We start from the raw sequence: 144,179 nt of genomic DNA on the forward strand, positions 1-144,179 counted from the left end.
GTATGAGAGGAGAATTAGAGAACTAAGTGATGCAATCAAATGGAACAATATCCATATTATAGGCATTCCAGAAGAGGAAGAGAGAGAGAAAGGGGCTGAAGGTGTACTTGAATAAATCATAGCTGAAAACTTCCCTGATCTGGGGAAGGAAAAAGGCATTGAAATCCAAGAGGCACAGAGAACTCCCTTCAGACGTAACTTGAATCAATCTTCTGCACGACATATCATAGTGAAACTGGCAAAATACAAGGATAAAGAGAAAATTCTGAAAGCAGCTAGGGATAAACATGCTTTAACATATAAAGGGAGACTGATAAGACTAGTGACGGATCTATCTACTGAAACTTGGCAGGCCAGAAAGGAATGGCAGAAAATCTTCAATGTGATGAACAGAAAAAATATGCAGCTGAGAATCCTTTATCCAGCAAGTCTGTCATTTAGAATAGAAGGAGATATAAAGGTTTTCCCAAACAAAAACTGAAGGAATTCATCACCACTAAACCATCCCTACAAAGAGATCCTAAAGGGGATCCTGTGAGAAAAAGCACCAGAGATATCACTACAAGCATGAAACCTACAAACATCACGATGACTCTGAACCCATATCTTTCTATAATAACACTGAATGTAAACGGACTAAATGCTCCAACCAAAAGACATAGGGTATCAGAATGGATAAAAAAACAAGACCCGTCTATTTGCTGTCTCTTATAAGAGACTCATTTTAGACCTGAGGACACCTTCAGATTGAGAGTGAGGGGATGGAGAACTATCTATCACTCTACTGGAACTCAAAAGAAAGCTGGAGTAGCCATACTTATATCAGACAAACTGTACTTTAAATTAAAGGCTGTAACAAGAGATGAAGATGGGCATTATATAATCATTACAGGGTCTATACATCAGGAAGAGCTAACAATTATAAATGTCTATGCGCCGAATATGGGAGCCCCCAAACATATAAAGGAATTAATCACAAACATAAGCAACCTTATTGATAAGACTGTGGTAATTGCAGGGGACTTTAACACTCCACTTACAACAATGGATAGACCATCTAGACACAGGATCAATAGAGAAACAAGGGTTCTGAATGATACATTGGATCAGATGGACTTGACAGATATAATTAGGACTCTGCATCCCAAAGTAACAGAATATACTTTATTCTTGAGTGCACATGGAACATTCTCCAAGATAGATCACATGCTGGGTCACAAAACAGCCCTTAAGAACTACAAAAGAATTGAGATAATACCATGCATACTTTCAGACCACAATGTGATGAAGCTTGAAATCAACCACAGGAAAAAGTCTGGAAAACCTCCAAAAGCGTGGAGGTTAAAGAACACCCTACTAAAGAATGAATGGGTCAACCAGGCAATTAGAGAAGAAATTTAAAAATACATGGAAACAAACAAAAATGAAAATACAACAATCCAAATACTTTGGGATGCAGCGAAGGCAGTCCTGAGAGGAAAATACATTGCAATTCAGGCCTATCTCAAGAAACAAGAAAAATCCCAAATACAAAATGTAACACCACACCTAAAGGAAATAGAAGCAGAACAGGAAAGATATCCCAAACCCAGCAAAAGAAGAGAAATAATAAATATCAGAGCAGAAATAAACAAATATAGAATCTGAAAAAACTGTAGAGCAGATCAATGAAACCAAGAGTTGGTGTTTTGAAACAATAAACAAAATTGAAAAACCTCTAGCCAGACTTCTCAAAAAGAAAAGGGAGATGACACAGATAGATAAAATCATGAATTAAAATGGAATTATTACAAACAATCCCTCAGAAATACAAACAATTATCAGGGAATAATATGAAAAATTATATGCCAACAAACTGGACAACCTGGAAGAAACGAACAAATTCCTAAACACCCACACACTTCCAAAACCCAAACAGGAAAAAAATACAAAGCTTGAACAGCCCCATAACCAGCGAACAAATTGAATTGGTTATCAAAAATCTCCCAACAAATAAGAGTCCAGGACCAGATGGCTTCCCTGGGGAGTTCTACCAGACATTTAAAGCAGAGATAATACCTATCCTTCTCAAGCTCTTCCAAGAAATAGAAAGGGAAGGAAAACTTCCAGACTCATTCTATGAAGCCAGTATTACTTTGATTCCTAAACCAGACAGAGACCCAGTAAAAAAAGAGAACTACAGGCCAATATCCCTGATGAATATGGATGCAAAAATTCTCAATAAGATACTAGCAAATCGAATTCAACGGCATATAAAAAGAATTATTCACCATGATCAAGTGGGATTCATTCCTGGGATGCAGGGCTGGTTCAACATTCGTAACTCAATCAACGTGATACATCACATTAATAAAAGAAAAAATAAGAACCATATGATCCTGTCAATCAATGCAGAAAAAGCATTTGACAAAATTCAGCATCCTTTCTTAATAAAAACCCTCGAGAAAGTCAGGATCGAAGGAACATACTTCAACATCATAAAAGCCATTTATGAAAAGCACACAGCTAATATCATCCTCCATGGGGAAAAACTGAGAGCTTTTTCCCTGAGATCAGGAACACGACAGGAGTGTCCACTCTCACAGCTGTTTTTTTTAAAATTTTTTTTAACGTTTATTTACTTTTGAGACAGAGAGAGACAGAGCATGAACAGGGGAGGGGCAGAGAGAGAGGAAGACACAGAATCTGAAACAGGCTCCAGGCTCTGAGCTGTCAGCACAGAGCCCGACACGGGGCTCGAACCCACGGACCGTGAGATCATGGCCTGAGCCGAAGTCGGATGCTTAACCGACCAAGCCACCCAGGCGCCCCTCACCGCTGTTGTTTAACATAGTGTTGGAAGTGCTAGCATCAGCAATCAGACAACAAAAGAAAATCAAAGGCATCAAAAATGGCAAAGATGAAGTTAAGCTTTCACTTTTTGCAGATGACATGATATTATACATAGAAAACCCTATAGACTCCACCAAAAGTCTGCTAGAACTGATACATGAATTCAGCAAAGTCGCAGGATACAAAATCAATGTACAGAAATCAGTTGCATTCTTATACACTAATAATGAAGCAACAGAAAGACAAATAAAGAAACTGATCCCATTCACAATTGCACCAAGAAGCATAAAATACCTAGGAATAAACCTAACCACAGATATAAAAGGTCTGTATGCTGAAAACTATAGAAAGCTTATGAAGGAAATTGAAGAAGATGTAAAGAAATGGAAAAACATTCTGTGCTCATGGATTGGAAGAATATTGTTAAAATGTCAATACTACCCAAAGCTATATACACATTCAATGCGATCCCAATGAAAATTGCACCAGCATTCTTCTCGAAGCTAGAACAAGCAATCCTAAAATCTGTATGGAACCACAAAAGGCCCCACATAGCCAAAGTAATTTTGAAGAAGACCAAAGCAGGAGGCATCACAATCCCAGACTTTAGCCTCTACTACAAAGCTGTATTCATCAAGACAGCATGGTATTGGCACAAAAACAGACACATAGACCAATGGAATAAAATAGAAACCCCAGAACTAGACCCACAAAAGTATGGCCAAGTAATCTTTGACAAAGCAGGAAAGAATATCCAATGGAAAAAAGACCTTCTCTTTAACAAATGGTGCTGGGAGAACTGGACAGCAACATGCAGAAGGATGAAACTAGACCACTTTCTTACACCATTCAGAAAAACAAACTCAAAATGGATAAAGGACCTAAATGTGAGACAGAAAACCATCAAAACTGCAGGAGACCGCAGGAAAAAAACCTCTCTGACCTTAGCTGCAGCAATTTCTTACTTGACACATCCCCAAAGGCAAGGGAATTAAAAGCGAAAATGAACTATTGAGACCTCATGAAGATAAAAACCTTCTGTACAGCAAAGAAAACAATCCACTAAAACTAAAAGGAAACCAATGGAATGGGAAAAGATATTTGCTAATGACATATCAGATGAAGGGCTAGTCTCCAAATCTATAAAGAGCTCACCAAATCCACACCCAAAAAACAAACAATCCATTGAAGAAATGGTAGAAAACATGAATAGACACTTCTCTGAAGAAAACATCCAGATGGCCAACAGGCACATGAAAAGATGCTCAATGTTACTCCTCATCAGGGAAATACAAATCAAAACCACTTTGAGATACCACCTCATGCCAGTCAGAGTGGCTAAAATGAACAAATCAGGAGACTATAGGTGCTGGTGAGGATGTGGAGAAATAGGAACCCTCTTGCACTGTTGGTGGGAATGCAAACTGATGCATCCACTCTGGAAAACAGTGTGGAGGTTCCTCAAAATATTAAAAATAGACCTACCCTATGACCCAGCAGTAGCACTACTAGGAATTTACCCAAGGGATACAGGAGTGCTGATGCATAGGGGCACTTGCACCTCAATGTTTAAATCAGCACTCTCAACAATAGCCAAATTATGGAAAGAGGGATTTTTTGTAGACATAAAATAGATGGATCTTGTTTTTTTTTTTTTTTTTTTTTTATCCATTCTAATACTCTATGTCCTTTGAATAGAGCATTTAGTCCATTTACACTCAGTGTCATTATTGAAAAATGTGGGTTTAGAGTCATTGTGTTATCTGTAGGTTTCATGCTTGTAATGAGGTCTCTGGTACTTTGTGGTCCTTTCAACATTTCTCTCACAGAATCCCCCTTAGGATCTCTTGTAGGGCTGGTTTAGTGGTGATGAACTCCTTCAGTTTTTGTTTGTTTGGGGAAACCTGTATCTCTCCTTCTATTCTGAAAGACAGGCTTGGTGGATAAAGTATTCATGGGTGTATATTTTTCCTGTTCATCACACTGAAGATTGCCTGCCATTCCTTTCTGGCCTACCAAGTAGCAGATAGATCTGCTACTACCCTTGTGTGTCTACCTTAGTATGTTAAGACCCATTTATCCCTAACCACTTTCAAAATTCTCTCTTTATCCTTGTATTTTGCCAGTTTCACTATGGTATATCATGCAGAAGATCGATTCAAGTTAAATCTCAAGGGAGTTCTCTGTGCCTCTTGGATTTCAATGTCTGTGTACTTCCCCAGATTGGGGAATTTCTCAGCTATAATTTGTTCAAGTACACCTTCAGCTCCTTTTTCTCTATTCTTATTCTTCTGAGATTCCTATGATATGGATATTATTCTGTTTGATTGAATCACTTAGTTCTCTAATTTTTTCCTCGTGATCCTGGATTTTTTTATCTCTCTTTTTCTCAGCTTCTTCTTTTTCCATAATTTTATCTTCTAATTCACCCATTCTCCCCTTGCCTCCTCAATCCATGCTGTGGCTGCCTCCATTTTATTTTGCATCTCATTTGTAGCATTTTTTAATTCAACATGACTATTTTTTAGTTCCTTGATCTCTGCCACAAAAGATTCTCTGTTGTCTTCTAAGCTTTTTTCAAGCCCAGGGATTAATCTTATTACGATTATTCAAAATTCCTGTTCACTTATATTGCTTATATCTGTGTTGATCAATTCTTTAGCTGTCACTTCTTCCTGGAATTTCTTTTGAGAATTCTTCCATTTCATAATTTTGGCTAGTTTTCTGTCCTTTATCAGTTTTAAAAGCTTGTTTTGTGCTCTGCACCTGTGAGCACTTCTATACTAAAAAGGGGTCATACACTGTCCAGGGCCTGGCCCTTCAGGAGGTGTTTTTTGCAGAGTGTTACTTGCTCTCTGTTGTTGTGACTTTAGTTATTTTATTTCCCTACTCATAGTGATTTTTGGACCTTCCACCAAGTGTGCTTTGATTTGTTTCTTGAAGTCGCCCTGGAAAAGAAGACAAACAAACAGGAATCAAAAACACGCAAACACAGAAACAAATAAAACAACCAACCAAACAAACAAACAAAAACAAAAAGAATCCAAATGCAAAAAACCAGAAACACTAGCTATAAGTAAAGAACAGGGTGGAGGCGTTGTTGATGGAAGAGCACATACAAAGAGAAATCACAGGGGAGGGGAAAAAGAAAAAATAAATATTGACCAGGAAGAGAGACTAAACAGCTTAATCCAGAGAGAGAAAAAGGAAAATAAAGAAGGAGGTGGGGAAAAAGAAACGAAGATAAAGTTATATGGCTTTATTTCAGAGAGAGAGAAAGTAAAGAAGGAGGTGTAGAAAATGTATCAAGAGAATGGATTAAATATGTCTGCTTATACAAATAGACAACCAGAGTAACCAGCCTAGAGGAGGGAAGATATAGGAAGGAAAAAAGGAAGGAAGAATATATGTAAATAATAAGAATTGTCTTAGAAATAATCCAGGCAATGCAACAGCACTGGTCTGGAGGAGGGGACTGTCTGCTTCCTCAAAGGCTATCCCACTCCAGTAGATAAGCAGTTACCTGGTGCAGAGGTGCGTGGTTTGGTGTAGGCAGGTCCCGCCTCCACTGCAGGTCCGAGGACTGATCCCTGAGACCCCACCTTGGTGGTGGTGGGGAGAAAAATATGACCCCCCCCAGTCTCTTCTCCAGGGACCTAGTGTCCCAAATCACTCCATTCGAGCCATCCTCACTGTGCCACAGGTGCAGATGAGTCAGTGTGTCTCATTCTGCCAACCCCCTTGCCCTGGCTCTTGGCTAGGATTTAAACTCCTGCTACATGTGCCCCCGGAACTGGGGAAGTGCCTTTTTATGTCGCCTGATTGTGGTCCTGGCTGGTTTGGTCCTGTCCGGCAGTATTTTAGGTTACCGCTTTCTCCTACTGCAGATGTGCCCCTGAAATACCACCGAACCCAGGGTTTGCTCCCCTCCTCCCTGGGTGTGTGAATAGGGCAGCCAGCCCCTGTCTGGAGAAAGTCCTGCAGTTAGAGATGGGATCCCTCTCCATCCCAGTCCGGTTTTTCTGTTGTTCATATACAGTCCTTTGCTTCCCCAGCCATTCTTTCTTTTCCCTTTGTCTCTCCTCAGAAGGGGATCCCTCCTTTCTGTGCCTACTCGCCCGTTTTATCTCCCCCAGTTTGCGATCACCTACCTATGGCCGATCAGGTTGTCCCAGTGTCTCCCTGGTAGGCTCATTCTCTTTTCCTCCCGGACTCTTAGGGTTCAAAGTCCTTTGGCTTCAGCCTTTCTTTGTTTGGGAGATGTGGGAAATACGGATCTCCCTACTTCTCTGCCATGTTGGCCCCTCCCTCCTTATCACACATTTTCTATATGACCATCCCTATATCTGAACCTTAGAAGCAGAAAATATGCTACTTGACTGGAATTAATAGAATTACTCAGAAAATAGAACAAAGAAAAACCATGCTCGTTTACCATAGTTCTTTAAAAAGATCCAGAAGATCATTTCATAAAAATATAGTGATAAAATCTGATTTTGTGAACTTCTTATGAAATTTGTACACTCATTCCTTTCTAATGCTTTTGTAATGGCCCCAAGTCTTCAGGAAAATAATTACATGAACTGTAAAAATGTTTCCATTTGGCACAATACCATTAATGAAAATGTGGTTTAATAAAATAATTTTTTTAAATAAGATAAAACATTGCACTGACCTTTTTCCCCAAAAATTATCCACAATGGTAGAAAATTATAAAATTATACATAATTATACTTATTAATGGGCATATTTAGTAACTATGGCAAACCAGTTTTATGGAATGTTATGAACATTAAAACTGTACTTAGGAACACTATATAGCAATGGGGCAAAGTTTATGAAAAAATGCTATTGAAGAGAACCAGATTGAATTGGAATACACACTATAATTATAAGTATTTAAAATATGTAGGCATATGGATTAAAATGAATATTAGAAGTCTTTGATATCTCATCATCCTAATTTTAATACTTTTTGATATGTCTGAGATGGGACTGAAAAAGACAAAACTAACCTATTACAGCAAAGAGACAACACTCTCATGCCAGCAATCCTCCATAATCATGTTTAGTCTTTCATTGCCAAAAATTCTCTAAAGTGTGATTGCAAATCTGTGTCTAATATACAAAAATATCTTTGCTTTTTATAATCAAAAGCTTAGTTCAGAGTATTGAGCAATTGAAGTATATATTTTCAAAGACTGAGAACCAAACTGGAAAATATGATAGATTAGATCCAATTAAAACAATTAAGAATATTTAGCCTGGAGAAGAGGAGATTTAAGGAGGTGGAAGATTTTTCTACCAGTGCATAAAGACTTTAATTATTCTTTGTAGAAGAAATGGCAAAAATGTAATAGGTAAAAATCAGAAAAAAACTACAAACTCATAAAATTGAAAGGCTAAGAAATTGATCCAAATTTAAATAAAATGAATGGAAATGCAATATTTTATCATGAAATGGATCCTAAGGCAGAAAGAACAATAACTGTTGATATAGGTAGCAAAATTTCAGTGAGGTATGTGCAATACATGGTATTGTTACATCAATGGTTATTTCATTTTCAGACAATGTATGATGGTTATGTTGAAGAGGTTCCTTGTTCTTGAGAAATATACACTGGAGAATTTGTGGGTGATGATACAACATGCCTGAAGCTTGTTCCAAGTAGTTCTGAAAAGAATTAAAAAGATGATAGATAGATGATAGATAGATAGATAGAAAGATGGTAGAGAAAAAATGTGGTAAAATGTTAAAAATTCAGGAAATCTTAGGGAAAGACATACAGATGTTGCAAATTTTATATAATCTTGAGACTATTTTGACAAAAATTATGTAAAAAATTAAACTGTGGAAAGAATCAGAAAAATATTAATAGCAGAAATTAAAGTTAAATTGTTCCAATGTGAGAATTCTCCTTACCTCTGGGAGAAATAAATCAAACATTCTTTGGATAAAAGAATCTCCTCCATCCAGGCTCCTCAAGATTCCCAAAGATCAAGTTCATCTAATTATGAGAGCACAATAAGAATATTTACCAATCCATGAGTAAATAATTTACCAAGAAACAGTCAGCAAAAATGACAATAACAACAATAAAAAATTAGAACTCTCAAGATTTTAGATAAGTATATTCAATACATTTAAGGAGATAAAAGCTAAAATCAAAAAAAAAAAAAAAGACCAAGAAATAACATGTTATCAAAAATAAGGGGAAGTGGGTATGAGGTGGGTAAGATAGATAATGAATATACCTATCTTGATGAGCACTGAGAAATATATAGGATTGTTGAATCATTATATTGTACACCTAAAACTAATGTAACATATAGCTAATATAATTAACATAACATCTTAATTGAATAAAATAGATATAAATAAAACATTACAAAATAAATGATAAAAATAACTAGGCATATTTCACAATGTACCAAGAAATCTTTTAGAAATAAAAAATACAATTCTTGGGATTTAAAATCTGTAGAATAATTAAGGGAAAAACTACTTAAATGGACAATAGATCTAAAAATCTGTCACTCAGAATGTAGCCACTAGACATGAAAACATAAAAGAATATAAAAGAGTAGTAAACAAAGTAGAAGATAAAGTCTAGTACATAACCACTTTGCAATTTCAGAAGAGACAAAAACAAAGAACAAAGAATAGGAAAAAGCAATGTTGGAAGAGAAATGGCAATAAAGACAAAGAGAAGACTATAAAAGCATACAAAGAGAAAATTACAAATCCTCTAAAAGAAAAAAAAAAAATAGGCGGCTTTTCTCAGTAGCAATGATAGTACCCAAAATAGAATATCTTTAAAGTGCTAAGAGATAGTAAATATTAACCTAGAAGTGTGTAATTTACTGGACTACACAATTTATGCTTTACAATACCTTAATGAAGAGTATATCAACCATTACCTTAATTTGACCCTTACTGAAAGGCCACATTTTAATCAGATGCTAGCTTTTCCCAATTTTGTCTTTTAATAGTCAAGATTGAGCAGTACTTGCTTCTAATTACTTGAAACCAAGAATTAAGAGCTCATTCTATTCCTCTTCATTCCTGCTTGTAAACTGGCCAATTTCTTTCTGAGTATATGTCTTTATTTTAAGAATTTACTAAAGACAGACATAGTAACCAATACATATGACAAAAAAATTCTGATCCTTTCTTCCACAGCAAAAAGTTTATTAAATAAAAGATCTTCAGTCCCAAAAACGAACAGTGCTAATTTCACTTAATGTTTTGCCACTGCACAAGGATTGTCACCCTTCCAGCCTCTAATAATCAATTTTCTTGCTATTCACACCCTGATTTTATCTATCTATCATCTATCATCTATCTATATCTATATATCTATATTTATATCTATCTATATCTATATCTATCTTGAGTAATATCTATATATCTATATCTGTATATATATATAGATATATATCTACATATATATTTACATATATATCTATATATATATATCTACATTAAGCCAATTTTTAAAATATATTTTAGGTTGCTGTTAGGCATCCTACTTTGGGTACCAATTTCTTTACAGGTCAAGATGGCCTAAGTAATTAACAACTGCCCAAATGTCAGCGTCTCTAAATAATAAAGATATATTTCTCACTGCGCTGTTTGGATAGAGGCTCTATTCCACATCATACTCATTTGTGACACAGGCTAAGAAAGAATCCATCATTGGGAATGTCACTTTTTGTGGTAGAAACCAAGGTATATTCCCCAGAACGCTCTTGGAACAAGTACTTTCTGCTCAGCTGCAAGGAACAGAGTCATCAGACAGCTTCCTGCCTGTCAGGGCCAGGATTAGACTCAGGTATATCAGGCAAATTAAGTACTTGCCTCACATGAAAAATTTAAAGGAGTGCCAAAAAAAAAAACCTCAGTGATTAATATAAATCATATTTTAATGAAATATTTTAAAAATCAAAATTAATTAAAATTTCCATGATAAAAAAAATCAAATTTTAAATAAATACTGGCTGTCAGCTCCTTCAGGGTCAGCCTCAACTACAGAAAACCCTTTTCCCCCAAGGTCACAATTTCTCATGCAGCCAGCATCTTTCTGATGAGTGAAGGAGATTGTGGTATAAAGTCTCACTAACCATTAAATCCCAAATCATAATGTTGAGTGAAAAAAGCAAGTTGATGACAAACACGACTGTATGATACTTATTATTTAAAATTTTATAAATAAAAACAGGCATATGTACTAAAGTTATAACAAATATATATATATAGTACAAAATTCAAAATAATGATTAGCCTTCACCATTAGAAAAAAGACATAACTTAAAATGGTAGACTCATAGGAGGCTTAAAAGATATTGATTATGTACATATATAATATATATATTACATATGAATATAGATAGATAAACATTATGAATGATTTCATAATTAAACATCTAGAACAATATACATGATATAATCCCATTTAGACATATATATAAACACTAGAAAAATGCATGCATACACAAATATACACAAAATATTATCATTGTTCTTTGAGCATTTTAAGTCATCTGGCTCCCCAATTTTTAAGTCAATATTATAAAAAGGAAAAAAAATAATTATTGTTTTAAATAATTGTGAATATAATAGTATATCTCTGTAATTTTATAACTTAAGGGTATACTTCTATTGGTTAGACATAAGAAATATTTATCCAAAATCCTGAGTCCATACAGAAACTGCAGAACAACACAATGCCTTTGTTTACCCAAGCCTCAAGTTAAATGTCAAAAATTTAGCATTGTCAGTTTATGTGCTTGAATTTGATGAGCAAAAAAACCTAAAATATCACTCTTTTCTTTCCAACTAGTAAATGTACTCTTGGCATAATAAGCTTTTGATCTCTATAGTGTACAAGGAAATTGATTAGATACTTCTCAGGTCATATTGGCTTTTTGACTCACTCCCATTTATACATCTTGACCTGATGTGTGGTAGCAAAAGTGGGTCTTGACAGCCTATTGAGCCTTAAATCAAACATGAGAGAGTGAATTTAAGTAGAAAATTTTTCTTAGGGGTTTCTGTTACATCAGATTGTAATGCTGCTTTTATTGTACTTAAACTGTGTTCAGGGTTATGCAGGCAAGACAACTTCTCAGATCTACTTGATGCACAGAATTTTATAAAAACTCATCAAAAAATTTCTGGTAAAGAGAAGTGGGTTGGAGTGGGCTGTCATTTTTATAGCCAAAGTAGTATTATGGGAGCCGCATGACTTTGAAACAAAAGGTCAGGCTACTCAACTCGAAAAAAGTCTCAAGGTAGTGTCATTATGATCCAGTCAGCACCTGCAGCAGGTAAATGCAACAATATTGTAGAAAAGACCAACACAGCAGAAATTGCAACAACCAAACTTATTTAACCTTTACTTAAGGATCTTCTAATTTCTTTTTCTGGCATCTGTTTTCTACTTTGTTTCACTCCAGTAAAGTGTAAACATCATGAAAACAGAGACCTTGCTTATCTAATTCATTGCTGAATCTCCAACATGCTTAAAATTTAAGACTATGTAACTGACTCATCAAAGTTACTCAACCATCACTCCTGATTCTGATGGAGACAACACATAGAAAATCCAGCCTAAAGAGGTAGCTGTCATCCAGGGAAATGAACTCACCCATCCTTGTCTGCATATCCAACATCCTATGAGTTCTTCTCTCCTACCTGGTCATATTTCTTCTCTTCAGGTTTTCATCAGCTGAAGAGCATCATCTCTTCTTGTCTGAACCAATAAAATAGAGTAAAATTCTTTTCAGCTTGTGATCTCACTTATTTCCCTATATTTGTAACTCTGATTTGATTAAATTCATCTGTGTGTGGACAGAGTTTCTTTACTTAATGAAAAATAACAGTATAGTACATTAGGACATTCTGAGATTTAAAAATTTCCAAGGCAGAGTAGAGTTAGAAGATATATATGGGAATCTGCTGACAAGTGCTGGTAGTTTTCATTATTTTTTCAATAATTTAACACTCTTGTCAAAAGTTAGAACGTGTGGATCACTGGATCTACAATTTAACATTAAGGAATTTGTATGATCTCTTGACAAAATGTTGAAATGTTAGCTTAATTGAGATCCTAAGCCTTATTTTGAGAACAGGTACCAACTTTTTTAGAACAAAATTAGTTTTTGTTTTTTTTTTTTTTTTTACTTTTGAAAAGAAGAGAGAGAGAGACAGAGGTGTCAGCGGGAGAGGGGCAGAGAGAGGGAGATACAGAATCTGAAGCAGGCTCCAGGCTCTGAGCTTTCAGCACAGAGTTCAATGCAGGGTTCAAAATCACAGACCACGAGGTCATGACCTGAACTGAAGTTGGACACCTAACTGACTGAGCCACCCAGTGCCCCAGAACATGTCCCTACTGATTTAAAAAATTTATAGTTTCTCATTTTCCTTTCATTTTCTATTTAAATTTATGTACTTATTTTGAGAGAGAGAGAGAGGAAGAGGCAGAGAGAGAGAGGAAGAGAGAGTGAGTCTCAAGCTCCACACTGCCAGCATGGAGCCCCATGCAATGTTCAAATTCATCAACCATGAGATCATGATCTGAACCGAAATCAAGAGTTAGAGGCTTAACTGACTGAGCCACCCAGGCACCCCCAACCTGTTTTCTAAACACATTTCAAAGACATTTCATCAACTGTATATCTTATAGCATTACTACTGAATTCAACTTTCTGCTTTCAGTCAATTTTTAAACTTTAAGGAAAGACAGTTAAATCATTCTCCTTATTTTCTTCCTTTTGGGATTTGCTAATCCTCTCTAATACTTCAGTTTGAAGTTTCAATTGCTATATTCACGTTCATATTTACAAAAACATATCCCCTCTCTTATTTATCAGTTGCATCCTCAATGAAACCTTTTTAAATGAATCCTTTGATTTGTTTTCTCTTCAGTAACTCCTGTTACACTTCATTGCCTATAGGTATTATCCTCTAATTTTATTGTTGGTTGTATACCTGTAATTGTTTTTGTTGTTCACAAAGCAGAGGACCAGGGACTGTGGAATCAGACAAGTGGGTTTGAATCTCTACTCCTACTCTTTTTTTTAAGTTTATTTATTTGGAGAGAGAGTGTGTGCAAGTGGAGAGAGGGGCAGAGAAAGAGAGGAGGATGAGAATCCCAAGCAGGCTCCACAATGTCAGCACAGAGCCCAATGAGGGGCTTGATCTCACAAACTGTGAGATCATGACCTGAGCCAAAGTCAAGAGCCAGACCCTCAACCAACTGAAACACCCAGGTGCCCCATACCTGCTCCTACTCTTAAACAAGACTTTAAGTTTGCTATTTCAGCTCTTTAAGCTTTTATAATGCCTTTATAAGGTAATGTCTATTTCATATAGTTGTTACGAATATCTGTATTACATATGCAAAATACCTAATACAGGACAGTTAAAAACTATATGCTTCCTCCTATTTGAAGTAGAAGATAAATGAGCTCTGCTTTGGATTGTTGAATTTGTGGTGAAGTATTGTGGTCCAGACAGAAGTCTGGGCTGAAGCTAGATTGCAAAAACTTCCAAATCTATAAATAGTAATTAAATTCATAGGAACAAATGAGACCACCAAGAAAGAAAATGTAGAGAAAATAGAGAAGAGAGACTAAGAAAGAACCGTAAGGAGCAATAATACTTAACAATACTTAATGTCCATTTCTCTTCTTGTTCCCTTCCATTGGCATCTCCCAAGGCCCAACACTGGGCAGGTTGTTTGCTTTTCTCTTCATCGGTCATTCATTTATTCATTCATTCAGGTGACTTACCCAGGATCTGTAAATATGCACAGCCTTGTTGCATTCTCTAGAAGTACAGTAATGAACCAGACAGAAAAAAATTCCCTACTTACACAGAGCTTACAATCTTGTGCATCAGTCAAGCAATTAATCAACCAATAAATGAAATATCAAAATAACAAAGAAAACGTCAGATAGCAATAACTGCTTTGATGACAATAAAAAACAGATGAAAAGATAGCAACCAGGTCTGGGAGTACTTAGGTTGTTTATTCAAGAAAGCCCTCTTTTTGTTGGGGAATTTAAATTATATCTGAATGACAAGAGGGCAACAGCACATAAAAGAACTCAGGGAAGAGAGTTAGAGGAATGGAGGAAAATGAGTGCATAGGATTTAAGTGAGGAATCAGTTTGGCCTGTTTAAGGCTTAGAAAGGCCACCATACTTAATGTATACAACTTGACAAGTTTGGAGATAAGTATACATTCATGAAACAATCTCCACAGTTTATGCCATAAACAGAGACATAATCCAAAAGTTTTCTCCTGTCCTATTGTTATTATTATTGTTGTTGTTGTTATTTGCATTTTATAAGAACACTTTACATAATACCTCAATAAAGTGGTTTAAACATGAACAACAACAAAAAGGCTAGCTTTGCTAGAGGTAGTAAGTAAGGAAGAAGCTAATAAAAGAAGAGACCAGAAATCCATTCAGGAGCCAGAACACATAGTACCATGTAGACTGTGTATTTTATTCTAATTAAATGGAAAATCCATTAAAGTGTTTTAAGTTGACTAATATGATTTGCATTTTTTAAAAAGATCCTTTCCCTTTAAAAGCAAAAATGAACTACTGCGACCTTATGAAGATAAAAAGCTTCTGCACAGCAAAGGAAACAACCAACAAAACTAAAAGGCAACCAACGGAATGGGAAAAGATATTTGCAAATGACATATAGGACAAAGGGCTAGTATCTAAAATCTATAAAGAGCTCACCAAACTCCACACCCGAAAAACAAGTAATCCAGTGAAGAAATGGGCAGAAAACATGAATAGACACTTCTCTAAAGAAGACATCCAGATGGCCAACAGGCACATGAAAAGATGCTCAACGTCGCTCCTCATCAGGGAAATACAAATCAAAACCACACTCAGATATCACCTCACTCCAGTCAGCGTGGCCAAAATGAACAAATCAGGAGACTATAGATGCTGGAGAGGACGTGGAGAAACAGGAACCCTCTTGCATCGTTGGTGGGAATGCAAATTGATGCAGCCACTCTGGAAAACAGTGTGGAGGTTCCTCAAATAATTAAAAATAGACCTACCCTATGACCCAGCAGTAGCACTGCTAGGAATTTACCCAAGGGATACAGGAGTGCTGATGCATAGGGGCCCTTGTACCCCAATGTTTATAGCAGCACTCTCAACAATAGCCAAATTATGGAAAGAGCCTAAATGTCTATCAACTGATGAATGGATAAAGAAATTGTGGTTTATATACACAATGGAATACTACGTGGCAATGAGAAAGAATGAAATATGGCCCTTTGTAGCAACGTGGATGGAACTGGAGAGTGTGATGCTAAGTGAAATAAGCCATACAGAGAAAGACGGATACCATATGTTTTCACTCTTATGTGGATCCTGAGAAACTTAACAGAAACCCATGGGGGATGGGAAGGAAAAAAAAAAGAGGTTAGAGTGGGAGAGAGCCACAGCATAAGAGAGTCTTAAAAACTGAGAACAAACTGAGGGTTTATGGGGGGTGGGAGGGAGGGGAGGTTGGGTGATGGGTATTGAGGAGGGCACCTTTTGGGATGAGCACTGGGTGTTGTATGGAAACCAATTTGATAATAAATTTCATATATTGAAAAAAAAGATCCTTTCCTTACAATCATAAAAGAATATTATGAAAATTATATGTGAACAAATTGGGCAATCTGGAAAAAAATGGATAAATTCCTAGAAACATACAAACTACCAAAATTGAAAGAGAATAGAAAATTTGAACAGGCCCATAACCAGAAAGAGACTGAATCAATAATCAAAAGTATCCAAAGCCAGGTGGCTTCCCAGAGGAATTCTACCAAATATTTAGAGAAGAGTGAATACCTATTCTCAATTTTTTCCAAAAAATAGAAATGGAAGGAAAACTTCCAAACTCATTCTACAAGGCCAAAATTACCCTGATTCTAAAACCAGACAAAGACCCCACTAAAAAAGGAAAATTAAAGGCCAATATTCTTCATGAACATGGATGAACAAATTCTCAGCAAGATAGTAGCAAACCAAATCTAATAGTACATTAAAAGAATTATTCACCATGATTGAGTGGGATTTATTCCTGGATTGCAGATGTGGTTAAATATTTGCAAATCAATCAACATGATGCACCACATTAATAAAAGAAAGGATAAGAACTATGGATGGTGTCAATAGATGGAGAAAAATCATTTGACAAAATACAGCACCCATTCTTGATAAAAACCTTCAATGAAGTAGGGATAGATGGAACATACCTCAACATCATAAAGGCCATATAAAAAAGACCTACAGCTAATATCATCCTCAATGTGGAAAAACTGAGAGCTTTTCCTCTACAGTCAGGAGCAAGACAAGGATATCCACTCTCATTATTGCTATTTAACATAGTACTGGAAGTCCTGGCTGCAACAATCAGACAACACAAAGAAATAAAAGGCATCTAAATCGGCAAGGAAGAAGTCAAACTTTCATTATTTGCAGATGACATAGTTTCTGTAGAAAACCCAAAAGACTCCACCAAAAAAATTGCTAGAACTAATACATGAATTCAGCAAAGTCACAGGATATAAAATCAATGTACAGAAATTTGCTTGGTGTCTATACACCAATGAAGCAGCAGGAAAAAAAAATCAAGGAATTAATTCCATTTTCACCTGTACCCAAAATCATAAGAAATAAACCTAACCAAAGAGATAAAAGATCTATACTCTGAAAACTATTGAACACTCATGAAAGAAATTGAAGAGGATACAAAGAAATGGAAAAATGATCTATCCTCATGGACTGGAAGAACAAATGTTGTTGAAATATCTGTATTACCCAAAGTATCCTACACATTTAATGCAATCCAAATCATCAGCATTTTTCACAGAGCTATGACAGACAATCCTAAAATTTGTATGAAACTACAAAAGACCCTGAATAGCCAAAGCAATCCTGAGAAAGAAAAGCAAAACTGGAGGCATCATGATTCTGGACTTCAAGCTATAGTACAAAGCTGTAGTCATCAAAACAGCATGTTACTGGCATGAAAACAGATACAGAGATCAATGGAACAGAATAGAGAACCCAGAAATGGACCCACAACTATATGGTCAACTCATCTTTGATAAAGTAGGAAAGAATATCCAAGGGAAAAAAGACAGTCCCTTCAACAAATGGTGTTGGGAAAACTGGATAGTGATGTGTAGAAGAATGGAACTGGATCCTAAATGTGAAACAGGAAACCATTGAACTCCTGGAAGAGAACACAAGCAGTAACCTCTTTGATCTCAGCTGTTGGAACTTTTTACTAGTCACATCTCTGGAGGCAAAGGAAACACAAACATAAATGAACTATTGGGACTTCATCAAGACAAAAACTTCTGCTCAGTGAAACAAACAATAAACAAAGTTAAAATATAGCCTACGGAATGGGAGAAGATATTTGCAAATGACATATCTAATAAAGGGTTAGTATCCAAAATCTATAAATAACTTATCAAATTCAACACCCAAAAAACAAACAACCCAGTTAAGAAATGGGCAGAAGGCAAGAATAAACATTTTTTCCAAAGAAGGTATCCAGATGGCTAATAGACAGATGGAAATATGCTCAACATTACTCATTATCAGGGAAATACAAATCAAAACTTCAATGAGATACCACCTCACAACAGTCAGAATGCCAAAAGTAACAACACATGAAACAACTACTGTTGGAGAGGATGTGGAGAAAGTGGAAATTTCTTGCACATTGGTGGGAATGTAAACTGGTGCAGCACTGTGGAAAACAGTATGGAACTTTATCAGGAAGTTAAAATAGAACTATCTTAGGACCCAGAAATTGCTATAGTAGTTATTACTCAAAGGATACAAAAGTACAGATTCAAAGGGATACATGCACCCTGATGTTTATAGCAGCATTATCAACAATAGCCAAATTATGGAGAGAGCCCAAATGTCCACCAGCTGATGAATGGATAAAGAGATGTGATAGATGATAGATAGATAGATGATAGATAGATAGATAGATAGATAATAGATAGATAGATTAGACAGATATAATGCAATATTACTCCACCATCAAAAAGAATGAAATCTTGCCATTTGCAATGTGGATGGAACTAGAGTGTATTATCCTAAGTGATATAAGTCAATCAGAAAAAGATAAATACCATATGATTTCACTCTAATGTGGAATTTAAGAAAAAAACACATGAACACATGGGAAGGAAAAAAAGAGAGAGAGGGAAGTAGCCAATGAGAGTCTTGATGATAAAGAACTAACTGAAGGTTAATAGAGAGAGGCACGAGGTGGGCTAAATGAGTGATGGGTATTAAAGAGGGCACTTATTATGATGAGCACTGGGTGTTATATGTAAGTGCTGAATCTACTCCTGAAGTCAGTATTCCACTATGTATTAAACAACTGGAATTTAAGTAAAAATTTAAAAAAATAAAATAAAAGATCCTTTCTTGCCCTTTGTAAGTTGAATGTATTAGGAAGATCTGTTATGATACTGATAAAGTAGACCAAGCAGGAGATGGTGGTGTTTTGAAACAGGATATAGTAGAAAAAGAGAGATATTGATGGGTTCAAGATACATTCTGGAGAATGTATAATAATGATTGATGACAGGTTGGATATTGTGGAGTGAGACTAAGACTTGAATTGATGATAAAGAGATGACAAGTGGAACATAGATTTTGGGCTTGAACAGTTAGATAGATAGCAGCACTGTTTACTCAAATGATAAGGACTTCAACAACAATAGGTTTGGGGACCCTGGGTGGCTCAGTCAGTTAAGCGTTTGACTCTTGATTTCGGCTCAGGTCATGGTTCATGAGATTGAGCTCCGCATAGGCTCTTCTCTGACAGTGTGAAGCCTGCTTGCGATTCTCATTCTCTCTCTCTCTCTCTCTCTTTCTCTCTCTCTCTCCCTCTCTTCCTCCCCTGCTTATACTCTCTCTCTTTCTCTCTCTCAAAATAAATAAATAAACATAAAAAACAATAGGTTTGAAGTGTGATGGCAATCAAGCATTTTATGTTAGCTGTGATAAGTTGGAAACACCTACTAGCATTGGATCTCATCAAATAGTGAGCTGGACATACAAGGCTGGAATTCAGGGGGGACATCTGGGCGAGAAGAAAAATATAAGGGTGTAAACATAAATGTCAATAAAAGCCACAAGAGATAACCTAAGTAGAAGATGGATAATGAAAGGACAACATAACCAAGACATAGAGTAACATCTGCAACTCAAGCGAAGTAGAATTTAGAACAATCAGTAAGGTAAAGAAAAAAAAAATGATAAAACACATTAGTGCTGCAGCCTGCAAAGGAGGCCAAAGAGAAAATTTTGAAGGAAGTATTACAGTTGCTGAGATTAAAATAGATGGGGATGGGGAAGTAATAATTTTGCCAAACATTGAAATTTCTAATTCCTTCAAATACTAATCCATGACTTTGACAAGAGTAGATTAAGTGGGTTAGAGAGGATGAAATCCTAATCAGAATAGATTTTGGAGGGAACATGGAAAAAGTAAAGCAATGACTACAGACATCCTTTCTAAGAGTCTGCTAAAAAAAAAAAAGAAGAAAGGGAAATAAAGACAAAAGGCTGTTATCTGGAGATATATGTAAGATCAAAGGAGGAAATACCAGCTCTTCTATGTATCCTTATGGGATTCAGTAGAGACAGAAATAAGGGAGGATAGTGGAAGGAATAAAGTTCTTAAAAAGCCTAGAGAAGATAGAATCCACAGTAAAAATGAAAACCTTATCTTTGATAGGAGCATTGAAACTCCATATGCTGTAAGGAAAGGGATGATAAACAGTACAGGTAGAGATTCAGGGAGATTGGTAATGGAAAGATGGAGTTCAGTTGGGTTTGCTTCAATTTTTCAGTGAAATATAATGGAAGATCATCAGCTGAGAGTAATGGGGAAAAAGTGGTGTGGGAAGCCTAAAGTGAGAAAAGAAATTGAAATAGTCATTTTAGAAACATGGAAAACAAACACATTACAAAGTTTGGTAAAATTATGGGACAGCATTAAGTACCTGTTTGAGACATGAACTTAAAGGATGCCAATCAGCATGGCTATGTTTTCTTCAGCATATATTCAATTACATTTAAGCAGGAATTAGGTATTGCCTTTTCTGTTAGTAACCATCCCAACGGTGGGGATCAGTTTCCATTAGTTACATTCCAGTTTATTTCCTTGGGAGACTAGGTGGGACAGAATAATTGATATACCAGGTGATCTATTTTCTGAACCACAGTATCCTCAGCCTATAATACTAATTCCCAAAAACTCACATATTTATCTGTCCTAGAGTTAGTAGCACTATAGTCTCTAATTTAGTTATAATGTCTCTTTCTAGCAGGGGAGTAAGGCTCTCTGGCATTATGAGGAATGAATGAGAAAAAAATAAATTTCTCTATATACATCCCAGGGTCTGAGAGAAAAAAATTAGAAGTTTTCCGGAGATGCCTCTAATCGTCATGCTGGCATTTGGATAGTTGGCCTGAAGTGAAAAGGAGGATAGAAAAAGTGGCTCCGGTATCAAGAAAGGATTGAACTGGCTTCCTGGTTACCTGAATTTTCCAGAGGTACCCAAGGCTCCAGGCTTCCAATAGAAAGTTCTTTCCGAGAGCCACCCTGAAGAGCCCCAGGCCCCATCAATCCCCTCCAGGGATGCTGGTTATCTAAGCCCTCACAGATAGATGTCCCCACGGGCATTCAGGCTTCCAGTGATTGTCTCCAAACAAGGGGCATGGCTTGTGGGGCTTTGACCTCTGTTGTCCTGAGGGCAGTCTCAGTTCTAGTCCCCTAATTGGCCACAGAAGTGGCATTTGGTGCCAGGATCTTGGGAAGTCTAGTCTGACATAGTAGGTAGGTCACGACTAAGGCCTCAGATTTTTTAAGCCTCCTTCCTGTTTATTTTATTTTATATTATTTTATTTTATTTATGTATATATTTTTTAAATCTCAGTTGTAATATACTCGATTGGCAGCTCCTAAGAGCTCCTCCAGGGTTCCTTCCAGGCCAACAGCCAATTTTTGCATTTCCTCTGAATATGTAGGGCTGATTGAGTGACAAATTTGTCCTTTAAAATCATCTTAGCCTTACGGTGTCATGGGAGATAGCCCTATATTTAATGAGAGCCTCCTTCAACTTCTCCAGGAAGGCCATCAGACTGTCATTTTGTGTTTGTAAAATAATGGCTAATTTACCATAATTTAAGGGCTTAGTCTTATATTTCCTTAATTTTTTCAACACACAAGCTTGGAAGTGTCAGCGATACCATTCCCCGATGGGATGGTCATAGTCCCAATTAGGATCTCGGGGTGGAACTGTCTGGGCTCTAGTAGGGAGTTGGAAATTCCCTATAGGACCTCCAGTACCCATGGTAATTAATGAGTTTCTCATCCCCATATCCCTTAGCTGCTGCCTGAACCCTACATTCTTCTTTCTCATTAACAGTCTGATTCAACAAAAGCATTATACCTTTTCGGGTCAACTCAAAAATATACATAATATTCTAAAAGCCTTCTATATACTTATCCAATCAGAAAATTTACCTATATCTCCTTTTATTTGTCTTAAACCTTGTAATGTAAAGGTTTCTCCTCCTGACATTCTAGCTTCTTGTAAGGGAAACATGCCTATTACATTATAGGGAGGGCCTGGATAAGGTGGGCAGCAGGGAACAGAATTGCATTTTTTTAATATAGATTGAGGACATGAAGAAGAGGAGGTTGAGGTGGAAGACTTCTTTCCTCCTTCTCTAGATCTGCTTTGGATACAGGTAAGGAGCACTTAACTGTTTCCCCTCCTGATTGCTGGTCTTCAGAAAGGGTTGCCATTAAATCAGGATCCACCTTACATTGCTTACATGTATCTCAATTTTTTCTTAAGGCCCCAAAACACTGAACATAGGGGATTTCTCTCCATTTCCCCTCACATTTACACAACAAGTCCAATTGCAGGATAGTATTATAATTGATATTTCCTTCTGGTAGCCAGATTTCCTCCTCTTTCGTTTTGGGGCCAAGCCTTTGTGCAAAAGAAAATGAGTCATAATGCATTCCAAAGGAGTAATGGCCTTGGTTGGGGAATTACCCATCTATAGGAAAAAGGGAGAAAGGTGTCCCTTATCTCAATTTCCTATGGCTGGCCAGGAGAAACCTCATCTCCTGGTCCCATGTTTTGGCTGGTTATGTGACTGGCAGCCAAAAACCTTGTCAGTCCCATGAGGTGCTAGGAGCAGTCACTCTTACCCAGGCTTACCCTAACTCTGAGAGCTGATGTGGCCTTCCCTGATTTCTCCTACCATTCCATTTCCTGCCTTCAGGACCTTGGGGGTATGGACTGTGACCAAACTAGACTTCCCTGGTTGTTGTAGGATGCACTAATTTTATTTTGGCCCAACAGTAACTTATGGTCATCAACCTTTAAGTAGGAAAAAGGGGATTAAAGGACCAAAGCCAAGGTCTATTCCCCTGTCTTTTTCAACAACGCCCACATAAATATGTTCCAGCCATGTGGATATCCATTTTTGGCACACAATGGGGTAAGTTTATAAAACAGCTCCCATGTATCTCAGTAAAAGCCCTTCATATATCATCCATCCCTCATAATGGCATAGGATAAATAGGAAAAACACAAATGTGGAGGACTTGGAGGCTGGCACAAAGGGTATTGCCATCATTTTCCCAGCCTTTGAATCAAAGCAGGAGGAATTTTAATCTTAAACCAGTGTACGTTTAAAATCCATTCATTTGAACCTTAGTCCATCCTGAGTACATATAAAATTTCTTTCTAAAGATTTCCCTTCATTAACCTTCTATAACTTTCCTTTGCATTTAGATTTTGTCCCAACCTATTTGTCTCCAAATAAACAGTATCATTTAGGACAAAATTACTTTCTTTAACCTTCAACAAAAATGTATTTCCATTTTTTATATCTTTTTTACATATCTACTTTTTTACATACAGAGTTGCTTTCTTTATTTCCATCAGTTTTAACTACACTTAATAGAATTTTAACTCTTAGAAACCTTAGTCTCCAGTGAAAACTAAGTAGTAACCAACTGTTAACTCTATGTTACATCAGAAATTTTTTTAGATGGCAAACTTATGAATCCATTAAGCATAAAGCATGGTTCCCACAGATCCAAATATCCGTAGTTCTCTGCAACAAGTCAGAAGCACAAACCTACATCTAGTTATTAGTGCTTTAGCCTCTTATCTCATTAGATATCCAATGAATTCAATCTCAATTTCTCCTGCAAGCAAAAATTTAATGTTTTAGGTAACTCAAGACTTTGAAAGCAATATTAACAATTACCCATGAAAACTATGAGACAGACAAAATTAGCCATTACTTTAAGATCATCCTTTTGCTAACAAATTGGAACAGAGATAACATGAGCTTATTTGACCTTCAGCAAATCTAGGTAGAATAAGTTTCATATTTAATGTTGATAGAGAGGTCTACCTTAGACCAACAAACTTAAATTAGCTTAAACATCAAATATGTCCCACCTGCATCTGCTTAAAAGACAATCTGTTCCCCTTAGTCAATTTTTACCTGGGATCCTGATGGGGAAATATGAAGTGGGCAGTCTAAGTGGTGCTTTTGGCTCCTTGACCTTAAGTGTGGGAGGAGCTGATGGTACCTGAGGCATTGAGGCCAGTTATTCAGGCTGCACCCCAGGTGGTGCAGAAACACAAACAGAAGGTGGGAGAAGGGGAGGCAGAAGAGAGAGATGCCTCCAGGAGGTAGAGAAAGAGAGTTCCTGGTTTTAAATCTTCTCAGCTCAGACAGAGGAGCAGACGCCATGGTTTTTTTTCCCCCTTCCATCAACAAGTGGAAATATGCAGTCCATGTGAGACCAGAGAAGACAGAGAATTTTCCTGAAACAAAGGGAGTTTTGGCAGCTGCTCTGCTTGGGAATATTCCTTAAAGTCCCTGTTCTGGGGTAGACTGACCAGAGATAGCTCTAACAGTTGGTTTTTGAGGAATTACCCCCATCCTGGTATCCTAGATGTGGTCCCTCCAAGTGTATGGTGTTACAGGAAAAACATGAGGGAAGAGGTTGTTTTGTCCTCCTGGCCACTGCCCTCAGGTCAGGATAACCCTCTGACTCAGATCAGGTCTCTGTAGACCTGATTCTGCCTTAAGTTATATGGGCTCATCACAGAATCACAGGCTAGGACCCACTCAGGCTCCTTAGCCAAAACAGTGGAGCAGAGGCACTCGCACACACATTCAGACAGATTTCAGACTTCCACCCAAGATTTCCCTGTCCTATGTGGTGATGTCACCTGGGAGGTGATCAAGATCCCCTTCTGCCTCTAGGGTGGGCCTGAATTTGGTCCTGGGCCCCTGGGGACACTTACCTGATCTCATGTTCTGTCCTGGCAGAATTTTTTGATTCCCCCTGGAGTCTGTTCCAGTGCAGTGGTAGCCAACTATTGTCAGGCCCGGCCAGGGTCAGGGTTCAGTTAAATAACTGGCCACATGCCTTCATTTCCATTGCAGGGGTCTATGGTAAGTGGCCTCTCTGCTGGCCTCCAACAATGGTGGCTCAAGGGACCAGCATGGCTGTTGGCTTCCTAGCCAATGCACCAAAAATGTTACAGCAGATACTTGGCACCCAGGAAAGACAAGCGACATGCTCTCAGGCAACCAGAAAATACTGTTTATTTTGTACCAGTGCTGGCCCAGAGGAGTCACCTCCAAAGGCTGAGCATCTGGCTTGGATTTTACTGATCTTTTATACATATGTGCTTCTGGGTTGGGCAGGATCAGTATAGTCAAGCTTCTGGCTGATGCAAGAGGCAAGCAAGATTGCAGAAGTCAAAACCACACAAGGGGAGTATCCCATCTTGGACATCTGGCTGGCCCTTTTTATCTGTGTTTACCAGCTTTCCTTCTCAAGAGAATCTGGGAAATACATTTTGCAACTTCCAGCCCCAGAAGCATAGAAATGTGTAGGAATAGGAGAGCAGATGTACAAATTAGTACAAATAAATGATATATATATAATTTAATATTAATATGTTTAACATTAGGAAATATAGATTTAAAAAATACTTGTTCTTGCTTTAGCCAGTTTCCTTAGAAGCAAATTCTGATATAACGATTGTATGCAAGTGACTTATTAAGAAAGTACTTTCAGAAGAAACTAGTGAGGGAGTGGGTGAAAACAACAGGGAAGGAAAAAGAAGTCAAGCAAAGATGTATTGCAGGCAAAGTCTCCCAGAGGTGAATTAGCCTGGGCCTTAAGGCTGAAGGTTAATCTAAGCACCAACTTTTATCCTGAGAATTATTTAATCTCTCTTTTTTTTTTGAAGCTTGAGGCACATACATCAGTGCAAACACTTTCCCAAAATGGCATTAGTAACTTTCTTACTGGCAGGTAAGCCAGCAGACCAAAAGAGTTTTAAGTTTTTAAACCCCTCAAATTCTTCCACTGAAGGTGCCCTGCACCTCTAATTAGAGGCCCATATTAGAGGCAATTAATACCAATAAAATATCTTATCCATAAGAGGAAGGTGAGTATGAACAGGAACCTCTTGCTGTTTTCCCAACTCTCTGGGGCAACCTCTGCCAATCCGATGGCAAGGAGTAAAGATGGTCTATTTATTTTATTGGACAGGTGATTCCTCAAGCTTCTCCTGTGCATAGACCAGCCAGCTTCTGGGGTGTGGCTGGAGCGGGGGCTGAAGATCTCAGGAGCCAGCATCTTTTTGAGGATCAGTTTAAGCAGTTGACCGGGTCTGAGTTACTTCACCAGTTAAGGGCTCTTCAGAGTTGGCCTTCTTAACTCTGCAGTGGGCCTATGGGGTGATTCCTGAAACTTTGAGGGCTGTAGGAGTTGTTAGAATAATGATATGAGGCCCTGTCCACTGTGGTTTAAGAGGTTCCTTTTTCCAGTCTTTGACCCATATGGAGTCTCCTAGCAAAAAAGGGGTGGACAGGGTTCCCTAAGGAAATTGGGGCCCTCCCTATGGTGTATCTTTGTAATCTATTTAGGACTGTTCCCAAGGTCTGAAGCTGTTCTCTTATTTCCTTATCTCCAATTTGGTGTAGGTCTCCTGGGAGTTTTCCTATGCATGGGGGAGGCTGTCCATATACTAACTTGATGGAAGAGAATCCCAGTGCCCCAGTGTGCAACAGGCACGCAAGAGGGCCAATGGCAGTAAATATGGCCATGGGAGATTAGTTTCTTGGTGGAACTTAGCCAGGTCCTTTGAGGGTGCGATTCATCTGTTCTACCTTTCCTGAACTCTGGGGCTGGTAAGCAGTATGCAGTTTCCCGGTAATGTTGAGGGACCTGGTCAGGGTTTGTATGATGTCTGCCACAAATGCAGGTCCATTGTCACTGTGTATGGTTAAGGGCAGACCAAACCAAGGCACAATGTCCCATAGAAGAGCTTTGGCCACCTCACGACTTTGTTCCATCCTGTTCAGGAAGGCTGCAACCCATCCTTAATATTACAAGGAGGTATCTGACTCCTTTGCTTGGTAGTATATCTGTGAAGTCCACCTCCAAGTCTTCAAAAGGGGTGGCCCCCATCCTTTGTATGCAGGTGGGGCCATGGGGCAGACTGGGCATTGTTCTTGGCACATATTACACATTGTTCGCTGACGGTCTGGCATAATGCCTGAAGCTGGCTGGTATAGTAATTCTTTTTGAGGATGGCCTCTAGTGCAGTTTTCCCATGGAAAACACCTTTGACCAGGTGACACCACCACACCAAAGGTGTTGTGACACCACAACACCAAAGGTGTTTTCCCATAGATGATGGGACAAATATGTGTCCGTTTGGCATGACCCACCATCCTTTTTTTTTTTTTTAGTGTGCCCCCTTCTGTTGAGACCCAATTTCTTTCCTCTTTTGTGTAAAGGGGCAGAAGGGCCTCCATTGGGGGTGCAAGGGTCATGATATAGGTGAGAGTTTTGCCTGGGTCATCACAGGCAGCAGCTCTGACTGTTTTGTTGGCCAGGCTATTTCCTTGAGTTACGGGGTCATTTCTGATGTCCCTTACAGTGTAGGATAGCTACCTTGTCTGGAAGCCATATGGCTTCAAGGAGTTCTAGTATTTCTTCCTTGTTTTTGATAGTCTTTCCTGCAGCAGTAAGGAGGCCTCTTTCTTTATAGATGGCATTGTGTACATGCACAGTAGTAAAGGCATACCGAGAGTTAGTGTAGATGTTGATTCGTTTGCCCTTGCTGTGGATAAGGGATTGGGTTAGGGTGTATAGTTCAGCTCGTTGTGCTGACCATCCTTCTGGTAATGCCTTGGCTTCTAAAACTTCGGTAGTTGTGGTTACCGTGTATTCTGCTTTTTGAGTGCCCTCTTGTAAATAGCTGTTCCTGTGGCTGAACAGGGTGATCTCTGGGTTTTTTGTAGCCTGGTCTCAGAGGTCTGGGCAACTGACATAGATTTCATCCATTACTTCGAAACAGTCATGGTCAGGTTCCCCTTCTTCCATGGGGAGGAAAGTGGCTGAACTTAATGTCCTTACTGTTTCAAGAGTGACCCTTGGGTTTTCACAGAGAAGCCCTCGATATTGTGTCAGCCGAGAGCTGGAGAGGAAACGATATCCCTGTGTGTTCATGAGGGACATGACCACATGTGGGACTTGACATTAAGTTTTTGTCCTAGGGTAAGTTTGTCTGCCTCCTTGAAGGGCAGGACGGTGACTGCTAGTGCCCTAAAACATGGTGGCCATCCTGCAGCCACAGAATCAAGCTTTTTTGACAAGTAGGCTATTGGCTGTTGCCAGGGCCCTATTGTCTGAGTGAGGACTCTGAGGGCTATTTTATCTTTTTCATGTACAAAGAGGTTAAAGGGTTTTTCTATGTCAGGTAAGCCCAGAGCTGGGACTCGCCCCAGAGCCAACTTTATTTCTGTGAAAGTGGCCCTTGCTTCTTCAGTCCAGGTGATCATTCTGCAGTCCAATAGATTGCAAAAGGTTCTTGCTATGGCTGAGAATCCGGGAACCCAAATGTGACAGAACCCTGCAGCCCTTGGGAGCTCTCGTAGTCCCTCTTAGTTTGGGATTGGGCTAGGGAGGCGATGACCTTTTTTCTCTCCAGCCCTAGTGTTCTTTATCCTTGGGTGAGGAGGAAGCCTAAGTATTGGACTTGCTGTTGGCAGATCTGTGCCTTTTTCCATGAGACCCAATACCCTGAGTCTGACAGGAGTTAAAGGAGGGCCCTTGTGCCCTCTGTACAATTTTCTCAGGTATAGCTAGCAAAGAGGAGGTCATCTACATACTGGAGAATGTGGCCTCCCTTAGAAGCTGGTGAGGTCTCCAACCAATGTCTCTCCAAAGAGGGTAGGTGAGTTTTTAAACCCCTGTGGGAAGCATGTCCAAGTCAGTTGCATCTGACGCCCTGTGTCTGATTCCATCCATTTGAAGTCAAACAAGGGTTGGCTCTGGGGGGCCAAGTGGAGGAAACCAGCTGGCAGAGCTTGGGATCTGGCTGAGGAGTGTGTATGGGTTCAGGAACACCAGGTACAAGGCTCGAACTGGTCAATACCTTGCTCCCATTTTCTTGACTGGAAAGAGTGAGGTGTTCTAGGGTGATTGGCATTCAACCAGAATGCCTGCTTTCTTGGATGCCTGCCCTTGCCTCTTGTGGGGACGGGGTATTGCCACTGTGTCTGCGGTTGAGCCCCTGGGATTAACTCTACAATGACGGGGGGCTGGTTGTGGGCAAGTCTGGGGGAGGGGGGTTGTCCTCAGCCCGTATAGTGGGGACGGCAGTCCTGAATTTGGGCAGGCTGCTCAGTTGGGCAAAGGCACAGAATAGCCTCCATTTTTTATTTAATTGGAGGCTGGTGCATCCTGTTATCTCAAAGTTTATTTGGGCCCCAAGCTTTGAGAGTATATCCTGGCCAAGGAGAGGGATAGGACACTCAGGTAGGTAGAGGAACTTATGACCTACCATATGGCTCCTGAGTTCACATAAAAGTCATAGTTTGGCCCCCTACTTTTATTTTGACCATGGGCTCATGGGGGCCAAGAAGAAGTGAGCCTTGTCCCCCTCAATCTGAATCAATTCCTGTTAGGCCTATGAGGTCTTTTATTTTTATTTTTTTAAGTGTTTATTTTTGACAGAGAGACAGAGCATGGCAGGGGAGGGGCAGAAAGAGAGGGAGACAGAATCTGAAGCAGGCTCCAGGCTCTGAGCTGTCAGCACAGAACCTGACGTAGGGCTCGAACTCACAGACCATGAGATCATGACCTGAGCCAAAGTCCAATGCTCAACCGACTGAGCCACCCAGGCACCCCCTTATGAGGTTTTTTTTTTATAAGGTTCTTGTGCATATAGGTTGGGTTTCTGGGACTTTCCCTGGTTGGGACGTTTATTTTTTTATTGTCCTTTCTCCTTGCAGTAGGCACAATGACACCTTGCTAAAGAGGTTCTGGGCCTCCCCCCTTTTGATGGCTCTCTTATGCCTCAGGATCAAACAGGGTGTAATGCAGTAAACCTCACATAGCTTCTCATAATAATTCCTAAGGGATTTCCCTTGCTGTTGGACATATTCATGAGCTTCTTAGTCCCTGCTTGAATCCCCTGGAGGAGAGCCTCTTGGTACCAACAGATGTGGACCGGCATCTGGAGAGCACCTGCACCTGACCAAGGGTGCAAACTGGCCACTGGTCTGGGGGACAGAGGATCTGCCAAGTCCGGAAGTGGTGGGGAGACTGAAGGTGGTGGAGTATCAGGAACCTGGGGGTTCATTTGGCAGGGGCAAGATCAGTTCTTCCTCTGGATCACCGGTGAGAATTTGTGGAGGTCAGGACTTCTGTTGACCTTCCTTGGGCCACTTTGTGGAGGCGACTAAGACCCTAGCTTGTCCCTGTTTGTTGCAGGTAAATCGTGCTCAAGGGGGAAGAGTTTGGGCAATCTCTAACCAGGAGCCAATATACAGGAACTGATCAGGGTAACCTGGGTCTCTGGCGACAAGATGCCAGTGGAGGTGGACCGGTGGGACATCTAAGGTCCCTCTGAGGGCCATCCTACACCAAAAATGGTCCATTCTAACTCACGTAGGGTTCTTAACTTGCTGGGGGTTATCTTAATTTTTAGTCTCTCCAAAACCCCTTCTTTGCTCTCTCCCGACCCCATAATATTCCCAAGAGACAGAGTCACAAAGACATACAGAGGGGTAGGAGTGCCCCCTCTAATGAAGAGACCAGTCAGATGCCATCTGGCCATGTCCCAAAGGAACTTAGGTGATACTTAGCCATAGTGGTCTCAGCCTTGTGACTTACAATCAGAAACTATTCTGATGCCACCATAGACTGTATGCTGTTCACCACGGAATCACAGATGGACCCACTCAGACTTCGTGGGCTTTTGGGGACATGCCCATGGTGCCTGCCCATGGTGCCACAGAATCAAACTCAGCAAGCAAGCCAGACTGAGTTGCACATTCACACTCACATATAAACCAGAGGTTTTACATTCCCTCTCACAATGTGCAATGTCTGAGGTCTCTAGGGAAGAGGAGGCTCCCCCTTCCACCCCTATGGGCTGGCCAGACTGAATTGGGGCTCCAGGCCTTACCAGTATCTAATGTCGGGTCAAGGTCCTCACCTGCCAAGTCTCCTTGAGTCTAGTGGGAATGGCGGAGTGGGGCCAGCCTGAGGAGACCGAGCATGATTCCTCATTCCATCACTGCCTCATCGTTTTCCCGGCGGGATTAAGTTTCCTGGTCAGGGAACCAAATGTTATGGAAACTGGTCTGGATCACCCAGAGGAAGAACCAGGCAGCACTCAGAGATCTTGGTGGATTGGAGTTTTATTTTACACCAGTGGGCTCAGAGGAGACAATCTTTCCAAATGTCTGAGCCCTGAGCACAAGCATGGGGGACAATTTTGTCTGTTACTTCTGCATTCCTCATTAGTAGTAATTTGGTGCATGTGGCAAGCAGGGTGGAAAGAAGAACCCAGAAGGGGAGTCTTTGGTCAGGGACAGGAATTTCCCTATCAGTCCTGTTGGCCATCTTATAACAGATTTTTCCCTAACAGGATTACTGAGATAAAACATCATATTCTACCATTTTTCCTGCATAAGGTAGTGTAGTTTTAAAACTAAAATTGTCACCTGTGCAATAATCTTGTTTCTCAAATTTTAAGACATGACCTTCCTAAAATCTCAAATCCTCCACCTGCACTTAAAACAATGTCACTGAACATTTCCACCTGGTTATCCAACTCTACTTCAAAGTGAAAATGCTAACTAAAAATGTAACAAGAATCTCTTCACCAAGTAGAGATCCCTGAAACAAGATTTGGAAATGGGAAGTAGATATTTTCCTGGGATTTCTTTCTTACTTCAAGTTCTCAGGTGTTTTCTTATAGAGACTGCTGGAAAAATTGGCAGTGCATGGTGACCTGAGCTTGATCCACATCTGAAACTTGGCCCCAATTTCATGGTGAGATTAGAAATCACAAAGCAAACAAGCAACTAATCAAATGACAGTAAAAACAAAAACCCTAGAGAACTGCCTTGTCAAATGTGTTTGTGAAGCACATTTTTTGATGAGAATTTGGAATGATGGTAGGATTCAGAGCTGACAGCCGAGAAAGAATTCTTAAAGACTTCTTTGGTGAAAATGTGATTTTATTAAAGCACAGGGACAGGACCCTTGGGTAGAAAGAGCTGCCCAGGACCCTGTGAAGAGACTGGTTATACACTTGGGAGTTGGAGGAGGTAAAGTCAAAGGGAAATTTCCAAAGCGATTTTCATATGCTAAAGAAGATTCACAGGATACTGAAGGCCTAGCTATTTTCAAGCTAAGGTTGTTTTTCCCTCAAGCAAAGCATTAACATTAAGACAGAAGGAAATTCCTGGAGAAATGTTTTACTCTATCAGCCTCAAGTATTTGTCAATGGTCTGCAGGTTATAAGGAAATTTAATTTTACCTGCCATTTCCTTCTGCCTTTGTTTCCTACATCAATTTTTATACTGAAGATTTGGGTGTGCCCTTGGAGTAGATCAATCCTTTGTTCTTACAAAACTCTCTGAATGGTCCAATTAGTTATGAAAATTTAAAGTAGAGACAAGTAGATCCATGAAGATAGTTACTGTCCATGAAAATATAAAAACTTGGGAAAAGTTAAATGTAAAAGTACATTCACAGCAACATTAAAAAGGAAAACAAAATTGTCCACTAATGAATGTGTTTGAGTAAATTATAATGCAACCCTCTGAATAATTGTATGCCATCATTAAAAATAATAATCTAGTCTAATATTACTAAATGGAAATATATCTCTAAGATATAAAGTTACAAAATGCAAATGTTAGATTTAAATGTTATGATTTCAGTTATATCAAAAGAAAAATAAAAGGGTCTGTGTATAAATAAAGAGAAAAATAAGAAACGGTATACAACAAATAGTTAATACCAGTTATAGCTGAGGAGGGAAATTGGCAAAAGCAGAGGAGATGAGTGCTCCTCCCTTTAGGTGGTTTCAAAGAAGAATTATGGATTTTTTAAATTTTGTGTGTTTGTTTTTCTCTGAATTAAAAAAAAAGATAGGTATAAATATCTAACATAACCTCAGTTTTATTCATTGACTTGTGAGTTTGACAACATTAAATTTAAAAGAAACCACTTAAAATTGAGGCGCCTGGGTGTCTCAGTCAGTTAAGTGTCCGACTTCGGCTCAGGTCATGATCTCACTGTTTGTGAGTTTGAGCCTTGCACCGGGCTCTGTACTGACAGCTTGGAGACTGAAGCCTGCTTTGGATTCTGTGTCTCCCCTTCTCTCTGACCCTCCCATACTCATGCTCATGCTCTGTCTCTCAATAATAAATAAACGTTAAAAAAAAATTAAAAACCACTTAAAAAGCCTCAGCTTAACATAGTGACTAGACAATGCATTTCTTAAGATTCTCTTTAAAATAGTCAAAAATAGATATCAAAGTACTAAATCTAGTAATATTCTCTTGTTTGATAAATATCCATTAACTTTGAGGATGGATTGAGAAGGAATTTTCAGACTAAGTTTTACTTGTCCTACCTTTTACTATATTCTTTGGCACTATCTTACCTAGTGATTGCCTGCACCATCTGGGCCTTTCTTATAGATATAAGGCTGCTTGGTCAAGAAAAAAAAAGAAAGAGAAAAAAGCATAACAGCATGAGAAGGATATTCTAAACCAGCCAAGGTGGTCTCACCATCCTTTAACCCCCACAACACCTCTCTTTACATTCATCAAGATCCACAGCTCTTGAATAGCATTTCAACAATTAGAGGGAGATGGCAGCTCATTGCATCTTGAGGTGATTGGTTGCCAGCGGAAAAGGATTGTAAAAGGACCTGAGATATCGAGCTCGTGGTATCTTCACCAGTTACTTATTTAACACCTACTGTATGACAATGCTTTATGTTCCATAGAGGTGATAAAACAGTAAACAATATAATGGCCAATGACCTGGTTAGGTATTTTCACTAGTATTCTCTTGGCACTTAAATTAACTCCTGCCATATGGTAAACATTGTATTTCTGACAGGCTCTCAAGGAGGGAGGGAGGGATGAAGGGATAAAGGGAGGAAGGAAACTTAGAACCTACTCAGATAACCAAACATTAAAAATACGAGTAAATCAGCTTCCATAATGTCAGAACAAAGACCTCAATTAACTACTCGAAAACAATAAAAATACAGCCAAAACATCTAAAATGAACCATTTCCTAAATCTGGCAATTAACCACAGTCACAGAATGAAATGAAAATTTATCCAAGAGACCCTACTGAACCTTGATAATGATGAAGGAGCATAAGGCAGGCTGAAGGCAAATTACAAGGTAGCACACCCCTTCCCCCAGGTGGGATATGTGTGATATTCTTCAGGCACACCTGGCTGCCCAAGAATGAAGAAAACAAATGGTTAACTGATACAAATCACAGTCTTACAGGACATGGGTCTCCATCAGTTTACAAATATCTTAGTAAATTACAAGAAAAAGGCAATCTTAACAATAGCCTTATCTCCAGAAACCTGTAGACTCAGTTTTTTGGAGCCCCAACATAACCCTTCCATAGTGATATGGGAAACAAAAGCAAGAAAGAAATAGCAGGTAATATTAAATTTCCTTATAACCTGCAAACCATTGACAAATACTTGAGGTTGGCAAAGTGAAACATTTCTCCAGGAATTCCTACTGTCTTAATGTTAATACTTTGCTAGAGGGAAAACAACCTTAGCTTGACAATAGCTAGACCTCCAATATCCTGTGAATCTTCTTTAGCATATGAAAATCTCTTTGAAAACTTCTCCTTGACTTTACTTTCCCAAACTCCATAGTATATAACCAGCTGCTCTTCATAATCCCAGTGCAGCTCTTTCTGCCCAAGGGTCCTATCCCTGTGCCTTAATAAAATCACCGTTTTTGCCCCAAAGACATTTTCAAGAATTCTTTATTGGACATCAGATCCCAGCACTGCAAACCCCACCATCACCCAAAATCCTCATCAGAATCGTGTTTAAAATTTTTTAACATAGTCTGCGGGTTATAAGGAAATTTAATTTTACATGCTATTTCCTTCTTGCCTTTGTTCCCCGTATCACTATGGAGAGGTAATGCTGGGGCTCCAAAAAACTGAGTCTACAGGTTTCTGGAGATTAGGCTATTGATAAGTTTAATTTTTCTTAATTTACTAAGATATTTGTAAAGTGATGGAGCCTCGAACAATTTAACCATATGTTTTCTGTACTTTCCTTTGTCCTTTGGCAGCCAGGAGTGCCTGAGGAATGTCACACATATCCCACATATGTGTACAGGTGGAAGAGGAGGTACAGGTGGAAGAGGAAGGAGAAAACAAAATGATAGCTTGTGCTTGATCCTCATCTTGCCTTATGCTCCCTCATCAATTCCATGGGAAAATGAGGAGTTATTGAAGCATTTTTAAGCAGGCAAGTTACATGATGAAGTTAGCGACCAAGTTACAGAAATCATTCTGGTTTATAAAAGGAACATAGATGTAGATAGGCATGAATGACCAAAGAGAGATTACATGTGAGGTTATTTCAGTAGTCCAGATAAAGAGAAGACAGTGATGAAGACAGGATGGGTACATATAAATAAATAGATTTAAAAGATATTTTAGAGGTAAAATTTGTAAGAATTTGTTGGTGCTTACCAAGATTCTGACTTGAGCTGTTACGTGTTTAGTGGGTTTTTAAAAATTATCACTATTATTATTATTATTGAGATAGAAAACATTGAGGAGGAGGGTAGATGAAACAAGAGTTTAGTTTAGAATGGGTTGATCTGCCTTCCCATATAACTCAGGAGTAAAGTATGAGAAGATAGAAGGGCCTAGGGAAGACTGCTGGGGAGAATCTATGTGCTTAAGGAACGACCAGAGAAAGTGGGGAGGAAAAGTAGAACTGAGAAAGAATGTTCTGGAAAGAGGGAGGAATACCAGAAGAATGGGAATCAAGAGAAAATTTTTCAAATAGGGAGAAATGATCAACAGTGTCAAACGCAATTGAGGTCAAGTAAGATAAGAGCAGAAAGAGTATTCTTTCAATTAGTACAAGGAAGTTGTTGCAAACTTGGAAGAGAAGTTTCCATGAAAACATGGGAAGTGGTAAAATTGGAGTAGACTGTGGAGGAAGTGGGAAAGAAAGCAAATACACAAGTATAAACAGAATAGTTAAAAACTCAAAAATTTTCAACTGCTGGAGTGTAATAGGGAGTTAAGAGAAGCAATTCCTTTATCACTTAAAAAAGAATTATCAATCTATATTGAAATGTTGATGTAAATGAACAATACAGAGAGTAGTTGACTAGACAAAGAAAATAGTAGTGCAATTTCCTTGAAAGGGCAAGAATACATATGATTAAGAACAAAGGTAAAGAAATGGATCTTACAATAGATGCTAGTCTCTTAAAAAGAGACATTGAATGTGTCTCCTTTCTATTGGAATGGAAATGGAAAGTATATGTATGAGGTCAGCATAGACTTGACAGTATAAAACTGAGGAACTTGCAGAATGAAAGTTTTTCTTTTTTTTCTTTATCTTTTATTTTTTTTTCTGAGGGGTGGAATGTGGAGTCTTTTATGGAAAATGAGAAGTATTAGTGAGAAGTGTTGGAGGCCTGAAAAACATTTGAAATCATTAAAAATGAAAGATTTTTTGAGGATCTAGATAGGACAGAAGAACCATGTCTGATAATGTGACAACGGTGGCCTGTTGTGTGATTTTCCCCAATGGTGTCAAGGTTGCCAAGTGCTCATGTGGAGATGAACAATTGGCCAAACAGTGGTTGTGATTTTGTCACATGGGTATAGTAGAAGAAGCACAATATGGCAGGTGAGTAATGAAGTTAATGTGTGAAGTTTCTAAGCTAGACAAGGAAGAAAGTATGGACAGGAAGAGGCTGATGGGTAATAGATAACAGAATGATTAAAGGACTATAGGTCCCTATAACTCAAACAACAGGCATATTGAATAAACACGGGTGGGATATTTGAATTAATGATCTTAGTGGTAAACAGGGCAAACAAATTTTTGTATGAATTTTAGCTTGTGTAAAAAGAGAGTCAAGTTATTGTTTCTTTCATTTTTTGACATCAAGAACATGATTTTATTTTTTAATACTTTTTAATTTTTATTTACTTTTGAGAGAAGAGTGCAAGCAGGAAAGGGGCAGAGAGAGAGGGAGACACAGAATCCTAAGCAGGTTCCAGCCTCTGAGCTGTCAGCACAGAGCCTGACGCAGGGCTCAAATCCACAAACTGCGAGATAGTGACCTGAGCTGAAGTCAAGTCACTTAACCAACTGAGCCACCCAGGCGCCCCAACAAACATAAGTTTAAGTAAAATTACACTCAACTGCAACTTTTCACCTCAGACTGTCAATGATTAAAGTTCTTAATAATACTATATTAGCTACACTGTGGAGAAACAAGCATACATATATGCATTGCTAGTAGCTGTAAAGATTAATATAATCTCTATAAACAGCAATTTCACAAATTCAATCAAAATTATAAATGAATATCCTTTGACACAATAGTGTCACTTGTAGGGATTTTACCTAAAATTGGTTCACATATATGAAAAATATCAAATGTACAAAATTATTTACTGTAACATAGTTTGTGTAAACAGAAGGTTGAAATCAACCTAAATGTCTTTAAATAAGCAAACAAATAAATTATGCTCTGTTCCTCTGATAGAATTAAGGGAATTCATAAAAAATGATATAAAGATGTTCTTTTATGTCAATATGAAACAAATTTTTTTAAGTTTACTTATTTATTTTGAGAGAGGGAGAGGGAGTGCCGGGGGGCAGAGAGAATGGGAGAAATAGAGAATCCTAAGCAGTCTCTATTCTGTCAGCTGGAAGCCTGACGTGGGGCTTGAACTAACAAACCATGAGATCATGACCTGACTCAAATCAAGAGTCAGAAATTATAACATATTCTTAAATGAAGTGGAAGAATGTATACACTATGGGATTAGTTATTAAAAGAAAGGAAAGAAGGAAAAACTATATATACTTAAAATTATATATAATTGAAATATATATTATATATACTATAATAACTGTAATATATGTATAATTGGAAATGCATAAAGTAATGTATTGAATGATACTCAGAAAACTGAAAAATTACTTTGCCTTTGGAAAGAGAAATTTAGTGGTCAGGAAACAAAGATGGAAATTTCTCACTCTACTTCTTTATATACATTTTTAATTTGTTACATGTAATCCACTGGTAGACTTTAATTCAGAATTTATTCCTATAAATCATTATACATATATATATTAAACTCAAAATGAAAAAAAGAAAATAACAACAATATTTTAAAGATATAAAATAAGGAAATCATCATTACAATAAATATAAGTGGGTTAATCTTTCTTAATAAAAGTGATAACTATAATAATAGATACACGTTGGTCTTCCAAACACTGAAGTTACAATATTTGAAAAGATTATTTTAATTCCCAAAGCAACCTTATAAAGAAAATCTTTCATTATATTTATTAATGAGATGAAAAAATAAAAGTACAGGGGGTAATTTTCACAAGGACACATAACTAAGAAATGAAGAACACTGTCTCTAAAATCAGCAGAATATTATGATATTAAATATACAATTATAAACCTTTTAAAGAAAAATATTTTCACACTGGGTTAAAGAATAACCATCCAGGAGAGTCTGAGTAGCGCAGTCAGTTGAGCCTTCGACTCGATTTCAATCATGATCAGGTCATGATCCTAGGGTTGTGGGAATGAGTCCTGCATCAGGCTCCACACTGAGCATGGAGCCTGCTTAAGATTTTCACTCTTTCCCTCTGCTCCTCTCCCCTGCACTCTCTCATTCTCTGAAAAAAAAAAAAAAAAGACAACGTAAACAAATTATAAAAAGAATAACTGTCCATATGCCACTTACAATAGCAAACACAAAATCACAAAACTGTTGAAAATAAAAGAAATTATAAATATATGTGTCAGAGTGCCTGGGTAGCTCAGTCAGTTGAGCGTCTGACTTCAGCTCAGGTTATGATCCCATGGTTCATGAGTTGGGGCCCTGTATCGGGCTCTGTGCTGACAGCTCAGAGCCTGGAGCCTGGTTCAGATTTTATGTCTCCCTCTCTCTCTGCCCCTCCCCCACTCTCTGTCAAAAATAAATAAACATTTAAAAAATTACTATATATATATAAGTCAGATAAATATAAACATTTATCTGTCAAAAATAAATAAACATTTAAAAATTAATACATATATATATATATGTCAGATAAATATAAACAAAAACACAAGAAGTGACTGAGAATAATACAGGCTCAATTAGTAATATCTGAAAATAGAAGGAATTAAAAGAATAAAGAGCTAGAGGAGAAAAGAAAGAAAGGGTAGGAAGAAGGAAGGGAGAGAAGAAAGAAGGGAGAAAAAAAGAAGGATTAATAATAGAGAAGTAGACTTTAACTTCTGGTAAAGGTGGTCTAGACAATTTGAACCAATCATCTCACTGAAGCCAACTGAAAAAAAGAAGAAAAAGAAAAAAAAATGATGTCAGAAGAATCAAAGAGCTAACAAGTGGCCTGGTTTTGTCCAAATCTAAAAGCTGAACAGAGGAAGCCAGGTTTTTTAAGCCACTCTTGCCTTGAGGGCATTTGCAAAATGGGTTTTGACAGGTTTGTATTGAAGGAGTACAAAAGCTAAAGCTAGTGCATGGTAATAACCTTCTTCAATTTCTTTATCCATTCATCAGTTGATGGACATTTAGGCTCCTTCCGATATTTAGCTATTGTTGAAATTGCTGCTATAAACATTGGGACAAGTGCCCCTATGCATCAGCACTCCAGTATCCGTTGGGTAAATTCCTAGCAGTGATATTGCTGGGTCATAGGGTAGATCTATTTTTAATTTTTTGAGGTACCTCCACACTGTTTTCCAGAGTGGCTGCACCAGTTTGCATTCCCACCAACAGTGCAAGAGGGTTCCCATTTATCCACATCCTGTCCAGCATCTATAGTCTTCTGATTTGTTCATTTTAGCTACTCTGACTGGAGTGAGGTGGTATCTCACAATGGAATACTACTTGGCAATGAGAAAAAATGAAATATTGTCTTTTGTAGCAACATGGATGGAACTGGAGAGTGTTATGCTAAGTGAAATAAGTCATACAGAGAAAGACAGATACCATATATTTTCACTCTTAATGTGGATCCTGAGAAACTTAACAGAAGACCATGAGGGAGGGGAAGGAAAAAAAAAGTTAGAGAGAGAGAGAGCCAAACCATAAGAGACTCTAAAAACTGAGAATAAACTGAGGGTTGATGGGGTGTGGGAAGGAGAAGGGGGTGGGTGATGGGCATTAAGGAGAGCACCTGTTGGGATGAGCACTGGGTGTTGTATGGAAACCAATTTGACAATAAATTTCATATTTTTAAAAAAACCCTCTTCAAGCTAGCCAAGGTCTGATATGACTTCCAAAGGGCTCTATCTTTTTTTTTTTTAATTTTTTAAATGTTTTTATTTATTTTTGAAGGAGAGAGAGAGACAGAGCATGAGCGGGGCAGGAACAGAGAGAGAGGGAGACACAGAATCCGAAGCAGGCTCCAGGCTCTGAGCTGTCAGCACAGAGCCCGATGCAGGGTTCAAACCTTCAAACTGTGAAATCATGACCTGAGCCGAAGTCGGATGCTTAACTGACTGAGCCACCTAGGCACCCCCAAATGGCTCTATCTTTAGAACAAAGATTAAGTGTAAAACAGCTTTCATGTAGATTTGTGACCTACATTTACATATCACCCAAATGACACAGGGAATGGCACGTAAGGACTAAGAATCCACAGAAATAAAAGACAACTAAAAACAACTCACAAAGACTTGAGATAGAAGAATTATCAGAATTTATAATTATAAAATAACTAGGTTTACAATGTTTAAGACTAGAGAAAACATGTTTGGAAATACAATAAGGAGAAAATAATACAAAAGCAAATTAAGAGACAATAAAACTAGAAATAAAAACTCACATTAAGAAAAACAAATGAGTTTAAAATACTATACTCATTTATATAAAAGAAAGAATAAAGACATTAAATTTAAACCTAAGAAACTGTAAAACATGGGGTTAAAATGGCATCTGGCTGGTATCTCTGCAGCTTTTCCCCAGCTTTCAAAAGTTATAACTTTTGAATTCCCAGAAAAATACAGGATAGAATAGAAAAGTTAGACTGATAATGGTAATATCAGAATAGGAAAAGAATACTCACAAAGAATTTAGATGATGAAACTGGGGAAAAACCCACTGTAGCTTCTTTTCACTTATTTATCCAAGTGTTGCCAAATAAGACGGACATACTCTTAAGATAGTAAGAAAATTCCCATATCCACCACTGCCTTTGATCCAAACATCCAATGAGAAAGGCACTCCTTCTTTTATTCCCTGCAAACAATCTTTTTTTTTTTGGCAGCACTTTGTGCTGAAACTGTAGTTTTCTAGCTGAACTTGCAATTAATCTTGCCTTATGACCTCATTCTGGACAATTGATGTGAGCAGGTATTAAATTGGGTAAGATTTCCAGGAAAAAAATTTCAAGTGGCAAGTTCTTGTTGCACATGTTTTTACCCATTTCACTTGTCCTTTCCCCTTCTTACAGCTATGTGGAGATATGGCTGCTACTGTAAGAATAAAATCCCCATGGTTAGGATGGTGGAACAGGAAGACAGGAGGAGCAGAGTCCAAGTGGCCCCATTTAACCTTCATACCAGCCCTGACTACCTACCTGTGGCCTTTTTGTTATACGAAAAACAAACAAACAAAAACATGCACTTATGCGTTTAAAGCCTGTTTTTTTTTTCCTGATACTTAAAGATGAATTCTTTTTGTAAGTTTCATATTTAGGGTGTAGACTCTACAGAAAACTGGAGTTCTCTCACCATGTGAAAGCTGTTTTCTGAGTGGACAGAGGAACTGTTCTCCCATACTACTGCCACATTGACTTCCACTGCCTTCAGAATACATTTCAAACTCCTTAGCCTACATTCAAAGGTCCCCATAATAGAACATACTCAACCTGCTCAGTCATTTGCCTGAATGTTTCTTACAGACAATCCACCAGGTTTTTGCCAGGAAAACTTCATGAATTCTCCAAAGCCACAGACATTCCTGACCTTGAGTCTCACTTCTCACTTCTGTAAGACTTCCCAGACTGTCTTGCTCATATTGATTATTCCTTTCTATGAACTCTCTTTGTACTTACTAGTTATGTCTCTTACTTTTTCAATTAATGTTCTACAGTTTTATTTACTGCATATGGATATATCCTGTATTCCAACCAGATTTGATGTTTCTAGATACACTTTCTTTAACATGTACTGCAGTGCAATAGGCAAGACATGTCTGACATTATTGAACGAATGAAAGAATGAATATATCTTCTAATATCCTTGATTATAGTGATGATGATGCAAGTTTCTTTTCAAAAGGCTTAATCTCCATGTTTCACATCTTGCTTTTTTCTACTTCAAAAGAATATGAGGCATAATGTGATAATACATCCTAGTGAGTCACCTAGGCAACTCCATAATGACATCCTAGGGAATATTGGACACATGTTGTTTCTCATCTTCTCTTATGAAGCATCCTATAAAAATAAGGAAAATTCATTACTGTGTGGTATTCTTTGTCTTCTTCCATGTGCATTTTACAATATTAAAATGGTTCTAGAAATTTAGATACTAAAAATATGTTTACTTGGTTGTATGTTACATACTCAAGTACAATAAAATAATTTTACTGCATTTTCCAGATAGAGTGGAGAGAAGAATCATTATAATTCCTACTTCAATTTTGGTTTTTAAAAAAATGAATAATTATAATCATTTACTAATAGCCACTAACACTTGTGAGGTATTTACATTTGTAAGATGCTTTCATATCTATTTCCTCATTAATACCTCTTAACAAGATAATAATTATTGCCATTTATATAGGAAGAAACTCAAATATGTTAAGTGACAAAACTGGAAGTGCAAACTGGAAAATGTTCACAGGTCTTATGATTCCAGTGCTCAAGTGCATATCATTATTCCCTTTGGGCTTCAAAGGAAGAGCTTTCATTGAAAGCTAAATTTAAAATCAGGAAAAATAAAGTATTTCTATGGGTTTAAGCTACTTAGATAATTTTTAAAGTTTATTTAAGCAATCTCTATGCTTAACGTTGGGTTTGAGCTCATGATCTTGATGTCAAAAGTCACATGCTTTACCAACTGAGCCAGTCAGGCACTGCAAGGACCTTAGATACCCTAACTCCTTTCTACCTTTTTTTATGAGAAATGCCATTACACTCTGGCATGGTATTTAATGTCATAAGCTCTAGAGCAGAATACCTAGGTTTGAAGACTTATTAGCTATCAGATGCCAGGAAAGTTACTTAACTTCTCTGTGCCTCAAATTCCTAATATATTAAATTTATGTAATGATATACCTAATATATAGTCAAATTTCAAAATGTTATTATTACTTTCTCAAAGATGACTACCCCTTAATTTATTATCTATATACTATGTGTTGTGCTTAGCACATTATCTTTGTGTCTCATTTGATTTTCTAAGTGTTCAATCTTTCAAGACAAATACAGTAATTCTCATTTTACAAATAAAGATACTGAAGTTGAGGGTACATCGATAGCAAGCAAGGTTTCACCACTAGGTATTCTGCCTAGATTCATCTAACCTCAATCCTGTTATTTCTCTCTCTACTGCATCTTTGAAAAAAAATGAGCTGAATTTCCTGTGGGCCTTAGTTTGGTAAAATCTTAGAGATAGTGTGTATAATGTTCTCAGAGGACAGAGAACTCAGATCAGAGGAATCAGAGCACCTTTGTGCTTGGCCAATGCAAAGTCTGAATCAGGACTGCATGTGCTCCCTAAGTATTCCCAGGAGGAAAGCTGCTGTTCATCTCAGGTTCTCTAATCATTTTATGGAACTCCAATAAGCCACTGCTTTGGACAGTGATTCTTAGCCTAACTAAAAGGAAGACAGATTTATGCCAACAGGAGAATCAAGAGCTTAAGCTCTCCTTCCCACCACCACCTTCATCGAACATATATAATTCTAGGAAATCCAATAGATTCAAAAGAATAATATACATAAACAAATTTAGGTATCTTTTCTTTTGTATTATTAAACCAAAGAAAAGATACCTAAATTTATTTATGTATATATAACTTGACTTGTGAAAGGTTGTGGAATGGATAAGAGAAATGTAACCTAAAGAACTGTAGAAATAAGAATAAAAGTTGTACAGGGGCCCTGGATGGCCCAGTCAATTGAGTGTCTGACTCTTGATTTTGACTCAGGTCATGATCCCAGGGTTGTGGGTTCGACCCCCTCTTTCAGGCTCCATGCTGAACATGAAGCCTGCTTAAGATTCTCTCTCTCTCTCTCTGTAAAATAAAAACAATAATCTTAAAAAAGAGTAAAAGTTGTTCAGGGTATGAGAACAGATTTGTAGTAGCAGGATATCTCTAAAGTGGGACCTTGGCTTAGGAGGTAGGGGGATTGGTTTAGGGATTAAGATTAGAGTTGTTATAAATACTGGTGTGTAAATGCAAATGTTTGGGGCACTTGGCTGGCTCAGTTGGTTAAGCCTCCAACTCTTGGTTTTGGCTCAGGTCATGATCTCACTGTTTGTAAGTTCAAGTCCCATGTCAGCGTCTGCACTGAGAGCACAGAGACTGCTTAGGATTCTCTCTGTCTCTCTGTCCCTCCCTCTCTCCCTCTCCCTTCCTCTCTCATTTTGAAAATAAATAAACTTAAAAAATACATTTAAAAAAATAAAAAAATAAATGCAAATGTGCAAGGTACGTCCTTTTCTTCTTTTAACCAAACCTTTAAATCCAACCTTGTCAAATAATTCATTTCACAAAAAACTCAATTTCTACCTTAATTGAATCTCCCAAGGCAGTATAAGTCCAAGAAATGTCCAGTGTTTGCAAGGAAGAAGAAGGACCTCTAGCCTCTAGCCTGTTATGGCCATCGTGGACATTCTCACTGTCAAAGCCCACAGTATCTAAAAGGCCAGAAAGTCTTTGCTCAGTACTATTTGTTTGAAACACGAATTGCTGCCAAGGCCAATTTTTGCCAGGGCCAAGAATGGTAAAATGCATAGTCCAGCATCCTTAGGTACATTGTATGGCCATCCCCTTACACCTTTTGCCTACTCAAGTGATAGGACATCCATGTTTGCTCTCCTCCAAGCCTTACCTATTCTCCAATTTGTTTTATAGTCTTAAAGTTACTTTCCTTATCCATTATAATTACTCCTGTTGTCTTCAAAGTTACTCCCTTCTTCTCAAAGGCAATAAGTACAACTTCAATAAACTCAAAGAAATTTTCAACACAAAGAATATTTAACAGCAAAATGTTCACTATCTAATTTTAACTGAAAACTATGGTATAAAAACTATGTCAGATGAAAAACTTTCATTTAGAATTTGTGTACAGATTAATATATAGGAAATTTAAAAAAACTAGAAAAATACATGAAAAGCAGACTAGGAAAACATATTAAAATGCTAACAGTAGGGGTGCCTGGGTGGCTTAGTTGGTTAAGTGTCTGATTTTTTTAAATTTTTTTTAACGTTTATTTATTTTTGAGACAGAGAGAGACAGGGAATGAATGGGGGAGGGGCAGAGAGAGAGGGAGACACAGAATCCGAAGCAGGCTCCAGGCTCTGAGCCATCAGCCCAGAGCCCGACACGGGGCTCAAACTCACAGACCGTGAGATTGTGACCTGAGCTGAAGTCCGACGCTTAACAGACTGAGCCACCCAGGCGCCCCAAGTGTCTGACTCTTGATTGAAGCTCAGGTCATGACGTCATGGTTTGTGGATTCAAGTTCCATGTTGGGCTCCATGCTGATGGCACAGAGCCTGCTTGGAATCATCTCACCTCTCTCCCTATTTGTGCCTGCATTCTCTCTCTCTCTCTTTCTCTCTCTCTCAAAATAAATAAACTTTTAAAAATGTCAACAGTAGTTATTTTATCTTTATACAGATTATTTTCCACATATTCTAGAGTGTTATTGTGGTTACAGTCACAGAGAAATCTAGAAGGCACACCAGGAACGCAGAAGAAGCATGTAACTCTACTTGAGGAAGTTATGGAATTTTTCAGGAAATTTTATTTGAACTAAAATTGCAAAATAACCAGCCTCAGAATCCAAGGTTCATGATGTTAAGAGGCCAACTAGTTTTTAAGGTGAACACTCAACTGGTATTCCTTCATTTTCTCAGAGACTGTCACAGATTTGGTTCTCTGCATAGCAAACATCAAAATGAAATTACACATACAAGTGATTCATCAGGGGAAATAGAAAGAGAATAAGTAGCAGGGATAGTGAAGAAACCTTTCAGATACCTATGAAACAAAATAGTGAAGAAGGGAGGATTGGGTAGAAAGAGCCTCAGATAAAGTGCTGCTCTGAGGTCTTGAGAGCCCAAGCAAAGATTGCCCATCAGAGAAGTCCTACATCAGGCATAAATGGTTTAATTTTGGATTCTTCACTATTCTCAATCATTGTCTGGGAGAATCCCTGGGGAGCATGTGACTCAATTTTAACACTGCAGAAGATCCAAAAGTATGGCAGATGGAAAGTGCCATCTAACTACTGTCCTTGCTGTAAGCTCTCCTGGAGATTTTAGATGATCTTCACTAGATTTTACAGTCCACCCCTTACACTTCAAATCCACACCCATACACATGTTCAGGAGTTCCTTCTCACCTGCAGGGAAACTTAAAAGAAGTTAGTAAGATGAGATACAGCACCAATTTGTTACAGTTGGTCTTAGGGCCACACAGATATTCATCTTCCCCCTCGTCCAGTATTCATCTTAAATTCTTTTTGATGTCAACTACCACCTCTGTAGGTTTTCAGAATTTTACCAGTTATATGATCCAAACCATGCCATTATTTTTGAGTGGTCTGATCCCTTGGTAATAATACACTTCTTTTTTTAAATTTTTTTTAAGTTTATTTATTCTTGAGAGATAGAGACAGAACATGAACAGGGGAGGGACAGAGAGAGAGGAGACACAGAATCCCAAGCAGGTTCCAGGCTCTGAGCTGTCAGCACAGAGTCCGACGCAGGGCTCAAACTCATGAACCACGAGGTCATGACTTGAGCCGAAGCTGGACACTCAACCGACTGAGCCACCCAGGTGCCCTGGTAATAATACACTTCTTAGGCAGGGGTTGCTGTATGTGTTACAATTACATTTGGTGTGGGAATTACATTGACATAAGTAGTTAAAGTTGGTGTGGAAGAACCAAGACATGTGCAACTGGATCATCTGGACCCCACTTGTGTTACCCCCATCACCATTATGTATAAATAACCCTATCTTTTCATGTTGATCTAAGGCAATTACTTCTAACAAAATAGTGATTCTTCTTCTCATCTGGTAATCCCCTATACACAAGAAAACTGAAGTGCAGTCATAGTTTGTACTTTAGGGGAATCCTTATTGTGTTCCCTGACAGGAGTGTGTGTCCTTCCCAGATCAGAATGTCTAATCTGCATAGCCTAGAATTGTCAGGACAGGAAACACAAAGTCCCCCTGTGGACCACCATGAAATGGAAACACCATTTCATTTTATTCTTATGAAGGACCAATTCCAGTCCTTCTTATGAATTAATTTCGGCAAATATCTGCCTAATAGCAGTTCTGGACACATGGTCACATGGTACTATATTAAGGCCAAACGTAGCCCCTAGGAGAACTGAATAAACATGTGATTGTTTCTGTCCTAAGTCTAATTTCTGAGGGTGGAAGCCCTCAGATGTCCCTATAGTGCATTTCAGTGGTCCCAGATTTTCTCAACAAGAGCCCTGATATTAGTTTAACCTATTTTTCTGGGCTGAGCATTTAAAATTCTCTAGAGACCTGCAATTGTATTAAGGTTTGAGCTTGCTCCTCAGCTGTGCTCACATTTCCATTGCATGAACTAAAGGCCAAGAAGCCTGACAGCTCCCTTAGTTTTAAAATGGCTCTCATTTTTTCATTGTCCCTCTGCCAAGCGTCAGTACAACTTATGGATAGCTAGCCAACTGTCCTGTCATCCTAGACATTGTTCTGGCCATACTTTTAAAATGCCTGAATCATTTCACATCAATCACATCCCCATCCATTAGGACTTTTTACCAGATCAGCACTGGTGTAAGTTTCAGCCATTGGCATACTACGTTTTCTACTTTGTGTCAGGGGTTGTCCATGCCTCACATTCTACATGGGATGGAGTCCCCGTTGTCAGTGGAACAGTGAGTAAGCCAATCCTCAAGCTCCATCTTATAATCTGCTTTGTTGGGACATTGCTGATATCCTTGATACATTTCTCCAGGAAGATGTCAAGGTGGAATTAGGCATGTTAGAGATTTATTGGGAGAAAATTTCTGTGAAAAAATAAAGGGGACAGGTAGAAGGAGAAGAGTATGCAGTGAAAAATAATGATGGACTCATCCAGGAGCAGATACTATAAGTACCCTTGCCCTGATTGTGGAGGAAGTTCTTCCACTAAACCTTAATTCTGCTTCCTGGGGAGAACTCCTTCATCCATTTATTTCCATGAACATTGGTTTGATTTGAAGGGATAGTTTTCTTTATTACCTCCCATGTCATATGTGAAATTACTACTAGGTACTATGCATTCTCTGAGGGATATTCATTTTTGGTTCTAGTTTAGAAATCCAAAGTTTCTGACTTGATCAGTCTCAAACTTTTTCAGAGTAGGTTCGTGGTTTCTTTGGCAATATAATTTACTCAAAAATTTAGTAATCTCCAGAAATATTTTTTCTGCCAAATCTATGTACCAACAACTCCACCCATAAGTTAATTTCTAGACATGACACATAAGCTGACATTGTTTTCTTGCTCTCTTGTTCCTATGCTTCTCTTTTACCTTAATTGGTCTCCATTATAGCCATCTGAATACAGGATTGAGTGAGAAGTCCATATCTCAATCTGTTTCTTTGTTTGATCAAAAAGCCTTAATGGAAAGTCTTTATGGGAGACATTTGAGCAATGGAAATCTTTTCTTATGCTATTTCCAAACCTGAAAGGTCACAACTTTCTGTATTCTCTCTCTTTATTTTAATCTATGCTAGCAAACCTATCAGTTATTGAGCAAGTTCATTTTTTCTTCTTCTTGCTATACCTTGCTAAAAGCACCAGGGAGCAGCCAACACAAGAACTTGTGACTTTTCCTAAATAATTCCCTTAAAGCTTTAGGCCTAGTACATCCAGCCCTGAAATTTATCACAGGCAAATGACTTACCAAATGTTTTATCACAACACGGAAAGACTAAGTTTCAAGCTTAACTGCTAAAGCCACAGAATTTAGGTTTCTTTAATGAGCAGAATCTGACTCCAAGGTACAAATTTAGATAATTGTAAGGATGGTCTAAACTGTTAATAACAAAAGGATCAGAAGTGGCTTAAGAACTATGGAAGTTTATACCTTTCTCATAACACATTCTAGGGATTTTTAGGCAGATTGGCAATTGATAGTAGCTTTATCATCTTCAATATGTGACTTCCAGGGTAGCTCTGATGATCACCATTTCAAATCTAAAGAGCATGGAGGCACACATATAGAAGTCTAAGAGAGACATGCATTACTTCTGCTCACATAAATTTGGGGGGAATTCTGTCACATAAGGTAATTCTAAGGGGCTTAAGGAATGCATTGCTGCAGTCATAGCCTAGATACAATTCTACTGAAGCTATAAAAGAAATTAAGAATGTTTGCTAATTAACAGCTTAATCTAATTTTTTTATGTGTGTCAGGTATTTCAAATTGTTTTTTTCCTCAAAAACACATACAGAATAGGACTCCTTACCCCCCAAACCAGCTCTTTGTCCTGTATTTTCTACATCTCTTAATGGCATTACCATTCTTCTAGTTATCCCTTCTCAATATATTATAGTAATGGTTGGCCCTTTCCTCTCTCTTGTTATCCATAACAAACTAACTGCCAAGAAATGTTTCTTTTTCCCTTGGATTTTGCCTTCCATGTCTGTCTCCTTATTTCTGTTTCTACATCACCAGTTTGGGTCAGTCTTCATTACTACTCACCTCAATTATTGTTATTACTTCCTGAGTTTTCCAGACAACTTCAATGTTTTTCAATTTTCCATAATATAATGAATTAATACTTCCAAAGCATATCTTTGAACTATCACTTTTATGTTCAATGGCTTCTCAGAACGTATACAAAATTAAATTCATATTAGCCTGCTATCAATCTGAGTACTCTTGTCTTCCATGCCTTTGACTTTTACACTAAATTTTACAAAAATAATTGGCTGAAAATTCCCAAATATATCCTGTGTTTTCTCATTTCCAAGCTTTTGTTAATCCTATTCTGTGCTTTGAAATTCACCTTCACCCTATTTTTAGGAATAGTTTAGGATTAGAAATAACTCTGGCCACCAGATGTTTAATCTCAGCTCCACTAGTAACTCATTAACCTTGGCAAGTCATTTAAAATCTCAGAGCCTTTGTTTCATTGTTTCTAAGACAAGGATTAAAACAGGAATGAATTCAATAACTTCAATAAAGTGCTTATGTGCTTATGTTTAATTAAAGTCAATTTGCTTTCTCCTTTTTTTATATTGAAATTTTGCCTACTTCAAGTATTAGTTCTTCCATTAAGCTTATTGTATTAATTACAGTATCACTAGCTTTATCACAGATACATTCCTAAACAGCAATGTGTTCATGTGATTGGGCTTACTGTCTCATACCTCTGATATTTCCAAAAGATAAGCATGTTCTGGGTAGCCCACTGTTCCAAAGTAAATATGAGACCTTGGAGTAGATCTCAGTACAATCTATTGGTTAAAACCAAGACTATGGTCTAGCCAGGCCCTAGTCAACTTATAAATGTACATGTGAGAATAAATATTTGTTGTTTTAGGCCACTGAGTTTGGAGTGGTTTATTTTGAAGTATTACTATAACAAAACTGATAGAAACATGTTGTAATACTAAATATAGAACACTCAACAGGCACCCAATAAACTGTAAAAATTTTATTTAAGTAAATCTTAAGTCTAATCAAAATACCAATAATTGTGTCCCCCTAAAGATTTTCTATCTTTTCTAATTTTTCTAAATGAGAAGATTGTATTCACAGAAAATTTTTTTCAGAAGGCACTCAGATTTTTTTTTCACATCAGAAACTAGTGACTTGAAAAACAGCACCTCAATGCAGCTGTTCATATTATAAGTCAGTCATCTTGAAAATGACAATAATAACCAATGTATTACATTGCAGTGAACTAGCAGTATGTACTATACTTCTCCTTTAAGGTGACTCGTGTTGAATAAAATACGACTTCAATTTTGTTTTTTAACTCTGTTAGATATTTTATTTTCTGTAATTACTTCTAAAATTAGTTGACCTGTATCTAACTCCATTTATTTATTTATTTATTTATTTATTTATTTATTTATTAAATGGTGAGTACTGCCTTTTACTTTATTTATTTATTTATTTTTTTATTATAGGATTTTATTGTCAAATTAGTTTCCATACAACACCAGTGCAAATCCCAAAAGATGCCCTCTTCAATGCCCATCACCTATGCTCCTCTCCCTCCCACCCCCCATCAACCCTCAGTTTGTTCTCAGTTTTTAAGAGTCTCTTATACTTTGGCTCTCTCTCCCACTCTAACCTCTTTTTCTTTTTCCTTCCCCTCCCCCATGGGTTTCTGATAAGTTTCTCAGGATCCACAAAAGAGTGAAAATATATGGTATCTGTCTTTCTCTGTATGGCTTATTTCACTTAGCATAACTCTCCAGTTCCATCCACATTGCTACAAATGGCCATATTTCATTCTTTCTCATTGCCACGTAGTACTCGATTGTGTATATAAACCATAATTTCTTTATCCATTCATCATCTGATGGACATTTAGACTTTTTCCACAATTTGGCTATTGTTGAGAGTGCTGCTATAAACATTGGGGTACAAGGGCCCCATGCATCAGCACTCTTGTATCCCTTGGGTAAGTTCCTAGCAGTGCTACTGCTGGGTCATAGGGTAGGTCTATTTTTAATTTTTTGAGAAACCTCCACACTGTTTTCCAGAGTGGCTGCACCAGTTTGCATTCCCACCAACAGTGCAAGAGGGTTCCCGTTTCTCCACATCCTCTCCAGCATCTATAGTCTCCTGATTTGTTCATTTTGGCCACGCTGACTGGAGTGAGGTGATATCTGAGTGTGGTTTTGATTTGTATTTCCCTGATGAGGAGCGACGTTGAGCATCTTTTCATGTGCCTGTTGGCCATCTGGATGTCTTCTTTAGAGAAGTGTCTATTCATGTTTTCTGCCCATTTCTTCAATGGATTATTTGTTTTTTGGGTGTGGAGTTTGGTGAGTTCTTTATAGATTTTGGATACTAGCCCTTTGTCTGGGGATATGTCATTTGCAAATATCTTTTCCCATTCTGTTGGTTGCCTTTTAGTTTTGTGGATTGTTTTCTTTGCTGTACAGAAGGTTTTTATCTTCATGAGGTCCCAATAGTTCATTTTTGCTTTTAATTCCCCTGCCTTTGGGGATGTGTCAAGTAAGAAATTGCTACAGCTGAGGTCAGAGAGGTCTTTTCCTGCTTTCTCCTTTAGTGTTTTGATGGTTTCCTGTCTCACATTCAGGTCCTTTATCGATTTTGAGTTTATTTTTGTGAATGGTGTGAGAAAGTGGTCTAGTTTCATTCTTCTGCAAGTTGCTGTCCAGTTCTCCCAGCACCATTTGTTAAAGAGACTGTCTTTTTTACCATAGGATGTTCTTTCCTGCTTTGTCAAAGATTAGTTGGCCATACTTTTGTGGGTCTAGTTCTGGGGTTTCCATTCTATTCCATTGGTCTATGAGTCTGTTTTTGTGCCAATACCATGCTGTCTTGATGATTACAGCTTTGTAGTAGAGGCTGAAGCCTGGGATTGAGATGCTTCCTGCTTTGGTCTTTTTCTTCAAAATTACTTTGGCTATTCGGGGTCTTCTGTGGTTCCATACAAATTTTAGGATTGCTTGTTCTAGCTTTGAGAAGAATGCTGTGCAATTTTGATTGGGATTGCATTGAATGTGTACATAGCTTTGGGTAGTATTGACATTTTAACAATATTTATTCTTCCAACCCATGAGCACAGAATGTTTTTCCATTTCTTTATATCTTCTTCAATTTCCTTCATAAGCTTTCTATAGTTTTCAGCATACAGATCTTTTACATCTGTGGTTAGGTTTATTCCTAGGTATTTTATGCTTCTTGGTGCAATTGTGAATGGGATCAGTTTCTTTATTTGTCTTTCTGTTGCTTCATTATTAGTGTATAAGAATGCAACTGATTTCTGTACATTAATTTTGTATCCTGCAACTTTGCTGAATTCATGTATCAGTTCTAGCAGACTTTTGGTCGAGTTATAGGGTTTTCCATGTATAATATCATGTCATCTGCAAAAAGTGAAAGCTTGACTTCATCTTTGCCAATTTTGATGCCTTTGATTTCCTTTTGTTGTCTGATTGCTGATGCTAGCACTTCCAACACTATGTTAAACAACAGCAGTGAGAGTGGACATTCCTGTCGTGTTCCTGATCTCAGGGGGAAAGCTGTCAGTTTTTCCCCATGGAGAGTGATATTAGCTGTGTGCTTTTCATAAATGGCTTTTATGATGTTGAATTATGTTCCTTCGATCCCGACTTTCTCGAGGGTTTTTATTAAGAAAGGATGCTGAATTTTGTTAAGTGCTTTTTCTGCATAGATTGACAGGATCATATGGTTCTTATCTTTTCTTTTATTAATGTGATGTATCACATTGATTGATTTGCGAATGTTGAACCAGCCCTGCAGCCCAGGAATGAATCCCACTTGATCATGGTGAATAATTCTTTTTATATGCTGTTGAATTCGATTTGCTAGTATCTTATTGAGAATTTTTGCATCCATATTCATCAGGCATATTGGCCTGTAGTTCTCTTTCTTTACTGGATCTCTGTTTGGTTTAGGAATCAAAGTAATACTGGCTTCATAGAATGAGTCTGGAAGTTTTCCTTCCCTTTCTATTTTTTGGAATAGCTTGAGATGGAGAGGTATTATCTCTGCTTTAAATGTCTGGCAGAATTCCCCCGGGGAGCCATCTGGTCCTGGACTCTTATTTGTTGGGAGATTTTTGATAACAAATTCAATTTCTTTGCTGGTTATGGGTCTGTTCAAGCTTTCTATTTCTTACTGTTTGAGTTCTGGAAGTGTGTGGGTGTTCAGAAATTTGTTCATTTCTTCCAGGTTGACCAGTTGGTTGGCATATATTTTTTCATAGTATTCCCTGATAATTGCTTGTATCTCTGAGTGATTGGTTGTAATAATTCCATTTTCATTCATGATTTTATCTATTTGGGTCATCTGCTTTTCTTTTTGAGAAGCCTGGCCAGAGGTTTATCAATTATGTTTACTCTTCCAAAACACCAACTCTTGGTTTCATTGATCTGCTCTACAGTTTTTTTAGATTCTATATTGTTTTTTTTCTCCTCTGATCTTTATTATTTCTCTTCCTCTGCTGGGTTTGGGGTCATTTTGCTGCTCTGCTTCTATTTCCTTTAGGTGTGCTGTTAGATTTTGTATTTGGGATTTTTCTTGTTTCTTGAGATAGGCCTAGATTGCAATATATTTTCCTCTCAGGACTGCCTTTGTTGCATCCCAAAGCATTTGGATTGTATTTTCATTTTCATTTGTTTCCATATATATTTAAATTTCTTCTCTAATTGCTTGGTTGACCCATTCATTCTTTAGTAGGGTGTTTTTTAACCTCCATGCTTTTGGAGGTTTTCCAGACTTTTTCCTGTGGTTGATTTCAATCTTCATAGCATTGTGGTCTGAAAGTATGCATGGTATGATCTCAATTCATGTATACTTATGAAGGGCTGTTTTGTGACACAGTATGCGATCTATCTTGAAGAATGTTCCATGTGCACTCGAAAAGAAAGTATATTCTGTTGGTTTGGGATGCAGAGTTCTAAATATATCTGTCAAGTCCATCTGATCCCATGTATCATTCAGGGCCCCTGTTTCGTTATTGACCGAGTGTCTAGATGACCTATCCATTGCTGTGAGGGGGGTGTTAAAGTCCCCTGCAATTACCACATTCTTATCAATAGGGTTGCTTATGTTTGTGAGTAATTGTTTTATATATTTGGGGGCACCCATATTCGGCACATAGACATTTATAATTGTTAGCTCTTCTTGATGGATAGACCCTGTAATGATTATATAATGCCCTTCTTCATCTCTTGTTACAGCCTTTAATTTAAAGTCTAGTTTGTCTGATATAAGTATGGCTACTCCAGCTTTCTTTTGACTTCCAGTGGCATGATAAATAGTTCTCCATCCCCTCACTCTCAATCTGAAGGTGTCCTCAGATCTAAGATGAGTCTCTTGTAGACAGCAAATAGATGGGTCTTGTTTTTTTTATCCATTCTGATACCCTATGTCTTTTGGTTGGTGCATTTAGTCCATTTACGTTCAGTGTTATTATAGAAAGATATTGGTTTAGAGTCATTGTGATGTCTGTAGGTTTCATGCTTGTAGCGATGTCTCTGGTACTTTGTCTCACAGGATCCCCCTTAGGATCGCTTGTAGGGCTGGTTTGGTGGTGACGAAGTCCTTCAGTTTTTGTTTGTTTGGGAAGACCTTTATCTCTCCTTCTATTCTAAATGACAGACTTGCTGGATAAAGCATTCTCGGCTGCATATTTTTTCTGTTCGTCACATTGAAGATCTCCTGCCATGCCTTTCTGGCCTGCCAAGTTTCAGTAGAGAGATTGGTCACGAGTCTTATATGTCTCCTTTTATATGTTAGAGCACCTTTATCCCTAGCTGCTCTCAGAATTTTCTCTTTATCCTTGTATTTTGCCAGTTTCACTATGATATGTCATGCAGAAGATTGATTCAAGTTACGTCTGAAGGGACTTCTCTGTGCCTCTTGGATTTCAATGCTTTTTTCCTTCCCGAGATCAGGGAAGTTCTCAGCTATTATTTCTTCAAGTACACCTTCAGCACCTTTCCCTCTCTCTTCCTCCTCTGGAATACCAATTATGCGTAGATTATTTCTCTTTAGTGTATCACTTAGTTCTCTAATTTTCCCCTCATACTCCTGGATTTTTTTATCTCTCTTTTTCTCAGCTTCTTCTTTTTCCATAACTTTATCTTCTAGTTCACCTATTCTCTCCTCTGCTTCTTCAATCCGTGCTGTGGTCGTCTTCATTTTATTTTGCAGCTCATTAATAGCATTTTTTAGCTCCTCCTGGCTGTTCCTTAGTCCCTTGATCTCTGTAGCAATAGATTCTCTGCTGTCCTTTATACTGTTTTCAAGCCCAGTGATTAATTTTATGACTATTATTCTAAATTCACTTTCTGTTATATTGTTTAAATCGTTTTTGATCAGTTTGTTCGCTGTCATTATTTCCTGGAGTTTTTTTTTTTGAGGGGAATTCTTCTGTTTGTTCATTTTGGATTGTCTCTGGAGTGGTGCAGAACTGCAGGGCACTTCCCCTGTGCTGTCTTGAATAACTTGCGTTGGTGGGCAGGGCCACAGTCAGAACTGATGTCTGCCCCCAGCCCACCACTGGGGCCACAGTCAGACTGGTGTGTGCCTTCTCTTCCCCTCTCCTAGGGGTGGGATTCACTGTGGGGTGGCGTGGCCCATCTGTGCTACTTGCACATTGCCAGGCTTGTGGTGCTGGGATCTGGCGTATTAGCTGGGGTGGATCCTCAAGGTGTACGGGGTCGGGAGGGGCAGTCTCAGCTCACTTATCCTTTGGTGATCTGCTTCAGGAGGGGCCCTGCAGCACTGGGACATAGTCAGACTCGCCAGAGGGATGGATCCGCAGAAGCACAGCGTTGGGTGTTTGCGCGATGAAGTCAGTTCCCTGGCAGGAACTGGTTCCCTTTGGGATTTTGGCTGGGGGATGGGCGAGGGAGATGGCGCTGGTGAGTGCCTTTGTTCCCCACCAAGCTGCGCTCTGTCGGCTGGGCTCAACAACTCTCTCTCCCGTTGTCCTCCAGGCCTACCGCTCTCAGAGCAGAGCTGTTAACTTATAACCTTCCAGGTGTTAAGTCCCGCTTGCTGTCAGAACACACTCTGTCCAGCCCCTCCACTTTTGAAAGCCAGACTGGGGCTTTGCTTTGCTGGCTGGCCGCCCCTCCGCCCCCGCTCCCTCCCGCCAGTCCGTGTAGCGTGCACCGCCTCTCCGCCCTTCCTACCCTCTTCTGCCCTTCCTACCCTCTTCCCTGGACCTCTCGTGTATGCTTGTCTCTAGAGAATCTGTTCTGCTAGTCTTCTGGCAATTTTCTGGGTTATTTAGGCAGTTGTGGGTGGAATCTAAGTGATCCGCAGGACGCGTGAGCTCAGTGTCCTCATACACTGCCATCTTCTGAGTACTTCTAACTCCATTTAATCTAGGACTTCACTTTTAACTGCATTTCAAAGTTTTATGAAGTCCTCACAACAACAACACAAAAAATAGTTACTGCTTATTTACTACCTAGTATACTCCATACAAATGCAATGGCAGGTACTTGTAACACACTATCTTGTTTAAATTCAAATTATAAACTAGCCTTGTAAAATATGTATTAGTTTCCCCACCAAGTTTAAGTTACTTTCATTAGGTACCACACTTGGTACAGGTCACAATCTGGATGTAAACACAGATATGCCTGACTTCAAAAACCATCCTTTTCCCATTGTGCCACACACTTAGAAGAAAACTATATTTAGACTTAGGCAAGATTATATCAAAACTAACATCACTCATAGATTTTTAAAAGTAAATTGTGTCAGTTATTCATATTTAACTTTGTTTAAACCCGAATATTATATATATATATACATATATATATGTATATATATATATATATATACATATATATATGTATATATATATATATACATATATATATGTATATATGTGTATATATATATATATATATATATATGTATGTTAGTGTCAGGCGTTGTGCAGGGTAAAGATAGGAGTTAGAGTCAAAAAGAATTTTTGCAGTTTAAGGCATTATTGGGAACTAAGGTTCCGGGAGAGGTTCTGTGACTCAAGGAGGGAGTCAGGGAAGTCACGCCCGGGTATAGTGGAGTAGGGTTTTTAAGCTGTAGCAGTTCCGGGTTTAGGCTCGGGTGGGTGTTTCTCTCGTGCCATGTTGTGCTATTGCTCGGTAATTGGTTGACCTTCAGTTCCTTCTGGAGAGCCATTCAGGGCTTTCCGTTGGATTGTGCTGGCACTTGGTGATTGGTTGCCCTTCGGTTTCTTCCGGAGCGCTGGCGAGAGGGCTGTCCCCTTCCAGGGACATCCTAACAATATATATATGGCACATCTGTTTAGCTAGAGGTCACTTTTTCAGCAATCTCTGGGACTCTTGTGAATTCATTCATCTATTTATTTATTGGCCAAGGTCATTAACCTTGAGCATGTTCTATACACTTTTCTAGAGACTTGGGAGATAAAAATGAGAACCCATTGTCCCTACCAGCAGGGAATTTACAGTCTAATTAGGAGATCGACATGCAAATAAATAATGAAAAGTCAATAATTAGAAAAATACTAGTTAAATAAGATTTATGCCCATCATATTGGCAAAATTAAAATTCTGTATAATGTTAAGTATTGGCAGGGATACAGGAATCCTCAGTTATGGGGATCATGATACTGTAGTACTCATCTTTGTCTAATAATAAATTTTGTTTTAAATATGTTAAATTTGAAATTTCTGTGTAAAACTCAACTGGAGACATTCAGTAGGAAATTGGATATAACAAGTTTAGGACTAAAAGAGTGTCTTCCAATGGAAGTATAGCTCTAGGAGTTTTCCATGGTGTTAAGCCAAAACAAAAGCAAATGAAACTAAACTTAAAAGTTCTCTGAGTAGAGAAGTTTCAAAGACTGGGCCCAAAATTTCATGCCTGCAGTGAAGAATCTGTGAGATAAGTTTATCATGAGGTTTTACTATGCCAACCTAAAAAAGGAAATGTGTTGAATGGGAATTGGCTCATGAGAGATAAAGCTTTGTGTTGGCTGACCTAGCTTCTCAGGCAGTCCTTGGACTGTGCAGCTTTTCCTTTCTTTGGATTATGAACTTCTCAGAGAATTTCATGAAAGCTATAAATCCTTCCCCAGAGAAAAGCAGAAACACACTTCAGAGTGTCATTTCAGAGTTTATATATCCTCTAATGGTCCCCAGTTTATTTTTTTTAATTTTTTTAACGTTTATTTATTTTTGAGACAGGGAGAGAGAGAGCATGAACAGGGGAGGGGCAGAGAGAGAGGGAGACACAGAATCTGAAACGGGCTCCAGGCTCTGAGCTGTCAGCACAGAGCCCGATGCGGGGCTCAAACTCATGCACCGTGAGATCATGACCTGAGCCGAAGTCGGATGCTTAACCGACTGAGCCACCCAGGCACCCCGATGGTCCCCAGTTTAAAAATAATTTGGAAAGATTAATTATAATTATGACTCTTTTTCATTTTCTTTCCTTTTCATCTAATCAGGTTTTTCATAATCTATCAACTAATGACAATGGAGTTCATTGAAGACTGTAGGAAAGATTATCTTGGCATTAAGGTTGATTCCACTGTAGCATACACTCATGGTTATCCTAGACTGTCTCATTAGGTTTAGAGTAAAAAGGAAAAACTTCATTCTGTTCCTAGTCCTGGGCCTAAATATTAAAAAGGCCTAAATTCCCTCTTTTTCATTTTCTTGTCTTGGCATTTATATGATGTGTTAGACTACTATTTATAAAGCTAAGATGTCTTCAAGACTCCACTTCAGAGGCCAAGTGGCTTATTAATAGTGACAAAGAAACTGAATTTGTGTCTCTTGGATAAGGGAATTAAATGCCTATTGAGAAAAATTACCTGCTAGATTTAATCCCATGGACTGGATGACTTCCATTTCAAGTAATGAAATATTTAAAAAAATACTAAAACCTTGGAATGGTGAAAAGTCTCTAGATAAAAAGTACATTCCTCCTCCATAAAATTATTAAATATGATAGGAAATCATGCTTAATCCAATGCATTTGTTCACTGTTAGTATGTTACTATTATTTAAACTATATTATTTTTTGTTTTTGGTCTAAAATAATGGCTTTTTCATTTTCCCCCCATGGAGTGGTAGGGGGTGGGGGGCTACTCCAGATAACAGCTATGTACCTTTGAACAAATCCTTATACTTTTCTGATTTTCTGATTTGTAAACTGAGGACAATAATTTTCCTGCCTATCTGCTAAGGTTGTTTCAGGGATCAATGAGGTAAGGTACATACAAAACATTTTTGTTGAGTTTAAGGCTCAATTTTTAAACAAAGAAACTGACGGTTAGTTAAGTTGTCTTAAGGAACAGTGTTTTTACAGGGTTGGCCCAAGACTTTGACTCAAATTTACTGTGGTGGAATATTGGAGCTTCTTTGTTTTATTTTATTTTATTTTTTTATTTATTTTTTTTTTTTAATTTTTTTTTTCAACGTTTTTTTATTTTATTTTTGGGACAGAGAGAGACAGAGCATGAACGGGGGAGGGGCAGAGAGAGAGGGAGACACAGAATCGGAAACAGGCTCCAGGCTCCGAGCCATCAGCCCAGAGCCTGACGCGGGGCTCGAACTCACGGACCGCGAGATCGTGACCTGGCTGAAGTCGGACGCTTAACCGACCAAGCCACCCAGGCGCCCCCTTCTTTGTTTTATTAAATGAGTACATGGATAAACTGATTAAAGGGTGTGTGTGCAAGGAGGAGTGTGAAATCCTGCCTGTGTCCTCAAGGGACCACATGGATTAAGATTAGATGGTTGTTCTTACATGGTTGAGTAATATTCCATTGCGTGTGTGTGTGTGTGTGTGTGTGTGTGTGTGTATTTACACCACTTCTGCTTTATCCATTCATTGATCAGTGGACACATGGGTTGTTTCTATAATTGGGCTACAATAATGCTGCAATAAACATAGGGGTGTAGATATGTTTTCCAATTAGTGTTTTCATATTCTTTGGATAAATAGAGTAGTGGAATTACTGGATCATATGGTAATTCTATTTTTAACTTTTTAAGGAATCTCCATATTGTTTTCCACAGTGACTGTACCAGTTTGCATTCCCACCAACAGTGCAAGAGGGTTCCATTTTCTCTACATCCAGTTGCTGTTTCTTGTGTTTTTTATTTTAGCCATTCTGAAAGACTTGGGGAGATATCTCATTGTAGTTTTGATTACATTTTCCTGATGAGTAGTGATGTTGAGCATCTTTTCATGTGTCTGTTATCTAACTGTATGTCTTCTTTGGAAAAATGTCTGTTCATGTCTTCTGTCCATTTGTAATTGGATTATTTGATTTTTTGGTGTTGACTTGTATAAGTCCTTTGGCATTTGAAAAAAACATGGATGAATTCTAGAGGGTAAAATTCTAAGTGAAATAAGTCAGTTAGAGAAAGGCAAATACCATATTATTTCACACATATGTGGAACTTAAGAAATGAAAAAATGAAAAAGAAAAAGGAGACAAACAAATGAAAGCAGACTCTTAAATGTAGAGAACAAACTTGTGGTTACTAGAGGAGAGGTGGGTGTGGGGATGGGTGAAATAGGTGAAGAGGACTAAGTACACTTATCATCATAAGTGCTGAGTAATGCATAAAAATGTTGAATCACTATATTGTACCTGAAACTAATACAACATTGTACATTAATTAGATTGGCATTGACAAAAAAAAAAAAAAAAGGTTAGATGGTTGTTGAACCACTGTATAAAAGGAGAGGACCCTAATCCTAACAAATACAGGGATTTTGCTATGTTTGTTTCATTTGTTTGTTTTTGCAGAGCATTGTTTACAAATTTGAAGACAGAGCTGGGTTGCTTGACACAATGGCAGAGATATGAAAGGCATGGAGAAGGAGAGAAACCCTAATGTTTGGTCGTTAAATAAGTGCCTTTGGATGAAAACAAAAAAATCAAGTGGGAAATTGTAATAAATTGTGCTGTTCTGTGGTGTGAGATACAAACTTTTCTTCTCAGTCCCACATGAAATCTTTATTACAATCTCTCTTGCTCAGTGTTTTGTGGAGGTTTGCTTTAGGGGGCAATGCTACAAAGCCCTGCATTCTACATCAAGGCAGAGGCAGAACTAAACCAGAAGCTGTCCCTTGGAGGGCAGCCAGATAAGAAAGAGCTACATGAGCACTAACAGAAATAAAAAGTTGAACACAGAGGTCCATAAGTATTAGCAATTATTTTATTATTGTAACGAGCTAGTTCCCAAGTCTAACAGAGAAAAAGTAACAAATTAGCTTTTCAGAGAAGAGAGTGGCTGTTATAATATATTGTCTTTCAACTCCTCACCATGGTTACAATGACTATTTGGCTCTTTAAACCTACATGGGAAAAAAGGGGACACATTCGTTCAATGTGTTCTGTTTCCATCATTAAACTTTGTTTTTCCTCTATATCCTTTCTCAGCCAAAATATATATCAGCCACCTCAGAATTAACTTTATAGAAACCATTCCTTCTCCTTGTTATGATCAGTTATTCATTCTAATGTACGATAGCAGTAAATATCTTTCTTTGATCAGAAAATCAAAATGAGTCTATGAAGTCAGTTTAAGATAAACAACAACATAAGCATGTGAAAGATTCATCTATCAAAGCCCTTGAAAGTTTTTGTGAATTTTATTTAAAAATAAATAAGAATTTAGTTTTGATTATCCTTAGGATATCCAACTTTATCCACCATACAACCAGAGTTGATGTTTGCTTTTACTTCAGTATTCCTGATAAAAATCTTAAACTAGGTGTGTCAATTGGTTCATGAGGCATCTTACACATATCTTTGATAGAACAATTATTGACATAACACAACACTTCCTTTTTGTTATGTCTCTAACACAGATATGGAAGTTGTTGAACTTTTGGATTTTTTACAGAGACTGAGGCATACTAGGTTTAGAGGATAAGAGCTGGGAGAGCCTTATGGTGATATGAGTAACAGTATTGTACAAAAAGGAATTGTCATCTCCAAATGCCAGCATGCCCTCATTGAGAGACACTCCTCTATTCTACTGAAAGGCTCACAGATACATGGGAAGAGAATTTGAACATATTAGTTTTTGACTCAGCTATGTGAAGGGCTGCAAAGATTAAACTACTATGGTCATTATGCAACCCTACTTCACTTCATAGGTGATTAGTAGGGAGTCAAATAAGATATTATCTAATCTATTGCAACCAATCATACATCATAGGCTTATGATGCTGGTTCATTTATCAGGGCAACTAAATATGCTAAGACCCACATCCAACTTTATTACCAAATGAGGTAGAAACTGAGGGTCATTAACTACTTATCTTTAAAAATTTGATTGAGTTTTACTTTGAAATATTAAACCATTAAAATAACAGAAAAAGAAGAAAATTATTTTATATTGAAAGATTAAAAACAGTTAAAGCCAGTATTGTCGATTTCCTAATTACTGAAGAAAGAATACTAAAGAAAATATTTTTACAAAAATTGTTTGGTGATATCCAGGGTCAGCAAGAAAGAAGTTATTTGATCAATTGTCAATGACCACTATGGATGTAGAAGGGGCACTCAGGCCTCATATTTACTATTTGATGTATTTTAAAGGTTATTAAATTTCTTACAGTATGTGTTATAATTTTAATTATAGTGAATCAATAAATATATCTATAAAACTATCAGATATTGCATATTATGTCTATAATAAGTGATGAATCCATTATTAAGGTAATTTTAACAGTTAATTTAAATATATGATGGTAAAAATAAAACTATAAAGGATTAATTAGGATCCAAAGAGAGAGAGAGGGAGGGAGAGAGAGAGGGAGAGAGAGAGAGAGAGAGAGAGAGAGAGAGAGAGGGAGAGATTGATATTTTTTGGTTGGTTTAATTATTTTGGAGTAGGGAGCACAATGCCCTGGAAACAAAGAGTATTATTCTTAACCTCTGATCCATGACTTACGACTTCAGGGGAAAAAATTTTTTGCTTACAACATATATTTTCATTGATTCTTATCTTCCCAGTATTGTAGATGAAACTTTAAAAGTATTCACTTTAATGTTTTCAAAACATGATTTAAAAATCCAGGATGAGTTGAAGACTTTTGGCTTAGTGAATTATTTCTGGATTTCCAGGGATCTGGAAATCTGATATTTCTGAATTTACCCAAAATACTTCTCTGATTCTTTAAAGCCTGAAATTACACTAACTTTTCTTACAGTTTAAGTAAATGCCTAATTAGACCCAGTATCTTGATATTAAATACCATAAAGTTTCTCACTGGACCTCTCTGATATCCAGTAAGTTTATTAGTTCTACTGATGCTGAATAGATAGTGAAGGAATACCCCAAAATATAATAAACAGTGAATAAGGGCAATTATACTATGAAAATATGGAATTGGTTGGCAGTCCTACATTGAGATCTAGAAGCAGATTAGTTTGAATTAAAAAAAAAAAAGACAATTCAATTTTATTCTAAAATTAAACTAAATATATTGGCGATTACAAAACTTAGCATTGTGATTAGGCTTACTATCTCTTACTTAAGAGTAGTTAGTATTCATTGTAAGAATGGTGAACCAAGAACATCAATTACCCAGTTAGTGAGATAAAAATGTCATTACTCTTATTTATTATCACTTGAGTGTTGACCACATACTTACCATACCTCTGAACCACTTCTAATTTATTCCCTTTCCTTTACAATTTATAATCTTTTTTTAGCCAACCCGATTCTTTTTGTATAAGATAAGAACATTGGATCTTCAAGAGACCAAAAAAGATCTTATTAAGTGATCATCATAGGACAAATAATAAATCAGAGTCATACTAAAAACAACTATCTAAGAATGAGAAAATATGAATTTTTTTGGAAAAAAATGTAATATATCTTGGAAGTTATCTTAGAGTATAAGAAAAAAATTATTAAGGTTTCCAGAGACTCTCTAATTTTAAAAATTATAAAAATTCATAGATTACACTGGGAGTAGATTTTTAACTGAAAGAATGTAAAAAATGAAATTTGAAAAATTCTAAACATGAACCAAAATACAGAATATGCTGTACTATAAATCTCATGGAAACATTGCTTGTTATAAAATATTTTAGACATAAAGTATAAAAATAAAGTAACATACTTCTATATATTTATATTAAATAACAAAATATTATATATACAGAATACACTACATTAGTTTTCCAAATCTCAAGTTCAATGTTGTTATTACTGATCTATAAAATTAATCAGAGAGTTTAAGGGAAAAGAAAAAAATATATGAATTAAAATATTAATAAGATGAATCAAATCTAAATTCTGGGTGTTTACCAGAATATTCTTCCAATCAAATGGTGATTACTTTTAATTCCAGCCCCTACATGGTACTTTTAGAATGTAGTTGGTCACAACACAACTAGACTGGTCACAATATAGATTTTCCAGCATTTAATCACATGCCTTTGCTAAGTAGTATAAACAAAATACTATTGCTAAGATGCATCTTTATGTCTCTCAATTTATAGACTACTTCCTCTTATCTCCCTTACTTTTTCCTAAAAATATCCCTATGAAATTGCACTTGGAAATTGAGAATCCAAGCTGTTAAGTGACTTGCCCAAGAATACAAAGTACTATTAGGCAATAGATGAAGATCAAATAGATAATCTGCCTCTGGTTCTCATACACTCTCCACCTTATCACTCTCATCTTTGATACCTCTCATTAGCTGAGGATGCCCTGATGAGAATATTGCAATTTTTAGCATAATGAAACAAAGCAATAAATGGAAGGTATTCTAATTCTCAGGATTCCTGTATATATTGTGGGGGTATTCATTCACTCAGTGCCTACCTGATGGTGCCTACTATTTGTCTGGTACTGTTGTTGATATTGAAGGTATACAGTATCAGCAATGAACAAAACAGACACAAATTTCAGTCTTCATTTTAGTGTGAAGAGATAGATATACAATAAAAATAATAGTATAATATGTAATAAGTTAAAAAGTAGTAAGTTCTCTGAAGGAAAAATAAATTTAAAAAGTAAAGAAGGAAATGGAAAATGCCAGGAAGGTGGGAGGTTGGAAGGTGTGAACAAAGAAGGTAAGAACCTTGAGGATATCTTGGGAATGGAATTCAAAGTAAAACAAACAGGAAATGCAAAGACACTGAGACAAGAATATACATGGAGAGGTTAAGGAATGGCCAAAAACAACCTATCATAATAACAAATAAAAGTTATAGTAACAGTGGGGTACTAGATGGAATGAAGCATTGTAGATTATTTTAAGAACTTTGGCATTTCAGGGCATCTTGGTGGATCAATTGGTTAAGCGTCCAACTCAATTTCAGCTTAGGTCATGATCTCACTGTCATGGGATTGAGTCCCATGTCAGGTTCTGCACTGAGTGTGAAACCAGCTTAATATTTTCTTTCTCCCTCTCCCTCTGCCCCTCTCCCACTCATGCACTTTCTATCTCTCTCTCTCAACCTCTCTCTCCCCCCTTCCCCCCCAAAAGAAAGAATACTTACATTTAAATGGAGTAACCTCAGAGAGAAAGAGAAACCCTCTTGCACTGTTGGTGGGAATACAAACTGGTGCAGACACTCTGAAAAACAGTATAGAGGTTCCTCCAAAAACTAAAAACTACCCTACAATCCAGTAACTGCACTATTAGGTATTAACCCAAAGGATACAAAAATACAGATTTGAAGGGGTACATGCACCCCAATGTTTATAGCAGGATTATCAACAATAGCCAAACAGGAGAGAGCCCAAATGTCCATTGACTGATGAACGGATAAACAATATGTGGCTGGCACACACACACACACACACACACACACACACACTGGAATATTACTCAGCCATCAAGAAGAATGAAATCTTGGCATTTGCAACAGCATGGATGGAGCTAGAAGGTATTATGCTAAGTGAAACAAGTCAATCAGAGAAAAACAAATGCCTTATAAATTCACTCATATATAGAATTTAAGAGACAAAACATATTAACATATGGGAAGGTGGGGAAGAGGAGAGAGGGAAACAAACCAGAAAAGACTCTTTACAATAGAGAACAAACTGAGAGTTGACGGAGGGAGGTGGGTGGAAGATTGGCTAAATGGGTGATAGGTATTAAGGAGGGCACTTGTTATGAAGAGCACTGAGTGTGGTATGTAAGTGATGAATCACCGAATTCTACTCCTGAAACTAACTGAAATTGACTAACTAAAATTTAAACAAAAAATTAAAATAAATGGAGTAACCTTAGAAGGAAAAAAATTATTGTCAATTAGATATAGATATAGATATAGATATAGATATAGATATAGATATATAGATCTATATCAGTTTGGTTAAAAATTCTAAGAAATGTTATGCTCCTATTCTACATTCCTAAACTTTAAAAAGGAAGGATGCACAAGACATTATAAACATAACTCCATTAAATGCTGAATTATAATTTAGTAGTGGTTCTAAATATGGTAATTTAGTAATTTTGAATTGTAAAACAAATAATTCTTAGTTCTAAGAATTTAGCTCTAAGAATTTAGTTTAGTTAACTAAAATTTAGTTCAGCTAAGTTTATATCTCTTGAAAATGATTGATCCTCAGTAGTCAAGATGAATTACACACTAGAGGAAAAAATAAATAGAATGGATTCACTGAAATATAGAATTTATATAAGTTCATATGTGATGAAAGAGAAATCAAAAGATATGTTTCAAGTCCAAGTTTAAACATATGTGTGATTCAAATCACAAAATTGAATCTAAATTCCTTCTGTTTTGTCTCACTCCAAAGAGTGTCATGAAGATTAAATGAGACTCTGTGTATATGATTGTTTATGTGTGTGCAAGCACTACAAATCACTGTAGATATAGAGTAAATTATTGTAAATATAGCAGTAATAATACAATTTTAAAATAAATGACAAGAAATTGGATTTACATGAATAAAGTAATTGGGATTGTTTACTCTGGAGGACTTCTCTTCCTTCTTCTTAATAGAGGATGTTGCCCAGAATCCTATCTAGAATTCCACCCAATCTTGCTCTCTTCTTCTCTTGTTCAGCTTACATGTTTCCCCTGAGCTCAAGACCCATACTTCCAGGAGCTTATTGAGTATATCTATAAGTATATAATCAAACTAATTTCATTATCTTTCTCCCAGGCTATCTCTCCCCATGTAGTCCTACTCTTAATGAATAGAATTGTCATCTACTCAATTTCTCAAGTTCCAAATCTTGTACTTTTCCCAATCACTCAAATCCTCCATCAATTTGAAAGTACTTACTGTACACTTAGTGCTTAATGGCATGATATAGTCTTGGCTCTGCCATCTACTAGCAGTGAGACATCAGCAAAAATCATTTAACCTCTCTGTACCCCACTTAACCAACTGAGCCACCCAGGCACTCCATGCAATCTTTTTTTTATAAGAAAAAAAATTTATTTCACATTCACTTATTTCTCTTTTTTATTACTTTTTATTTTCATTCCAGTATAGTTAACATAAAGTGTTATATTAGCTTGAGATGTACAATATGGTGATTCAATCATTCTATACATCCCCCAGGGCCCATCGTGACAAGTGCACTCCTTAAACCCATCACTTCTATCACCCATTCCCCCACCCACCTCCCCTCTGATAACCATCAGTTTGTTCTCTATATTTAAGAGTCTCTTCATTGGTTTGTCTTTTTTTCTGTCCTTATTTTTTCTTTTCTTATTTGTTTTGCATCTTAAATTCCACATAGGAGTGAAATCATATAGTATTTGTCTTACTGATTTATTTCACTTAGCATTATAGTATCTAGCTCCATCTATGTCATTGTAAATGGCAAGATTTCATTCTTTTTATGGTTTAATAATATTCCATTGTATGTGTGTGTGTGTGTGTGTGTGTGTGTGTGTGTGTGTACCACTTCTGCTTTATCCACTCATCTACCAATGGATATTTGGACTTCTTCCATAATTTGGCTATTGTAAATAATGCTTCTATAAACATAGGGGTGCATATATTCCTTTGACTTAGACTTTTTGTACTTTTTGGGTTAATATATAGTAGTGTGATTACTGGATCTTAGGATGATTCTACTTTTAAATTGTGGAGGAACCTCTATAGTGGTTTCTAAAGTGGCTGCACCAGTTTGCATTCCCACCGACAGTTCAAGAGCGATCTTTTTCTCCACATCCTCAACAACATTTGTGATTCTTGTATTTTTTATTCTAGCCATTCTCACAGGTGTTGAGGTGATATATTGTTGTTTTGATTTGTATTTTCCTAATGATGAGTGATTTTGAACATCTTTCCATGTGTCTGTTGGTCATCTGGATGTCTTCTTTGGAGCTGTCTCTTACTGTTTGTTGCTGTCTCTTACTGTTTGTTTTTAATTGGATTATTTGGATTTAGGGTGTTGAGTTTTATAAGTTCTTTGTATATTTTTGATACCAACCCTTTATCAGATATGTTATTTGCAAGTGTCTTCTCCCATTCAGTAGGATGCCCTTAAGTTTTGTTGATTGTTTCCTTCACTGTGCAGAAGCTTTTATTTGGATGTAGTGTCAATAGTTTATTTTTGATTTTGTTTCCCTTGCTTCAGATGACAGATCTAGAAAAATATTTCTATGGCCAACTCCAGAAAGAAAAACTACTACCTGTATTCTCTTCTAAGATTTTGATAGTTTTAGGTCTCACATTCAGGTCTTTAATGCATTTTGAATCTATTTTTGTGTATGGTGTAAGGAAGTGGTCTAGTTTCATTCTTTTGCATGTTGTTTTCCAGTTTTCCCAGAACCATTTATTGAAGAGGCTACTTATTGATGTACTTAGATTCCTTTCTCTTTACTTTTTGCATATCTATTACTGGTTTTTGATTTGTGGTTATCATGAGGTTTGTACATAATAAATTCTGCATATAGCAGTCTATATTAAGTTGATGATCACTTATGTTTGAACTCATTCTTAATTCATTCCCCTACTTCCCCGTGTTTTAGATACATCCTTTTATTTTGTGAATCCCTTGACTGGTTTTTACAGATATTTTTCATACTGTTATTTATCATATTTCCTTTCGCTCAAATCAAAGAGTCCCCTTTAATATTTCTTGTAGAGCAGGTTTAGTGGTCATGAACTCCTTTAGTGTTTCTTTGTCTGAGAAACTCTTTATCACTCCTTCTATGCTGAATGATAGCCTTGCTGGATAGAGTATTCTTGGCTCAAGATTTTTCCAGTTCAGCACCCAATGGCTTGTATCATGCTATTCCCTTGTGACCTGAAAAGTGTCTGCTGAAAACTCTGCTCATAGCCTTATGGGGTTTCCCTTGTATATAACTTTTCTTTCCTCTTCCTGTTTCTAATTTTTTTTCTTTATCACATTTTTTGCCATTTTCATTACTATGTGTCTTGGGTGGACCTTCCTGGGTTGAATTTGTTGTGAAATCTCTGTGCTTCCTGGATCTGGATATTTGTTTCCTTCTTCATATTAGGGAAGGTTTTTTTGCTATTATTTCTTCAATAAATTTTCTGTCCCTCTTTCTCTCTCTTCTCCCAGAATCCCTATAGCATAACACGTATGTTATTATGCTTGATGGAATCACTGATTTCCCTAACTATATTCTTGTTTTATATAATTATTTTTTCCTTCATTTGCTCAGCTTGATTAATTTCCATTACTCTGTCTTCAAGGTCATTAATTCATTCCTCTGCTTCCTCTAAGTTGCTGTTTATTCCATCAAGTGTATTTTTTATTTCATTTATTATGTTCTTCATCTCTGATTAGTTGTTCTTTGTTTTCCACCACTTCGTTAAGGGTCTCACTGATGTTTCCCACTCTTTTCTCAAGTCCTGTGCGTATCTTTATAATCATCACTTTAAATTATCTATCAGGCACATTACTTATATCTTTTCATTTAGGTGTCTTGATGTGGTTTGTCCTACTCTTTCATTTGGGATATGTTCTTCTGTCTCTTCATTTTGTCTAACTCTGTATTTGTTTCTCTGTGTTAGGGAAGACAGCTACATCTTCTGCACTGGAAAGGAGAGGCCTTATGAAGAAAAGTTCCTGAACTCTTTCACGTAGTCACCCCTATTCACAAGAACTGAAGCTTCAAAGGTGTCTCCTATGTGTGATTCATGTGCCTTGCTTTTGTAAATGACCTGTTTTTTTCTTCATTCCAGTCACAATGGCTCTCTCTGCTTATTGTTGGCAGCATTTGGTCCCTGTGGTGTTAGTGGACCAGTCTGGGAATGCTATGGGCTTGAGTTGAGTCAGATCAGGTATTTGCCAGAGATGCAGTAGCACTAAATTTCAGGGTACTTTCCCTGTAATATCCCTGAAAATCTTTCATTGGTGGGTGGGGGCTGCAGTCAGATCAGTTCTCTGCCCATTACTGGGGCCTCTGTCTGAGTTTTGTGTTTGGTTATATTTCCTTCCTCCAGGGCAGGAGTCACTTTTGAGGGTCTATTTGCACACTGTCAGGCTTATGACACCACACTTTATGGGCTCTGGCTAAGAGTGTATTGGAGAAGGCAGAACTCTCAAAGCACAGTCTGGTGGCTGTGTGGTGGGGCAGGAGTGCTAGCAAGCTTTGAGTGCCAAGGGATAGGCCTTGCACCAATGGAACTGAAGCGGCCCATCTGATTCTGTGACAGGGCAGTAGTATTAGCAAGCTTAGTGCACCCCTAGTCCTCTGAGGGAGGGACATGCAGCACTGGATTGAGGCTTCCCACTGAAAGGGTGGATTGGTTGAAGCACAGAGTGTGTGGGTAGGGTGGCAGTGCTAGCAACTTAGGTAGCCAATCCTCAGATGCCCATGTATTTACACTGGGGGGTGGGGTAGGGAAATGGTGCCTTCCAGTTCCTTTGTTCCTGGAGGAGTTCCCTGGCAATATCTGTTCTTCTAGGACAGGCTCGGAGAAGAATAAATAACTCTCCCTTCTGTATCCCCCAGGCACCTTTCAAATGGCTACTTATATACTGTATCTCCAGGGGCTGTTTGTTGTTGTGTCTTTTAAGGGCAGGGACTCAGTTTACTCTCATCCTTATGACTCCTATAGCCACACCTAGTGTTTTTTTTTTTTAATTTCTGCTTTTAAATCCCATCGGTTGTAAGAATTCATGAAATTTGGCCCCTCTGATTTTTAAAGCCAAATGTTATGAGAATTCATCTCCCCCTTATGGGTCCCCTGTGTAAGGGTCTATTTCTCTTCCATCTCTGGGTGCATGGCATCCTGAGGGCCCATGAGACATCTTGCCCCACAGAAAGTCTTATGAGTCCATTTATTTCCTAATCACGTCTTTGCCCTTCCTACATTTTTTCATGTGGCCTCTTCTCTACATTTAGTTGTGGAGTTTATTCTGCCAGTCTTTGGGTCATTTTCTGAGTTATTTGCACTACTGTGAGTGCTCTCTAGTTGTATCTGTGGGATGTGGAGACCTTAGGGTCCTCCTGCTCTGCCATCTTCCCCCTCTCCCTTATATGTAATCTTCTGCTTAACACAACTCAGTTAAAATTCAGTTGTATCAGAACACCAGAACTTGAATTATAATGATTTTGAGTTTCAAAATGAAGGTAGTATGAGAATCTGTTTAAACATTAACTGAGATCAATTAATCTTCTAGGCTTCAAGTCAATTTCTCAAAATGAGACTTTCCTTTTTACTTATCTTAAGTGATTCATCAAAGTATTACTCAGAATTTATAACAGAAAAGCCAAGAAATGTTTTTAGAAGCTTCACATGTTTAGACATATCTGAATCTATCTATCTATCATCTATCTAATCTATATTTTTGTATATCTGAACACATCAGGTGTTTCCATATGTCAATGCCTTCATAACACATTATTTACTTTGCCTAGTCACTTCATTCTTTCCCTCTTCACCTGACAACATTTTAGTCATCCTTCAAATCCAGTTCAAATATGCAGTTAACTTTTAAAATACATGTGGCAGTAGCTTATTGATATTATTTAACAAAGTAAAAATAAATCTCTGAGAGTAGGGAGAAAGAGAAAGACAGAGGGACAAAGAAGGAGGAAGTAGAAGAGAATGGGAAAGAGAGAAAGCAAGCAATCTTCTTTAAAGTTTAAGAGCTTAAACACCTAGATCAATGAATTTTACCATGCTAAACTGTATTTTGTTAAAAAGAAAATACAGTATTATGGAGATGACTACATAGGAGCTGGACTGGATGTACAATTCCAAGTTTAATATGCTATGATTGGAAGCTGGACTTTGAAACTCAATGATCTGTAGGAGAAGAATCTAGGGCCTGACATTTATGAATTGTGGAAGCTCAAGAAACTCACATCATATCTCTCCATTTTAGTTTCCTTAAACTTAAAATAGCATTCATATGGACCTCTTTTTACATGATTGAAGGTTAAATTAGACAATAAATGTGAAAGGGTAGTCTATGTAATACTGGATGCAAAATGGTTAAGAAATAGTCAGTGGGAGATATTTAATAATGTTAACCAGGAAGTGCCATGACATTCAGACTTTTCTGGAATTAGGAGCTATCTATTTTCAATTTTAACTTCAATAATGAAGTTACTTTTCCCACAAAAAAATATCCCAGGCAGAACGCAGAATACAGAATGCTGATCAATTGGAATGCACAGAGCACTCATGTCAGACAGTATAATGTGGAACAAGCATAAAAAGGCCGTTTCTGAATAATTAATGCCAGATATGCAGAGTGGAATGAAGAAAGCAAATTTTTCCTGTTGATAAAATGAATAAGGTTTTTTTAAAATGAAATTGGAAAATATGCAGAAGCTCAGAATGAGTTCTTTGGAAAACAAAATCTATAACAAAACATAACTGTCCTAGCACAAGTACTAAATAATTATTCAACCTGCATTTACTGAGCTCCAATTGGTACAAGACTTTGCTATACTAATGGGAAAGACACAAGACACTTGTGGCCAAGGCAAGCCTGGAATATACAAAAAAGAAATGACAGAATCTGAATAACAAGAAAAAAAAAGATTGGATCCATATATCTTCTAATATGTTAGATACAACCACTTCAGTTAGACATAGCTTGTCTCATGGAGATAGAAGGAAACTTGAAATTAACACCAACATAGTTTGTTATATATAATTTACTTTTTAATTGTCTGGTAATAGTCTGACTAGTGTTGAAACAGTCCTTTTTGATCCTTTTTCACCTTTTCCACAAAGTTCAAAGTGCAAAAATCTCCTCAAGTATTGTTATGTATTGCTCTCTGAACTAAATATTCACTATATATCTATTACAGTAACATTTTTGGTATCCAGAATAGACCTACAAGCTAAGAAATGTACAGTTAAAGAATATGGTCTGGGAAAGAAATTCTCATAACAGCAGTGTGAAGGTCCTTCATGCAATTTGGAGAAAAATATAAATTATCAAGGAATATTAATTAGCCTCATTCATTCACATCTCTTCTATTACTATAGATCATATATTTTGTCCCAATTCCCAAGTTCCTTAGAGCGAGATAAATAATGGCTTAATACAAAGTTTCTAACATAGGCTGTATATAATTGACTAAAGATTGAAAAATATTTCTACCAGAATCTGGGCCCAAAAGATGTGGTTAAGAAAACAATTTGGAAGTTTCTTTGTAGCATGGCTGAAATCACTCATAGAACACCATGACCCAGGGCATTGAAAGACATAAATACTTTAGGCAATTCCTGTTTTAAAAATATCACCAGTCTGTTTGGTTTGAAGAAGTTGCTGTTCTAACCCTTCTTCATACATATAAATAGCACAGAAAAATAAAAGATTGCAAGTAAATTAGAAGAAGGCCCAAATGACCTTTAATATAATATTATGTGCCCAAACCACAAGGTGTTTAAATTAGTAGCTTAAAATGTTCCATTTGACACATATCATGGGAAGTAAAATCTTTTTGTTTTCTTACTTGCTTCAGCTACATTCTTCCAAATTCTTGACCAGCTGAACTGTTTGTTCCAGGTCATCAAATCCCTTAATAATTTAAATTCCCAAATCAGACTTACAAAGGATATGGCTAGGTACATACTGCTGTCGGTTCACTTAGCAGGAAAAGAATGCTACACATATATACTTGTATGTACACAATTTCCTTCAGAAGCATGCAGTAAGTTAATATTTCCACAAAGTTAAGTATAAATAGGAATTTTACTATGTAAACCAACATATGACACCTATGTCAAAGCCTGGTTTAATTTTCAAAGTCTAAGTTCTTTACAGTCTTTCCAGGTGAGGCCAAGCTGTATCATCTCCCCTCAGTTCTCTGGAAGGCACATGGCTTTGCACCTCCACAAGCCTTAGATAAAATTACATAAGCCAGGCTTTCTCAAAGTGAAATAAAAATAATCAGTTCTATAAGATGTGAGCTGTTGTCACTCAGCAGGGAAAAGAGCTCATGGTCAAACTGGGCAATAGTTAGCTCAATAAAGCTAAATAGGTTTTCATTTCTTGTTTGCTGATTGGTAGGTTTTCTCACAAATGTTAATGCTCGTTTTTCATAATGCTATTGTACACCGTAAAAGGAAATAGGTGAAGAATCAATGTTAAATGTGGTGTAGCCTTTCCCAAAGTTATTTGAACATCTCATGGGAGTGGTGTTATGAAGCAAACCTGGTTGGAAAATACTTCCTCTTTGCAGGAAGCACCTCTCAGTCTTTCCCTTTGGGAATCTTTTAACCTAACCCCACTTCCCCAAATATCATTCCTCCTACAACTCCAACAGGTTCTCTGTGCCCTCATGCTGTTCTGGACATTCCTATTAGGAAAAGCTAATTCTCCTCCAAATGTAGGCAATTATTAAACTTAACTCTCTGAAGATAGAGCCTGCTGGCCTTGGCCCTGAGCTCAGTGCAATTTTTATTAATGCTGTATGTCCTGCCCAGCTACTGACTCTGTGTACCATGCCCCTGGCTGCCACCATGCTTGGGGGTGATCACCTACAATTAGCGACTTTTAGTACAAATTTTACTAACACCATGTGTGTGGGCTGCCACACACATACACCAAAAGTCCCTGGCCACCACTACCACCCCAGTGTGCTATGGCCCTAACAGTCACCTGGCTGTGGGAGATCTGGCCTAGGCTTAATGCAAATTTATCTAACACCACAGACCTGCCCAGAGCCCTTCTGCTGCCATGTCTCCCTCCCCCAGCAGGCCTGTCTGGATCTCACTAATATTACAGAGATCAAACACAGCACACAACAGGCAAACTCAGTGCAGATGTCTGGACAGAAAGGAAAAGTGACTCAGACATGGTAGCAGGATGCAAGCAATGTACACAGGAGACTCCTCTGAAGTATCAGGTTCTGGTGAACAAGGGATACTGCATTACAGGAACTACAGGATCTCCTTTTCATAAAGCAACTACTTTCAAGAGCAGAAGACATAGCTAACTTTCTCAACACACAAAAACAGACACAGAGAAGTAGACAAACTAAGGATACAGAGATATATATCCCAAATGTAAGAACAAGAAAAAATTACAGCAGGAAATCTAAGTGAAAGAGAAATAATTAATATGTCTGATATATAATTTAAAGTAGTTATCATCAAGATACTCACTGTACTTCAGACAAGAGTAGAGGACATCAGTGAGACCCTGTACAAAGAGATAAAAAACAACATGTCAGAGATGAATAACTCAATAAATGAAATTAAAGATGCGATAGAATAAACATTAGTCTACAGGAAGCAGAGGAATGTGTCAGTGACTTGGAGGATACAGTAATGGAAGCAAATAAAGTTGAAAAGGTGAGAGACTAATACTGTATAATGATAATAGACTTAGAGAACTCAGTGACTCCATTAAGTATGCAAACATACCCATTATAGGGATCCCAGAAGGAGAAGTGAGAGAAAAGGGACAGAAAATATATTTAAATAAATAATAGCTGAAAATTTCCAAAATCTGGGGAGAGAAACAGAGATCCAGATGCAGGAGGCACAAAGATCCCCCAACAAATTCAATACAAGAAGGTCCACACCAAGACACATAGTAATTAAAATGGCAAAAAGTAGAGATAAAGAAATAATTTTAAAGATTGCAAGAGAAGACACTTACATACAAAGGAAATTCCCTAAGGCTATGAGCTGATTTTTCAGCATAAACTATGCAGTCCACAAGGGAGTGGCATGATGTATTCGAAATGTTGAAAGGGAAAAATCTGCAGCCAAGAATACTTTACACAGCAAGGCTGTCATTCATAATAGAAGAAAAGATAAAATTTCCCAGAAAAACAAAAGCTAAAAGAATTCAGGAACACTAAACTCTTCAAGAAATGTTAAGGGAAACTCTGTGAATGGAAAATAAAGACCATAAGTAAAGTAAGAAAAATAGAAAGCACAAATTAAAAGGTTGTAAACTATAACAGATATGCAAAAATTGAAGAGTAAGAAACCCAACTTTGGTAAGATAACTTACCAAAGAAAACCAGTAAACAGCAAAAGAAGAAAAGATCAGAGAAAAACTATAGGAATAACCATAAAAATATGACAATATGGCGATAAATACATATCTATCAATAATTATTTTGATGGGCACCTGGGTGCTTAGTTGGTTGAACATCAGACTCTTGATTTTGGCTCAAGTCATGATCCCTGGATCATAGGATTGAACACTGGGCTCTGTGCTAAACATGGAGCCTGCTTTTGATTCTCTCTCTCTTTCTTTCTCCCTCTGCCCTACCCCCTCTTCACACTCTTTCTAATAATAATAATAATAATAATAATAATATCTTTACTGTAAATGGAGTAAATGCTCCAATAAAAAGACATGGGGTGACAGAATAGATTAAAAAAAAAAGAGCTATCTATATGCTGCCTACAAGAGACTCATTTCAGACACAAAGACACATGCAGATTGAATGTGAGGGGATGGAGAAATATTTATTTTGCAAATGGATGCCCAAAGAGCCAGAGTAGTAATTCTAACTTCAAACTAAATGGACTTTAAAACAAAGTCTGTAAAAAGAGACAAAGAAGGACACCATATAATAATAAAGGGGACAACTACATTGTTGTTGGGAATGCAAACTGGCACAGCCACTCTGGAAAACAGTATGGAATTTCCTCAAAAATTTAAAAATAGAACTACTCTATGATCAGCAATTGCACTACTAGGTATTTACCCAAAGGATATAAAAAACAATAATTCAAAGGGATGCATGCACTCTGATGTTTATGGCAGCATTATCAATAATACCCAACTTATGGAAAGAGTCAAATGTCCATTAACTGATGAATGGATAAAGAACATGTAGTATAAATATACAATACAATATTACTCAACCATAAAAAATAATGGACTCTTGACATTTGCAAGGACATAGATGGAACTAGAGAGTATTATGCTATGTGAAATAAGTCAGAGAAAGGCAAATACTATATGATTTCACTCTTATGTGGAATTTAAGAAATAAAACAAATGAACATGGGTGGGAGGGAAATGAAGCAAACCAGGAAACAGCCTCTTAACTATAGAGAACAAATTGATGGTTACTGAAGGGGAGGTGCACAGATGTTGGGTGAAACAGGTGATGGGTATAAGGTAGTAAGGAAGGCACTCATGATAAGCATCAAGTGTTTCATGTAAGTGATGAAACACTAAATTCTATATCTGAAACTAATATTGCACTGTATGTAAACTAGCTGGAATTTAAATTAAAACTTGAAAGGAAAAAAAAGGGTACAATCAAACAAGAAGATGTAACAATTGGAAAATTTATGCACCCAATATAAAATTACCCAAATACAGAAAACAGTTAATAACAAGCATAAAAGAAATAATTGATAGTACTATAGTAATAATAGGGGATTTTAAACCACACTTACATTGATGATCATTGAAACAGATCATTCAAACAAATTCAACAAAGAAGCAGTGACTTTGAATGAAACACTAGACCAGATGATTTCACAGATATACTCAGAACATTCCATCCTAAAACAGAAGAATCTACATTCTTTTCAAGTGCACGTAGAACATTCTCCATAATAGATCCCATGTTAGGCCACAAAACAATCCTCAACAGATTCAAATTGATATAAGTCATACCATGCATCTTTTCCGACCACAACACTATGAAATGAGAAATCAACCACAAGAAAAAATCTGGAAAGAGCACAAATACACGGAGGTTAAATAACACGCTACTAAACAATTAATGGGTCAACAAAGAAATTAAAGAAGAAATCAAAAAGTACATGGAAACAAATAAAAATGAAAACGCAATGGTACAAAATCTTTGGGATGCAGCAAAAGCGGTTATAAATAGCAATACAGGCCTAACCCAGAAAGCAAAAAATTTTCAAATAAACAACGTGACTTTACACATAAAGGGGATAGGAAAAGAACAACAAACAAAACAAACCCCAAACCAGTAGAAGGAAGGAAATAAAAAGATTAGAGCAGAAATAAATGATATAGAAAATAAAAACACAATAGAAAAGATCCGTGAAACCAGGTCTTTAAAACCTGAACAGAATTAGTTAATCTTTAGCCAGACTCATAAAAAAAGAGGATTCAAAAAAATGAAATCACAAATGAGAGAGGAGTAACAAATAACACCACAGAACTACAAAGAATTGTAAAAGAATATTATGAAAAACTGTATGCCAAAAAAAGTAGATGATCCAGGATAAATGGATAAATTCCTAGATATATCATGTACCAAATCTAAAGCAGAAAGAAATAAAAATTCGAATAGACCATTTACCAGCAAGGAGATTAAATTAATCAAAACACTCTCAACAAACAAAAGTCCAGGAGCAGATGGCTTCACACACAAATTCTACCAAATATTTAAAGAGTTAATACCTATTCTACTCAAACTATTCCAAAAAGTGCAAGAAGAAAAATTTCCAAATTCATTCTGTGAGACAAGTATCAGATTCTGTGAGGCAAGTACCAAAACCAGATTAAGACACTACAAAAAGGAGAGAGAGAGAGAGAGAGAGAGGGCGAGAGAGAGAGAAAACCATAGGCCAAATTCTCTGATGAACATATAAAAATTCCTCAAAAAATACTGGTAAGCAGAATCCAGCAATATAGTAAAAAAATCATTCACCACGACCAAGTGGAATTTATTCCCAGGATGCAGGGGTGGTTCAATATTGACAAATCAATCAACATGATACATCACATCAATAAGAGAAAGGATAAAAACCAAATTATCATCCCAAAGATGCAGAAAAAGCATTTGACAAACTACTACTTCCTTTAAATAAAAACCTCAATATAATAGGTTTAGAGGAGACATACCTCAACATAATAAAGGCCATATATGAAAAACCCAAAATGAACATCATACTAAATGGGTAAAAACTGAGAGCTTTATCCCTAAGTTCAGGAACAAGACAAGGATGTCCACTCTCAACATTTCTATTCAAAACAGTACTGGAAGCCCTGGCAACAGCAATCAGACAACAAAAAGAATTAAAAGGCATCCAAATTGGCAAGGAGGAAGTAAAAGTTTCACTATTTGCAGATGTCATGATACTGTGTACAGAAAACCCTAAAGGCTCCATGAAAAAACTACTAGAATTCATAAATGAATTCAGAAAAGTTGCAGGATACAAAATCAATGTCCAGAAATCTGCATTTTTATACACTAATAATGAAGCAGCAGAAAGATAAATCAATAATCCCATTTAAAATTGCTCCAAAAATATGGGAATGCAATTTGGGGCAGCCACTCTGCAAAACAGTATGGAGGTTCCTCAAAAAACTAAAAATAGAACTACCCTATGACTCAGCAATTTCACTACTAGGCATTTACCCATGGGATACCGGTGTGCTGTTTCCAAGGGACACATGCACCCCCATGTTTATAGCAGCACCATCAACAATAGCCAAAGTATGGAAAGAGCCCAAATGTCCATCAGTGGATGAGTGGATAAAGAAATGGTATATATATACAATGGAGTATTACTCAGGAATCAGAAAGAATGAAATCTTGCCATTTGCAACTACGCGGATGGAACTGGAAGGTATTATGCTAAGTGAAATTAGTCAGTCAGAGAAAGACAAAAATCATATGACTTCACTCATATGAAGACTTTAAGAGACAAAACAGATGAACATAAGGGAAGGGAAACAAAAATAATATAAAACCAGGGTGGGAGACAAAACAGAAGAGACTCATAAATATGGAGAACAAACTGAGGGTTACTGAAGGGAGTATGGGAGTATGCATAGCCAAGGGCTAATTCAACCATATGCCATGAGAGATGTCCCTAACACTGATGGCATAAGAATATATGAGCAAAATAGAAGCGACAGAGCTGAGGGCGGAGGTGCTTGTGCATGCAGCTGCCTGGGACTCAGAGTCGGCTGTCTCCCTTTTACAGCCGCCTTTTACAGTGTTGTGGTTTTTAAAGTGGTTTCTCTTGGGCTGTGCTCTTTGGCGTGCCTCTCTGCTTGGCCCCTGTTAGCGGATGGGACTCTAACTCTCCTCAGCCGGCAACCCAGGCTGTGAGCCCAGAATGGCAGACGTCTGCAATCAACGTTGGGGGTGGGGTTCGTGTCTGAACTGCGCTAGTCCTGGCCTTTCCAGCTCCTCGACCTGCTTGTGGAAGTGAACGAAGACGCCTTGAAAGGGGCTAGCCCCGCTAAAGCGAGGGAGTCTGCCACCATCCTGTGCCTTTGGTGGAGACATGAACGCAGGCAGGGAAAGCTTTTTAGCGACGAGCAGGAGAGGCCTTGGATGAGCCTTGGATGCACTTTGGCGAGTGTGGATGTTGGGGACGGGCTAACTAAGCGGGTCATCCTGTCTGGGATGGCTTAGGGAGTATTTTGGCTTTCTCCGGTTGGCCCTAAGTGGGCCAGGGACAAAAATATACGTAAGCCGGCAGTTAGTGACCAAGTCTTGAATGTGGGGGCCTGTAGCTGGAGAGGTTGTGGGTCTGCTCTATTACATAAGGTGGGTCTGCCGGTTGTTGTGTATGCAGTCTCACTGCGTGGTAGGGCTCAGAGTCTGAGATACTCCACCTGCTGACCTACCACAGGAACCTTCCCAGGCAGGCCTGCTGGCGACAGCCACTCTGGCCCTGCTTGAATGTCAAAAGCTCCTGAATTGTTCCCTCGTGTCTGAATTGTTCCCTCATGTCTGGGGGTACTCCTGTGACCAGCTGTCCTCGCTTGGACTCTTGTAGGGCTAACCTCATTGGTTGCTTTATCCAACAGCCATCATCTTCTTACTTGTGTATTTCATACTTGTTAACATGACCCTGCAATTTGTAGATTCTTCCAGGAAGTCTGGAATCTGACTTCCAAAAGGATAGTCTTGATGGAATGGGCTCGTGCCTCTTGCTGTGTTACTGAATTAGACAAAAGCCTTCTGGCCAAGGAGAAATGACAGGTCTGCAGGGCGCTTCTGGGGAAGCTCCCTCTCAGTAATTGACATAGACCCTAGTGTGTCTCCTTTTATTGTCTCTGAACAGTGTTGTCTGCACATTATGTGTAGAACAGTACTGCCATGCCAGCACCTTGAAGAGACCAGCCCAAGGGGCAAAGTCAACATGCTGAGAATGGCAGAGCAGAAAGATCTAAAGAACCAGAGTTACCGAATCAACTAATATTGCCTGTGCCCATCTTGGGACTTTTCCTTATAAACGACCTTGTTTGTTTTTATTATGGAAAACTTCAAACATATAAGAGTAAGGTGAATAGTGTGATGAAAACCCATTCTTCCCTCCATGCATTTACTCAACTTCATTTACCCACCTCATTCTGTTTTTTTAAATTCATCCCCACTTGCTCCCAGCCTCCACTGGATTGTTTTGAAGCAAATTCCATATCATTTCACTCTTAAATACCTAAGATTATCTGTAAAAGAAAATGATTTTTGGCAGAATAGGAAAATCCATAGAGAAAGTAAATTAGTGGTTGCCTAGGACTGGGGAAGTCTGAGGGGAAATGAGTGACTGCTAAATGGATATCGGTTTCTTTTGGGGGTGATGAAAATGTTCTAAAGTTGATTGTAGTGATAATTGTAAAACAGTAAAATAAAACCATTGAATTGTAAAAAAAAAAAAAAAAAGACAAAGACTATATGAGCAAAATAAAGAGAACCCCTGACCCCCAAACTAAGCCATTAGCCAAAGAAAAGAAAAAAGAAAGGAAGAAAGAAAGCGAGGGAAGGAAGGGAGGGGAGTTGAGAGGAAGAAAGAAAAAGAAAAATAAGTAAAGAAACCTGTATACTGGGGGAGGAGGTGGACAACAACAGCAACAAAAAACTGAAACAGATACACAATTTGACACAATTAGATACCAAATATTTACTATAAGAATATATATATATAAAATAAGAAGATAATAGAGCACTGATAGGTTTCTGCACTTTGATAACATGGGTTCTAAATTAATTTTAATATCTGCTGACATGCACAATTAGCAAACATTTATGGCCTTAATTAATACTGTGGCCCAAATTACACTTATATCAGGGTTCCACTAGATTTAAACAAGGTATCCCCTGTAATCTTAGGAGAATAAAATAGAGAACAAAGAAATATGCCTATTTTAATCATTAAAACTATTGCCTTGTCTAAATTTCCCATGGACATAAGCACCCATTGCCTTAAAATATCCTATAGTAGGCATGAATGCTCAATGAGTAATAAATTAAATAATTAATAACGAATAATAAATTAAAATTAAATTAAATCTTTCACCGTTACAAATGAGGTTGAAAAAATGGGACCCCGGGGACAATTATTCCCTAGTTAAAATAATTAATAGTGCCTAATAATTTAAAACAGAACCTTCAAGGCACTCCTGGGTGGCTCAGTCAGTTGAACCTCCGACTTTGGCTCAGGTCATGATCTCACAGTTCGTGAATTCAAGCCCCACATCGGGCTCTACACTGACAGTGTGGAGCCTGCTTTGGATTCTCTCTCTCTCCTCTCTGCCCTTCCTTCACTCATGCTTTCTCTCTCTCTCTCTCAAAATAAATAAATAATTTTTTTTTAAAAACACAGAGCCTTCAAGAATTAAAACCCATTATATAAGACTTATTTGGAGAAGAAGTAATTATCTCCACTGCTTCTCCTTTTAACAGCTATATTTGGCCTTTCTAAAACTTGGAAAAAATGAATGGTGTGTCACAATGTTTTAGCACAAATTTAATGCTGTAGTCCCATGCATTAACGCCCTCATAACAAATATAACTGAAGTTACTGATTCCATCTCATCAGCCATTGGCATATATTTTGCTATTATAGATTTGGCTTGTATGTTCTATTCAGTGACTATTTCAACAGCCTCTCACTACAGTTTGCCTTTACCTTCAAAGTCTCTTATGGTCTAAACTGTGTCCCTCTAAAATTCATATATTGAAGTCTTATACCCCTTAGCATTTGACTATATTTGGAGATAAGACCTTTAAAGACGTAATTAAAGGGTTGCCTGGGTGGCTCAGTCAGTTGAGCATCCAACTCTTGGTTTTGGCTCAGGTCAAGGTCTCATGGTTCATGGGATTGAGCAGCACGTGGGGGCTCTGTGCTGGCAGCATTGAGCCTTCCTGGGATTCTCTCTCTCTCTGCCCTTACCTTGCTCATGCTCACTCTCTCTAAATAAATAAATAGGTAATTAAGGTTTAAAAAAGGCCATGTGGATGGGTCCTAATCCAATATGAGCAGTGTCCTTACAAGAAGAGGTTAGGACATGGACAATACACAAAGGGGTGACAACATGAGGACACAGCAAAGAGGCAGCCATCTGCAAGGCAAGGAGAAAGCCCTCAGAAGAATCCAAACCTGAGACACCTGGGTGGCTCAGTTGGTTGAACATCTGACTCTTGATCTAGGTTCAGGTCATGATTTTGCAGTTTGTGAGTTCAAGCCCCATATTGGGCTCTGTGCTGACAGCTTGGAGCCTGCTTGGAATTCTCTGTCTCCTTCTCTCTCTGCCCCTCCCCTCATCGCATGCAGGTGCATGTCTTCTGCCTCTCCCTCTCTGTCTCAAAAATAAATAAACTTAAAAATAAAGAAGAAACCAAACATATTGACAACTTGACCTTGGAATTCTAGCCTTCAGAACTGTGAGAATGTACATTTCTGTTGTTTAAGCCAATCAGTCTTTTGTTATGGTAGTGCTAGCAGACTAATGCAACACTTTTACTGAATTTTTCAATAACCTTGCCTTGAACACAGTCTTTGCAAGTAAGATCTTACTGGCATGTAACTTTCTCCTGGAACACAGATATGAAATGACAGTGATGCCATCCTCCTCTAAGAGATTTATTTGACACATTCATTAAAGACACAAATGCATAGAAAGTAGCTACAAAAAGGTGAAGAACCATTGTCCCACCACTTCACTTAAATTCCGGAAAATTATTTGGTAATCTGTGAGAAGCTCCATCCCCGGCACTGTCAAGAAACAGCTATTTACCTTCTTAGCAACCATGATAGTAAACAAGCCAACATGTTTGAGGTCTTTTGGGGTTTTGAAGGCAACACATTCTTTATATGCCAGTATTTATTTAAGTTGCAAATTGGCCTACCTATAATGAGACCCCTCCAACAAAAGGCTCCATAATTTGTTCAAATTGCAATATAACGGGCATTCCCAATAGTGCTTTCCAGAGACTCCCTCATTGTAAAGGCTTTAGAAACTTCTATTCATGTCTCCTAGAGACTCTGGCCACCCATAATGACCTTAAGTTTCCCATGTACTTATGATGCAAGAAACTGTCCTCTCCAGCTCCCTTATGTATCATTAGAGTGGCAACTGCTGGCTACATTCTGGGCTTTCCTGAAAATACAGACTTTCACAGGCCCTGGGTCCATGACCCCCATGACCTATAGGTAGTTTCTTGGGTTACAAAAGCAGCACCCTATAAACTTAACAAGGCCACTGAACCTGCCTTGCTAGAGTATGGAGTCAAACTTGGGTCTCCTGGCATATCCCACTTGTGAGGTGACCTCCCCTATACTCAGTCTCTTGTCATGGTGCTAGAGGAGATGACTTGTCTCACAGATCCTTTGGCTACCTAGGGAGCCCTTTGGTCTTAACTGAGTGAACAGCAAAGGGAGTCCATCTTTAGACATAACATATTTAGAGTTCAATGGAGAGTTACTGCTTTTCATATATCAGCTGGGATGTCAGCACAATTGGTCAAACTTCAGGCAGTTATCTTGGCACCAAATGACTTGAACAACAATTAGCTCCAGTTGCACATTTTTACAGATTCTGCCATTGTCAATGGTTTGGCTGTCTGGACCAAGAAATTGCAGAATCAACAATTCCTTATACAAGGTTTTACCCTTTTAGGTAAAGAATCCTGGGAATCTGTTGCCTTAGATATCTAAAATATAAATTAACATTACATATGTCTCTGCACATACTAGAAACACAATACAAGGCATCAACAAGACACTCCTTATTCTGTTCAGATTTCCAGAGTTCACTGACAGTGACCAATACACTCATTTTACACAAGACAGACAATGCTACTCTCTTGAATAAGGCTTTCAATGGAAACTCCCTTACCAGGCACACGTAGCATTATAATGGCTCACTTCAGTTAAAAATCAATTAAATGAAACATGGCACATTTCAGTCATTAGTCATACGATGACTGGGGTGAATTGTAATAAAGATTCTGACTCTATTTTTTTTTTTACATTTTGCTGCCGATAGCTTTTAAGCCTCGCTCCACTCTTTTCCCCTTCTGCCATACATCTGAACAACAGAATAAGAAAGCCCAGGTACTTCTTCCTGTGCCACCTGCAAGAAGTTCAAAATCATGCATAAGAAACCTCATCTATGCTACCCATAACCAACCTAAAAACTCTAAACTAGATTCGTTTTCTGGCTCTCTCAAGTCATTTTTGGAATGCTTGGCAGCTGTCCTGCTCTTTCCAGAAAGCCTCATTATATAAATAATAGGCCTTCCCATACCCTCTTGGTGGTGTGTGGCATCATGATCTCAATGACTCCACAAAATTTTTGGTGAAAGTATAATCTACTTCAGAGTGACTACAACCTCCACTAAATGAGTATATACTTATTTTTAACTATCCTCAGATAAATAAACCTTGAAGCACTGCTCTAGAACACTTTAATAACACTCTTCCCAACTCTTCTTTTGTTCTGTTCTTTTTTTAACCTATGAATAAAACAGTACTATTTTTATTATTTCATACAGGCAATGTTTATCTACATGTCTACAACTTAAGTGCCATTTCTTTTTCAATTTCCTACCTTCTGTCTAGGGTCATTTCTTTCCTTCTTCCCTTTAGCATTATCTTTATGGCTTTATCTTTCCTTTATCTTATGGCTTCCTTTGTTGCCCTTTCTTTGTAGATGGTGCACCTTGTTTTTGTGGATGCTTTGAAGAACTTCTCTTCAGTTTTATGCTGTTTCATCACACTCAAAATGTGCAGATGTAGATTTTTTTCTAATTTATCTTGTTTGGTATTTACTTTGCTCCTCTTAAGTGTGGATGCCCATATTTAATGAAATTATTTTCAGCCATTGTCTCTGCATATACAGTGCCCACTTAGACAACATGAGTTTGAGCTGCACAGGTCCACTTATATTTGGATTTTTTAAATAAATACAGTGCTATAAATGTATTTTTCTCTTATAAGTTTAATAATGTTTTTATTTTCTCTAGCTTACTTTATTGTAAGAATACAGTATGTGATACATATAAAAAATATGTGTTAACTGACTATGTTATCAGTAAGGCTTCTGTCAACACTAGGCTATATAGTAGATAAGTTTTTGGGGAAATCAAAAGTTATACGCATAGGGGTTGTAACTCTTAACACCCATGTTGTTCAAGAGTCAGCTGTATTGCCTCTTTCCATTTTATCTCTTCTCATTTTTTGGCAGTTCCTTTAACTTATATTACACCTTATTCTGTCCTCCATATTTCTAAAACTTTCTTTTATATTTCCATCTTTTTATCTTTCTCTGTTCTACGTTCTGAATAATTTATTTCAGTTCACTAATTATTTCTTCAATGGTGTCTGACATGCTCTTTAAACTACACACTGATTTTAAAAAATTAACAATTATATTCCTTTCTCTGTTTTGTTCTATTTTTTAAAAGCTTTCATTTAAACTCATTAGTTAACATACAGTGTAATATTAGTGTAATATTAGTTTCAGGTGTATGATATACCTCCAATTATATTTGATTTCTTATTCAAATATTGCTGGTAATTTTTGAAATTTCTCTGTGCTTTTGTGTTTTTTACTCTTTTAAAAATATATTTAAATATTTCGTTTATAGTTATATTGACAATTTCAATATCTGACATCCCTGGGGAAATCTCTCTGTGGTTTTGCTAAATTTCAGTCATGAAAGCTTGAGTGTAATCTAAAAAATTCCTGCAGTCTTAACAGAAGTTGCTATCTTTCAGAGAGGATTTACATCAGTTTCTACCAAAAGCCAAGGTTTGATGTCAACCTGGAATCAATAGAGTTAATGATAAAGATTCTAAAGAGTGAATATAAGATTTTCCATCTTGCAATGGACAGATAATTTAACTCCTTATTGCTTCACTAATACAAGCATTTTCTTTCAAACCAACCTCCTTTTCCAATTTGTTCTCCAGTTACTGCTCACTGCTGCTACTTCAGCGTAAACTCAAAAATTTATTAAAATATTTGTCTGTCTAGGGAAAGTGCTCTGCAGTTCCATGCCACCCCAAGGACAACACAAAATGATAAAATGGAAGAACTCTCCTCAAAATAAACTCCAAGAAGTAGCAACAGCTAACGAATTGATCAAAAATGATTTAAGCAATACAATGGAACAAGAATTTAGAATAATAGTCATAAAATTAATTGCTGGGCTTGAAAAAGGTATAGAGGACAGCAGAGAATGTATTGCCACAGAGATCAAGAGACTAGGAAATAGTCATGAGGAGCTAAAAAATGCTATAATTGAGATGCAAAATAAAATGGAGGCGACCACAGCTCGGATTAAAGAGGCAGAGGAGAGAATAGGTGCATTAGAATATAAAATTACGGAAAAAGAGGAAGCTGAGAAAAAGAGGCATAAAAAATCCAGGAGTATGAGGGGAGAATTAGAGAATTAAGTGATGCAATCAAATGGAACAATATCCGTATCATAGGAATTACAGAAGAAGAAGAGAGAATGGGGCTGAAGGTGTACTTGAACAAATCATAGCTGAGAACTTCCCTGATCTGGGGAAGGAAAAGGCATTGAAATCCAAAAGGCACAGAGAACTCCCTTCAGACGTAACTGAAATTGATCTTCTGCATGACATATCATAGTGAAACTGGAAAAATACAACAGTAAAGAGAAAAATCTGAAAGCAGCTAGGGATAAACAGGCTCTAACTTATAAAGGGAGATGCATAAGACTATTGGCAGATCTATCTACTGAAACGTGGCAGGCCAGAAAGGAATAGCAGGAAATCTTCGATGTGATGAACAGAAAAAATATGCAGCTGAGAATCCTTTATCCAGCAAGTCTGTCATTCAGAATAGAAGGAGAGATAAAGGACTTCCCAAACAAACAAAAACTGAAGGAATTCATCACCACTAAACCAGCCCTACAAGAGCTCCTAAGGGAGATTCTGTGACTGAAATGTTTCAAGGACCACAAAGTACCAGAGATATCACTACAAGCATGAAACCTACAGACATCACAATCACTCTAAACCGATATCTTTCTATAATAACACTGAAGGTAAATGCACTAAATGATCCAACCAAAAGACATAGGGTATCAGAATGGATAAAAAAACAAGACCCATCTATTTGCTGTCTCTTATAAGAGACTCATTTTAGACCTGAGGACACCTTCAGATTGAAAGTGAGGGGATGAAGAACTATCTATCATGCTTCTGGAACTCAAAAGAAAGCTGGAGTAGCCATACTTATATCAGACAAACTAGACTTTAAATTAAAGGTTGCAACAGAGATGAAGAAGGGCATTATATAATCATTACAGGGTCTATCCATCAGGAAGAGGTAACAATTATAAATGTCTATGCACCAAATATGGAAGGCCCCAAATATATAAAACAATTAATAACAAACATAAGCAACCTTATTGATAAGAATGGGGTAATTGCAGGGGACTTTAATACTCCACTTACAACATTGGATAGATCATCTAGACACAGGATCAATAAAGAAACAAGTGCCCTGAATGATACATTGGATCAGATGGACTTGACAGATATATTTAGAACTCTGCATTCCAAAGCAACACAATATACTTTCTTCTTGAGTGCACATGGAACATTCTCCAAGATAGATCACATACTGAGTCACAAAACAGCCCTTCATAAGTATACAAGAATTGAAATCATATCATGCACACTTTCAGACCATAATGCTATGAAACTTGAAATCAACCACAGAAAAAGTCTGGAAAACCTCCAAAAGCATGGAGGTTAAAGAACACCCTACTAGGGACGCCTGAGTGGCACAATCGGTTGGGTTTCTGATTTTGGCTCATGTAGTGATCTCACAGCTCGTGGGTTCAATCCCCTCATCAGGCTCTGTACTGACAGCTCGGAACCTGGAGCCCGCTTCGGCTTTTGTGTCTCCCTCTCTCTCTGCCCCTCCCCCACTCACACTCGGTCTCTCTCTCCTTCAAAAATAAATAAACATTTTAAAAAAACAAAAGAACACCCTACTAAAGTATGAATGGGTCAACCAGACAATTAGAGAAGAAATTTAAAAATATATGGAAACAAATGAAGATGAAAATACACCAATCCAAATGCTTTGGGATGCAACAAAGGGAGTCCTGAGAGGAAAATACATTGAAATCCAGGCCTATCTCCAGAAACAAGAAAAATCCCAAATACAAAATCTAACAGCACACCTAAAGGAAATAGAAGCAGAACAGCACAGACACCCCAAACCCAGCAAAGAAGAGAAATAATAAAGACCAGAGCAGAAGTAAACAATATATAATCTAAAAAAACTATAGAGCAGATCAATGAAACCAAGAGTTGGTTTCTTGAAAAAATAAACAAAATTGATAAACCTCTAGCCAGGCTTCTCAAAAAGAAAAGGGAGATGACCCAAATACATAAAATCATGAGTGAAAATGGAATTTTTACAACCAATCCCTCAGAAATATAAGCAATTATCAGGGAACACTATGAAAGATTATATGCCAACAAACTGGACAACCTGGAAGAAATGGACAAATTCCTAAGCACCCACACACTTCCAAAGCTCAAACAGGAAGAAATAGAAAACTTGAACAGACAACATAACCAGCAAAGAAATGGAATCAGTTATCAAACATCTCCCAACAAATAAGAGGCCAGGACCACATAGCGTCCCTGGGGAATTCTACCAGATATTTAAAGCAGAGATAATACCTATCCTTCTCAAGCTATTCCAAAAAATAGAAAGGGAAGGAAAACTTCCAGACTCATTCTATGAAGCCAGCATTACTTTGATTCCCAAACCAGACAGAGACCCAGTAAAAGAGAGAGAACTACAGGCCAATATGCCTGATGAATATGGATGCAAAAATTCTCAATAAGATACTAGCAAATCGAATTCAACAGCATATAAAAAGAATTATTCACCATGATCAAGTGGGATTCATTCCAGGGCTGCAGGGCTGGTTCAATATTCGCAAATCAATCAGTGTGATACATCAAATTAATCAAAGACAAGAAAAGAATCGTAAGATCCTGTCAATCTATGCAGAAAAAGCATATGACAAAATTCAGCATTCTTTCTTAATAAAAACCCTCGAGAAAGTTGGGATCGAAGGAACATACTTAAACATCATAAAAGCCATTTATGAAAAGCCCGCAGCTAATATCATCCTCAATGGGGAAAAACTGAGTGCTTTCTCCTTGAGATCAGGAACACGACATGGAAATCCACTCTCACCACTGTTGTTTAACATAGTGTTGGAAGTGCTAGCATCAGCAATCAGACAACAAAAGGAAATCAAAGGCATCAAAATTGGCAAAGATGAAGTCAAGCTTTCACTTTTTGCAGATGACATGATATTATACATGGAAAACCCTATAGACTCGACCTATAGCTAGAACTGATACATGAATTCAGCAAAGTTGCAGGATACAAAATCAATGTACGGAAATCAGTTGCATTCTTATACACTAACAATGAAGCAACAGAAAGACAAATAAAGAAACTGATCCCATTCACAATTGCACCAAGAAGCATAAAATACCTAGGAACAAACCTAACCAATGTTGTAAAAGATCTGTATGCTGAAAACTATAGAAAGCTTTGAAGGAAATTGAAGAAGATATGAAGAAATGGAAAATCATCCCATGCTCATGGATTGGAAGAATAAATATCGTCAAAATGTCAATACTACCCAAAGCTATCTACATATTCAATGCAATCCCAATCAAAATTGCACCAGCATTCTTCTTGAAGCTAGAACAAGCAATCCTAAAATTTGTATGGAACCACAAGAGGCCCCGAATAGCCAAAGTAATTTTGAAGAAGAAGACCAAAGCAGGAGGCATCACAATCCCAGGCCTTAGCCTCTACTACAAAGCTGTAATCATCAAGACAGCATGGTATTGGCACAAAAACAGACACATAGACCAATGCAATAGGATAGAAACCCCAGAACCAGACCCAAAAAAGTACGGCTGACTAATCTTTGACAGAGCAGGAAAGAATATCCAATGGAAAAAAGACAGTCTTTAACAATTGTGCTGGGAGAGCTGGACAGCAACATGCACAAGAATGAAACTAGACCACTTTGCTACACCATTCACAAAAATAAACTGAAAATGGATGAAGGACCTGAATGTGAGACAGGAAACCATCAAAACCCTAGAGGAGAAAGCAGGAAAACACCTCTCTGACCTCAGCCATAGCAATCTCTTACTCAACACATCCCCAAAGGCAAGGGAATTAAAAGCAAAAATGAATTACTGGGACCTTATGAAGATAAAAAGCTTCTGCACTGCCAAGGAAACAATCAACAAAACTAAAAGGCAACCGACAGAATGGGAAAAGATATTTGCCCATGACATATCGGACAAAGAGCTAGTATCCAAAATCTATAAGAACTCACCAAATTCCACAACTGAAAAACAAATAATCCAGTGAAGAAATGGGAAGAAAACATGAATAGACACTTCTTTAAAGAAGACATCCAGATGGCCAACTGGTACATGAAAAGATACTCAACGTCGCTCCTTATCAGGGAAATACAAATCAAAACCACACTGAGTTACCACCTCACGCCAGTCAGAGTGACTAAAATGAACAAATCAGGAGATTACAGATGCTGGTGAGGATATGCAGAAATGGGAACCCTCTTGCACTGTTGGTGGGAATGCAAACTGGTGCAGCCACTCTGGAAAACAGTGTGGAGGTTTCTCAAAAAATTAAAAATAGATCTACCCTATGTCCAAGCAGTAGCACTGCTAGGAATTTACCCAAGGGATACAGGAGTGCTGATGCATAGGGGCCCTTGTACCCCAATGTTGATAGCAGCACTCTCAACAATAGCCAAATTATGGAAAGAGCCTAAATGTCCATCCACTGGTGAATGGATAAAGAAATTGTGGTTTATATACACAATGGAATAATATGTGGCAATGAGAAAGGATGAAATATGGCCTTTTGTAGCAACATGGATGGAGCTGGAGAGTGTTATGCTAAGTAAAATAAGTCATACAGAGAGAGACAGATACCATATGTTTTCACTCTTATGTGGATCCTGAAAAAGTTAACAGAAGACCATGGGGGAGGGGAAGGGGAAAAAAAAGGTTAGAGAAGGAGGGAGCCAAAACATAAGAAACTCAAAAACTGAGAACAGACTGAAGGTTGATGGGGGGGTGGTAGGGAGGGGGAAGGTGGGTGAGGGGTATTGAGGAGGGCACCTCTTGGGATGAGCACAGGGTGCTGTATGGAAACCAATTTGACAATAAGTTTCATATAAAAAATAAATAAATAAGTAAATAAATAAATATTTGTCCATTTAGAAAATGATTCTTGGAGATTTTCCTTAACTCCTTTAAGTCAAGCAATTCATTAGAAAAGTATTTTTTATTTAAGATATACTTGGTTTGTAGTAGATGGGCCTTCAGAATTTACCTTACTCCTAGAAGCAGGTGTTTAATGATTAGAATTCCAGCCCCATTCACTGGAGAGGTTTTCAGGCACATAGGCCAGATGTGTCTCATAACTAGCACCCCAGAAGCAATTGCCTCATCCACATATACATCATAGGAGTAGTCCTTCTCTAACATTTAAGCAGAAATAGGAGATTCATTATGTAGGTCTTCCAGACTCCATTCTTTGCATTTTCTATTATATTTCTTTTAAAAAATATTATTTTTAGTTTTATGTGACTGGTTATCTCTTGACTGTTTTATTTGCTTTTTCTTTCATTTTTAGGGCATTTAGTACTATTTTTTAAAATGCATCAGTATGCTAGTAATAATTACTAAAGAGATACTTTATTCAAGTTGTATGTCATGATGATAAACTAAAAACATTTTACACTCTTTGTCTGGTCTTCTCAATCTGAAAATTTCATGTACACATTGAATAAAATGATTACTTTTGACTCAGATTTTAATTATAACTACATTTTTATTTAATGGCTCACCTTTCTGAGCTACAATTTCCAACTAGCAAAATTACTGTACAGAATTTAGAGTGGCTGTGTGCCACCTCAGTTGTTTAGGATATAACTAGGTTACAATTATGACAGCAAACCAGTTCCAAAAAGCAAAATTAGTTTAGTAGCAATTAAATTCAGAGAGCCATTCCAAAGAAAGCTAAGCAATAACTTTAATTGAGTTGTACATAAAATGAAAAGGGTTCCAAGCAAATGTTTCTAAATATTTTGTAGAAAAGTGACACTTATCTATAATTTTTTCATCCTTCTTCAGCCACAGAGATAAAAAACTATATATTGAAATTTTACATGAAAAGATCATAAATTGTTAAGTAGCTCACAAAAATGTCAAGGTGAACTTCATTTGTTAGTAAACTCTCAAAATACAGTTTTTCACATTTCTTAAGGGGAAAAATTAATTTCCACATTCTATCTATTGCGACTTTTCAAGAGTGAAGCAAGATGAAAAAAAATTTTATGTGATTAAAATTACCAACAACTATTTCTTACAGTCTCCTATAATAATTAAAAAGACTCCATGGAATAACTATTTTTCTCCCAGAAGGTGTTTTCTGCCTTTGAATTTTATCTTCATTAAAGTAAATGAATGCTTTATGAATTTGTCTTCATAAAAGCCCCACTTCCTGTCATAGTGGAATAACAGATAGGGAACTCATATTCCTGCTGTACACAACTCTAAAAAACGCAGGGTTTTGATTTGTGAGAAAAAAAAAAAAAGAGGCACATGGCAGCACCATATTTGCCCACACATTCTCTATGAAGATATATTCACAATATGGCATTTGGAGGTTAAGCCAAACAGACCAGTATGATCTCTGAGCTGAGACGTAGAGACTGAAGTTCAGAGTAATGAAGCAGTTGGAATTAACAGGGTATATTACTTTGCTCACAAATCTGCAATGTGGGCAGAACTCAGTGTAGATATCTAATTTCCACTCCACTCAGTCATTTGGGGGAGGTCAAAAGCTGCTGGTTGGAATCATCTGAAGATTTTGTTCACTTACATGCTTGGTGGTTGACACTGGAAAGATTCAAACTATTGGAGGCTGGAACAGCTGGAGCTTCTTGGGCATCTCCATCTCTGTGACTACTATATATATTTTCTCTATCCAGAAACTTCATGTAGTCAGGCTTCTCATATGTCAATTCAGAGCTTCCAAGACCTGTGTCTCAAGAAAGGGAAATAGGCAGAAGCTGAATTGCCTTTTCTAACCTAGCTTTTGAAGTTATTCTGCTTCTCACCTAACATATTAGAAGTGAATCACAAAGAGTGCCCAAATTCAAGGAGAGGGGAATCTTTGTAGGAGGAATGTCAAAACATTTGCAGACATGTTTTAAAACTACTTCAAGATCCAGAATCACATGAGATTAGTCTTAGATGGAGACAGAAATGACATTTCATGCAGAAGAAATAACTTGATAGATTGAGGTAGGGAGAGGAAGCAGTAAGAGATGGTGGTTGTCAGAAATAGGTAATTGCTGGAATATAAAATTACACTGAATGCAAAATGCAGACCAAATTTCATACTGTCAGAGTTGAAGAAGCCAAAATTTCTTGAAGAGCAGGGCCTTTGGGCTGTGCCTTAAGAAGGAATGATGCACAACATCTTAAGGAGAAATTAGAAAGATGAGTAAGAATATCAAATTGGGCCTTAGTGTAGCTGGAATGGTTAAGGGAGAGGGTGCAGGTAGCCACAGTGTAGTGAGAAATTAAAGCTCAGAGGTTAACTATAAAAACAGAGTACAGACAAATTTTGAAAATGGAAACATCTGGTTTTGGGTGATTTCAGTCTAGAAGGGCAGTTTGAATAATGACAATACATTTGTGTAACTTTTTTTAATTTTAAGGAAATTTTTAAGGAAAATAATGCAAAGCTAAAGGGCAAAAGTAGATAAATTGATTTAAAAAGTCCTATAAAATGTCTGTTTTGGTATAGAAATAAAAGAAAACAGTATAGAAAATTAAGCATGAAAGGACACAAGGAAGTGATAGAATAGGGGACAGTGACAAAGCAAAGAAAAAGAGTAGAAGTGAAGTATGATTCTCATAACCAGTAAAAATAGTGAATCCTTGGGGGAAAGGAAGGAGAAATTTTATCATCAAAATATTCCACCTAAAGAGGTATAAGAGGAAATATAAAAGGAAAAAGTTAGACAAAGTGCTCTGTTTTAATAAGCAAGGTTTTAAGGTCATCAAACTTAAATTCATAATAAATATAAAACTACAGATTCTATCAGAAATTAGTTGTTACTTGTGGGAAATACAAGGCCTTTTTCTAGTATGCAATAACAATATCCCAATACATGATAATATGCTAGGATTTCAGCATAGCTATTGGTTAATAAGATTTGCTATATATTTTTACAAATTATACTACATTTGTAAGCTAAATGCAAGAGACCGTAAACCAACATATAAGAGAATATGGGTTGAATAGATTTCTGAAAGCATATTTTGAAGTAAGCTTTAACATTTTTTACTATATCAGGGAGCCTGGGTGGCTCAGTCGGTTGAACGTTTGACTTTGGCTCAGGTTATGATCTCACAGTTCGTGGGTTTGAGCCCCACATCGGGCTCTGTGCTGACAGCTCAGAACCTGGAGCCTGTTTCACATTCTGTGTCTCCCTCTCTCTCTGCCCCTCCCCTGTTCACGCTTTATCTGTCTCAAAAATTAAAAAAAAATTTTACTCTATGTTTATCATACTCTCAAATAGAATTTATTAATGAATTTTGTGGATAGATCTGTTTCTTGTTTTATGTAGAAAATAAGGGTTTCTTTTTCAGTTACTTGTTCTGGCTTGATAATGAATTTACAAAAACATGTAGGCACTGTGTAAAACAATTTACATGTATTATTTCTAACCCAAACAATAACCATTCAAGTAAGTGTTAATTTTATCCCTGTTTTAAATCCCTATTTCATTGAATTTTGTGGAGATTAACTGACTACCAAGACTGAATAGTTTTTAAGTGTCAGGACAAAATCTTGAACACAGCTCTGGATACTAATGATGCACTTCATCACATTAACGATCTAAGCAAAATATGAAGTTAAGGATAAATTTAAAACCATATCTAATTAGAGACTTTTGGGAAGATGGCAGGGTAGGAGGATCCTGGGCTCACTTTATCCCACAGATATACTGAGATAACAGCCACATCAGTGCAATTACCTCTAAAAACAACCCAAAGACTGGCAGAGCAGGCATTCCACAGTTAATAGTAAAAATGAAGCCACATTGAAAAGGATAGGAATGGCAGAGACATAGTTGGGAACCAATGAGGTTAACCACAAACAGGAGGAATACCAAATCACGGAGAAGGGAAAAGTCTACCAGTCATGCCAGGCACAAGGGACTGTACTAGGAAGATGAGTCCTCATAACATCTGACTTTAAAAAGTGGTTGGGCTTGGGATGTAAGGCTAGGTACTTTAGAAATTAGCAGGCTTAGCTCTGGGAGAAGCAGAGGGCAACAGGTAACTGATTCCCTGCCCTTAAAGAGCCAGCATAATAAATAACCTCACCACATAAGCATAGCAGCAACAGTTTGAAAAGTGCCGGGGTATACATGAAGATTTATTTACTAATCTCAGAATGTGTGCTGGAGGGGGAGAGATCTCTAGAAGACTTCTGCAAGAAAAATAGAGTTGGCAGGTATCATTTCTCCTCTCAACCTTCCAGCCTAGGTAGTCAAACACTTGAAGGAACCACTGTGAACACTTCCATTCTAACCTGCTAACACAGCCTGCTCCACCCACACTTTCTCCTGTGGATCCATTCCATCCACCCCTGTCACTTAGCAGGTATTCCCCCAAAGCAGGTCCTGGCCTGACACATCCTGAAAGCATCCTGGGCAAGGACATATACCATTCAAAAGTGAACCCTGCCCTGGGAATAACGGAAGATAACCACATGCACCTGTGTGTCCACAATCCTAGCAAGTGACCCTTATAGCAAGCACTGCCCATTAGTGCATCTGCAGCCCAGCAGACATCTGGTCAGAATTCTGATTGTGCTAACAAACAAAAGTCTCTCATGGGACAGGGTAAGGAGAGCACCCTACATTTTGGAACAACTGCAGCCCTGGAAAAAGAGCTGAGGGCAGGCATCTGGTCTGCTTGCTGACACTCCCCAACTATAAGCCTGAGGCAACCCAAGACTGACCTCTTAACAGCACAGGAATCCAACCCTGTCTGGGCTAAAATGGGCCACTGCAGCTGACTGGACTTAAAGCAAACACAGCTCAGCCACAACAGTATGACACAAACAACCCACATGGGAGACACCCCTGAAGCACCTGGTTCTGGTGAACAGGGGGCATTGTGCTACAGGGCACCATAGTATCTCTTCTTCATAAGGCCACTACTTTCAAGATCAGGAGATATAACTGATTTTCCCAATACATAGAAACAAACACCGAGTGAGACAAAATAAAAATACAGAAATATGTCTCGAATGAAAAACCAAGGAAAAAACAAACAAAGAGCTAAATTAAATGGAGATAAGCAATATGCCTCATAAAAAAAATAAAGCAATGGCCATAAAGATGATCACTGGACTTATGAAAAGAGTGGATGATCTCAGTGAGATCATCAACATAGAGATTAAAAATATAAAAAGGAACCAGTCAGAGATAAAGATCAACAACTGAAATAAAAAATACACTATAAAAAATCAACAGGAAATTAGAGAAGGCAGAAAATGATTCAGCAACCTGGAAGACAGGGTAATGGAAAGCAACCAAATGGAACAGGAAAAAGAAAAAAAAGAATAATAAAAATATGAGAATAGGTTAAGGGAATTCAACAACATCATCAACCTAAATAACATTTGCATTATAGGGATCCTAGAAGGAGAACAATGAGATAAGAGAAAATAAAAATTAAAGAAATGATAGCTAAAAACTGCCCTAACTGGGGGTAGGAAACAGATGTCTAGATTCAGGAAGCACATGGAGCCTCCAACAAAATCAACCCAAGGAGGTCCACACCAAGAAACATAATAATAAAAGTGGCAAAAAGTAGTGATAAAGAGAGAATTTTAAAAGCAGCAAGATACAGGGTGCCTGGGTGGCTCAGTTGGTTAAGCATCTGACTTCAGCTGAGATCAAGAACTCACTGTGGGTTCGAACCCTGTGTCGGGCTCTGTGCTGACAGTTCAGGGCCTGGAGCCTGCTTTGGACTCTGTGTCTCCCTCTCTCTCTGTTCCTCCCCTTCTCTCACTCTCTCTGCCTGTCTATGTTCTCTCATGTGCTCTTTCAAAAATAAATAAATATTTTTAAAATTTTTTTTAAATAAACAAAAGCAGCAAGAAAAAATAAAACATTCACTTACAAAAGTAACCACATTAGGGTATCAGCAGAATTTTTTCAGCAGAAACACTACAGACCAGAAGGGAATGACATGATATACTCAAAGAATTCAAAGGAAAAATCCTGCAACCAAGAATACTCTACCTGGAACAATTATCATTCAGTATACAGGAAGAGATAGAGTTAACCAGAAAAACAAAAGTTGAAGAGTTCATCACCACCAAGCCAGTCTTATAAGAACCATTAAAGGGAATTCTTTGAGCAGAAAGAAAAGGCCATGAAGAGGAATAAGAAAATTATAAAAGGAAAAAATTTGACAAGTAAATACAAACATATACTAAGTAGTAGATAAATCACTTATAAAGCTAGTATGGAGGAAAAGCACAAAGGCAGTAAAATCAATTATATCTATAAAAATTGGTCAAAGGTTTACAAAATAATAGCATGTAAAGTATGACATCAAAACATAATATGTAGGGGGTATAATAGCTAATTTAGTGCTTTTAGAATGGGTCCAAACTTAGGTGACCATCAATTTATGTAGATTGCTATATTCATAGATGTAATTTGAACCTAATGATAACCACAAATCAAAACAGATACACAAAAAAATAAAGAGAAAGGAATCCAGCATAACACTAAAGAAAACCATCAAACCACAAAGGAAGAAGGCAAGAGAAGAAAGGAATAAAGAACTACAAACACAACCAGAAAATAACTCACAAATGACAATAACTACATACATCTCAATAATTACTTTAAATGTGAATGTACTAAATAATCAAAAGACATAGGGAGACTGAATGGATAAAAAAGACCCACCTGCATGCTACCTACAACAAACTCACTCCATACCTAAAAAGACATGTAGATTAAAAAAGAAGGGACAAAAAATCACTTACCATGTAAATGTCAAAAGAAAGCTGGGTACCAACAACTTATGTCAGACAAAATAGACTTTAAAACAAAGACTTTAACAAGTGACACTGAAGGACACTATGTAATCATAAAGGAACAATCCAATAGGAAGATGTAACAATTGCAAATATTTACACACCCAATATGGCGGCATCTAAATACATAAAGTTACTATTAACAGTCCTAAAGAAAAAAACTGACAGTAACATAACAGTAATAGGGACCTTAACACCACATTTACATCAATGGACAGATCATTCAGACAGAAAATCAAGAAAGAAACAGTGGCTTTGAGTGACACATTGGACGAGATGGACCTGACAGATATATACGGAAAATTTCATCCAAAAATAGATGGGAAAGTTAAAATAGTGGAGTACAAGTAGGACCCTATGCTTGCCTCATGCCTTGAACACAGCTATATAAATATCAAATCATTCTGAACACCCAACAAATAGATCTCAAGACTGAGAAAACAAACAGAACAACTAGAAGGAGAGGAGAAGCCATATCATGAAAGGTAGGAGGAGCAGAGATGTGATTTGGAGAAGGAAAGGATCATGGGTGCTATGGAGGGCAGGGAGCCCTGATCACAGAGAGTGGAGAGAGAGACACACACACAGAGACAGAGAAACCCACAGGCGATCACAGAAGTGAAAGATTTCACCAAAAATATTGACTGGGAAAATAAGAGGGTCTCATTATTTTATTTTATTATTTTATTTTTTTAATTTATATCCAAGTTAGTTAGCATATAGTGAAACAATGATTTCAGGAGTAGATTCCTTAATGCCCCTTACCCATTTAACCAATTCCCCTCCCACAACCCCTCCAGTAACTCTCTGTTTGCTCTCTGTATTTAAGAGTCTCTAATGTTTTGTCCCCCTTCCTGTTTTTGTTATTTTTGCTTCCCTTCTTTTATGTTCATCTGTTTTGTGTCTTAAATTCCTCACATTAGTGAAGCCATATGATATTTGTCTTTCTCTGACTGACTAATTTCACTTAGCATAATACCCTCTAGTTCCATCCATGTAGTTGTAAATGGCAAGATTTCATTCTTTTTGATCGCTGAGTAATGCTCCACTGTATATGTACCACATCTTCTTTATCCATTCACCCATCAATGGACATTTGGGTTCTTTCCATACTTTGGCTATTGTCAATAGTACTGCTATAAACATTGGGGTACATGTGCCCCTTCAAAACAGCACACCTGAATCCCTTGGATAGATACCTAGTAGTGCAATTGTTGGGTTGTAGGCTAGTTCTATTTTTAATTTTTTGAGGAACCTCCATACTGTTTTACAGAGTGGCTGCAACAGTTTGCATTCCTACCAGCAGTGCAAAAGAGATCCTCTTTCTCTGCATTCTCGCCAACATCTGTTGTTTCCTGGGCTGTTAATGTTAGCCATTCTGACAGGTGTAAGGTGGCATCTCATTGTGGTTTTGATTTGTATTTCCCTGATGATGAGTGATGTTGAGCATTTTTTCATGTGTCTGTTGGCCATCTGTATGTCTTCTTTAGAGAAGTGTCTATTCATGTCTTTTGCCCATTTCACCACTGGATTATTCGTTTTTTGGGTGTTGATTTTGATAAGTTATCTATAGATTTTGGATACTAACCCTTCATCTGATACGTCATTTGCAAATATCTTCTTCAATTCCGTTGGTTGCCTTTAGGTTTGCTGATTGTTTCCTTCACTGTGCAGAAACTTTTTATTTTGATGAGATCCCAGTAGTTCATTCTGGCTTTTGTTCCCTTGCCTCCAGAAATATGTTGAGAAAGAAGTTGCTGTGGCTGAGGTCAAAGAGGTTTTTACCTGCTTTCTCCTCTAGGATTTTGATGGCTTACTGTCTTACATTTAGATTTTTCATCCATTTTGAGTTTATTTTTGCGTATGGTGTAATAAAGTGGTCCAGGTTTGTAGGCACATGGATGGCTCAGTCGGTTGAGCATCTGATTTAGGCTCAGGTCATAATCTCACTTCTTGAATTGAGCCCCAGGTCAGGTTCTGTGCTGACAGCTTGGAGCCTACTTCAGATTCTGTCTTCCTCGTTTTTTGCCCCTCCCCCACTCACACTCTATCTGTCTCTCAAAAATGAATAAACCTTAAAATAAAGTGGTCCAGGTTCGTTTTTTTCGCATGTTGCTGTCCAGCACCATTGGCTGAAGAGACTATCTTTATTCCATTGGGTATTCTTTCCTGCTTTGTCAAAGGCTAGTTGGCCATATGTTTGTGTGTCCATTTCTGGGTTCTCTATTCTGTTCTGTTGATCTGAGTGTTTGTTCTTGTGATAGTACCATACTGTCTTGATGATTACAGTTTTGTAAAACAGCTTGAAGTGCGGGATTGTGATGCCTCCAGCTTTGGTTTTCTTTCTCAAGATTGCTTTGGCTATTCGGGGTCTTTTCTGGTTCCATACAGATTTTAGGATTATTTGTTCTAGCTCCGTGAAGAATGCTGGTGTTATTTTGATAGCGATTTCATTGAATATGTAGATTGCTTTGGGTAGTATTGCCATTTTAACAATATTTGTTCTTCTTATCCAGGAACATGGAATATTTTCCCCTTTTTTGTGTATTTTTCAATTTCTTTCACAAGGTTTCTATAGTTTTCAGTGTATAGATTTTTCACTTCTTTGGTTAGATTTATTCCTAGGTATTTTATGGTTTTTGGTTCAATTGAAAATGGGATCTATTCTTGATTTCTCTTTCTGTTGCTGCACTGTTGGTGTATAGGAATGCAACCGATTTCTGTGCATTGACTTTATATCCTACAACTTTCCTGAATTCATGAATCAGTTCTAGCAGTTTTTTGGTGGAATCTTCTGGGTTTTCCATATAAAGTATCACGTCATCTGTGAAGAGTGAAATTTTGACCTCCTCCTGGCTGATTTGGATGTCTTTTATTCCTTTGCGTTGTCTCACTGCTGAGGCAAAGACTTCCAATACTATGTTGGATAGCAGTGGTGAGAGTGGACATCCCTGTCTCGTTCCTGACCTTAGGGGGAAAGTGATCAGTTTTTCCCCATTGAGGATGATATTATTGGTGGGTCTTACATTTATGGTCTTTATGATCTTGAGGTATGATCCTTCTATCCCTACTTTCTTGAGGGTTTTTATCAAGAAAGAATGCTGTTTTGTCAAATGCTTTCTCTGCATCTATTCAGAAGATCATGTGGTTCTTGTCCTTTTTTTGCTGATGTAACATATCACACTGATTGTTTTATGAATATTGAACCAGTCCTGCATCCCAGGTATAAGTCCCACTTGGTCGTGGTGAATAATTTTTTTTAATGTATTGTTGGATCCAGTTGGCTAATAACTTTTTGCGGATTTTTGCATCCATGTTCATCAGGGAAATTGGTCTATAGTTCTCCTTTTTAGTGGGGTCTTTGTCTGGTTTTGGAATCAAGGTAATGCTGGGTTCCTAAAAAGACTTTGGAAGTTTTCTTTCCATTTCTATTTTTTGGAGCAACTTCAAGAGAATAGGTGTTACCTCTTTAAATGTTTTGTAGGATTCCCCTTGAAAGCCATCTTGCCCTGGACTCTTGTTTTTTGGGAGTTTTTAAATTACTAATTTGATTTCTTTATTGGTTATGGGTCTGTTCAAATTTTCCATTTTCCCTTTTCAGTTGTGGTAGTGTATATGTTTCTAAGAACTTGTCCATTTCTTCCAGATTTCCCATTTTATTGGCGTATAATTTCTTGTAATATTCTCTTATTATTGTTTGTATTTCTGCTGTGTTGGTTGTGGTCTCTCATGTTTCATTCTTGATTTCATTAACTTGGGTCCTTTCCTTTTTTTTTTTTTTTTTGATCAATCTGGCTGGGCTTATCAATTTTGTTAATTCTTTTAAAGAAACAGTTTATGGCTTCATTGATTTGTTCTACTGTTTTTTTTTTGTTTTGTTTTGTTTTGATATCATTAATTTCTGCTCTAATCTTTATTATTTCCTGTCTTCTACTGGTTTTGGGTTTTATTTGCTGTTCTTTTTCAGCTCTTTAAGGTATAAAGTTAGTTTGAGTATCTGAGACCTTTCTTCTGTCTTTAGGAAGGCCTGTATTGCTATATATTTCCCTCTTATGACCGCCTTTGCTGAATTACAGATATTTGGGGCTGTGGTGTTATCATTTTCATTGGTTTCCATATACCTCTTAATTGCCTCTTTAACTTCTTGGTTAACCCCTTCCTTCTTTAGTAGGATGTTCTTTAGTCTCCAGGTATTTTTTATCTTTCCAGATATTTTCTTGTGGTTGACTTTGAGTTGCATAGCATTGTGGTCTGAAAATATGTAAGGTATGATCTCAATATTTTTGTACTCTTGAGGGCTGATTTATGTCCCAGTATGTGATCTATTCTGGAGACCATTCTATGTCCACTGTAGAAGAATGTGTATTCTGCTGCTTTAGGATGAAATGTTCTGAATACATCTATTTAGTTCATCTGTTCCAGTGTGTCACATTGTTTTCTTTTTGATTTTCTGATTAGATGATCTGTCCATTGCTGTAAGTGGGGTGTTGATGTCCCCTACCATTATGGTAGTATTATCAATGAGTTTCTTTATGTTTGTGATTAATTGATTTATATATTTGTGTACTTCCATATTTGGAGCATAAATGTTCACAATTGTTAGGAGTTCTTGGTGGATAGACCCCTTAATTATGATATAATGCCCTTCTTCACCACTTGTTACAGTCTTTATTTTAAAGTCTAGATTGTCTGATATAAGTATGGCTACTACAGCTTTCTTTTGTCGACCATTAACATGATAGATGGTTCTCTATCCTCTTTCTGTCTGAAGGTGTCTTTAGGTCTAAAGTGGGTCTCTTGTAAACAGTATATAGATGGATCTTGTTTTCTTTTCCATTCTGTTACCCTGTCTTTTGATTGGAGTATTTAATCCATGATGTTTAGAGTGAGTACTGAAATATATGAATTTATTGCCATTATGTTGCTTGTAAAGTTGGAGTTTCTGGTGGTGTTTTCTGGTCCTTTCTATTTTTTGCTGCTTTTTGTCTTTTTGTTTGTTTTCTTGTTTGTTTGTTTGTTTGTTTGTTTGTTTGTTTTCGTCTTTTCCCTCCTCAGAGAGTCCCCCTAAATGTTTCTTCTGGACTGGCTTAGTGGTCATGAACTTCTTTAATTTTTTTTGTCTGGGAAACTTTTTATCTCCCCTTCTATTTTGAATGACAGGTTTGCTGGATGAAGAATTCTTGTGTGCATATTTTTCTGATTCAGCACGTTGAAAAAATCCTGCCACTCCTTTCTGGCCTGCCAAGTTTCTGTGCATAGGTGTGCTGTGATCCTGATCTGTCTTCCATTGGAGGTTAAGGACATTTTTCCCTTACTGCTTTCATGATTCTTTCCTTACCTGAGTATTTTGTGAATTTGACTCTTATACATCTTGTTCATGGTCGGTTTTTGTTGAATCTAATTGGAGTCCTCTGTGTTTCCTGGATTTTGATGTCTGTGTCTTTGCCCAGATTAGGAAAATTTTCTGGTATGGGTTGCTCACAGTACCCTTCTCCCCCTTTTTCTCTCTCTTCCTCTTCTGGGACCCTTATGATTCTGATGTTGTTCCTTTTTAATGAGTCACTAAGTTCTCTAGTTCTTAAATCATGCTGTTTTGCCTTATTTCCCTTTTATTTCTGCTTCACTGTTCTCCATAAGTTTGTCCTCTATCTCAATGATTCGCTGCTCTGCTTCATCCATCCTTGCTGCCATGGCATCCATTTGAGATTGCAGCTCAGTTATAGCATTTTTTATTTCATCCTTGCTAGCTTTTACTTCTTTTGTCTCCGCAGAAAGGGATTCTAATCTATTTCAACCCCAGCTAGTATTCTTATTACCATGATTCTAAATTCTGGTTGAGGCATCATCTTGTATCTGTGTTGATTAAATCCTGGCTATCATTTCTTCCTGTTCTTTCTTTTGGGGTGAATTCCTTTGTTTCATCATTTTGAAGGAAGAAAAGAAGCTAATAAGGTAAAAAAAATTAAAAATTAAAAACAACACAACAAAATCAAATAAAGGATGCTAGTTCCTAGGTGTGTTTTATTCTGGTTGCTGAAAGGAACTTGATAGATTATAGAAAAAAGGGAAAGATAAAAAAAAGGAAAAAAAGAAAAAAGAAGGAAAACGTTTGAAAATTTGAAAAAAATGAATACACTAAAATAAAATAAAATGAAATGGCAGAAGTAAAATAGAATTATGATTATTTACAAAAAAGTAAAAATATAGTGGAAACAAAATTAAACTTTTTTACTAAAAATAGAAAATAAAAATACACATTTTATCTTTCTGCATTTAAGAGTAAGAAAATAAAAGAAAAATAGTGAGTATATAGACCGGCGAACAGAATGAAATATGATGGAAATTACATCCATTTTCCCTTAGAAGTCAAACTACGAAGCACTTTATAGTCCACAAACTAAGCAGGCAGAGAGACTTGTGTTCCTGAAGAACGAGGTTGGCCCAGTTGGGTGGAGTTTAGTGTAATGGCTCCGTTATCCACTAGATGGCCCTGCTTAGTTTACTGGGGTGGATTGTTGTGGCGTATGTAGCTGTGTATGAGCATGTGCAGAAAGGGTGAAAATAGCATCACCCAGCTATGCAGTCTCTAGTATCAGAACTCTGTGCTCTCCCACCAGCAATTGGTCACCCTCGTTTGTTTGTGGCTACCATCCACTCCCCACTTTTACACTGTCTGTGACCAGGCCATCAGGCTGCTAGGTGGCACCTCTCTCCTGAGTTCATCCCAGATGTGGCTGTGTTCCCAAACCCTCACTTCTGAGGGATTGTGGCTTTGACTCATTCTGACCCACTAAGGGAAGGTCTCACAGAGCAATGGCTGAGTGCCTGCCTGCCTCCAGAACATTTGTGAGCCCACACTGCTTGCAATGTCCAGAGACTGCAGCTAGGTGCCAGTCTGCTCCAGAAAAATTCATGGAATCATGTAGCAGCAGTGTTTCAGGGATTAAGGTAAATCACAACACACATCTGGCACCAGGCTTCCCCCTTAATGTCCTTGTTCCAGCACCAGTGAATGTGGTTGTTCTCCAGGCTCTGCTGGGACTTTGCCTGTGGGGTGGCCACACAGCCTCTACCAAATGTCCTCCCAGCAGGGGAGCTGCCTTCCCTGTGTGGCCCAAGGACCCTTCAGACCTTGCTCTCTGCTCTTGGTGATTTGCCCTTCCCACCAGAGTACTGCCAAGTATTGAGCTGTAGAGTTTCAGACTCTGTGCTTCCACTGTTTATAGAATCTTAATGGAATTTAAACCCTCTCTTTTCTCCTTTCTTACTTTTTTGTTCAGTCCCTTGTGACTCTTTCTTTTTTCTCCTGCCGCTTTTGGGGGGGGAGGTTTTCCCACCCTCTCTCCCTGTAGCCATCCTCTCTCCACAAGCAAAAACAGCTCCCTACCCATCATGGCTTCTCTCTCCCCCAGTTCACCTCTCTGAACAATGTACCTGTCGAGTTCTGTGATTCACGTTGTGTAGATTGTTGTGTTAATCCTCAAATCAGTTTTCTAGATGTGCAAGATGGTTTAGTGTTGATCTAGCTGCATTTCAGGGATGAGAGATGCAAAAAAAAACCACTTCCATGTTGTTCCACCATCTTGGTTCCTCCAAAAGAGGGGCTCATTATTATGAGTTTTTACAACTAGCAGAGCTCAGAGAGTGGAGATTTAGGAATCCAGTCTGTGGCCAGTGTAGAGCCTGGCATGTGTGGTGCTGTTCCTGTGGAGAAGGAGGGCAGTGGCCTGGGAGAAGATGGTGTGATCTGAGGATCCCCTGGGACACACGGAGAGAGGTGTTTCCTCCGTGTTGGAGTGCATCAGAGAGGGGGGATCATTGCTTCTCAGAGGACAAAATACCCGGTGGGTACCATTGCACTCCCTCACCCATTAAGCACAGGTATAGAGATACCTGCTTGTTGCTGTGCCTTACTCTAAAATCCAAGATCCTATGTATTGGTGTGACTGCCCTTCTTGGACAAACCAGCCATAGTGCAGTGAGACCCTACCCTAGAGGACCAGCACAGGTCCATGCCATGCTGATTATCTAAAGTTCAGAGTTTTGAAACTCAGCTGGTATGCCTGAGTTAAAAGACAGGTACACTGAATGGCCAGGTAGGCAGACAGCCCCAACACAGACAAGGTGAAGGCAGGGATCAGAGGGATACTGGAGACACACGTGGAGATATTGTTTGCTCTTCTGTGAGGGCTTCCAAGACACTGGCAGGTGTGAACTCTCATCTCTGGGGGTGACAGAGAGAGCTGATGCCTCACTCAGTACAGGCTGAGTTCAGTGAGTAGAACATCAACAACAGTGGAGCCACGTACAACAAGCCCCACCCTTCTCCACTTTTCAGGTGCTTTTTAACTAGAACAAATATGCCTGAGTACCAGACCATCAAGGCCATTCCACAGAAGACCAACACAAACCTCCCTGCAAATACCAAGTTTACTAACCATAGAGTGCTGAAAAGCTTCAGCTCTAATGGAAATAATATCAGACCTCTTTTAGCAAGCAGACCAGATAACACCTAGTTAAAACTTGCCACACTATGGACAAGGTTCAAACACTTTCCACTTCAGCCAAGGAGAAACTCTGAAGAGGACTGATGTGAAGGAAAGAGCAGCCAAACACAGTAGCAGAGTGCACACAGCATACAAAAGAGAAACTCCTGAAGTGCCAGGCCCTGGACAGTATATGACCTCTTCTCCATAAAACCATTACTCTCAGTAGCAGGAAACATAATACAGTTTCCTAACACAGAGAAGAAGACAGAGACATAAACAAAAGGCTAAGATGAAAGAATTCATCTTAAAAGAGAGAACAAGAAAAGGTCATGGCCAGGGATCTAATGTAAACATATAAGCAATATGCCTAACCCAGAATTTAAAACAGTCAGAAGGATATTGCTGGACTTAAGAAAAGCATAAAAGACACCAAGGAGTCCCTTAATGCAGAGATAAAAGACCTAAAATCTAGTCAGACCTGAAAAAAAAATGCTATAACCAAGATGCAAAAGCCACTTGCTGTAATGACCACAAAGATGGAAGAAACAAAGGAGTGAATAAGTGATATAGAAGATAAAATTATGGAAAATAGGGAAACTGAATAGAGAGAGGGAAAGAAAAATCATGGATCATGAATGTTGACTCAGAGGATTCAGCAACTCCATAAACCATAATAACATTCATATCATAGGAGTCCCAGAAGAAAAACAAAGGGAAAGGGGGCAGAAGGTTTATATGAGCAAAGTATAGCTGAAAATATTCCTAATCAAGGGGAAGAAGCAGACATTCAAATCTCAGAGGCAGAGAGAACTCCTATCAAAATTAACCAGAACAGACCAACACCAAGACATATCACAGTAAAATTTGAAAAATACAGAGATAAGGAAAAAAATCCTAAAAACAACAAGGGAAAGGAATTCCCTAACCTACAAGGGAAGACAAATAAAGTTAGGAGTAGACCTCTATCAGAAATTTGGCAGGCCTAAAGGGAGTGGCATGATATATTCAACATGCTGAATGGGAAAACATGTTGCCAAGAATACATTAACTAGCAAGGCTGCCACTCAGAATAGAAGGATAGATAAAGAGTTTCTCAGACAAACAAACACTAAAGGAGTTCATGGCCACTAATACAGCCCTACAGGAAATATTAAAGAGGACTATTGAGTGGGAAAGAAAGACCAAAAATGACAAAGACTACAAAGGAACAGAGAAAATTTCGAAAAACTACAACTTAAAGGTAATACAATGGCACAAAGATCATAGCTATCTATAATCACTCTGAATGTAAATGGACTAAATGCTCCATCAAAATACATAGGATATCTGAATGGATTCAAAAAAATCAAGACTAATCTATATGCACCTACAAGAGACTCATCTTAGACGTAAAGACACCTACAGATTGAAAGTGAGGGGATGGAGAAGCAATTATCACACTAATGGACATCAAAAGAAAGCCAGAGTAGCCATACTTATATCAAACAAACTAGACTTTAAAACAAAGACTGTAACAAAAGATGAATAAGGGCACTATATCATAATATATCATAATAAAGGCATCTATCCAACAAGATCTCACATTTGTAAACATTTATGCCCCCAAATGGAAAACACCCAAATATATAAAACAATTAATAAAAAACATAAAGGAACTCATTGATAATAACACAATAGTAGCAGCGGATTTAACACCACACTTACAACAATGGACAGATCATCTAAGAATAAAATCAAAAAGGAAACAATGGCTTTGAATGACACACTGGACTAGATGGACTTAAAAGCTATATTTAGAACATTTCATCCTAAATTAACAGAATACACATTCTTTTCAAGTACACATGGGACATTCTCCAGAATAGATCACATTTCACAATATTTGACAATAAGTCACAAATCAAGCCTCAACAAGTACAAAAAGATTAAGATCATATCATGCATATTTGATGACCACAATGCTGTGAAACTTGAAGCCAACCAGAAGAAAAAATTTGGAAATACCACAAATACATGGAGGTTAAAAACAATCCTACAACAGAATGGGTGGGTTAACCAGGAAATTAAAGAATAAATTAAAAAATACATAGAAACATATGAAATATTTAAAAATACACAGAAAGAAAGAGGGGCACCTGGGCGGCTCAGTCAGTTAAGTGTCCGACTTTGGCTCAGGTCATGAATTTGAAAACTGTGGGTTCAGGCCCCACGTCGGGCTCTGTGCTGACATCTCAGAGCCTGATCCTGCTTCAGATTCTCTGTCCCTCTTTCTCTCTACCTCTTACACCCTCTGTCTTCCTCTCTCAAAAATAAATAAATATTTTTAAAAAATGTTTATGACATAGAAACATATGAAACAGTATGGTCCAAAACCTTTGGGGTACAGCAAAAGCAGTCATAAGAGGGAAGTATATAGAATATAGGTCTACCTCAAAAAGGTAGAAAAATCTCAAAACTCTCAAACATAATGTAACCTTAAACTTAAAGTAGCAAAAAAAAGAATAGTAAATGAAACCTAAAGCCAGAAGAAGGAAAATAATAAAGATTAGAGCAGAAACAAATGATAGAGAAAAAAACAAACAAAAACAGTAGAACAGACCAATGAAACTAGGAGCTGGTTTATTGAAAGAATTAAAAACTTTATAAACCCCTAGCTGGACTTATCAAAAAGAAAAGAGAAAGAATCCAAATAAATAAAATAAAAAATGAAAGGGGAGATATTACAAGCTACACCACAGGAAAAATTATAAGAGAATATTATGAAAAATCATATGCCAACAAATTGGGCAATCTGGAAGAAATGGATAAATTCCTAGGAACATATAACCTCCCAAAACTGAAACAGGAAGAAATGTAAAATTTGAACAGACTGATAAACAGAAAAGAAGTTGAATCAATAATCAAAAATCTCCCAAAAAACAAAAGTCCAAGGCCAGATGACTTCCCAGGGGAATTCTACTAAACATTTAGAGAAAAGTTAATACCTATTCTTCTCAAACTTTTCCAAAAAATATAAATGGAAGGAAAACTTCCAAACTCATTTGACAAGGCCAAAATTACCTTGATTCCAACACCAAAAAAAAAGACCCCCTGCTAAAAGGGAAAAATTACAGACCAATATCCCAAATGAACATGGATGACAAATTTCTCAGCAAAATACTAGCAAATTGAATCCAACAATACATTAAAAGAATCATTCACCACAGTCTAGTGGGATTTATTCCTGGGCTGCAGGAGTGGTTCGATATTTTCAAATCAGTCAATGTGAATCACCACATTAATAAAACGATGATCTGTCAATAGATGTAGAAAAAATGACAAAGCATTGCATCAATTCTTAATAAAAACCCTCAACAAAGTAGGGATAGAAGGAACATACCTCAAAATCATAAAGCACATATGAAAAACCCATAGCTACTTTCATCCTCTCTGGGGAGAAATTGAAAGCTTTTTCCCTACAGTCAGAAACATGACAGGGATATCCACTCTCACCATTGTCATTCGATATAGTACTTGAAGTCCTAACCTCAGCAATCAGAAAACAAAAAGAAATAAAAGTCATCCAAATTAGCAAGAAGTCAAACTTTCACTCTTCATAGATGACGTGATACCCTACATAGAACCTGAATGACTACACACATACACACACACACACAACACAAAATCTCTAGAACTGATACAGAAATTCAGTAAAGTAACAGGATACAAAATCAACATACAGAAATCTGTCCATTTCAATACAATATTGAAGTGGCAGAAAGAGAAATATAGGAATCACTCCCAGTTACTATTGTACCAAAATCCATAAGATACCTAGGAATAAACCTAACTAAAGAAGTAAAAGATCTGTACTCTGAAGACTATAGAATGCTTATGAGAGAAATTGAAGAAGACACAAAGAAATTTTTTTAAAAATCATGTTCATGGGTTAGAAGAACAAACACTGTTAGAATGTCTATACTATCCAAAGCAATCTACACATTCAATGCAATCCTTACAAAAATACTACAAGTATTTTTAACAGAGCTATACAAACAATCCTAAAATTTGCATGGAACCACAAAGGAGTCTGAATAGTGAAAGCAATCTTAAAAAAGAAAGGCAAAGCTGGAGGTATCACAATTCTGGATTTTAAGCTATATTACAAAAGCTGTAGTCATCAAGCACAAACACAGACATAGATCAATGGAACAGAATAGAAAACACAGAGGGGTGCCTGGGTGACTGTCATTTAAGGGTTTGATTCTTGATTTCAGCCCAGGTCATTCATGAGATCAAGCCCAGACAGCTCAGAGCCTGCTTGGGATTTTCTCTCTACCTCTCTCTCTGCCCCTTCCCAGTACTCTCTTTCTCTCCTTTCAAAATAAATAAACATTAATGAAAAAACACAAATGGATCTATAAGGCCAACTCTTCTTTGAAAATGCAGGAAAGAATATCCAATGGAAAAAAGACAGTCTCTTCAACAAATAGTGTTTGGAAAACTAGACAACAAAATGCAGAAGAATGAAACCATACAACTTTCTTACACCATACACAAAAATATATTCAAAATGAATGAAAGACCTAAATGTGATACAGAGAACCACCAAAATCCTGGAGGAGAAAAAAGTCAGTAAACACTTTGACATTGGCTATAACAACTTCTTGCCAGGCACATCCCCTGAAGCAAGGGAAACAAAAGCAAAAATAAACTTTGAGACTTCATCAAGAGAAAAAGCTTCTGCAATCGTGAAGGGAACAATCAACAAAACTAAAATACAACCTTCAGAAAAGGAGAAGATATTTGCAAATGGCATATCTGATAGTTAGTATCCAAAATATATAAAGAACTGATGCAACTCAATACCCAAAAACAAATAATCCAGTTAAGAAATGGGCAGAAGACATGATTAGGTGTTTTTCCAAAGAATGCATACAAATGGCTAAGAGACACATGAAAAAATGCTCAACATCAGTCATCTTCAGGGAAATATAAATTAAAACTATGATGAGATACCACCTCACAAATCAGAGGGGCTAAAATTAACAACACAAGGAAGAACAGATGTTGGAGGGTGCAGAGAAACACACTGTTGGTGGGAATGCAAACTTGTGCCGCCACTGTGGAAAACAGTATGGAGGTTCCTCAAAATGTTAAAAATAGAACTATCCTATGATCTAGCAATTGCATTACTAGGTATTTACCCAAAGAATTAAAAAAAATAGTGATTTGAAGGGATATATGCACCTCTATGTTTATAGCAGCATTATCAACAATATCTAAATTATGGAAAGAGACCAAATGTCCACTGACCAATGACTGTATAAATAAGATTTGGTATATATACACACACAATAGAATATTACCCCGCCATAAAAAAAAGAATGAAATATTGCCATTTTCAAGAACATGGTTGGAGGTGGAGTGTATTATGCTAAGTAAAATGTCAGTCAGAGAAATATAAACACCATATGATTTCACTTATATGTGGAATTTAAGAAACAAAACCGATAAACATAGGGGAAAGAAAATAAAAGACACAGACAAACCATAAAAGAGACTCTCAACAATAGAGAACAAACTGAGGGTTACTGGAAGGAAGTGGGCAGGGGGATGGCCTAAATGGGTGATGAGTATTTATGAGGGCACATGTGATGAGCACTGGGTGTTGTAGGTAAGTGATGAATCACTAAATTCTGTTATTGAAACTAGTATTATACTGTATGTTAACTAAATAGAATTTAAATAAAAACTTGAAACAAAAAAAACCAAAAATAGTTATTCTTTGGAGTTGTTTTCTGAAGACCCCTGATACAGATGTAGCCACATCAATGTGCAAATTTTGTTTGTTGATGAGTTAGTTTATATCTAAAGCTGAGTGGGGAGAACTTTTTGGTTTCTTGTTTTCACATTAGCTTTATAGTGATTTCAATAAAAATATTTTCAGGCCCTTGAACCTTTAAAAAATTGTGAAAATGCTCATAATTAACTGTATGAAAAACACTCCTGTTATAAGATCATGTGAAAAGTCAGCATCTTAATAATTTAAAATAAATATAAAGAGAAAAGGGGAAAAAAAAAACAACACAGAAAAATACACATTCTTTACATGTGGACATGGAACATTCTCCAGAATAGATCACACATTACTCCACAAAATAAGCCTCAACAGATTCAAAAATATCAAAGTCAACCAAGAAATCAAATAGGAAATCAAAAAATACATGAGACAAATGAAAACGAAAACACAACTGCCTCAAATCTTTGGGATGCAAAAAAGACAGTTCAAAGAGGGAAGTTTATAGCAATACATGCTTACCTCAATAAACAAACACAAATTTCAAATAAACAACCTAGTCTTACACCTAAAGGAGCTAGAAAAAGAACAAAGTCCAAATCTAGTAGAAGGAAGGAAATAATAAAGATTAGAGCAGAACTAAATGAAATAGAGACTTAAAAAGCCCCTATACAACAGATCAATGTAGCCAGGAGCTTGTTCTTTGAAAATATCAATAAAATGAATAAACCTTTAGCCAAACTCATAAAGAAAAAAAGAGACAAAAGTCAAATAAATTAAATCAGAACTGAAAGAAGAGAAATAACAACCAACACCACAGTAATACAAAGAATTACAGGAGAATATTATGAAAAACTATATGCCCATAAATCGATCAACCTAAATGAAATGAATAAATTCCTAGAAACACATAACCTTCCAAAAGTGAACCAGGAAGAAATAGAAAGTTTGAACAATTACTAGCAATGAAATTAAATCAGTCATAAAACAAACAAACAAACAAACAAAAAACTACCCATGTCCCCAAAAAAGGTCCAGGACAAGATGGCTTCAAGGCAAATTCTACTAAACATTTTAAAAAGAGTTAATACAGGGACACCTGGGTGGCTCATTCGGTTGAGCATCTGACTCAGCTCAGATCACGATCCCAGGGTTGTGGGATTGATTAAGCCCTGCTTAAGATTCTCTCTCTCTCTCTCTCTCTCTCTCTCTCTCTCTCTCAAATAATAAATAGAATAGAATGGAATAGAATAGAATAGAATAGAATAGAATAGAATAGAATTAGAATTAATACAGGGAAAAAGAAGGATGGGATGATAGCAGAGGAGGAGGACCCTAGGCTCACCTCATCCCAAGGGTACAACTTGATAACACTCACATCAGTATCAGTAACTCAGCAAATGACCCAAAGACTGGCAGAACAAACTCCACAACTAAATATATAGAAGTCACATCAAAGAAGGTAGGGAGTGTAAGGAAGCAGTGGAAAGGTAAATAGATCACAGGGCTCTCTGCTGGAGGAAGGGACTGGCAGGCACAGAGAATGGAGAATATCACACCCAGGAGCTTGCTTGGGAAGACAAATTCCCATAACAATTGGCTTTGAAAACTAGAGAGGCTGAGTTTCAAGTTTCCTGAGTTCTTACAACCAGCAGGACTTAAATCAGTGGGCTCAGTTTGGGGAGAGTCTGGAGGACAATAGGAAACTGAGTCCTTGTCCTTCCTCTTTTAAAGAGATGACACAGCAAACAGCCTATGAGCAAACAGCTTAGAAGTAGCAGTATGAAAAATGTCTCGGTCATGCAGAAGAGTTATTTACCAATTTCAGAATGTGTCCAGGATAGACAGAGACTCCTCCAGAGACAAAAGAGCTGGTAGGTGCCATTTCTCTACCCCACGCTTCAGTTTAAACACAGGACCATCTACGGGAACCAGCGTGGTGCTGACATTAATTATCTAACTTGCTTGTACCAAGCCCAGTCTCTCCCCCGAGACTTTGGTGGATTTTCCCTTCCCAGTCACACTTACCTCAGTCCCAGTGCTGTTGGGTCCCTCTCCTGGAAGACAGGGCATACCTTGCCAACACCACATCTCCTGACCCACCTGCTTTGTGGGACCTTGGTCCCAGTTGTGGTGATGGTGGAACCCCTCTAAGGAGGAACCAGCATACACCTTGTTCAAACTGTGTGCCCTACCCACACATGTTTTGCAGATCCTAAGTTCACCCTTCCCACATTTATAACTATGTATCACTCATATCTGAGTAAAAAAAAAAAAAAAAAAAAAAAAAAAAAAACAAAAAACAGAGAGTAACCCAAATACTGGCAGAAGAAACTCCACTAATAAATGTAGAGAAGAAGCCACATCAGAGACATTAGAAAGGGCAGAAATAGGTGGTCTGGCGCTGCACACAGAAAGGAAGAATCTCCAGTTGAAGAGAGGGGAAAGCCCCAAATGGAACAGGAAAAAGAAAAAAATTATAAAAATTGGGAAGAGGTTAAGGGAACTGATCAACATCATCAAATAATAATTGCATTATAGGGATACTAGAAGAACAAAGAGAGAAGAGGGAAGAAAATGTTTTTAAAGAAATAATAGCTGAAAACGGCCTTAACTGGGAGTAGGAAACAGACATCTACATCCAGGAAGCACAGACACTCTCCATCAAAATCAACCCAAGGGGGTCCACACCAGGAAGCCTTCATGGGGATATGGAATCCCCATAATTTCTGTCTTTGAAAACCATCAGGCCTGAATTCTATGAGTTTGTATATCAGCAGAACTTGGAGCCTGGAGCTTTAAGTCAGCTGAGCCACCTAACTTAGCCCTGAGCAAGCTGGGGGCACAGGAGGGCCACTGATAGCCAGATCCCCACCCTTAAAGAGACAACAGCCTGAAAAGATGCAATATAAAAGTGACAGCTTACACAACAGAAGGGTAATCCATTTATACTTATTTTGTTGGGGGACTTTTCTGAGAACAAAAGAGCTGGCAGGTGCCATTTTCCTCCCCTGACCCCCAGCATAAACACAGAGCTTTGTGGTACTGAGGAGGCAGCACTGTACAGACACATAATATCTAATCTGCTAGCAGTGTGTCCTGTACACAAGTTCTCCTGAAGATTCACCTACTCCAAGCCTGCTGGCCTTGACCCTGGGCTAAGCACAAATTTTGTTAACTCTATGCATGTCCTGCCCAGCTGCTGTCTCTGTGCACCTTTCCACAGTAGACGCCTCATTTCAAGGGATCTGGCTTGGGACTAGTGACTCAGTACAAATTTCCCTAACACCACATATGCCCAGACCAGCTGCTGCATGCACAGACATCTCACACTCCAGCCACAATATTCCACACAGAGCTGTTGAATACAAAGACACCCTGCCCTATGCACAGACACTGAACATGCCTAGCTACTGCCACTGCTATGTGCCACACTTCTGGCTGTTGCTGCACTTCCAGGGATCAGCCTAGGACTAGCTGCTCAGTGCAAATTTTGCTAACTCTGATCCCACACCCACAATTACTCCCATTACTCTGAATGGATCTCGCCCATTCGGAACCACCCTGTCTGGGTTTCACTAACATCACAGAAAGTAAGGAGAGCCCACAATAGGCAAAGAGTCAATCTAGACATCTGGACTAAAAGGAAAGGCAACTCAGGTATAATAGCAGGAGTTAAGCAACACAAATAGGAGATTTCCCTGAAATGCCAGGTTCTGGTGAATAGGGGACACTGCTCTGTGGGTGCTAAAGGACCTTGTCTGCATAAAACCACTACTTTCAAGAGCAGAAAACATAGCTGACTTTCCTAACATACAGAAACAGACACAGAGAGGTAAACAAACAAACAAAAAAGAGACAGAGAATTATGTCCCAAATGAAAAAATAAGACAAAATCACAACAAGAGATCTAAGTGGAAGAGAAATAAATAATATGCCTGGCAGAGAATTTAAAGGAATGAATATAAAGATACTCACTGGACTTCAGAAAAGTGTAGAGGACATCAGTTAGACTCTGAAAAAAGAGATAAAAAAATTATATCAGAGATGAAGCACTCAATAAATGAAATTAAAAATACAATAGACAAAATAAACAGGCTACAGGAAACAGAGGAATATATCAGTGACCTGGAAGACAGAGTAATGGAAATGAATCAAGCTGAACAAATGAGAGATAAATACTGCATAACGAGAATAGACTTAGAGAACTCAGTGACTCCATCAAACATAAGGACAATTGCATTATAGGGAGTTCAGAAGGAGAAGAGAGAGAGGGGGGAGTAGAAAATGTACTTGAAGAAATAATAGCTGAAAACTTCCTGAACGTGTGGAGGAAAACAGATCCAGATTCAGGAGGCACAAAGATCTCCCAACAAATTCAACCCAAGGAGTTCCATACCAACACACATAATTAAAATAGCAAAAAGTGGAGATAAAGAAAGAATTTTAAAGATTGCAAGAGGAAAGAAGACACTTACATACAAAGGAAATCCCCTAAGATTATGAGCTTATCTTTCAGCAAAAACTTTCAGGCCACAAGGGAGTGGCTTTATGTATTCAAAGTATTGGAAAGGAAAACCCTGAAGTCAAGAATACTTTACCCAGCAAGGTTATCATTCAGAATAGAAGGAGAGATAAGGAGTTTCCCAGACAAATAAAGGTTAAAAGAATACATGACCACTAAACCAACCCTCCAAGAAATGTCAATGGTGACAATGTGAGCAGAAAACAAAAACTATAAGAGTAGGAAAAATAGCACAAAACCAAAAGAAAGGTATATCTGTAAAATCAGTCAAGAGAAGTACAAAATAAAAGGATGTACAAAATAATACCAATGAATTCAAAATTAAGTGACAATCAGCTTAATACAGAATGCTATATGCAGAAGATATTATATTTGAACCTAAGGGTAATCACAAATCAAAAACAAGTAATAAATATACAAACAATAAAGTAAGGAACCTAAGTATATCACTAAAGAAAACCAGGAAACCATGAAAGAGAGACAAGAAAGAATCAGAGAAAAATTATGAAAACCATCACGAAACAAGTAACAAAATGGCAATAAATACATATCTATCAATAACTACTTTGAATGAAAATGGGCTGAATACTCCAATGAAAAGATGTAGGGTAACAGAGTGGATGAAAAATCAAGAGCCATCTGTATGCTGCTTACACAAGACTCATTTCAGACCTAAAGACACCTGCAGATGGAAGGTGAGGGGATGGGATATTTATCAGGCAAATGGATGTCAAAAGAAAGCAGTAGAAATACTTATATTAAAAAAAATAGACTTTAAAACAAGGTTTGTAAAAAGAGACAAAGGATACTATAAAATAATAAATGGGACAACCCAACAAGAAGATATAACAATTGTAAATATATACGCACCCAACAAGCACCTGAATACATAAAACATTTAATAATAAACATATAGTGTTGGAGAAGTGGATAAAAAGTACGCCAAGGATGGCTGATTGGACTAAAACAAACTCTGGTCTCTAGCTTAGATACCCCTCCTCCGGTTTCTTCTTCCTTTGTTTGCTGTGTGGGTGAAAACCTCCACAGATATGGAGGCTGTCGGCTATAAATTACCCTCCCCACTTGCATTCCGGGCTCACACCTTTGGAGAAACAGTCTCCTCTGAGTCTGCCAGTGTAAAGTAAGCCTCCAGTTCACCAAGATATCCGAGTGCTGCTTGGTTTTTCCACCAGTGTTCCAGCCTGGTTCCGTAACATACTTGGTTTCCTGACCAGGAAACCCAACTGTGCTGGCCCATTGTTGCCACTGGTTTGGGAGAACAGCGAGGCGGTGATGGAATGAAGGATCACAAGGGAGAGTGCGCACCCTGCCTAAATTTTGGCAGTCTGCTTCTCTGTCCCCTTCAGGCCAGCCCCGCTCTGCTGTTCCCGCTGGACTCGAGGAGACTTGGCAGGTGAGGACCTGAACCTGACGTTGGAACCAGAAAGGCTGCAGCCCAATCTAGTCAGGCCCACTCGCAAGAGTGGAGAGGGGACCTGATCACTCCCCAGGACTTCAGAAGTGTCAAAGGTAGGGATTCTATGGTAAGGAATATAATAACATCTGGTGTGTATGTGAATGTGAATGTGCGACTCAGTCTAGCTTGCCTGCCGAGTTCGGTTCTGTGGCTCCACAAGCAGGCACACTTGGGGTCCCCAGGGGTCCACGGAGTCTGAGTGGGCCCATCTGCGATTCCATGATTGATGGCGCTTGGTCTGTGGCAATATCAGAATGTTTCTGATCATGGGTCGCAGGGCTGGTACCTGTGGGGCTGATCCTCACCTGAGTTCCTTCAGGACACTGCCAGACAGGCATCTGGCTGGTCTCCTCATTGGAAGGGGTGTCCCTGTCCCTCTGTCTTTGTGACTCCACATCATGGGAGCATTGTCGGGTCAGTATGGAGCCACGAGAGCCAGGCAAAGGTTTTAGTCACTTCATCCAGAGACTCACGCAGGGAGTCAAAGAAGCCACCCACCGCTCCCCTAATGTTCCCCTCTTCATGACTCTTTAGACTCCCTCCCCTCTCCCCTGAGCTTGAAACTCCTCCCCTGGTGGACTCACTGCTGCCACCTCTGATGCTGTCACCAGCCTCGCAGCCAAGATGCTGCTGGGGCAGCTGCCCATTTCTCCTCCCCTTCCAGACCAGAAAACCCTCCCCCACATGGCTCCCCAGCCAGATTGCGCCCTCGGCCAGGCACAGGAACTCTACAGATGCCAGTCCACATCCGCTGATTTCAAGAGGCCCTCGGGGCGGGGGGGGGGGATCAGAGCAGGGGGCTGAAAAGGCCATAAATATGTCCAGCTGCAAGGGGAAAAGACATTAAAAAGAATAAATGTCCCAAACAGGGAAAGTCCCAGAAACCTAGTGGAAATCAGGAGGAACCTTGAGAAGGGGACCTTATTGGTCTAGCCTAGATAGAACCAGACTAAAAGGGGACACTGACTCTCCCTGTTCCTCTGCTTAACAGATGTGAGGGATTCTCTCTCATTTTTCAGGTTAACAGCTATAATTGGAGCCACCTTTGGTTAGTCTACCTCAGGACAGGGACTTTAAGGAATATCCCAAGAAGTTGCTGCTTCTGCCTTCCCCTCCCCCTCACGTTTCTGCACCAACTTGGGTGTGGTCCTATACCATCCTCAGTGTCTCCGGCACCATTGGTTCCTCCTTCCACCCTCCAAGTCAAGGAGCAAAGTGCACCCTCCTTGGACCACCCATTTCAGATACCTCCACTCGTGCCCCAAATGAAAATTGACACTGGGAAAAAAATTGATTGATTTTTAGGTGGATGCAGGTGAAACATATTCGATGTTTAAACTAATTTAAGTTTATTGGAACTGTCTTAAAGTTATCAGCAAAGGTCAAATAAGCTCATGTTATTTCTGTTGCAATTTGTTAATGATAGTTAATTTTGTCTGTCTCAAAGTTTTCATGGGTAATTGTTAAGATAAGTTTCAAGGTCCTTGGTAACCTGAAACTTTTCCAATAGGATGGAATGCTAAAGCTTTGAATATTGAACATAAGTTTGTGTTTTTAACTTCTTATTGCTGAGAAATTAAGGCTATTCGGACCTATTGGAAAACATGCTTTGTACGTAATTCGTTCATGAATTTACCATCCAAAAAAATTCTGATGTAAACACCTCTCAATTGGTTACTAAGTCCTCAATTGGAGACTAAGGTTTCCTAAGAGTTAAAATTCTGCTAAATGTACTTAAGACTGATGAAAATAAAGAAAGTAACTCTGTATGTAGGAAAATAGGAGGTATATAAGAAAGATATAAGGAATAGAAATACAGTTTCATTGTAGGTAGAAGAAAGTAATTTTGTCCTAAATGAGACTGGTTATTTGGATAGAAATGGCTTTGGGACAAAATTTAGAAGCAAAAGAAAGTTATAAAAGGTTGAGATGAATGGAATCTTAAAAGTACACTAGTATAAGGTTGAAATCCTGCTTTTCTCTCCGCTCAAATGACAAAGTTTTCTTGAACTGTTGATCTGCTCTTGATAATATAATGCAAACAAAGGTTTATCCTCCAGGAGAATCAAAGTTTTAGGTCTCATCTCTATCAGGTCTTTGATAACTTAGTTAAAACTTCTGAATGTTAAAGGAGCTAGGTTTTGATAACAACTGTATAATGCTATACAATCACCTTTGGGATTTTTTATTGCCACTTTAGTTGAATATATAAAATTGTAAGATTTGTAATGATCTGTAATCCTATTTAGGATGAACTTATGACTTCTGAGGTTTTAACAAACTTCTCAGCATTTAAATGGTAAATGAAGACTTCTTGACCAATTAGGTCCTTTTATTTGGGATGTTAAGTTACTTGGAAAAGCTCTGTCATACAATGGTAAACCTTAGATTGTATTGCACAGGTGAATGCTGTAACTGCCTGAATATATGCAATTCCTAAAATTTTAATGTTTTGATATAAGGTCATCACTTAATATTCTGATTACTTGAGATGTTATGTGTCACAGAAATAACCAAATTTCTTTGTCAATTGCATCATAATGAACTCTCATCATCTTTAATGATATCTATTTCTGAGATTTTGTCATTTATAATTGTTCTTATTCTCTCACAAAATATGTTTCTTCTTCAAGGAGATTTATAAAAAGGACTTTGGGGATAAATACAGGTATTTGACATCTTTAAGATTAATACTAAAATGGGTAAAAATTTCCAGAACTAAAAAGCTGCATTGAAATTGAACAAGAAGTAGGAACATGGGATTAAATGAACTGAGGAAGCTTATAGTTTTGTGATTCTTATTGAAAATATTGCTGGTTTTCTAATGTTTCATCTTCCAGATTAAGGAAGCTTTCTCTTAAGATATCTATAATATACAAAAATGTCATAAAGCATGCATATGTAAACTGAAGCATTTATCTTTTCTCTCTACATAATTCCCCTGAAATTCAAAACTCTCAATGAGTATTCTTTCTTTCATGGCAATTACAATCATTTGCATAAGTTCAATAAGAATCTGTTCATCTTATAACAGGTCACCATTTGGAAATACTGGTTATTTTACCAAGGCTTTGACTGGAATGTCATATTTGAGGATGACATTCATAAACTCAGATATGACCAGACAACTTTAAGGAATTAGGGTTGGCTTTATAAAACATGGAGCCATAAAGCCCCTTGGAAATCCTGCCTGGTGCCTTGCTTACAGAGTTCCCAGCAGCCTCACCAGATAAGTAAAGAAGGCCACTTCCTGGCAAGTGCAGGAACCTCAGGATATCTTGGGGACCTCATGAATAGGAATTCACCCAATTCTACAGGTATTGCAGGCTTGTCTGATGGCAACTATTTGGCTTGGCTTCTGGTCTGGAGAGGCTACTAACAATTCAACCTGGAGATTCCTTATAAAAGGTTCCAACAAAGCAAACTTTAAAAGATCCTCATGATCAATCGTTATTCTTGATGAGTTTATGTAAATAATTAGGCCAGATTTGTGAAGACTGGATTTGTTCTACAAATGCATTGGTCTCAATTTGGCTATCTCTGGAAGGGGGAGGGGGGTTTAGAGAGAACAACTATGTTTCAACAATGCACCATTATGGATGTTAAATTCTAGTTATGATTGCCTTTAAATGTTTGTTGTTTGCCTAAACTGGACAACTTGAGGTAAACTTCAGAATATCGTCACAGTATTTCATGTATACGCAATCTTCTATGCTTGTTATTCTATGGGGATAATAATAAGACCCATGGACATATGATTATTAAACAACTGAAAAACAGGATGGATCTCTAAATATGCAAACCATATCTTCCTTAAACCTGATCTGACAGTTATCAGAAACCTGCCCCTTTCAAAGACTTGGAGGTGGACTTTACAGACATACAGCCAAAGAGAGGATTCAGTTTCAGGTATCTCCCCATGGGTCCATCACTCCAGAGCTAAGAAGGCCAACTCAGAGGAACCCTCAAACTGGCGAAGTGATCCAGATCCAGTCAAACTGCTTAAACTGACCCTCAAAAATACACTGACCCCTGAGATCTCCAGCCTTGCTCCAGCCACACCCCGGAAGCTGGCTGGCCTGCACATGGCAGAAGCTTGAGGAATCAACACATGGACTGAGCCCAGGAGTTTGGATGCAACTCTGCCAGCCTTTGTCCCTTACTGGTGTCATAGCCCTGATCTTACTTCTTGCTATTGGGCTGATAGAGACTGCACCAACAAGCTGGGCATGGGACAAAAGTTGCATGCCAGGTCTCACATACCTCCTCTGGATTGGAGGGTTACTAAGTATTGCCTGTATATTATGATAACCTCTCTCACCCTCACAACTGCTGCTTACCCACTTTGTCCCCAGGATTGTTACATGACAATAAGGGGAGGTCAAGGGCATTCAGTGCCTTCACCTCCCTCCACAAAGAGTGCTACAACGGAAAAACACCCACTCTCTGTCAGTCACCTGGTGCCCCAAGGACTAAGTATTGGACTGTAGAGATAACCCCAAATGTTAGGAACCCATGTCACAACAAGGGCCTTCATAGGGCTTGCTACACTTACATTCCTCAATGGGGGACCTCGGGGGATCTTGGATGGGGGAGGGATGCAAGACAGGGCCCTTCAAAAGGTTATAAAGGATACCCAAGACAGGGTAATACAAGCCATAAAGGTGACCACTCCCCTGGCAGCCTACCAGGGTTTGAACCTTTCAGCTCTAAATCAGATGCTTACCAATTCCCCACTCCAGTGTTGGGCCAACACTACAAGTCCTCCATAAAATAGATAATCACACCCAAACCTGCTGGATGTGCTTGCCCCTCAGCCAGAGAGCTTACTTAGCCACTCCCCTCCCTTTGACTGGGAACCTCCTGAAAATCTCAAAACCAACACCTCTGTCCTAATTGGACCCCTGGCCACTGGGATCCGTCTCACAAATGCCAACAATCTAATCTGTACAGGCCCAGAAGGTATAAATGCTACCTCTCTATACAGAAGAAATATAATCTTAAAGAGGAGTACAACCCTATGTTCCACCCCTGGGGTGTCCTATCTATGTTCTAATTTGGCCTACCAATGCTTAGAGGCCAACTGGACTCAGATATGTTATTCCATCTTCCTAACCCAAGAGATATCTGTATACACTGAAGATCAGCTACTAACAACCTTTAGACCCACCTCCTGGGCTAAATGGGCAATCCTGCTACCCATTCTGATAGGAGCATGAATTGCAACAGGAATAGGAACTGGAATAGGAGGCATAGGTTCATCCATAGGACTATACCATAGACTATCTCAAGAGTTAAATGAAGGCATGGAACAGGTGGCAGATTCTCTGATAAATTTACAAAGCCAAATAAACTCTCTGGCAGCAGTGACCCTCCAAAATAGGTGAGCCTTCAACCTCCTCACTTCAGAGAAAGGAGGGACTTGCATCTTTCTGGGGGATGAATGTTGCTATTTCGTAAACCATTCAGGAATAATTACAACTAAGGTTAAGGAACTCAAGGAAACAATTCAACATAGACATCAGGAAAATATCAATCAATGAAAAGGATGGGATCTCACAGATTGGGCATCCTGCCTTCCTGCCCTGGTAGGGCCCCTCCTCTCCATAATTTTACTTGTATCCATTGGCCCCTGTATACTGAATGCTATGGTATGTTTTATTGAAAACACTGTTGCTTGCCAAACTACTGCACATATCTTAACCTTCCAAGAGTACCAACCTATAAAACTGAAAGATGATGCCTATTAAAAGTTTTTTTTTTTTTTTTAAGGCATCAAAGGGGGGAATGTTGGAGAAGTGGATAAAGTATGCCAAAGATGGCTGATTGGACTAAAACAAACTCTGGTCTCTAGCTTAGAGACCCCTCCTCTGGTTTCTTCTTCTTTTGTTTGCTGTGTGCGCAAAATCCCCCACAGATATGGAGGTGGTCGGCTATAAATTACCCTCTCCACTTACATTCCAGGCTCAGACCTTTGGAGAAACAGTCTCCTCTGAGCCTGCCAGTGTGAAATAAATCTCCAGTCGACCAAGATCTCTGAGTGCCGCTTGGTTTTTCTGCCAGCTTTCCAGCCTGGTTCTGTAACAATAGGAACATATCGATAGTAATACAACATTGTAGGGGATTTAAACACCCCACTTACAGCAATGGACAGACCATCTAAGAAGAAAATAAAAAACAATGACTTTGAATGACACACTGGACCAGATGGATTTAACAGATATATTCAGAACATTCCATCCTAAAACAGCAGAATATACATTATTTTCAAGTTCATATAAAACATTATCCATAATAGATGACATATTAGGCCACAAAACAAACCTCAACAGATTAAAAAAGATAGAAGTTATATCACGCATCTTTTCTGACCACAATGTTGTGAAATTAGAAACCAACCACAAGAAAAAATGTAAAAAGACCACAAATGCATGAATGTTAAATAACATGCTACTAAAGAACAAATGGATCAACTAAGAACTCAAAGAAGAAATTAAAAAAGTACACGGTATGGAGAGGGCCAACATGGAAGAGAAGTAGGGGGATCCATGTGTCCTGCATCTCTCAAACAAAGAAATGTAGAAGCCAAAGGACTTTGAACACAAGAGCCTTGGAGGAAAAGAGACTGAATCTACTAGGAAGAAAATGGGAAAGCTGGAAAAAAGATAGGTGGGTAACTGTGAACTGGGGGAGATAAAAAAAAAAGTCCACGTGGGCATGGAGGGGAGGGACCCCCTTCTGTAGAGAGACAAAAGGAAGAGAAAGAGTGGCTAGGGAAGTGCAGGACTGTAGCTGGACAGGAGAAAGATCTCAGACTGAGACAGAGAGATCCGATGTCTAACTGCGGGGCTTTCTTTGGACTGGGGCCAGCTCCCTGTTTGAGCACCTAGGGAAGAGGGGAGCCAGCCCTGGGTGCGGTGGTAGGTCAGATGTTCTGTCCACAGCTGGAGAAAGTGGTTCCCTCCCTGGAGGGCTGCATGATAGCACAGAATCTGCCTGCATCCACCACCCCCGGGCACAGTGGCTAGGCTGAGAGCTCAGTATGCAGGAGGATAAGGTAGCCATTTCCCTGGAGTGCTGTGGGAAAAGACAAAGCTTGCCTGCATCTGCCACCCCAGGGGCTCCTGGCAAGGGCAGCAGCTCTCAGTCCGCAATAGAAGTCGGTCCTCCCTGAAGTGCCGCAGCACAGACAAAGCCTGACAAGACCATATATCACCACACTGAGAGGCGCTTCCTCAGTGCCAGAGTGCACGGAGCTGGGATTTGAATGCTAGCCAAGCACAGGATCAGGGGAGTAGATGGAGCAAGAACTGCCCTGTCTGCACCCACAGCACAGGGAGGATGACTCAAATGGAGTCCACTGGGTCTGGTTCCATGGAGAAGAGACTGGGAGATCACCATCCACCCCACCCCCTCTCACCAAGGCGGGTCCTCATGGATCACTCCCAGGCCAATAGTGGAGGTGGGTTCAGAATACGCCAAATCACGCCCCCTTACACTGGGTAAATGTGTATGACTGAGAGCCACAGACCCTGTGGACAGCTCCTCGTAACAAGCAATGCATCATTGCCTGGATTAACTATAGGTCAATTATGGATATATAGATATATTCCCCACCCCATTTCTCCTCCTTATCTCTTCCCTCCCCTAGGCTGGTTACTCTGGTTATTGTCTGTCTAAACAGGCATATTTAATCCATTGTCTTGATACATGTTCTACACCTCCGTCTTTACACTCCTTTCTCTCTCTCTGGAATAATCACCATATAGTTTCTCTGTCTGGGTAATTTTATCTTTGTTTCATTTTCCCTGCCTCCTTCTTTATTTTCCTTTCTCTTTCTCTGGACTAAGCCTTTTAGTCACTCTGCATAATCAATGTTCATTCCCACCCCCCACCTACACCCCACTCCTGTCATTTCTCTCCTTGTATATGCTCTTCCATTAGCACCACATCCACCCTCTTCTTTACTTGTAGTCGGTGTTTTTGGGTTTTTTGCTTTTAGTCTTTAGGTTTTTGTTTTTGTTTATTTGTTTGTTTGTGTTATTTATTTGTGTGTTTGCATGTTTTTGTCTCCTGTTTGTCTGTTTTCCTTTACAGGGCTACTCCAAGGAACAAATCAAAGCACACCTGGTAGAGGGTACAAAATATTACTATAAGTAGGGTAATAAAATAACCAAAGGCACAACAACAGAAAGCAAGTAACAATACCTGAAAAAAACACCTCCTGAAGGGCTAGGCCCTGGACAGTGTATGACTTTCCTTTAATATAGCAGTACTTGCAGGTGCAGAGCACACAAGCTTTTAAAACACATTAGGGACAGAAAACTAGCCAAAATGACTGAACAGAAGGATTCTCCTCAAAAGAAACTCCAGGAAGTAGCGACAGCTAACGAATTGATCAAAACCAATTTAAGCAATATAATGAAACAAGAATTTAGAATAACAGTCATAAAATTAATTGCTGGGCTTAAGGAAAGCATAGAGGACAGCAGAGAATCTATTGCTACAGAGATCAAGGGACTAAAAAACAGTAATGATGAATTAAAAAATGCTATAAATGAGGTGCAAAATAAAATGGAGGCAGCCATAGCATGGATTGAAGAGGCAGAGGAGAGAATAGGTGAATTAGAAGATAAAATTATGGAAAAAGAAGAAGCCGAGAAAAAGATAAAAAAAATCCAGGAGTAAGAGGGGAGAATTAGAGAACTAAATGATGCAACCAAACGGAACAATATCCATATCATAGGATTTCCAGAAGAAGAGAGATAAAAAGGGGCTAAAGGTGTACTTGAACAAATCATAACTGAGAAATTCCCTGAAATGGGGAAGGAAACAGGCATTTAAATCCAAGAGGCACAGAGAACTCCCTTCAGACGTAACTTGAATCAATCTTCTGCACGACATATCAGAGCGGAACTGGCAAAATACAAGGATAAAGAAAAAATTCTGAAAGCAGCTAGGGATAAACAGGCCCCAACATACAAAGTAGACACATAAAGGTAGTAGCAGATCTATCTACTGAAACTTGGCGAGCCAGAAGAAATGGCAAGAAATCTTCAATGTGAGGAATAGAAAAAATATGCAGCCAAGAATCTTTTATCCAGCAAGTCTGTCATTCAGAATAGAAGGAGAGATATAGGTTGTCCCAAACAAACAAACAAACAAACAAACAAAAAAACTGAAGGAATTCATCACCATTAAACCAGCCCTACAAGAGATCCAAAGGGGCTCTGTGAGTGAAATGTTGCAAGGACCACAAAGTACCAGACACACAACTACAAGCATGAAACCTACAGATAACACAATGACTCTAAACCCAAATGTTTCTATAATAATACTGAAAGTAAATGGGCCAAATGCTCCAACCAAAAGACATAGGGTATCAGAATGGATAAAAAAAACAAGACCCATCTATTTGCTGTCTACAAAAGACTCATTTTAGCCCTGAGGACACCTTCAGACTGAAAGTGAGGGGACGGAGAATTATGTTACTGGAAATCAAAAAAAGCTGCAGTAGCCATACTTATATCAGACAAACTGGACTTTAAATTAAAGGCTGTACCAAGAGATGAAGAAGGGAATTACATAATAATTACAGTGTTTATCCATCAAGAAGAGCTAACAATTATAAATGTCTATGCACCAAAAATGGGAGCCCCTAAATATATAAAACAATTAATCACAAACATAAGCAACCTTATGGATAAGAATGTGGTAATTGCAGGGGACTTTATACTCCACTAACAGAAATGTATTGAACATCTAGACAGAGAATACATAAAGAAACAAGGGCCCTGAATGATATATTGGATCAGATGGACTTGACAGATATATTTAGAACTCTGCATCACAACGGAACAGAATATACTTTCTTCTTTGGTGCACATAAAACATTCTCCAAGATAGATCACATACTGGGTCATAAAACAGCCCTTAATAAATATAAAAGAATTGATATCATACCATGCACACTTTCAGACCATAATGCCATGAAACTTGAAATCAACCACAGGAAAAAGTCTGGAAAATCTCCAAAAGCATGGAGGTTAAAAAACACCTACTAAAGAATGAATGGGTCAACCAGGCAATAAGAGAATAAATTTAAAAATATATGGAAAAAAATGAAGATGAAAATACAACAATTCAAACACTTTGGGATACAGCAAAGGCAGGCCTGAGAGGAAAATACATTGCAATCCGGGCCTATCTCAAGGAACAAGAAAAACCCCAGATACAAAATCTAACAGCACACCTAAAGGATCTAGAAACAGAACAGTAAAGACACTCCAAGCCTAGCAGAAGAAGATAAATGATAACGATCAGAACAGAAATAAACATTATAGAATCTTAAAAAACCGTAGAGCAGAACAATGAAACCAAGAGTTGGTTTTTTGAAAAAATAGACAAAATTTATAAACCTCTAGCCAGATTTCTCAAAAAGAAAAGGGAGATGACCCAAATACATTAAATCATGAATGAAAATGGAATTATTACAACCAATCCCTCAGAAATACAATTATTAGGAAATACTATGAAAAATTATATGCCAACAAACTGGACAACCTGGCAGAAATGGACAAATTCCTAAGCACCCATAAACTTCCAAAACTCAAACAGGAAGAAATAGAAAACTTGAACAGACTGATAACCAGCAAAGAAATGGAATCAGTTATCAAACATCTCCCAACAAATAAGAGGCCAGGACCAGATGGCTTCCCTGGGGAATTCTACCAGATATTTAAAGCAGAGATAATACCTATCCTTCTCCAGCTGTTCCAAAAAATAGGAAGGGAAGGAAAACTTCCAGACTCATTCTATGAAGCCAGCATTACTTTGATTCCCAAACCAGAGACCCAGCAAAAAAAAAAAAAAAAAAAAAAAAAAAAAAAAAGAACCACAGGCCAATATCTCTGATGAATATGGAGGTAAAAATTCTCAACAAGATACTAGCAAATCGAATTCAGCAGCATATAAAAAGAATTATTCACCATGATCAAGTGGGATTCATTCCTGGGCTGCAGGGCTGGCTCAATATTCACAAATCAATCAGTGTGATACATCACATTTATAAAAGAAAAGATAAGAACCATATGATCCTGTCAATCGGTGCAGAAAAAGAATTTGACAAAATTCAGCATCCTTCCTTAAAAAAAAACCCTCAAGAGGGTCGGGATAGAAGAAACACACTAAACATCTTAAAAGCCATATGAAAAGCCCACAGATAACATTATCCTCAATGGGGAAAAACTGAGAACTTTCCCCTGAGATCAGGAGCATGACCGGGATGTCCACTCTCAACGCTGTTGTTTAAAATAGTGTTGGAAGTGCTAGCATCTGCAATCAGACAACAAAAGGAAATCAAAGGCATCAAAATTGGCAAAGATGAAGGAAAGCTTTTATTTTTTGCAGGTGACATGACACTATACGTGGAAAACCTGATAGACTCCACCAAAAGTCTGCTAAAACTGATACATGAATTCAGCAAAGTCGCAGGATACAAAATTAATGTACAGAAATCATTTGCATTCTTATACACTAATAATGAAGCAACAGAAAAACAAATAAAGAAACTTCCCATTCACAATTGCACCAAGAAGCATAAAATACCTAGGAATAAACCTAACCAAAGATGTAAAGGATCTGTATACCACAAACTATAGAGAATTTATGAAGGAAATTGAAGACGATATAAAGAAATGGAAAGACATCCCGTGCTCATGGATTGGAAGAATAAATACTGTTAAAATGTCAATACTACCCAAAGCTATCCACACATTCAATGCAATCCCAATCAAAATTGCACCAGCATTCTTCTTGAAGCTAGAACAAGCAATCCTAAAATTTGTATGGAACCACAAGAGACCCTGAATAGCCAAAGCAATATTGAAGAAGAAGACCAAAGCATGAAGCATCATAATCCCAGACTTTAGCCACTACTACAAAGCTGTAATCATCAAGACAGCATATTATTGGCACAAAAACAGACACATAGACCATGGAATAGAATAGAGCCTCCAGAATTGGACCCACAAAAGTATGGCCAACTAATCTTTGACAAAGCAGGAAAGAATATCCAATGGAAAAAAGACAGTCTCTTTAACAAATGGTCCTGGGAGAACTGGACAGCAACATGCAGAAGAATGAAACTAGACCACTTTCTTACACCATTCACAAAAACACTCAAAATGGATAAAGAACCTGAATGTGAGACAGGAAACCATCAAAACCCTAGAGGAGAAAGCAGGAAAAAACCTCCCTGATTTCTTACTTGCTACATGCCCAAAGGCAAGGGGATTGAAAGCAAAAATGAACTACGGGACCTAATGAAGATAAAAAGCTTCTGCACTGCAAACGAAACAATCAACAAAACTAAAAGGTAACCGACAGAATGGGAAAAGATATTTGCACATGACATATTGGACAAAGGTCTCGTATCCAAAATCTATAAAGAACTCACCAAACTCCACAACTGAAAAACAAATAATCCAGTGAAGAAATGGGCAGAAGACACGAATAGACACTTCTCTTAAGAAGACATCCAGATGGCCAACAGGCACTTGAAAAGATGCTCAACATCGGTCCTCCTCAGGGAAATACAAATCCAAACTACACTGATATACCACCTCACGCCAGTTACAGTGGCTAAAATGAACAAATCAGGAGATTATAGATGCTGGCGAGGATGTGGAGAAATGGGAACCCTCTTGCACCATTGGTGGGAATGCAAACTGGTGCAGCCACTCTGGAAAACAGTGTGGAGTTTCCTCAAAAAATTAAAAATAGATCTTCCCTATGACCCAGGAATAGCACTGCTAGGAATTTACCCAAGGGATACAGGAGTGCTGATGCATAGGGTCCCTTGTTCCCCAATGTTTATAGCAGCACTTTCAACAATAGCCAAATTATGGAAGGATCCTAAGTGTCCATCAAGTGATGAATGGATAAAGAAGTTATGGTTTATGTATACAATGGACTACTACTTGGCAATGAGAAAGAATAAAATATGACTTTTTGTAGTAACATGTATGTAACTGGACAATGTTATGCTAAGTGAAATAAGTCATACAGAGAAAGATAGATACCATATGTTTTCACTCTAATGTGGATCTTGAAAAACTTAACAGAAGACCATGGGGGAGGGGAAGTGGGAAAAAAAGTTACACAGAGGGAAGGAGGCAAACCATAAGAGACTCTTAAATACTGAGAATAAACTAGGGGTTGAAGGCAGGTGGGAGGGGGGGAAAGTGGGTGATGGGCATTGAGGAGGGCACCTGTTGGGATGCGCACTGGGTGTTGTATGGAAACCAATATGCCAATAAATTTCATATTTTAAAAAAAGTACATGGAAACAAATGAAAATTAAAACATAACAGTCCAAATACTTTGGGTTCAGGAAAACCTCTTCCAAGAGGGACATTTATAGCATTACAGGCCTACCTCAAGAAGCAAGAAAAATCTCAAGTAAACAACCTAATCTTACACCTAACAGGGTTAGAAAAAGAACAACAAAGTAAACCAAAAACTAGCAGAAGGAATGAAATAATAAAGATTAAAGCAGAAATAAATGATATAGAAATTAAAAACACAGTAGAACAAATCAATGAAACCAGGAGCTGGTTCTTTGAAAAGATCAACTAAATTGATAAACTCTAGGCAAACTCATCCAAAAAAAGTAGAGAAAGAACTCAAATAGATGAAATCACGAGTGAAAGAAGATAAATAACAACCGACACCGCAGAAATGCAAACAATATAAGAAAATATTATGAAAAACTTCAACAAATAGACAACCTAAAAGAAAGTGGGTAAATTGCTAGAAACATATAATCTACCAAAACTGAATGAGGAAGAATTAGAAAACCTGAACAGACAAATTATCAGCAGAGATATTTAGTCAATAATTTATAAACTCCCGAGAAACAAAAGTCCAGGACCAGTTGGTTTCACAGGTGAATTCTACCAGGCATTTAAAAAAGAGTTAATACCTATTCCATTCAAACTACTCTAAAAAATAGCATAAGAAGGAAAACTTCCAAGTTCATTCTATGAGGTATCACCGTGATACCAAAAACAGATAAAGACACCACAAAAAAAGAGAATTACAGGCCCATATTTCCGATGAATATAGATGCATAAATACTAAAAAAAAAAACATTAGCAAACAGAATCCAACAATACATTAAAAAAAAATCTTTCAGCATAATAAAGTGAGATTTATTCACTGAATTTAAGAGTGGTTCAATATCACAAATCAATCAACATGATATATCACATAAATAAGAGAAAGGCTAAAAAACCACATGATCATCCCAATAGATGCAGAACAAATATTTGACGAAGTACAACCATCCATTCATGACAAAAGTCCATAACAAAGTTTTAGAGGAAACATATCTCAACATAATAAAGGCCATATATGAAAAACCCACAATAAACATCATACTCAGTGGGTAAAACTGAGAACTTTCCCCCTAAGGTCAGGAATGAAATAAGGACGTCTGCTCTCAAAACTTTTATTCAATATAATACTGGAAGTCCTGGCCATAACAATTAGACAACAAAAAGAAATAAAAGGCATCCAAATTGGTAAGGAGAAGAAAAATGCTCACTATTTATAGATGACATGATATTCTATAAAGAAAACCCTAAAGACCATCAAAAAACTACTAGAACTGATAAACAAATTCAGTAAAGTCACAGGAAACAAAACCAATGTACATAAATCTGTTGTATTTTGATACACTAATAATGAAGCAGCAGAAAGAGAAACCAAGAAAATAATCCCCTTTAAAATTGCACCAAAAATAGTAAGATACCTAGAACTGAACCCAACCAAAGAAGCCAAAGACCTGTACTTTGAAAACTATAAAATATTCAAGAAAAAATTGAAGAGGCCACAAACAAATGGAAAGATGCTCCATGTTTATGGAATGGAAGAATAGATAGTATTAAAATGTCCATACTACCCAAAGCAATCTACACATTTAATGCAATCCCTATCAAAATATCAATAGCATTTTTCATAGAATTAGAAGACAAAATCCTAAAATATATATATATACAGAACCACAGAAGACCCTGTCTTCAGTTATATTATAAATTGCAGGCTTCAGTTATATTATAAATCTGTAATCATGAAAACATCATGGTACTGGCACAAAAATAGACACATAGATCTGTAGAACAGAATATAAAACTCAAAAATAAACCCACAATTAAATAATCAATTAATCTTCAACAAAGAAGGAATGAATATACGGTGGGAAAAAGCTATTTTCTTCAACAGATGGCGTTGGGAAAACTGGACAACATACAAAAGAATAAAATTAGACCACTTTCTTTCACTATATGCAAAATAAAGTCAAAATGAATTAAAGACCTAAATGTGAAACCTGAAACCATAAAAATCCTTGAAGAAAGCACAGGCAGTAATCTCTCTGACATTGGCCATAGCAACATTTTCTAGATATGTCTCCTAAGACAAGAGAACCAAAATCAAAAATACACTATTAAAATAAAAATCTTTTGTACAGTGAAGGAAACAATCAACAAAACTAAAAAGCAATAAATACAATATATATCAATATTACTATAAAAGAGTGAGGTTGTAAGAAGAAGCATCAGAAACTAATAGTCCCAAAATAGGCAACCTATGGAATGGGAGAAGATATTTTGCAACCTGTGGAATAGGAGAAGATATTTTACAAATGACATTTCCAATAAAGGGTTAGTATCTCAAGCATATAAATAACTCATAAAACACCAAAAAATTAATAATCCAAATAAAAAATTTGCAGAAGACATGAATAGATATTTTTCCAAAGAAGATATACAGATGACCAACAAACACATGAAAAGATATTCAACATCACAAATCATCAGGAAAATCATCACCTCATACCTGCCAGAATGGCTAAAATCAAAAACACAAGAAATGAGTGTTGGTAAGGATGTGGAGGAAAAGGAATCCTTGCGCACTGTTGGTGGGAATGCAAACTCTTGCAGCCACTGTGGAAAACAGTGTGGAGGTTTCTCAAAAAGTTAAAAATAGAACTATCCTGGGGCACCTGGGTGGCTCAGTAGGTTAAACATCTGACTCTTGATTTTGGTTCAGGTCATGATCTCATGATTTATGGCTTGTGAGATTGAGCCCCACTTCTGGCTCTATGCTGACAGCACAGGACCTGCTTGGGATTCTCTCTCTCTCTCTCTCTCTCTCTCTCTCTCTCTCTCTCTCTCTCTCCCTCTCCTACTCTCTCTCTGCTCCTCCCACATTTGTGTCCCCCCCTCAAAATAAATGAATAAATTTAAAAAAAAAGAACTATCCTGTGATCCAGTAATCTTACTATGGGGTATGTACTGTAAAAATACAAAAACACTAATTCAAAGGGAAGCATGCATTCTTATGTTTATAGTAGCATTATTTACAATAGTCAAAATATGGAAGCAGCCCAAGTGTCCACTGATAAATGAATTGATAAAGAAGTGATCTATCTAGATATTTATGTATGTATATGTATATGTATATCTAGATATAGAGATAGAGATAGATATCTAGATATCTAGATATAGATAGATATAGATATATATGTATGTATATACATATGTATATACATATATATGTATGTATATATGTATGTACATATATAGATATATATGTATATATAATGGAATATTTTAACCAGAAAAAAAGAATGAAATCTTGCCATTTGCAATAACGTGGATGAAGCTAGAGAGTATAATGCAAAGCAAAATAAGTCAGTCAGAGAAAGACAAATACCATATGTTTTAACTTATATGTGGAATTTAAGAAGCAAAACAATAATGATAAAAAGAGACAAACAAAAAACCCATAACCTTAAATACAGAGAACAAACTGGTGTTTACCAGAGGGAGGGTTGGTTATGGGATAGATGAAATAGAAAGGGGTTTAAGAGTACACTTATTTTGATGAGTGCTGAGTAATGCATAGAATTGTTAGATCATAATATTGCACACCTGGAACTAATACAACACTATGTTAGTTATACTTTAATAAAAAAGACAAAAAATAGAATTAGATAGTGGTGATGGTTACATAAGTGTAAATGTGCAAAAAATCACTTAATTCGACACTTTCAATGAGTGAATTTTATACTATGTGAATTATATCTCAATAAAGCTCTTTAAAAAACGTACCTAATAATGGCTCTAATCTCTCTCTTTTATTTCACACAGGAACAGACACAAAAGCATACTAGCATCCAAGAGGATCAATGTTTGATAATTAGGTCAGAAAGACCCAATTGGGAGAATAAATTTACAATGTCATTTTTTTTATGAATACAGGTGAGTTGATTTTTTAATTTGCTTGTATCTACTGTTATTCATTCTCAAAAATTCTTCCAATAGCTAATATTGACTAATATAAAGCATACACTTATAATCTAGACTGTTTCCATATATCCATGTTTCTCTCTCAGAACATTGTATATATGTATATATGTGTATCTATCAGTACATCTCTACTTGTAACTATCCAGTTATAGATTATTTATCTCTACATATAGATAGATATACACTCATTCAGAAATAGGTATCACTGTGAGAAAATATTCAGCAGTCTCATATTATTTTGAGAGACATCTTTCAAGAAATATTGGTTTGTTCCATAATAGCCATCTATTATTTGAAAATTCTTATTCTGATTAAAGGTAATTGGTATGATATTTATATCTGTAAAAGAGTGTGTGTCTTAGGTTTACATTAAAGTAAATTCTTAGAGTCAATTTAATTTTCCACTTTGCAATACACTTTCAAAATAGGCTAATAAATATGCAATTATTATCTGAGTTCATAGTAAGGAACAACTATGGCATACAATTTTTATATGTCACACACTAAGAAAGGGCTTCTAAGTGTCCCAAGAGCACATGTAGTCCAGGAAACCATAAGATGTTATTGGTTGCAAATATGAATTCTGAGTAAGTTCATGACTAGGGAAAAATGGGACCCTATTTTAAGACTAACACTTTCTAATGCTTCTTTTTACAACCCCTGCCATCATGACATAGTGCAGAGAAAAGTAAAGCAATATTTTCTCATTTTACTTCTATTCTTTCAAAAGGATAGAGTAGGGGGAAATTGTAAGGTGATTTCTCACACTGAGTGAGAGCTAGCACTGCTCACTGAATATACCTTAATGTAATGAAGTTGGTGATGTTTTCTGGAAATAAAATCCTATTTTTCTTAAGCTGACAATGGAGGCAAGAAAGCTGTTTTGAAGCTTCACAGATTCTTGCTCACTAGACATACATATTTCCCATAATTATGAAACTAAATTCATAATGCTTCCCTCTGGCACAACAGTAGAGCATGGAAATCAGTATGAAATTTGGCATCTGATCAAAAAAATTATCATTAAAAGTGGAAGAATCATTTTGATATGGTCATAAGTAGTGCTCTAAATCATAGCCAAAGCTCCTCAACTCAGGAAATTTTTTTGAATCCTCATTCAATGCATATGACAGTGTTAGGTGGATCTATAGGTTACAATTTGCATGTCATATAAAACCCTGAAGTTCTTTGAGTTTGTAATTGTTAATTCTATGTACCATAAAATTAAGTATGTTGTACTTAAGCAGGAAATAACTCTCTAATGCCAAAAAAAATTTAAAGGAAAATATATTAAACTATTTTATTACTCTAATATATACACTGTGAGGGAAACAAAAGAGGTGGAAAGGAAACAGTCTTTCTGGTGAAACTGATGGACTTTATCATGTCCCACGTTTGTTATATAATAGCTATGAGACCTTGGTTAGTATCTGTGAGGCTCTCATATGTAAAATGGAACAATTCATATTTTATAAGACTATTGGGAGGATCATAATGACTCAGGCCAAATTCCTAAGATATAATGGGTGTACTAGAAAAGTGCAGCTATTAAATTAGATGAAATAGGGCTTATAGTTGATTTTACATTTTAAAACAGAACTTAAGGGATGCCTGCCTGGCTCAGTCCATAGAGCTGTGTTACCCTTGATCTCAGGGTTGTAAGTTCAAGGCCCATGTTGGCATGGAGCCTGCTTTTTAAAAAAACAAAAAACAGAATTTAATATATACCTGGTCATTGTGTGTGTGTGTGTGTGTGTGTGTGTGTGTGTGTGTGTAATTTCCAAATAATTATAGAAACCTTGGATTACATGTGATTTATATGTCATAAAGCTGAATTCTCTGCTTAATGCAAAATCTGATATACAACTTTCTTGAAATGAATTCATTCAGCTTCGCTTAAAGATTTTCAGTTGCTGACTTCCAAAAGGCTGCCTTTGTTTTCAAGGAAGGGATAACATTGAATTAAACATAGCTGCTTCCTGGTAGCTTTTCTATTGGTTCCAACACTTTTCTCCTTCCTTAGCTGCTACTTGGTCATTTCTTGATGCATTGCTTTCCTATTTGCCTTCCAATAGAAATATTCAAGCTCATCAGTCCTGCTCTGAACCTAGCTCTGAGGACTAAATGCAATATAGATGTGGGTTGGGTCACATCACAGTTCAAGACAATTGTTAGTTATCTCTCTTTTTTTAAACATATTCTTTGTTAAAAAAAATATTTTGTGTGTAACTGAAGGGACATTAACAATTCGAGGAACTCCTTCTTATTGTTGGTTCATGTTAAATTCCATTAACTGTAATTCTTAGTTCTTAATAGATTCTTTACTTGATTCTCTGATCATTGCTAGGTGGCAGAGAATAGAGTCATGACAGTCATTTGAGATTCCTCAAGCTCATAGTGCTTGGTATTCCTGATGCAATTCCTTCCTCCTTGAAAACAAAACTATAAAACTCTCCAGGCACAATTTGTAACAGAATGTAGTTAAATCTGCACCATAAATGTACTCTATGTCAGTGTAATTTACTCACATCACCTCTATGTAATTCAATCTTAAAGTCACTAAAATCTCAAAGATGATTCAAATGCTGGTTTGAGGAATAATTCATTACTCATTTGTGTTTTTAAAGATGTAGATGGTTATGTTATCTCCAAATGAAATTAACACATTCAGTAAGCAATACAATATTAAATATCAAAGGTTTTGCCATTATGGCAAGGTCAAATGTGGTATTTTCTACTCTATTGATTCACATTTATGACCCAAATGAGGTTACTGCTTATGCACAAATGAGATTACTTTAATGCACAATTAAATCAAGGTTAGACAGAAAGACTTCTCTGGTACAAGACAGAGCACCAAGAAATTATATATTACTCTTGAAATTTGGATTAGGATCACTCTTAATAATACATTATCTGTTTTCCTTAAATATTAACAGAGTAAAACCTTATCCCTATTATTGAGTCTAATTTCTAAACTATACATATTGATAATGTGATCATTTTAAGTTACACTTAACTGTAGCTATGTAGCGATTCACTTTTTAAAATGGACAAATGCTCTTTAGTACATTTAATTGAGATACGTAAAAAAATAAGCCTTATCAGAAAACTTCCTAATTTTTCTCTTAAAAGCAAAAATTCTGTTTAAAAATATGCTTAAATTGGGGCACCTGGGTGGCTCAGTTGGTTAAGCGTCCAACTTCAGCTCAGGTCATGATCTCACACTCTGTGAGTTCGAGCCCCACGTCGGGCTCTGTGCTGACAGCTCAGAGCCTGGAGCCTGCTTCAGAATCTGTGTCTCCCCCCTCTCTCTGCCCCTCTTCTGCTCATGCTCTGTCTCTCTCTGTCTCAAAAATAAATAAAAACATTAAAAAAAATAAAAAAAATATGCTTACATTAAAGTGCTCATATCCTAAATTAGTTAAATATGATAAATAATATCACTAAAATGTGCTTTAAAGGATAAACTATTTATACAGTAATAGATTTCAATAGATTTATATTTTTGAAAAAATAGGTATCTTACTATTTATGTTAAGTTATAATGAAATACAAACAAATATATCAAACAGTAATTTGTAAATTGTGTGATAGTGAATCAAGGATGTTTTTGTTATCTGACATTTATGTGTACATTAAAAAATAATTTTTCATATTGTTTTCCCATTATTTTGAAGCATACCTACAAAAATTACACAACTGGATTTGATGTTTAATGAATAATAGTAGTTGATCTTCCTGAATCCATATTTTGTGTTATAGTGAGATAAGTATATTGGAGTGAGCTAATCTAATTGCACTCATAGTGACCTCATTTGAAAAAAAAAAAAAAAAAAAGCAGCCACAGAAGCATATGACACACACTGAACAATTTCATTATTGTTTCCAAATCCTGGGTTTTCTGGACAGATATGTGTCATTAGAATGGCTATGATGCATGGTGTATGCAACTGCTTATCTTAGTGTCAGCTTTCACATGAAAAACTATTATACAAATGCCACCATTATCAGTATGACTCAGTGTAAAAATTCAAACACCTGGGGAAATTTTTGCTACAGATTTGGAAATGGTAAGGAACATTTCCTTCAAGATATGCTGTCTTTTAATTCTCTCTAATCTTAGAAAATTTGCGATTTCTGTATAATGATTCTCCAATCTACATGGCCACCATTAATCTCCTCCTTAAGCTCAAGGTCTGTTGCTTGGATATTGCCACTCTGTCCACTGCCAAACCAAATTCTATTTATTAGAAACACTAATACTTCTATGCAAAGCTATCTTCCCTCATTCCCCCCTTTTCTTTCTTTCTTTCTTTTTTTTTACATAGACACCATTTTTCCAATCCTCCAGGTTCAAAAGTAATCATTACTTTCCTGTATTTTCTAAAATCCACTTTGTCCACAAGTGTAGTCAAAGCTTCCTCTCCAATATACAACTTGTTCTCCTTTTTCATTGCCATTTCCCTATACAAGACTTTCACTAATTTACGTGCAGACATTAAGTTCCATGAGAAAAATCCAAACCTTAGTTTTAAAACTTAGATCCTAATCCTGTCCAAGTTCCCAATCACAGCTAAAAATCTTAACCTTCAAACTCAGGTACATGATGAATAATCCTTCAAAATTGTAATTAGCTCAAATAAAAGGATATTCTGAAAATAGTCAAACAAATACATGCAAATTAATTTATTTTTTCAACGACAGTATTAGTTTGTCTTCCTAATGTGTTGTGTTAAATGTCAAACAGGGCAAAATTTGGGGAGAAATGAATAATATGGAAGTTAAATAACAGGATACATGCATTTTTAATTTTTTCTGGAAGAAGATACAGCAAAAATGAAAGAAGGGAGAAAGGAAATTAGGGATAACTAATTTGTGAAGTTTTTATATACACTATCTATAGTATTATATAAGTGTGATATATAATATATGCAATATAGACTATTGCAATAGCCTTATAAATCACCTTTCTACCTGTTTGCACTTCCTTCTACAATTTGTCTTGATGAATCTTCCAAAACAATGCACTGCACACATTATTCTCATGCTCAGCGTCTTTCATTGGTTCCTCATTGCCTGAAATGAAAATCTTCCTGCAAATAAAATACACAAACCTGGGTTTGGAACTTTTAAGACTGTA

General features: G+C 37.5%; 1 long non-coding RNA gene across 1 annotated transcript; it reads right to left on the reverse strand.

The window, feature by feature from the left end:
* Positions 1-77,081: 77,081 nt before the first annotated feature.
* Positions 77,082-117,836, reverse strand: LOC122201127. Its single transcript, XR_006194092.1, has 3 exons — positions 117,688-117,836; positions 96,130-96,288; positions 77,082-77,118 (listed from the first exon to the last, which is right to left on the reverse strand). It is a non-coding gene; the product is annotated as an uncharacterized LOC122201127 (long non-coding RNA).
* Positions 117,837-144,179: the final 26,343 nt, after the last annotated feature.

Source organism: Panthera leo, chromosome D1 (assembly GCF_018350215.1).
Source record: "Panthera leo isolate Ple1 chromosome D1, P.leo_Ple1_pat1.1, whole genome shotgun sequence".
In the NCBI taxonomy this organism is placed as follows: Eukaryota; Metazoa; Chordata; class Mammalia; order Carnivora; family Felidae; genus Panthera; species Panthera leo.